Raw genomic sequence first — 144,179 nt, 5'->3', positions numbered from 1 at the left:
ACACCGGGGACTTCCGGAGTTCCTCGGAGGCAAGGTGGGATCCTTGGGCTAGAGATTGGGATTGGAATCAAACCTCTCCCTCCTATATTCCCGTAGCCGCCCATCGATCCAGATGGCCAAGGTGAGGAGCGACTCAAGATCCTTAGGCAGCTCCCGGGCAGCAAGCTTGTCCTTAACCTCTCTGGGATCATTCAGGACGCTAGCGTCCCACCTCGCCAACAGCCAGTGAAATTGCAGAGCGCCAACATCAAAACAATAGAAATCTCATGATTAAAATTCCTCAACCATACAAGTATTTTACACCATTTTAAAGATACACTTCTCGTTAATCCAACCACAGTGTCCGATTTCAAAAAGGCTTTTCGGCAAAGCAGAACATATCATTATGTTAGGTCAGCAACTGGTCACAGAAAGCATTCAGCCATTTTCCAACCAAAGAGAGGTGTCACAAAAAGCAGAAATATAGAAACAAATGTATCACTAACCTTTGACGATCTTCATCAGATGACACTCCCAGGACTCAATGTTACACAATACATGTATGTTTTGTTCGATCAAGTTCATATTTATATCCAAAAACCTCAGTTTACATTGGCGCCATGTTCAGAAATGCCTCCAAAACATCCAGAGAAATTGCAGAGAGCCATATCAAATAACATATATACTCATCATAAACCTTTATGAAAGATACAAGTTTTACATAGAATTAAAGATAAACTTGTTCTTAATGCAACCGCTGTGTCAGATTTCAAAAAAGCTTTATGCCAAAGCACAACATTCAATCATCTGAGAACCGCATTCAGCCACTAAAGCAAGCCATACAGTTACCCGCCAAATTGTGGAGTCAACAAAAGTTATAAATAGCATTAGAAATCTTCACTTACCTTTGCTGATCTTCGTTGGAATGCACTCCCAGGACTCCCACAAGAAATTTCATTTTGTTCGATTACGTGCATATTTATATCCAAATACCTCAGTTTTTTTCAAGCGTTTAGTTCACTATTCCAAAGGCACAATGCGCGAGCACAAAATCCAGACAAAGGTAAAAGAGTTCCATATACAGTTTGTAGAAACATGTCAAACGATGTTTACAATCAAACCTTAGGGTCTTTTCATAATAAATCTTCAATAATATTCCAACCGGACAATAGCATATTCATTACAGAGGAAAAAGAAGGAACGGCGCACCCGCGTGACCAAGGCAGTAAACAACTGATTGGCCTCAGCCTAGTCCACTTGTTGAAACACCTTATTTGACACCCTTCCACAATAGAAGCCTCAAACAACTGTTGACATCTGCTGGAAGCCTTGGGAAGTGCAATCTGGCCCCATAGACATAGTATATTGGATAGGCAATCACTTAAATGAAACTAAAACCTCAGATTTCCCACTTCCTGGTTGGATTTGTCTCAGGTTTTCGCCTGCCATATGAGTTCTGTTATACCTCACAGACATCATTCAAACCGTTTTAGAAACTTCAGAGTGTTTTTCTATCCAATACTAATAATAAAATGCATATATTAGCATCTGTTACAGAGAAGCAGGCAGTTTACTCTGGGCACCTTATTCATCCAAGTTACTCAATACTGCCCCCCTGTCACCAAGAAGTTAACCTCTTCCGATAATCCATGAAGGAATGTTTCGAACAGGCACTCTCGGCAGCCGATGTGAGGAAATCAACCGCATAGTCCGCCACAGTCTTGGTGAAGCTGGAGTAACTCCTGGACAGCCTCTCTCCCGGACAATGAATAATCCAAAAACTTTTTCACCTCAGCCACAAACTCCTCCAGACTGAAACAGCAAATTGTTGTTCCCACACCGCAGGAGCCCAGGCCGAGAACCCTCCCAGACATTAGTGTTAAGAGATACGCTATCTTCGAGCGGTCTGAAGGGAAGGATGAGGGCTACACCCCAAGATGAGAGAACACTGGATCAGTGTCCATGCAAGTCCATGCTAGGGAAAGCTCCGCCGTATCTCAGTTCACTGGTCACGATGGCAACACCCACCCGTAGCACGCACTCCAGCAGGTGTATCTCACTGATCATCCCTAAAGCCAACACCCCATTTGGCCACCTTTCCTTCCAGTTCTCTGCTGCCTGTGACTGGAACGAATTGCAAAAATCGCTGAAGTTGGAGACTTTTATCTCCCTCACCAACTTCAAACATCTGCTATCTGAGCAGCTAACCGATCGCTGCAGCTGTACATAGTCTATGGGTAAATAGCCCACCCAATTTTACCTACCTCATCCCCATACTGTTTTTATTTATTTGCTTTTCTGCTCTTTTGCACCCAGTATCTCTACCTGTACATGACCATCTGATCATTTATCACGCCATTGTTAATCTGCAAAATTGTTATTATTCGCCAACCTCATTCGCCAACCTCCTCATGCCTTTTGCACACAATGACTCTTTTTTTTCTACTGTGTTATTGACTTGTTAATTGTCTACTCCATGTGTAACTCTGTGTTGTTGTCTGTTCACACTGCTATGCTTTAACTTGGCCAGGTCGCAGTTGTACATGAGAACTTGTTCTCAACTAGCCTACCTGGTTAAATAAAGGTGAAATAAAAAATAAAATAAAAATGGAGAACAGCGGAAATGCTACGGGTGAATAAAGGCCCTATTTGTCAATGAACTTTTAATTAAACGCTAGCAAATATTGAATGTTGTTAGTTATGATGCAATAAGGGCCACTCGAGTGGCGCAGCTGTCTAAGGCACTGATAAGTGCTGTGTTGTACCTGGCTGCGACCGGGAGACCAATGAAGCGGCGCACAATTGGCCCAGCGGTGTCCGGGTTAGGGGAGGGTTTGGCCGACTGGAATGTCTTTGTTCCATCGCGCTCTCGCGACTCCTTCTGGAGGCCAGGCGCATGCACGCTGGCGTCGGTCACCAGCTGTACGGTGTTACCTCCGACATATTTGTGCTGCTGGCTTCCGGGTTAAGCGGGCAGTGTGTCAAGAAGCAATACGGTTTGGCGGGGTCCTGTTTCGGAGGACGCATAGCTCTCGACCTTCGCCTCTCCTGAGTCCGCACGGGAGTTGCAGCGATGGGTCAAGACTGTAGCTACCAATTGGATATCACGAAAAAGGGGTATTACATGTTTTCAAATAACTAATGCAACATTCAAAGTGTTGGTCCCATGTTTCATGAGATTAAGCCTGATGAATTTACTGTGTTAAATGAGGCCTCACCTTCTGGTTACACTAGTGACCATATCCCCGTGCATCCCGCAAAGGTGGAGGTGTTGCTAACATTTAAGATAGCAAATTTCAATTTACAAAAAAAAAAATGAAGTTTTCGTCTTTTGAGCTTTGAGTCATGAAATCTATGCAGCCTACTCAATCACTTTTTTATAGCTAATGTTTTCAGGCTCCTGGGCCATATGCAGCGTTCCTCATTGAGTTCCCTGAATTCCTATCGGACCTTGTAGTCATAGCAGATAATATTCACATTTTTGGTGACTTTAATATTCACATGGAAAAGTCCACAGACCCACTCCAAAAAGCTTTCGGAGCCATCATCGACTCAGTGGGTTTTGTCCAACATGTCTCTGGACCTACTCACTGTCACATAATAAATGTTGTGGATCTTAACCTCTGGAAACTAGGGGCACTATTTTTATTTTTGGAAAAATAACGTTCCCAAAGTAAACGGCCTATTTCTCAGGACCAGATGCTAGAATATGCATATAATTGACAGCTTAGGATAGAAAACACTCAAAAATTTCCAAAACTGTCAAAATATTCTCTGCGAGTATAAAATAACTGATATTGCAGGCGAAACCCTCAATTATCCCGGTTGATATAGTATCGAATAGATATTTGAAAAACACCTTGAGGATTGATTATAAAAAACATTTGCCATGTTTCTGTTGATATTATGGATATAATTTTGAAAAAACAATCTGCGTTTTTTCCGGCGTATGTGGATTTCTCCACATAACGTGACCAACAAACGGAGGTACAGTGCCTTGCGAAAGTATTCGGCCCCCTTGAACTTTGCGACCTTTTGCCACATTTCAGGCTTCAAACATAAAGATATAAAACTGTATTTTTTTGTGAAGAATCAACAACAAGTGGGACACAATCATGTGGAACGACATTTATTGGATATTTCAAACTTTTTTAACAAATCAAAAACTGAAAAATTGGGCGTGCAAAATTATTCAGCCCCTTTACTTTCAGTGCAGCAAACTCTCTCCAGAAGTTCAGTGAGGATCTCTGAATGATCCAATGTTGACCTAAATGACTAATGATGATAAATATAATCCACCTGTGTGTAATCAAGTCTCCGTATAAATGCACCTGCACTGTGATAGTCTCAGAGGTCCGTTAAAAGTGCAGAGAGCATCATGAAGAACAAGGAACTCACCAGGCAGGTCCGTTACGGACTCCTCTTTAAATCTGAGTATTCCTTCAAACTCAGTTGTTCTGAGTCTGGAAAACTCTGCTAGGACCTAGGATCAAGAGAGACACTCAAGTGTTTTATCTCTATATCTATATATCTCTTGACACAATATCTCTTGACACAATGATGAAAATAAGCATGGCCTCTAAACCTTCAAGCTGCATACTGGACCCTATTCCAACTAAACCACTGAAAGAGCTGCTTCCTGTGCTTGGCCCTCCTATGTTGAACATAATAAACGGATCTCTATCCACCCGGATGTGTACCAAACTCACTAAAAGTGGCAGTAATAAAGCCTTTCTTGAAAAACCCAAACCTTGACTGAGAGAATATAAAAAACTATCGGCCTATATCGAATCTTCCATTCCTCTAAATTTTTTTTGAAAAGGCTGTTGTGCAGCAACTCACTGCCTTCCTGAAGAACAACAATGTATAGACAATGCTTCAGTCTGGTTTTAGACCCCATCATAGCACTGAGACTGCACTTGTGAAGGTGGTAAATGACCTTTTAATGGCATCAGACCAAGGCTCTGCATCTGTCCTCGTGCTCCTAAATCTTAGCGCTGCTTTTGATACCATCGATCACCACATTATTTTGGAAACCCAAATTGGTCTACACGGACAAGTTCTGGCCTGGTTTAGAACTTATCTGTCGGAAAGATATCAGTTTGTCTCTGTGAATGGTTTGTCCTCTGACAAATCAACTGTAAATTTCGGTGTTCCTCAAGGTTCCGTTTTAGGACCATTATTGTTTTCACTATATATTTTTACGTCTTGGGGGTGTCAATCGAAAACATAATGTTAACTTTCACTGCTATGCGGATGACACACAGATGTACATTTCAATTAAACATGGTGAAGCCCCAAAATTGCCCTCGCTAGAAGTGGATGGCTGCAAATTTTCCACTTTTTCGGACAAAACAGAGATGCTTGTTAAAGGTCCCAAGAAACAAAGAGATCTTCTGTTGAATCTGACAATTTATCTTAACCTCTTCAACCTATGGGGGCGCTATGTCATTATTGGATAAAAAAACGGATGGGACCACACTGTCTCCTGACCCCTCCTGTCTCAGCCTCCAGTATTTATGCTGCAGTAGTTTATGTGTCGGGGTGCTAGGGTCAGTCTGTTATATCTGGAGTACTTCTCCTGTCTTATCCGGTGTACTGTGTGAATTTAAGTATGCTCTCTCTAATTCTCTCTTTCTTTCTCTCTCTCGGAGTACCTAAGCCCTAGGACCATGCCTCAGGACTACCTGGCATGAGGACTACTTGCTGTCCCCAGTCCACCTGGCTGTGCTGCTGCTCCAGTTTCAACTGTTCAGCACCTGAGGTGCTGACTTGCTGCACCCTCGACAACTGCTGTGATTATTATTATTTGTCCATGCTGGTCATTTATGAACATTTTAACACCTTGGCCATGTTCTGTTATCTCCACCCGGCACAGCCAGAAGAGGATTGGCCACCCCTCATAGCCTGGTTCCTCTCTCGGTTTCTTCCTAGGTTTTGGCTCTTACTAGGGAGTTTTTCCTAGCCACCGTGCTTCTACACCTGCATCGCTTGCTGTTTGGGGATTTAGGCTGGGTTTCTGTACAGCACTTTGATGTACAAAGGGCTATATAAATACATTTGATTTGATTTGATAATGCATGTTAGAACCAGGTATAAACGGAGCTAAATAGAGGTAGGAAGGGCTCAAGGAAAGTAAGTGAGTGAGGCAGCAGGTGAGTGAGCAGTGTTACGTGTATGTGTGAGTGTGTGAAACAGAAGAGGTGTGTGTGAGAATAGTGGAGCGGGTGGTAAGGGTTGGCCATGGTGAAGAGGTGGGTTTTAAGGCGGGACTGAAGGATGATGATGGACTCAGTCACGGACGGCTGGAGGGAGGGAGTTCTAGAGCCTAGCAGCAACCCTGGAGAAGGCCCTGTCACTGAAACTCTGGACCTTGGACCTGGGGGTGAAAAGGTGGCTAACTGTGGTTGAGCAGAGAGAGCATGAGGGCTGATAGGAGAGAGGAAAGTCAGAGAGGTGGGTAGCAAGGTGGAGGAGAGCTTTTTTAGGTCAGGAGGATCTTGTAATTAATGCGGTGGGAGACAGGGAGCCAGTGGAGTTCACAGAGGATGGGGGTGATATGCTGCCAGTATTTAGTGTGGGTTAGAAGATGGGCTGCTGAGTGTAGAAACATTTTGAGCTTATCGAGGGAGTTTCTGTTAGTGCCGGGGAGTCGGGAGTTGCAATAGTCTATTCGAGAGAAGATGAAAGTATGGATGAGAGTTTCGGCCCGGCAGGACAGGAGAGGGAGGGGCTGACTTTAGCAAATTAGCGTATGTGGATAAATACAAATACAGTCTGACGGATGTGGTGGTTGAGGGATAGGGTATTAAGGTAGACAAACATACATATCTGTCCAAATACCTTTCACAATTTCCTCATACAACCTTTTGATTGCTGCCATTGTGAGGTCTGATTCATCATACCACTGAGGACAAAATGTTATCCTTCTTCCTCTTGCTGAGGAGTAGAAGGGGGTACACTCCTAAAAGGATTCATCCCCTTGGCATTTTTTCCTTTTTTGTTGCATTACAACCTGTAATTTAAATTGTATTTGGATTTAATGTAATGGACATACACAAAGAAATGCCATATTGGTGAAGTGAAATAAAAAAGAGGAACTTCTTTCAAAAAAATGTAAAAAATTAAAAACACCCCCTTTGCAATGAAAATATTAAATAAGATCTGGTGCAAAATGCCTACCTGTTGAATATCCTCTCGTCTGCATCAAATATATGTTTTAATGAGCATTGGTTAAATGAGGACATTCATACTATAAGAGTGTATTGGTAGATTAAAATAAATGTATTTTATGGAAAAATAACCCATAAAATAAATCTGAAGACAGATGTAGGCTATGTATGTAGGCAGGGTAGCCTAGTGGTTAGAGTGTTGGACAAGTAACCGGAAGGTTGCAAGTTCAAATCCCCGAGCTGACAAGGTACAAATCTGTTCTGCCCCTGAACAGGCAGTTAACCCACTGCTCCTAGGCTGTCATTGAAAATAAGAATTTGTTCTTAACTGACTTGCCTAGTTAAATAAAGGTAAAATAATTTAACATTGGAACCACTCCTTGAAAATAACCACACCTTGTAAATATTATTATTGAACCAAACATTTGTTGGTATCGCAGACGACCAGAACGTTAATAATAATAATCACCATACTTACTTCACAAACAATAAATATACTAGACTACACAGTAGGCTTCTGACACTCACTCCGCGGTGGTCGTGAATGGGTATGTGGGCTGGACACGCCACGACCCAGACCCTACTGTTGTCTATTACACATTCGAATGCCTCGTTCAGGTGCTTATCGGAGTTCTCCGAAATTCCTAGTTCCCCGACTGGGAAGTTTCACTTGTAAATCCTAGTTGGAGTGTCATTCAAGTGGGAAACTAGAAAATTATGTTGACAATCTTATTGGTTTAAGAATTGTTGCGACTTCAAAAGCACTTGAACACAATCATGTCGGAGTTACAACTTCCCATTTCCCAAGAAAATGTCAAGCCAGCATAATACAGCATTCAATTGCTAGTCGGTACTAGGAAACTGACATTTCTGACTTGCTAACTGGTTGAACGCGTTACAGTAGCCTAAGTATATAACATGATTGACATGACCGTAATATTTGCCATGGAAAGGCCTTGGAAGCGCCATAAGTGTAAGCCAACATAATTCATTATTTTACATTCTGATCTCTTGGCTACATAGCTGACGCACGCCGGACTGTCCATTAATCACGGTACTCCATTCTGCTTGTTTGTTTTCTCTGTCGGCCCAGTTGCCTAGTCAACGCCATTTTACCTGCTGTTTGTTGTGCTAGCTGATTAGCCTCGCCTACTGTTTTTAGCTAGCTTTCCCAATTCAACACCTGTGATTACTGTATGCCTCGCTGTATGTCTCTCCCAAATGTCAATATGCCTTGTATACTGTTGTTCAGGTTAGTTATCATTGTTTTAGTTCACAATGGAGCCCCTAGATCCACTCTGCATACCCCTGTTACCTCCTTTGTCCCACCCCCCACACATGCGGTGACCTCACCCATTACAACCAGCATGTCCAGAGATACAACCTCTCTCATCATCACCCAGTGCCTGGGCTTACCTCCGCTGTACCCGCACCCCACCATACCCCTGTCTGCGCATTATGCCCTGAATATATTCTACCATGCCCAGAAACCTGCTCCTCTTATCCTCTGCCCCCAACGCTCTAGGCGACCAGTTTTGATAGCCTTTAACCGCACCCTCATACTACTCCTTCTCTGTTCCGCGGGTGATGTGGAGGTAAACCCAGGCCCTGCATGTCCCCAGGTACCCTCATTTGTTGACTTCTGTGATCGAAAAGTCTTGGTTTTATGCATGTCAACATCAGAAGCCTCCTCCCTAAGTTTGTTTTACTCACTGCTTTAGCACACTCTGCTAACCCTGATGTCCTTGCCGTGTCTGAATCCTGGCTCAGGAAGGCCACCAAAAATTCAGAGATTTCCATACCCAACTATAACATCTTCCGTCAAGATAGAACTGCCAAAGGGGGCGGAGTCGCAGTCTACTGCAGAGATAGCCTGCAAAGTAATGTCATACTTTCCAGGTCCATACCCAAACAGTTTGAACTACTAATTTTGAAAATTACTCTCTCCAGAAACAAGTCTCTCACTGTTGCCGCCTGCTACCGACCCCCGTCAGCTCCCAGCTGTGCCCTGGACACCATTTGTGAATTGATCGCCCCCCATCTAGCTTCAGAGTTTGTTCTGTTAGGTGACCTAAACTGGGATATGCTTAACACCCCGGCAGTCCTACAATCTAAGCTAGATGCCCTCAATCTCACGCAAATCATCAAGGAACCCACCAGGTACAACCCTAACTCTGTAAATAAGGGCACCCTCATAGACGTCATCCTGACCAACTGGCCCTCCAAATATACCTCCGCTGTCTTCAACCAGGATCTCAGCGATCACTGCCTCATCGCCTGTATCCGCCACGGAGCCGCAGTCAAACGACCACCCCTCATCACTGTCAAACGCTCCCTAAAACACTTCTGTGAGCAGGCCTTTCTAATCGACCTGGCCCGTGTATCCTGGAAGGACATTGACCTCATCCCGTCAGTTGAGGATGCCTGGTCATTCTTTAAAAGTAACTTCCTCACCATTTTGGATAAGCATGCTCCGTTCAAAAATGCAGAACCAAGAACAGATACAGCCCTTGGTTCACTCCAGACCTGACTGCCCTCGACCAGCACAAAAACATCCTGTGGCGGACTGCAATAGCATCGAATAGCCCCCGTGATATGCAACTGTTCAGGGAAGTCAGGAACCAATACACGCAGTCAGTCAGGAAAGCTAAGGCCAGCTTCTTCAGGCAAAAGTTTGCATCCTGTAGCTCCAACTCCAAAAAGTTCTGGGACACTGTGAAGTCCATGGAGAACAAGAGCACCTCCTCCCAGCTGCCCACTGCACTGAGGCTAGGAAACACGGTCTCCACCGATAAATCCATGATTATCGAAAACTTCAATAAGCACTTCTCAACGGCTGGCCATGCCTTCCGCCTGGCTACTCCAACCTCGGCCAACAGCTCCGCCCCCGTAGTTCCTCACCCAAGCCTCTCCAGGTTCTCCTTTACCCAAATCCAGATAGCAGATGTTCTGAAAGAGCTGCAAAACCTGGACCCGTACAAATCAGCTGGGCTTGACAATCTGGACCCGCTATTTCTGAAACTATCTGCCGCCATTGTCGCAACCCCTATTACCAGCCTGTTCAACCTCTCTTTCATATCGTCTGAGATCCCCAAGGATTGAAAGCTGCCGCAGTCATCCCCCTCTTCAAAGGAGGAGACACCCTGGACCCAAACTGCTATAGACCTATATCCATCCTGCCCTGCCTATCTAAGGTCTTCGAAAGCCAAGTCAACAAACAGGTAACTGACCATCTCGAATCCCACCGTACCTTCACCGCTGTGCAATCTGGTTTCCGAGCCGGTCACGGGTGCACCTCAGCCACACTCAAGGTACTAAATGATATCATAACCGCCATCGATAAAAGACAGTACTGTGCAGCCGTCTTCATCGACCTCGCCAAGGCTTTCGACTCTGTCAATCACCAAATTCTTATCGGCAGACTCAACAGCCTCGGTTTTTCGGATGACTGCCTTGCCTGGTTCACCAATTACTTTGCAGACAGAGTTCAGTGTGTCAAATCAGAGGGCATGCTGTCCGGTCCTCTGGCAGTCTCTATGGGGTGCCACAGGGTTCAATTCTCGGGCCGACTCTTTTCTCTGTATATATCAATGATGTTGCTCTTGCTGCGGGCGATTCCCTGATCCACCTCTACGCAGACGACACCATTCTATATACTTTCGGCCCGTCATTGGACACTGTGCTATCAAACCTCCAAACGAGCTTCAATGCCATACAGCACTCCTTCCGTGGCCTCCAACTGCTCTTAAACGCGAGTAAAACCAAATGCATGCTTTTCAACCGATCGCTGCCTGCACCCGCATGCCCGACTAGCATCACCACCCTGGATGGTTCCAACCTTGAATATGTGGACATCTATAAGTACCTAGGTGTCTGGCTAGACTGCAAACTCTCCTTCCAGACTCACATCAAACATCTCCAATCAAAAATCAAATCCAGAGTCGGCTTTCTATTCCGCAACAAAGCCTCCTTCACTCACGCTGCCAAGCTTACCCTAGTAAAACTGACTATCCTACCGATCCTCGACTTCGGCGATGTCATCTACAAAATGGCTTCCAACACTCTACTCAGCAAACTGGATGCAGTCTATCACAGTGCCATCCGTTTTGTCACTAAAGCACCTTATACCACCCACCACTGCGACTTGTATGCTCTAGTCGGCTGGCCCTCACTACATATTCGTCGCCAGACCCACTGACTCCAGGTCATTTACAAGTCCATGCTAGGTAAAGCTCCGCCTTATCTCAGTTCACTGGTCACGATGGCAACACCCATCCGTAGCACGCGCTCCAGCAGGTGTATCTCACTTATCATCCCTAAAGCCAACACCTCATTTGGCCGCCTTTCGTTCCAGTACTCTGCTGCCTGTGACTGGAACGAATTGCAAAAATCGCTGAAGTTGGAGACTTTATCTCCCTCACCAACTTCAAACATCAGCTATCCGAGCAGCTAACCGATCGCTGCAGCTGTACATAGTCTATAGGTAAATAGCTCACCCTTTTTCACCTACCTCATTCCCATACTGTTTTTATACTGTTTTTATTTATTTACTTTTCTGCTCTTTTGCACACCAATATCTCTACCTGTACATGCCCATCTGATCATTTATCACTCCAGTGTTAATCTGCAAAATTGTATTATTCGCCTACCTCCTCATGCCTTTTGCACACATTGTATATAGACTGCCCATTTTTTTTTTTTTTTTTTTTTCTACTGTGTTATTGACTTGCTAATTGTTTACTCCATGTGTAACTCTGTGTTGTCTGTTCACACTGCTATGCTTTATCTTGGCCAGGTCGCAGTTGCAAATGAGAACTTGTTCTCAACTAGCCTACCTGGTTAAATAAAGGTGAAATAAATAAAAAAATAAAATAAAAAAATTCACCTGTATGTAATATATCTAATATGTAATAAATGCATTATGAAAAATTGTGTAATTTAGGCTCCACGAAATGTGAAATAAGTTATGAAGAAAATTTGTACTGTTGCCTAAACAAGAAAAGGGCCTTTCTGATTACAAGTACACCAATATCCCAAAGTATTAAGCGAAATCAAGCATAGAAAACAGCATTTGCATTAATAAAACCATTTTTCCAACCAATGTATTTGCATGTAAATGTGCATCTTTTCTCACAAATTCTCTTCAGCAAGTCTAAAACAGTACATATAGGCATACAACTACACATTTTAAAACAGTGTTAAATAAAGACAACATTTATCTATATTCATAAAGTTGAATTAGCCATAAAGAAGAACAAAAATGAAATGTAGGCTATCACGTCTATGGTTGTTGCAAAGGCATGTGTGCAGCCTACTGGTTAAATATGTCTTTTCACCAGAATTAAGTAGCACATAAATGTGTCTTTTCTCATGAATTAAGCCACACACAAGCGCATGAAATTTGGTGAAATGCATTATTTACATATATGCACGAATTGAATGTGCGATTGTGTTTATAATAACTTATAATAAGACAGGCTTACAGTATATGTTATGTCTTTCAGTGTATAAACATCAACACACTAATAATGGCTGGTATATTTAGTCAAGATTATGAGATGATTATTATGCATTTAAGTCTGTTATAATGTATCTCAAAGATTTAAAAATCTGCCATTTGTTAAAAATAAAACAAATATTCACACAATACCCATGTATGAGGTGCCTCAGCATCATTATGCAGTTAATCATTTTGCCACTAGATGTCTCCAACACTCTTCCTCTGAGTGTACCACAAACAGCAGTGGACATGGCAGCCTACACAACTTCGCCAAAGGATGGCAGCATCACCCTTCCACTAAATTTGGTGCTGTGTACTGTGCATTCGGAAAGTATTCAGACCCCTTGACTTTTTACACATTTTGTTACGATACAGACTTATTCTAAAATGTATTAAATATTTTTTTCCCTCATCAATCTACACACAACACCCCATAATTCCAAAGAGAAAACAGGTTTTAGTTCTTTGTTTCTGGCCATTTTGAGCCTGTAATCGAACCCACAAATGCTGATGCTCCAGATACTCAACTAGTCTAAAGAAGGACAGTTTTATTGCTACTTTAATCAGGACAACAGTTTTCAACTGTGCAAACATACTTGCAAAAGGGTTTTCTAATGATCAATTAGCCTTTTAAAATTCTACACTTGGATTAGCTAACACAACGTGCCATTGGGACACAGGAGTGATGGTTGCTGGTAATGGGCCTATGTAGATATTCCTTTAAAAAAATCAGCCGTTTCCAGCTCCAATAGTCACTTACTACAATAACAATGTCTATATTGTATTTCTAATCATTTTGATATTATTTTAAATGGACAAACTTTTATCAGACCATGTTAATTAACCATGACTATCAAGCAATTGATATTACATCTCCCATTTCACATGTTTCTTCTTTTGCAGTTTGCAGCAGTATTGATAGACGGGTCTACATGACAAATGCATTCGAGTTTTGAACAGCTGTCCCCATAGGAGGACCCTTTTTGGTTCCAGGTAGAACCCTCTGTGAAAAGGGTTCTACCTGGAACCTAAATGGGTTATACCTGGAACCATACCTGGTTCTTCAAACGGTTCTCAGATGGGGACAGCCGAAGATCCCTTATTTGGTTCTAGAAAGCACCTGTTTTTCTAAGAGTGTATGCCTTTAGGGGTGGGGGTTGGGAATGCAGTTGTGTTTTCAATCACCACATGAATATTGAAATATGGGTTATGCATATTAATAAGTTGTCAGTCTTTCTTGCTATTTTTTTCTTGTAGTAAAACTTGTTTTTGTAGTTCAAGCACTACCAATACTTCAATAGAATAGAGAACCATTACATATAGGCCTATGTCTTTTCTTGCTGATTTTTCAAACAGTGAAACTGTAAAGGAGAGCATGTTCAAAGAGTATGCTGGCCTCAATCTTTGACAAGTAAGATGTCCAGTTCCAGTTATGATTTTGGCAAATCATGTTCAATACTGTTTGTGTGTGTGGTTTCTGAAAGTACAGAATGAAGAGTAATTGTTAGTAATAACAATACCAGGATATACAGTAGCAATAAAACAATATTGTGGTCCTTCTGTAGCTCAGTTGGTAGAGCATGGCGCTTGTAACGCCAGGGTAGTGGGTTCGATTCCCGGGACCACCCATACGTAGAATGTATGCACACATGACTGTAAGTCGCTTTGGATAAAAGCGTCTGCTAAATGGCATATATATATATATACCACTGCTATAAATATAAGTTTCATTGACAAAATCACAATTATGAATGATATGTTACCCGATTCAGGAAACTAGGTGTATGTTGCCAGTCACGACTTCACAGTAGAGCCATTTGAATGTAAAATATATTATTTTTAACAAAGTGTTTTTTTTGTTGCTGAAATGCCTGTGAACTTTCATGTGCCTTAATAAAACGTTTATGCTATCTGTAAATACGAATTAAGTTGTTAAATTACGAGCCTAGTTGGTTTAGCCAAAGAAAAAGACAGGGACCTTCCCGCTAGCCATGATTGGCTGAGATAATGAGTGAGCTGGACATGCTGAGAGATGAGGTTCAGATTGGTCTGCGGTGTAGGTCGTTGGTCGTTATGCATAGATAATCCTTTTTATTGCAGTTTTTAAAGATATAATGTTAGCCATGGAGAACTGCAAATATGTTGCTACTGCTGTCAATAACATTGTTGCCCTGAATCAATAAAGGTCAGTGGGAAAAGGTTGTGATGGACTCTACTGGAGGACGATCGTGCCATGCTGACTCTCTCTGACTCTGAAAATGAATCAGGTGATGACGAAATCCCTGATTTAAGTAAAAATATTTTCATTGAAGAAGACGTTGAGTCTTCTGATGACACTGATGGGGAAGAAACGGCAATCAACAGTGTTATCAATTAATTTTTTCACGAGTTTTGAAATCAGTGGAACACAACGGGCCAAACAATCTGTGCAAACTAAACGGAACAACACAGGACGTCTCAATGAATAAAAAGGGTTGCAGTCTGCCGGGAAGCTTTGTATACGGGTAGGAATCAGTGTTAGTTTCAGATATTATAATTTCTAATTTTGTCCGAAATGAGTTTTCATTGCAAATTACAAATTGCTGTTAGCTAGCCAACCGAAGGTCTATGACAATCAGTTTGTATTGCTTCAGTGGCTTGCAAAAGTATTTACCCCCCTCTCTCATTTTGTCTGTCATAGTTGAAGTGTACCTATGATGAAAATTACAGGCCTCTCTCATCTTTTTAAGAGAACTTGCACAATTGGTGGCTGACTAAATACTTTTATGCCCCACTGTATACTGAGATCATGTGACACTTAGATTGCATACAGGTTAACTTTATTTAACAAATTATGTGACTTCTGAAGGTAATTGGTTGCACCAGATCTTATTTAGGGGCTTCATAACAAAGGGGGTGAATGCACGCACCGCTTTTCCATTTATAATTTTTTTTCATTTCACTTCACTAATTTGGACTATTTTGTGTATGTCCATTATATGAAATCCAAATGATATCAATTTAAATTACAGGTTGTAATGCAACAAAATAGGAAAAACGCCAAGGGGGATGAATATTGTAGTTAAAGCTTGCTGTTAGCTAGCCAGCAGAATTTTGATGGCTGGCTTGCTAAAATTGAACCTATTTGGTTAACTTTAGCTGGCTATGACACTCAGTGTTTATTGCAAGTAACGTTACTTCATGGATTGGGATTATATTACATTTTTTAGCTAGCTAGCAAACGTTAACGGTACATGTCTAAACAAAAGACCCCAAGTTAAAGCTTTCTGTTAGCTAGCTAACGTTAGCTGGGTTAGCTGGGCTTAACATTTATTTACGAGCATGAAGTGTATATAACAAAAAAAACTCTACAAAATGTTGCTTTATAAAGCAAGTGCGCCCTCTCTGGTATTGCCACGTGCTCTAGCCAACAGTTTGTAGATACAGTGTGGGTATAGCCTACATGATGAGATTATTATGGACAAAAGAGACAGATTATTTTTATTTGTCAAACTTCAGCCAAGCATCGATGATTGTGTCACTAGAATAAGACCCTCAATATTTATTGGAAAGATGCATCAAGCTCATCACCTTGCACTTTCACCACCTTGTGAAGTTCATAACTTATTTCAGCTGTAGCCTACTAAACTGCACGCTTTCCTGGCGAGTCGCAGTGGGAGGACCACACAACATGTCATCCATCGTGTGACTCCGAGTTTACCTCGATATGATGGTTATTATATCAATATGCGTTTCCACTGACATTTCTCGCATAATGAATTTTACAGAAACAAAAAGATCCCAGCTTGTCTAATGTTTTTTGTTTTGTCTACATTTGGAAAGTTTACCCACAAATGTTCCGTTTCCATAAGGCCTGTTGTGACATTTTGTATCGGAAATGTACTTCACTTGCATAAGAACGCTTAGTGAGTGTATTCGGACATCACTCACATAAAAACACTCATGCTGGGGGGACTGTTAAGAGATATTCGCAACTCACATGTGAAAAGGTTACAATTAGTGGCTATATGTGATGTCACTTTAAGCCTAAATTAACCCAGCCCAGGGGCGCCACCAGGGATTTTGGGACCCATGAAAAGATATCACATTGGGCCCCACCAAACCTGCATAATTACTGTAACCACACACCTCCAGAACCCAATTGACCTATTCAAAGCTTTAAATAACTCTATCTTTGGAGGCTTACAACTATCTTGTTGTCCAATATTTACTGTACGATATTTACTGACAGTGAGTTGTGAAAATATAACACTGTGCAGACATGCATGCAACATTCTGCAAACAGTGGAATTCACTATTTGATGCAAGACTGATACACTCTTTAAGAAATGTGCTAAATGCCATCTTTTAATGTCTAAATGTAATTTTAATGGTACAATTCTTGAATGGAATATTTTATTAAACATACATTAACTTTTCAATTAAAATAAATAAACATTATCATCTGCAGAATTATATAACAAACAAAATAATAAAATCAGCAGCAGATGTGTCACGACTTCCGCCGAAGTTGGCCCTTCTCCTTGTTCGGATGGTGTTCGGCGGTCGACGTCACCGGCTTTCTATTCACTACCGATCCATTTTTCTGTTTCGTTTTGTTTTGTCTCATTACACACACCTGTTTTACTTTCCGTCATTACATTCCCTATTTAGCCATCTGACATACATTTCTGTTCTGTCCGTGATTGTTTATGTCGTTAGTGGTTGTGTTGTGTCAGAGTTTTGTTGTATGTTCCATTTTGGAATTTTGCTTTATTCTTTGAGTAAACTCAGTTGGATTACTCCATACCTGTGTCCTGCGCCTGACTCCGCTTTCACTCTGCACCCAATCGCTGACAAGATGTTTGAACTAAGTATACATAAAGTTGAAGTCGGAAGTTTAAATACACCTTAGCCAAATACTTTTAAACTCAGTTTTCACAATTCCTAACAGTTAATCCTAGTAAAAATTCCCTGTCTTAGGTCGGTTAGGTTCACCAATTTATTTTAGGAATGTGAAATGTCAGAATAATAGTAGAGGGAATGATTTATTTCAGCTTATATTTCTTTCATCACATTCCCAGTGGGTCAGAAGTATACGCACATGCAATTAGTATTTGGTAGCATTGCATTTAAATTGTTTAACTTGGGTCAAGCATTTTGGGAAGCCTTCCATAAGCTTACCACAATAAATTGGGGGAATTTTGTCCCATTCCTCCTGACAGCTGGTGAAACTGAGTCAGGTTTTTAGGCCTCCTTGCTCACACATGTCTATTCAGTTCTGCCGACACATTTTCTATAGGACTGAGGTCAGGGAATGGTGATGGCCATTTCAATACCTTGACTTTGTTGCTCTTAAGCCATTTTGACACAACTTTGGAAGTATGCTCGGGGTCATTGTCCATTTGGAAGACCCATTTGCGACCAAGCCTTAACTTCATGACTGATGTCTTGAGATGTTGCTTCAATATATCCACATAATTTTCCTCGCTCATGATGCCATCTATTTTGTGAAGTGCACCAGTACTTCCTACAGTAAAGCACCCCCACAACATGATGCTGCCACCCCCGTGCTTCACGGTTGGGATGGTGTTCTTCGGCTTGCATACCTCCCTCTTTTTCCTCCAAACGTAACGATGGTCATTATGGCCAAACAATTTCATCAGACCAGAGGACATTTCTCCAAAAAGTACGATCTTTGTCCCCATGTGCAGTTGCAAACTGTCATCTGGCTTTTTTTATGGCGGTTTTGGAGCAGTGGCTTCTTCCTTACTGTGCGGCCTTTCAGGTCATGTCGATATACATGTAGGACTCGTTTTACTGTGGATATAGATACTTTTGTACCCGTTTCCTCCAGCATCTTCACAAGGTCCTTTGCTGTTGTTCTGGGATTAATTTGCACTTTTCACACCAAAGTAGGTTAATCTCTAGGAGACAGAACACACCTCCTTCCTGAGTGGTATGATGGCTGCGTGGTCCCATGGTGTTTATTATTGCATACTATTGTTTGTACAGATGAGCATGGTACCTTCAGGTTTTTGGAAATTGTTCCAATGATGAACCAGACTTGTGGAGGTCTACAATTTTTTTCTCTGAGGTCTTGGCTGATATCTTTTGATTTTCCCATGATGTCAAGCAAAGAGGCACTGGGTTTGAATGTAGGTCTTGACATACATGCACAGGTACACCTCCAATTGACTCAAATGATGTCAATTAGCTTTTCAGAATCTTCTAAAGCCATGGCATAATTTTCTGGAATTTTCCAAGCTGTTTAAAGGCATGGCCAACTTAGTGTATGTAAAATTCTGACCCACTGGAATTGTGATACAGTGAATTATATGTGAAATAATCTGCCTGTAAATAATTGTTAGAAAAATTACTTGTGTCATGCACGAAGTAGATGTCCTAACTGACTTGCCAAAACTATAGTTTGTTAACAAGACATTTGTGGAGTGTTTTTTTAAGTGTATTTTATTTTTTTACCTTTATTTTACTAGGCAAGTCAGTTAAGAACAAATTCTTATTTTCAATGACGTCCTAGGAACAGTGGGTTAACTGCCTGTTCCGGTGGCAGAACGACAGATTTGTACATTGTCAGCTCGGGGATTCGAACTTGCAACCTTTCGGTTACTAGTCCAACGCTCTAACCACTAGGCTACCCTGCCGCCGGTTGAACAATTTGTTTTAATGACTCCAACCTAAGTGTATGTAAACTTCCGGTCAAGTGGCCACCAAATCAATAGGTTTCTTCCACTTGGGGTCTTGATTGTGGACAACACATTTTATGGCAATCCAGCCATTACTTTGAGATATATCTTGTTCACAGTCTGTTCTCAGTCTTGTTCTCAACCTGTGGGCATAATGTGTGTAGTGATCCAATATCCATAACCATGCCATTTAACAGTTATCACTGGCCCTTGCTCAGCCTTACTAACCAAGAGCCTAGTGCCAAGCGTTCTTGCTAGCAAAGCTAACAATCAAGTCTTTGAAGTCCAGCTTTCTAGCACACTGACTTTCAATGGACAGCAGGACAATACTGCAAAGCCTGTCCTGGGACATAGTGGACCTCAAATAGTTTTTTATCAGTTGTAGCTTACTGAAAGCTCTCTCGACCACCAGCAACAGTCACAGGCAGTGTGCAAAATATACGTAAAGCAATGCACACTTCTCCAAAAAAATGCTTTTCAGCTGCATCTTACAAATTGCATTCAGGAGACCAAGAGGGAACAAGTTAGGGGGGAAAGTGGGAGCATATACAGTGTTCTGGTGTCTTACTTCACTTTGAAACTCAGGTGTAAGATCTCTGGAATAGTTCCTTACCAGTGTTTGGCACACAGAAGGGACTTTATCCTCACTAATCTGCCTTTTATTATTTTTGCAGTGGTGTGGAACCTCGTGTCCAAGTCACTTATGATGTTGTCCAAAGCAGTAAAATAGCACTGTTCTGAAACACCGTTGCTGCACTGTCCTGAGCTGTATTTTCTTGAGAGGTCTCATCATGGAATCTCTTCCTTTTCCTCTGGTGGCTGTGATCCTTGCTAAATTGAGGTGCAACATCCATTTGCGTCGCAATCAGTGTTGCCCCAGACAGGAGAGACTCCCATCCATCTCTAAGAGCGTGCATATTTTCCTTTAAGGCTCTGATATTGGCTGCCTCTGTGTCAAGTGAGATTTTTCCTGACTGGAGAATCACATTCCTGTCCTCAATGCATTGCAGTACCTGCAATTATGCCAATTGACATGTCATTCAACACAATGCTGCTCACCTCCTTCTTCAGTTGGGAGTAGGGCTGGTTCAGGGGTATGGGGATGGGGAGACAGGGCGCTGAGCCTGAAGTTGCATCTGTTGGGCCTGGCACCGGGCAGGGGAAGGGACAATTGATTTAGTATGAATAGCTTGCTAAAAGTTTGCCTGCATTGATTAATAAATGTCAGCTAAAAAAGGAGCGAAATGTAAATATTCAGAATCTTCTGTAAAGATATTAAGTAACTAATGTTAAACACGGAACCCAAACCAGCTGCCATCGTGCATAAATGTATTTTGTCCCCCACACCAAATGTGATCATGACACGCAGGTTAAAATATCAAAACAAACTCTGAACCAATTACATTAATTTGGGGACAGGTCAAAAAGCATGAAACATTTATAGCAATTAGCTAGCTACCTTGCACTTGCTAGCTAATTTGTCCTATTTAGCTAGCTTGCTGTTGCTAGCTAATTTGTCCTGGGATATAAACATTGAGTTGTTATTTAACCTGAAATGCACAAGATCCTCTACTTCGACAATTAATCCACACATATAAGGGTCAACCAAATCGTTTCTAGTCATCTCTCCTCCTTCTAGGCTTTTTCTTCTCTTGACTTTATATTGAGATTGGCAACTTTCATAAATTAGGTGCATTACTGCCACTGACCTCGTTCGTCTTTCAGTCACCCACGTGGGTATAACCAATGAGGAGATGGCACGTGGGTACCTGCCTCTATAATCCAATGAGTAGATGGGAGAGGCAGGACTTGCAGTGCTATCTGCGTCACAAATAGAACGAGCAAGCAGTGTCGGTGCAATAACTTAATAATATGGTTTTCTAAATGTATTTTGCAGTGTTCGGGCAAGCGACGCAAGTGGTGTAGTCAGCCTGTTAGGGGAGCAAAAGTAGCCTATTTCACTATGGACTAAGCTAACAGGTTATTTTCCACCACTCACGGACTACACTCACCTTCCTTTGTAAAAAAAAATGGGTGACATATTGTCGCTCTATCTTTTATTTTTGGAAGCCAGATTGTTCTTTAGGAAGCTACGACATGATGCTTCACGGCACTCCTCACTCGCAATGCACTGCTAGCAAGTGCTGTTAGAGCCTGGTTTGGGGGCAGGTCCAAAACATTTCATGTAAATATGTAATTGGAGGGAGGGCAATACAGAGGCTCTCTGGATGTTTACTTTTTACCAAAAACAAGAAAAGAAACGGTTAATTTTATTATTGCATTATAAATAAAATACTATATTAATTACGATAGGTTAATCAGGTTAATTAGGTTAGGCAGCAAACAAACAAAAAACGTTTTTGATGAGCAGAGCAGCCTGGGGCTCAGCGTTGGAATATTCATTGTGGTGTGTAGTGCAGCCTAGTTTTGTTTACACCATTCCAGCAGCTATCTTAGAAGTATAACTTTGCTCTGTGCTTCCCCGAGCATGCACTTCGTAGCCTATAGGCTATGGATCATTTGATTCAGACCACACAAAATAGCCTATAGCCTAAATAGCCTCATCTCTGATTCTCCGCTGGGAGCGCAATATCAAGTGCGCTTATGGGCTATCTAGTGTGGTCTCGATCAAACGATTCATAGCCTATGGGCAACGAAGAGCCTGTCATTTCGGTAATTTGTTAGACCTATAGGGGCAGTATTTCATTTTTGGATAAAAAGACGTGCCCGTTTTTAGCGCAATATTTTGTCACGAAAAGATGCTCGACTATGCTTGGAATTGATAGTTTTGGAAAGAAGACACTCTGACGTTTCCAGAACTGCAAAGATTTTCACTGTGAATTGCTTTTTTTTATTAAAGTATTTTTTTCTCGGACCTGTAGAAATGCTAAATGCATGCAATACTTTTACTATGAAGGATATCTTTCCACCTCTACTCCCTTCCACGGTGTCCTGTGTCCTGCGAAAGCCCGCAGCCCTGTGCACTATTAGTATTTTTGCATTGCCATGTAATGCTTACAGTACAAAGACCCGTTTCTAAAACTGCATATCAAAGGCTCTGGTCTGTCCAAGAAGTGAGGGTATTTGATAAGCATGTTCTCTTCTATCCACTTTGTTTTAATTATTATTTTGGGTATAGGGGAGGGTTACTTTTTTCAAGCGTTCCGGTAAAATATTTTTTTTTCTGAAGGGAGGGCCGTCCATTTTCATTTCACAGAGGTCCGATTTTCTCTATGTAACCTATATTATAAATAATGTTCACTCCCTTATTGGAATTCCAATTATTGGTTAAAGACGTCATGTGCTTAAAATGGCAAACGTTTCACTTTTAAAACATTCGGGTACTTTTCAATGAATCGATTATTTTTTTGTCATATGAAAGTTAGAAATGTTAACCAATCAGTGGATATTGTATTGAACATACAGTACATCAAAGGTCACTTGGAAACAAATATAGCCCACATCTAAAAAGATAACTCTGACCTGTGAGAGTTTATCTGTCGCCAGCGCGTCACCTGAATGACGGAGTACGAGACAATGAAACCACAATGGAAGACAGGGATAAAACTCGTCCAGGTCACGAGAGAGGAAATACGAGCGCAATGACGGACTGTGCCACCAGGGAAAGGTAAAGACCGGAAAGCTGGACATATGTTTAGACTGCTGCTGAATAAGTGAATTGAATGAGTGAACCTGACAAGACCAAAACACATGAACACAGAGTTCCTGAACTGAGACGTGCACATTTCAGTCGGTGGACAGAGTTTATTTTTCCTTTTGGAAGAGAGAAGCCAGCAGAAAACGTAAAGAATCATGGATACAAAGGGAATCACAGAGGACCACGGAGCCGCCCACGGAACCGGGGATCTAGCGCAATCTGCTGCTATGAAACTGTCTGAGATAGGCGAAAGAACTAAACAACTAGGTACTAAATTCAAAGAGCCTGAGCGACAGAGACGGATTATTCTAGTGATTGTCTGTGTAGCACTTCTATTAGATAACATGCTTTACATGGTAATTGTGCCGATCATACCAGACTATTTGGCAGAATTACAAAGTGAGGCAGATCACGCTTCGTTTAATGCACGAGTCATAAACGCCGGAAATTCCTCGAATCATACTATCTTTAAAGCCACCAAAGGCAACTTCGACGTGCAGATTGGTGTACTTTTTGCGTCCAAAGCCATATTGCAGCTGTTGGTCAATCCGTTGACCGGGACGTTCATTGACCGGGTCGGTTATGAACTTCCTCTGTTCATCGGACTCATCATCATGTTTTTTTCCACATGTCTATTCGCCTTCGCAGATAATTACGTGTCTCTGTTCACGGCGAGGAGCTTGCAGGGCTTAGGCTCAGCGTTCGCAGATACATCAGGCATCGCCATGATAGCGGATAAGTACACGGAGGAGGCGGAGAGGAGCAGAGCCCTGGGTATCGCCCTGGCATTCATCTCTTTCGGCAGCTTAGTGGCGCCTCCCTTCGGGGGCATCCTGTACGAATTCTGTGGGAAACGGGTGCCCTTCATTGTGCTGGCCTGCATCTGTTTCACGGACGGCATGCTGTGCCTGACGGTGTTAAAGCCCTTCTCCAGAGGGGAGAGAGAGAACATGCCCGTGGGCACCCCCATCTACAAACTGATGATCGACCCCTACATAGCTGTGGTGGCGGGTGCCCTGACCACCTGTAACATCCCGCTGGCCTTCCTGGAGCCCACCATCGCAAACTGGATGGAAGAAACCATGCACTCTTCCCAATGGGAGATCGGCCTTGCCTGGCTTCCCGCGTTCTTCCCGCATGTCCTGGGTGTGTACGTCACCGTCAAACTCGCGGCTAAGTACCCACACCTGCAGTGGTTCTACGGGGCCCTGGGCATGGTGATAATCGGCGCCAGTTCGTGCACCGTGCCAGCCTGTAAGACCTTCGGCCAGCTGATGGGTCCACTGTGTGGCATCTGCTTTGGCATCGCCCTGGTGGACACGGCGCTACTGCCTACACTCGCTTTCCTGGTGGACGTGCGACATGTGTCGGTGTACGGCAGTGTGTACGCCATCGCGGACATCTCCTACTGCGTGGCATACGCCCTGGGCCCTGTGGTGGCCGGACAGATAGTCCACGACCTGGGCTTCATTCAGCTCAACCTGGGCATGGGCCTCGCCAACGTGCTTTACGCACCAGCGCTCCTCTTACTAAAGAACGTGTGCCAAATGAAACCTTCAAACTCGGAGAGAGGCATGCTACTGGAGGAAGGCCCCACGGGTCTCTACGACACAATAAAAACTCAGGAACGGGAGAGGAAGAGGAAGGGGTTAAGTAATGTTGTTGATGAGAATGGCATAGACAAGTATTATGAAGAGGAGTCATTTGAGTATGCGTAAACTGTAAAAAATAATAATAATAATACAAATATGTAAGTGCCCATAAAGCGATGAAGCTATACTCTGTGTGATACTCATTTGACGCAACCATTTACATAATTCAATTAGGAAAGAAGATGACTCCAGAAGAATCTCCTGTCTTCCAATTCAATCGGACAATGTCACCTGAAGAAGCATTCACAGTAGATTGCGCTAGGGTGATATTTGTTAAAGCTGAAAGTGTGTGCATTGTGACAAAACATTGATTCCATATCATATTCATGGACCTGCCTAAACGGAACATAACATTTTATCATAAATATATAATAATTTAATAATAATATACCTTATATGTATTTTGCAAGAGTTGTGCTGCTAAAATCAATATGCAATATTTCACAATACACTTAGGTGGGTTTGAATCCCCCGTCTTACATTGTGTATTCTGTATTTAACTTAATTTGGATGATGTATAAGCTATCTGGAATGCATATCCTAAATGTATGATAGGACATTTCAACAATTGTTTATATGTGTATATTAATGTACATATTCAATCAAGAGTATGTGAATGTACAAGTGCTTCATGTGTGTTATTGTCAAAAGTACAATATGCATGCAATGATTGGCTAACTCCCTTTAGCTACCAGTCTGTGTCGCTCTCCTATAACGAAAATAAAATATTTACATAACGTTATAGTTGAAATGGTTGTAAGAAATTCACAAGTCAAAGTCACTAAAATCACAACACATTATTCGCATAAAATTAAAATGTAATATGAACATAAATCTCAATCAAGACCAATAGGCTATAAACATACGGAAGGTTTAATTAATTCGTTTTCTTTTTACATCGAAATATTTTATGCACAATTAAATATCAACAATTAATGTGATTTGAGAGCTTATAAGCGATTCTACAAGTTTTAATCAACTGAACTAGAGAACGTTTGAAATGATGAAAGTTAGTTTTAAAATCACGTTAATCACCATTTAAGTTAAAAACTAAAAATGCCAAAACGAATTGAATCACACGCTTTGGTTAAACTTTTTGGTATTTGTTTATCGCATTCTTTAATTTTCCTGACCCTCAAATTCAGAGCAGTTGTTTCTTTTATTCCATATTTAATATTTAATGTGACAGGATTGGAAAAGGATTTATGTAGCCTAGTAGAACAATGGGCTATTGCAGTATACAAACAATCCCAAACATAGGCTGCTTTATCATATAAAACCATGATCAGTCCAAACACATGCCGTCCGTGCAATCTTGGCTACACGTGCATAAATGTAAGCTTGTAGGCCTAATGTCGGCTATATTTTATAGAACAACAACAAAAGAGAGACATTATGGCACACTGTCGGAGAAAAATCAGAAAGCCACAGAAGGAATAAAACGCTTCCATATAACTACCTGCACACGGTGCGTATAGCATACTGGACACGGTGTCTAACCCTTTCATAAACAGGTGGGTTTAACACGCAAACTGCCAAATAAACGTATCCGCGAATGGCTCGCAAAGAAAGGGAGGAGCCTTGTTGCCAACAGGACTAGGTACCTTCAGCGTCCCTCCTAAGCTAACGGAGGTGCTGTGGACGGAATGCAGGGATGCTGAAACTGAGACTGGACGATAAAGGATTGGTTTTGAGGAGACACATTAAGGTTAGACTGTCTATCTACCGGAGCCATTGATAATAGGCTAGATCACACCTGAACTTTTTGAAGCTGCCGAGGTAAGAGAAAAACCTTAGTATTTCTAGTAGTATCGTGCCAATGAAAAACGGCTGCCCTGAATTACATTTGAAATATTATACTTCTTGAGGTAAACTTATTAAAGGCACAATCTGTTATTTCAACAATGGGACTCCCTAATAAAATATAGTATATACATTTTTTTTTACAAATAAATAGGCTGATCCTGCTACTTTGTTTTGGAAGACTTAATAGATTGAGGAAACAAGGACATTGTTTGTTTCCAAAGACTCAATGACAACAAAAACAACAAATTGAGTAATATAACCTTACATTCCTGGTGATACTAACCCCAAAAGGCATCTCGTTTTATAAGTGAATAAGAAATAATCCTACTCAATAATCCTGCTTGAATAATCACATTTCTATATGATAAATTGTTTTGCTAAAGTTTTAATGAATTTGCGATGTGAAAATAATATAAATATTTCAGCAATATCAACAATATGCTTTCAGATTTTGCTGATAAGAGACAGAATCATTAGATAATTTGTTTTGGTACTGTCCATGTGTAGCCTGATTTTGGTCGCAGGTTCAGGAATGACTGAATCATTGCAACATTAACTGTTGCTAACTCTGTAAATAGTACTGCTGGGTAATTTAATAAGTCATAGTCAACCCGTCAATAATATAATAATACTCTTAGCAAAAACGATTATCTTTATTTTGCAATATGTTGAATCTGAGAATAGAAAAGTTCAGAACTTTTGTGAAACATCACAGCACAGTTGAACAAAAAAAATGGCAAATAGAAATCCAAACAGGATGGTGTTCAGAGGGGTTGAGTGGAGCTGAAGGATGGGACTAAAAAACAAACAAAAGATATCGATTGTAAAATATACTGTGTCTGCAAATTGTATATACTATGTATAAGCTGGAAGTAGAAGCATAAGTGTTGTTGTCTATTAGTTTACTCCAGTGAGGGGAGAGATGTTAGGGTTAGGGGAATTTATTTTCCCAAAAACATGGGTGATTGGAAATGATGCAGACAATTATATTGATGGAAGGCACAATCTATCTGCAATATTAAAGCTGAGCTACACCCCCCCGCCCCAAAAAATATATATATATATATATATACTTTTACCATCTCATTTGATTGTCAGTTTATTTTGATATTGTTAAAAGGAATCAACAAATAAGGGAGCCATAGTTTGACATTGTCTTGTCAATTTCATTCACACATGCAGAGAGCCATATCCACTTTTACATGCTTGACTGGACTTCCAAAGTTCCAGAATGCCAGTTCTGGAACGAGACCCATCGAAGGACCTCATGGACAGCAATGTAAATATATGAAACCCTTTTAAAATATGAGTGTAATCCCCTTCAACACTCCATGTCAATGTGTTAAAAAAAAAAAACATTTTTGGGCATCTGAAATATCAGATGGCTTCTATTTTGAGCAGGATCTAGTACAATATGGCAGTGGTGTCAAAACATAAAGGAAGATAATGTGATGGAACAAAGTTTTACACACTTAAACATTCGTAAATGTTCCAATCGATCATGGTCTGTAGCCTATTAGGGACATATCTCAAAAGTTAAACATCTAGGCAAATGTATCAAAATATTCATTAAATATTTAACAATTGCCCTCTGGGTCTATTACTCATCATTAAAGAGTAATGAAAGATGAATGAAGTTGGAACATTTACACTAGGTTTGGGGTCAATGACTATTGTAGCTGGAAACGACAGATTTTTCATGAAATATTTACATAGGCCATTATCAGCAACCATCACTCCTGTGTTTCATTGGCACGTTGTGTTAGCTAATCCAAGTTTAGCATTTTAAAAGGCTAATTGATCATTAGAAAACCCTTTTGTAATTATGTTAGCACAGCTGAAAACTGTTGTTCTGATTAAAGAAGCAATAAAACTGTCCTTCTTTAGACAAGTTGAGTAACTGGAGCATCAGCATTTGTGGGTTCGATTACAGGCTCAACATGGCCAGAAACAAAGAATTTTCTATTCTTTTTCTGAGAAATGAAGGCTATTCCATGCTAGGAATTGCCAAGAAACTGAAGATCTCGTACAATGCTGTGTACTACTCCCTTCACAGAACAGCACAAACTGGTTCAAACCAGAATAGAAAGAGGAGTGGGAGGCCCCAGTGCACAACTGAGCAAGAGGACAAGTACATTAGTGTCTAGTTTGAGAAACAGACCCCTCACAAGTCCTCAACTGGCAGCTTTATTAAATAGTACCAAAACACCAGTCTCACCGTCAACAGTGAAGAGGCAAGTCCGGGATGCTGGCCTTCTGGGCAGAGTTGCAAAGAAAAAGCCATGTCTCAGACTGGTCAATAAAAATAAAATATAAATATGGGCAAAAGAACACAGACACTGGACAGAGGAACTGTGCCTAGAAGGCCAGCATCCCAGAGTTGCCTCTTACCTGTTGAAGTTAAGACTGGTGTTTTGTGAGTACTATTTAATGAAGCTGCCATTTGAGGACTTATGAGGCACCTATTTCTCAAACTAGACACTCTAATGTGCTTGTCCTCTTGCGAAATGTGTACTTAAATTCTTACATCATGAAATCTTTCTCTGATTTATCATCCAAAGGGCCCCAGAGATAACATGAAGTGTCGTTTTGTTAGATAAAATCATTTTTCATATCCTAAAAAGGTCCATGTAACATGCACGATTGATTTTGTATTTCATGGCATGCCGATGACGCAGGCGGATTTCACTTGATTGACTGTAACATTGTCAAATAAGTACCAATCGGGGTCCAAAAAAGCTAGCTAGATAGCCAATGAACTAGGCTTTACGGGAGTGGCACTGGCAACCCAGTATCTGTCGCAAAATGTTGCTGCTAACCTTGTGCGACGTCAAGCCTTTTCCTTTTGGGCAGAAAAATTATAAGAATATGGAGAGTTATGAAGTTAAGAAAACTGGGTGTTTTGCAAATGTTGAACTTGTAACATGGCTACTAATACTGAAAAAGTATACAGATTTGACTATATTATTTCAGAAAAATGTAAGGTGAATGTAAATGTCTCCTTCACGATTTGCCCAAATGTACCTGGGTGACTTCACACTAAATGTCATGTAGTTTGCTCATACTTCAAGATATCCGTCTGAAACGTTGCTCATACAGTGCTGAACCAGGTACCGTGGATTGATGGCAGCATTCCCGTGAAACTGAAAGCACGAACCACTGCTTTTAACCAGGGCAAGTTGACCGGAAACATGACCGAATACAAACAGTGTAGCCCAGACGGCATCCCCAGCCGCGTCCTCAGAGCATGCGCAGACCAGCTGGCTGGTGTGTTTATGGACATATTCAATCATTCCTTATCCCTGTCTGCTGTTCCCACATGCTTCAAGATGGCCACCATTGTCCCTGTTCCCAAGAAAGCTAAGGTAACTGAGCTAAACGACTACCGCCCCATAGCACTCACTTCCGTCATCATGAAGTGCTTTGAGAGACTAGTCAAGGACCATATTACCTCCACCCTACCTGACACCCTAGACCCACTCCAATGTGCTTACCGCCCAAATAGGTCCACAGACTATGCAATCTCAACCACACTGCACACTGCCCTAAACCATCTGGACAAGAGGAATACCTATGTGGGAATGCTGTTCATTGATGACAGCTCAGCATTCAACACCATAGTACCCTCCAAGCTCGTCATAAAGCTCGAGACCCTGGGTCTCGACCTCGCCCTGTGCAACTGGGTACTGGACTTCCTGACGGGCCGCCCCCCCAGGTGGGGAGGGTAGGTAACAACATCTCCAACCCGCTGATCCTCAACACTGGGGCCCCAGTGTTGAGTGCGTTCTGAGCCCTCCCCTGTACTCCCTGTTCACCCAGGACTGCATGGCCATGCATGCCTCCAACTCAATTATCAAGTTTGCGGACGACACTACAGTGGTAGGCTTGATTACCAACAATGACGAGACAGCCTACAGGGAGGAGGTGAGGGCCCTCAGAATGTGGTGTCAGGAAAATAACCTCACACTCAACGTCAACAAAACAAAGGAGATTATTGTGAACTTCAGGATACAGCAGAGGGAGCACCCCCCTATCCACATCGATGGGACAGTAGTGGAGAGGGTAGTAAGTTCCTCGGCATACACATGACGGACAAACTGAATTGATCCATCCACACAGACAGCATCATGAAGAAGGCGCAGCAGCGCCTATTCAACCTCAGGAGGCTGAAGAAATTTGGCTTGTCACCAAAAGCACTCACAAACTTCTACAGATGCACAATCGAGAGCATCCTGTCGGGCTGTATCACCGCCTGGTACGGAAACTGCTCCGCCCACAACCGTAAGGCTCTCCAGAGGGTAGTGAGGTCTGCACAACGCATCACCGGGGGCAAACTACCTGCCCTCCAGGACACCTACACCACCCGATGTCACAGGAAGGCCATAAAGATCATCAAGGACAACAACCACCCGAGCCACTGCCTGTTCACCCCGTTACCATCCAGAAGGCGAGGTCAGTACAGGTGCATCAAAGCAGGGACCGAGAGACTGAAAAACAGCTTCTATCTCAAGGCTATCAGACTGTTAAACAGCCACCACTAACATTAAGTGGTTGTTGCCAACACACTGACTCAACTCCAGCCACTTTAATAATGGGAATTGATGGAAATTGATGTAACATATATCACTAGCCACTTTAAACAATGCTACTTAATATAATGTTTACATACCCTACATTACTCATCTCATATGTATATGTATATACTGTACTCTATATCATCTACTGCATCTTTATGTAATACATGTATCACTAGCCACTTTAAACTATGCCACTTTGTTTACATACCCTACATTACTCATCTCATATGGATATACTGTACTCGATACCATCTACTGCATCTTGCCTATGCCGTTCTGTACCATCACTCATTCATATATCTTTATGTACATATTCTTTATCCCTTTACACTTGTGTGTATAGGTAGTAGTTTTGGAATTGTTAGCTTAGATGACTCGTTGGTTATTATTGCATTGTCGGAACTAGAAGCACAAGCATTTCGCTACATTCGCATTAACATCTGCTAACCATGTATATGTGACAAATACATTTGATTTGATCTGATTTGCTGCCATCTTGTGGACACCATCGGAATTACAACCAGAGTGATGGCTAAATGTGGGACGTTTCTGTTGCATATCAAAGATGGTGGTAGAAAAAATGAACGGTTGTTTTTTTCTTTCTATTTTCTTCTAACATATCTATTGTGTTATATTCTCCAACATTCACTTCACATTTCCACAAACTTCAAAGTGTTTGCTTTCAAATGGTAGCAAGAATATGCATATCCCAGCTTCACACTGTCTGGTCTATATTTAAATTTCCAACCAATCCAACATGTAGCTACAGCTCCATGCTCTCTGGTCTATAGCGTGGTAGCCATTTCAGCGTGGGGACGCACATCCTCACGTTCTCTTGACTAATGTTAATTTAGTCAGAAGTGGGTTTTATGCACTCTAGGTAAAGGGGGCATACCATGACACCAACATAATGTCTGTGCTCATGTGGGCGTGGCCACTGACTTTAGAAGGCTGACATCACATTTCATCTTCTCACAAATAGTTTAAAACTTCTTAAGGATAGGGGGCAGTATTTCCCCTTTGGATGAATTGCGTGCCCATAGTGAACTGCATCAAAATCTGTCCTAAATTGATAATATATGCATATTATTATTATTATTGGATAGAAAACACTCTGAAGCTTCTAAAACCATTTGAATTATGTCTGTGAGTATAACAGAACTCACAGGGCAGGCAATCTTCCAAACTAGTTTTGGAATCCAGAAAGTTGGGGCAACTTTGACGTCATCGCCTCTCCCTTCCCAACAAGTTATGGATCTGGAAACACTTCCTATTTCATTTCAAAGAACCATCATTTACATAAAGTAAACACTCTCATACGTATGACTACTGGCTGGAGGACTTTTACTTGAATAACAGAATGTTATTGCCTGTCAACTCCAGCCCTGTTATGGTCTTCCCCTAGCATAACTACTGGGCTACCATTGAGTCCCTCAGGTAAGGGATTCTACATGCAGACAATATTTAAATGGCTACGGATACGGACTTTCTGTATCCCGACGTGCACAGGCTGAAAATACGGATATTTCTGCGGATGTGCAGGAGTGCCAACTCCACTGCCTACATACAGTTGGAAGTCGGAAGTTTACATACACGTAGGTTGGAGTCATTAAAACTTGTTTTTCAACCACCACAAATTTCTTGTTAACAAACTATAGTTTTGGCAAGTCAGTTAGGACATCTACTTTAAGCATGACACAAGGATTTGTTCCAACAATTATTTCACTTATAATTCACGGTATCACAATTCCAGTGGGTCAGAAGTTCACCTACACTAAGTTGACTGTGCCTCAGAAAAGGATGTCATGACTTTAGAAGCTTCTGATAGACTAATTGACATCGATTGAGTCAATTGGAGGTATACCTGTGGATGTACTACAAGGCCTACCTTTAACCTCAGTGCCTCTTTGTTTGACATCATGGGAAAATCAAAATAAATCAGAAAATCAGAAAATCTGGTTCATCCTTGTGTACTATTACTATTAATAGTACTAATGTAATATTGTTTGTACAGATGAACTTGGTACCTTGGAAATTGCTACCTTGGAAATTGCTCCCATAGTATGAACACCATGGGACCACGCAGCTGTCAAACTGCTCAGGAAGGAGACACATTCTGTCTCCTAGAGATGCACCTACTTTGGTGTGAAAAGTGCAAATCCCAGAACAACAGCAAAGGACTTTGTGAAGATGCTGGAGGAAACAGGTACAAAAGTATCTATATCCACAGTAAAATTAGTCCCATATCAACCCAACCTGAAAGGCCGCTCAGCAAGGAAGAAGCCGCTACTCCAAAACTGCCATAAAAAAAGCCAGACTACGGTTTGCAACTGCACATGGTGACAAAGATCGTACTTTTTGGATAAATGTCCTCTGGTCTGATGAAAAAAATATATAACTGTTTGGCCATAATGACCATCGTTATGTTTGGTGGAAAAAGGGGGAGGCTTGCAAGTCAAAGAACACCATCCCAACCGTGAAGCACGGGGGTGGCAGCATCATGTTGTGGGGGTGCTTTGCTGCAGGAGGGACTGGTGCACTTCACAAAATGGATGGCTTCATGAGGAAGAAAAAGTTGTGGCAAAAAGGCTTAATTAAGGACAACAAAGTCAAGGTATTGGAGTGGCCATCACAAAGCCCTGACCTCAATCCTATAGAAAATTTGTGGGCAGAACTGGAAAACTGTGTGCCAGCAAGGAGGCCTACAAACCTGACTCAGTTACACCAGTTCTGTCAGGAGGAATGTGCCAAAATTCACCGAACTTATTGTGGGAAGCTTGTGGAAGGCTACCTAAAACATTTGACCCATTTTAAACTCCTTAGGGATAGAGTGCAGTATTCTGACATTTTGATGACTGAGGTGCCCAAAGTAAACTGCCTGTTGCTCAGGTCCAGAAGCTAGGATCTGCATATGCATGGTAGTATTGGATAGAAAACACTCAGAGGTTTGTAGAACAGTTAAAATAGTTGACCTTTGTTGTACCACAATTATAGAATATTATATTTGTTTCTACAAAATGTATAATAGGCCTATGTAAAGCACTTATGATAGCTTGGTTCTCGTAAACATTTTTTTTTAACAGAACTGATTTGGCAGGCGAAAGCCCGAGGACAATCCATCCAATAATACTGTTGTTGTTGAGGTCATTGGATATTCCAATGGTTTTCTATGGGGAAGCTGAATTATTATGACCCAGATTGCAGTTCCAATGGCTTCCACTAGATGTCAACAGTCTTTAGAAATTGTTTGATGTTTTTATTTTTAAATGAAGAAGTAGTCGTATTCTTTCTAAGTGTCACTCAGGTGGACTCTAGTCTTTTGGTGCACTTGAATGAGAGCGTGTTGTTTTTCTCCGTGTTGTTTTTATCTGGTATTGGAAACAGTTTATTCCGTCTTAAATTTGATTGATTATTTACATTTCTGGGTACCTGAGGTTGGATTAGAAATGTTGTTTGAAATGTTTGGACCAAGTTTACAGGTAACTTATTAGATCCTTTGTATGCATGTTGGGCATGTTGGAACCGGTGTATTTCTGAATCAAACGTGCCAAATAAACTGACATTTTTGGGACATAAAGAAATACTTCATTGAACAAAATGACCATTCATTGTGTAACTGAGACCTTTGGGATTGCAAAAAGATGAAGATCTTCAAAGGTAATTGATTTATTTTGTCGCTATCTTCTGACTTTCGTGATGCATCTGTTAGGTTGGAAAATGTTTTTCATGCTTTTGTATGTGGGGCGCTGTCCTCAGATAATTGCATGGTATGCTTTCGCCGTAAAGCCTTTTTGAAATCTGACAAAGCGGCTGGATTAACAAGAAGTTCATCTTTAAAACGATGTATAACACTTGTATTTATTATGAATGTTTATTAGGGCTATACTATTTCTATATTTTGAATTTGGCGCTCTGCAATTTCAACCGGTTGTTGTCGAGGTGGGTTGCTAGCGGAACGCCTGTGCCAGAAAGGTTAAAGAATTTAAAGGCAATGCTACTAAATACTAATCGGATGTATGTAAACTTCTGGCCGACTGGGAATGTGACAAAAAAAATAAAAGCTGAAATAAATCACTCTCTACTATTTTTCTGAGATTTCACATTCTTAAAATAAAGTGGTGATCCTAACTGACAGGCCATTTTTACTAGGATTAAAACTGAGTTTAAATGTTTGGCTAAGGTGTATGTATGTATAGTTCTGACTTCCACTATACGTGCAATGAGTTGTTCAACTGCAAATCTTTGTCTGTTTATTGAGGCTTCCAGACAGTCGTTTTCATTTTTTTGTCAATAACACTTGTTCATTTTGAAATACTACATTTTAACAAAAAATGTATTATATCAAGCAGTTTTGACATACCAAACTATCAGTCGCTAGGCCTTTGCTAGTAATTATTGATTGATGCCCCATTTCTGGTGAGCTTTCAAAATAAACAGTAAATATTCTTGATCACCAAACAATTTTTGGAGATAGATTTTTATTCATCTCAAGCCTCTCTCCCTAGTGGTTCTTCAAACTTCTTGAGCGGCAACCCCCAAAAAGCAGTGGTTCAAAGCTCACGACCCCCCATGCACACACATGCACGTGCACACACACAAACATGCACTCACAATTGCTGCATAAATATAGCATGTCATTAGAGCCATAAACACCAATGCATTTTCAAAAGGCAAGATACAGAAATAAAATGTGTTCTGCACATGTATTGTAGCTGAAAGTCATTCATGTTAGCAGCCCTATCAACTTTCCTTGTACGAAACATCCAGATCTCACAAACGTACATTCTGATTCGGTACACAGATACAGCCTGGCTATGACCAGATTCGATCAGTTTAAGCCCCTTCCTCTCCTTCCACCGTATGGCCGGACCAATCAGCGTCCTCTGATAATCTGTGTGGGTGGTTTAGTTGCTGATAACAACGAGAAGCGTCAGTACTGGGCTTCTCTTGAGGAAGATGGCAGCAGTTAAATCGGAACTGAAGGGCAATGAAAGAACAGCAAATAACTGCAAGGCTTTTCTCGGGGGAGAAGATGTTTTTTGTTCTACTCCCAACTGAATTCGGCAAGAGTTTGATTTTCCAGCTAGCTCCACTAGGGCGTGTTGAAAACCGTATCCTCAATGTTGTGTCACTGATGGAGGACTAGAACAGAGAGGCTGCAAAGCTGGGGATCACTGCGATACAACTTGTTGTAAATAATTGTGCAGACATCCTCCATGGACTTTGCGCGATTGTTTTTGTTAGCCTAGGGTCTTGGCTGCTGAAGTAGTGGAATATGCTGGCATCAACAGTGGAACATTATCAAAAAACGCTCATGGGGATTGTTGTGGATGAAGTTCACATGACATAGAAATGGTAAGCATAACTATATAATTTGATATCAAACGAGTCTATGCTATGTTTAACATTAATTGGACTCCTAGCTAGCTAGCTAGAAGTGCATAAGTAACAGACCTTCTCAAAGACAATAAACTAGCTATGGCCGGACCAATCAGCATCCTCTGATAATCTGTGTGGGTGGTTTAGTTGATGACAACAACGAGAAGCATCTGTACTGGGCGCTGAAGTCAAAAATCATAACAACAATGGCTTATTTTGAGGAGGATGGCAGCAGTTATATAACATAACATAACATAACATAACATATGCCATTTAGCAGACGCTTTTATCCAAAGCGACTTACAGTCATGTGTGCATACATTCTACGTATGGGTGGTCCCGGGAATCGAACCCACTACCCTGGCGTTACAAGCGCCATGCTCTACCAACTGAGCTACAGGGACCATATATCAGAACTGGAGGACATTGAAATAACAGCAAATAAATGCATTGAAGACATCTTCTCAGGGGACAAGATGCTTTACCGTTCTACTCCCGACTGGATTCGGCATACTGTCCAAGAGTAATGGAAAGTATGATGACTTCTGTTTGCAAGTCCATAGCTATGTATGTTATTATTATACTTTCTGATCTAGACTTTTATGGGGCTCCCGAGTGGCACAGCTGTCTAAGGCACTGCATCTCAGTATTAGAGGCATCACTACAGACTCTGGTTTGATTCCAAGGCTGTATCACAACCGGTCGTGATTGGGAGTCCCAAAGGGCGGCGCACAATTGGCCCAGCGTCGTCCGGGTTTGGCTGGGTAGGCCTTCATTGTAAATAAGAATGTGTCCTTATATTACATGCCTAGTTAAATAATGGTTAAATAAAAATAAAAATAATATTGATCTTACATTCTTTCAACGAGGTGCAAAACTGGGAGAACTCTGATCCATTTCCAAAGTGGGTGAGGAAACATTGTCTTAAAACCAGTACCAGGTCATCTTCAAAAGGTTTTGGGACACTGTAATGTCCATGGAAAATAAGAGTACCTCCTCCCAGCTGCCCACTGCACCGAGACTAGGAAACATTGTCACCACTGATAAATCCACGATACAATAACCATTTCTCTACGGCTGGCCATGCTGTCTACTTGGCTACCCCAACCCCGGCCAACAGCTCCACACCCCCCGCATCATCTGGCCCAAGCCCCCCCCCACACACACTTCTCCTTCACCCAAATCCAGACAGCTGATGTTCTGAAAGAGCTGCAAAATCTGGATCCCTACAAATCAGCTGGGCTAGACAATCTGGACCGTCTCTTCCTAAAATGATCCGCCGCCATTGTTGTAACCCCTATTATTATTAGTCTGTTCAACCTCTCTTTCAAATCGTCTGAGATTCCTACAGATTGGAAAGCGGCCGCGGTCATCCCCCTCTTCAAAAGGGGAGACACTCAAGACCCAAACTGTTACAGACCTATATCCATCCTGCCTTTCTAACGTCTTTGAAAGCCACGTGAACAAACAGATCATCGGCCATTTCGAATCCCACCGTACCTTCTCCACTATACAATCTGGTTTCTGAGCTGGTCACAGGTGCACCTCAGCAAAGCTTAAGGTCCTAAACGATATCGTAACCGCCATCGATAAAATATAGTACTGTGCAACCGTCTTTATCGACCTGGCCAAGGCTTTACATCTCTGTCAATCACCATATTCTTATCGGCAGACTCAACAGCCTTGGTTTCTCTAATGACTGCCTCGCCTGGTTCACTAACTACTTCTCAGATAGAGTTCAGTGTGTCAAATCGGAGGGCCTGTTTTCCGGTCCTCTGGTAGTCTCTGTGGGGGTGCCACAGGCTTCAATTCTCAGGCCGACTCTTTTCTCTGTATATATCAGTGATGTAGCTCTTGCTGCTGGTGATTATTTGATCCACCTCTACGCAGATGACACCATTCTGTATACATCTGGCCCTTCTTTGGACACTGTTAACAAACCTCCAAACGAGATTCAATGCCATACAACATTCCTTCCGTGGACTCCAACTGCTCAAAAATGCTAGTCAAAATGAAATGCATGCTCTTCCACCGATCGCTGCCCACACCCGCCCGACTAGTATCACTACTCTGGACGGTTCTGACTTATATGTGGACAACTATAAATACCTAGACTGTAAACTCTCCTTCCAGACTCACATTAAGCATCTCCAATCAAAATATAAATCTAGAATCAGCTTCCTATTTCGCAACAAATCATCCTTCACTCATGCTGCCAAACATACCCTTGTAAAACGGACTATCCTACCGATCCTTGACTTCGGCGATGTCATTTACAAAATAGCCTCCAACACTCTACTCAGCAAATTGGATGCAGTCTATCACAGTGCCATCTGTTTTGTCACCAAAGCCACATTTACTACCCACTATTGCAACTTGTATAATCTCGTTGGCTGGTTCTCGCTAGATATTCGTCGCCAAACCCACTGGCTCCAGGTCATCTATAACTCTTTGCGAGGTATAGCTCCACCTTATCTCAGCTCACTGGTCACCATAGCAATACCCACCGGTAGCACACGCTCCAGCAGGTATATTTCACTGGTCATCCCTAAAGCCAACACCTCTTTGGATGCCTTTCCTTCAAGTTCTCTGCTACCAATGACTGGAACGAAATGCAAAAATCACTGAAGTTGGAGACTTATATCTCCCTCACTAACTTTAAGGGCTTTAAGCGATCGCTGCAGCTGTACACAGCCCATTCTGTAAATAGCCCATCCAACCATCCTCATATTTGGTTTTGTAAATGAGAACTTATTCCCAACTGGCCTACCTGGTTAAATAAAGTTGAAATAAATAAATAAATATGTCCTGGGCCCATATTCATAAAGAGTCTTAGAATAGGAGAGCTGATCAAAGATCAGGTCCAACCTGTTTGTAACTTCCTAAATTTTGGCCTGGTAAATTTGTGCTATTCTGTAGCTCTCAAATTCAAGAGGAAGCCTAACCAGCTGATTTCCCATCATTTAAATGGACAATATCTCTATTCCATGCTGGGTTGAGGTCTTTATGAGAGACATGCAACACTTTTGATATGAGTAGTGTTAGCTAAGATGATGGATAAAACAATTTTGATACACAGCAGTGTGTCTATAATATTTACAAAAAGGATATTACACAGCTATTACATAACTTTTACTTTTCAAACTTTCCTGAACATTAGGTCTTTGTGAGAGACATGCAACACATTTGATATGAGTAGTGTTAGCTAAGATGATGGATAAAACAATTTTGTAAAAGTTTGCACATACCCCATTAAAAAAAGTATTATATTTTGATACACGGCAGTGTGTCTATAATATTTACAAAAAGGATATTACAGAACTTTTCCTTTTTGAACTTTCCTGAACATTAGGCTATTATAATAGCTATGATTACTGATGCATTGATGCATGTATTTGTCTTCCAGGTGCACCTGTGTTGGCACTGACAGCATCTGCAAACATTGAGTCCAGAGGCTGGGTGACCAAGCTGCTGCATATGGAGAAGGCAACAAACAGTGACTGTGAGCCACAACATGACAAACAGACTTGGACTGAGTCAAGTGCCTGCAGATAACCTGAACTGCCTAGACTGGATAGTGAAGGAGGTTAGAGCCAAGGGGCTATCAGTGTCTCCCATCCTTATTTACTAGAGATCACTAAAGGCATTAGGAAAGGTGTTCAGTTACACTGAGTACACCAAACATTAGGAACACATTCCTAATATTGAGTTGAACCATCAGAACAGCTTCAATTCATCAGGGCATGGACTCTACACAGTAAATTCAAAAGTGTTAAATGTAACACTGTCAGCGAATACATATGAGTAAAAAGTACACTGATCTAAGTGTGGCATTTCTAGTGCTTATTTAACATTGAGGAGTACAAAAAGTTAACCCTGCTCTACACTGGCCAGTGTTGATAAATTTAACACTGAGGTAATCAACACTTTGAGTGTTATAGTGACACTCACTAGTGTTGATCTAGGCTAGGGTGACTCCTATTATAGTAAAATGTGTTTACTCTATTCAGTGTTCATTTACATACTCTTCCCCTATGTAAAATAAAATAATATTTTGTCAAAGCACTTGGAATTTCACAATATACTCAAGCAAAGCTGTTTCAACATTCAATATGTTTATTATGACCAAACCATAAGTCTCAGCCCTGGCTTAAACTGTTATCAAGTGACAGTACAATGTAGTCAAAAGAATCTCTTGCTCCATATGACATGAGAAAATCAATAGGTTTGTTGGAAAATTATGACATTTACAGCTGAAGTCGGAAGTTTACATACACCTTAGCCAAATATATTTAAACAGTTTTTCACAATTCCTGACATTTAATCATAGTAACAATTCCCTGTCTTAAGTTGGTTAGGATCCCCACTATTTTAAGAATGTGAAATGTCAGAATAATAGTAGAGAATTATTTATTTCAGCTTTTATTTCTTTCATCACATTCCCAGTGGGTCAGAAGTTTACATACATTCAATTAGTATTTGGTAGCATTGCCTTTAAATTGTTTAAAACTTGGGTCCAATGTTTCAGGTAGCCTTCCACAAGCTTCCCACAATAAGTTCCTCCTGACAGAGCTGGTGTAACTGAGTCAGGTTTGTAGGCCTCCAGAAGCTTCTAAAGCCATGACATAATGTTCTGGAATTTTCCAAACTGTTTAAAGGCACAGTCAACTTAGTGTATGTAAACTTCTGACCCACTGGAATTGTGATACAGTGAATTATTAAAGTGAAATAATCTGTCTGTAAACAATTGTTGTGTCATGCACAAACAAACTGACTTGCCAAAACTATAGTTTGCTAACAAGACATTTGTGGAGTGGTTGAACAACAAGTTTTAATGACTCCAACCTAGTGTATGTAAACTTCCAACTCTACATTAAAAACAAATGTTTCTCACAACCTGTTTCTCACAACCTCTCAGCCCTGGCTTAAACTGTTATCAAGTGACCGTAGTAGTAAAATGTAGTAATGTAGTAAAAAAATCCCTTGCTCCATTATGACATGAGCAAATCAAAAGGTTTGTGGTACATGATGTCATTTACATGAAATAGCTTGCATGGTGGACTTCGCTTCAAAACAACTTTCAATGCATGCAAATTGTCATCAAAACATAAGGTTTCAAGAGCTGGCCCAACCAAAAAAAAAAACAGTTTTCTCTTTCAGAACAGTAGCCTTAATTTTGTAAAATACTATCACGGTTGTTATATGGAGGAGACCAAGGTGCAGTGTGGTAAGCGTACATACTTCTTTTATTAAAGAAAGAACACTGAACAAACCTAATAAAACAAACCGTGAAGCAAATATGGCTTGTGCAGACAGGCAACTAAACATAGAATAAGAACTCACAAAATACCCAAGGAATATGGCTACCTAAATATGGTCCCCAATCAGAGACAAAGATAAACAGCTGCCTCTGATTGAGAACCAATCTAGGCAACCATAGACATATAAACACCTATACTTACAAAAAACCCTAGACATACAAAAATCCCATGACATACAAAAAACCCTAGACATACAAAAAACCCTAGACAATACAAAAACTAAACAAACCACCCTCGTCACACCCTGACCTAACCAAAATAATAAAGAAAACAAAGATAAGGTCAGGGCGTGACAAATACTGGCATTTCAATGACTACTTCACCACCAAATCAAGACAATATTCTGTACCATGGTGCTTTACCCATGTAACTGACAAAACATTTGTGTGCAATTGAGACATTCAACTTGGCAGAAATCTCATGGCCTTCTTTCAGGTCACTGAGCCTTGACATCTTTCCAGGACCTAAACATAGTCTCTCCTGGCTGAACATTTCCCAATTATATGCCATGTAATTTTGGTGTTTATTGGCTAAGGTCATAGTGACATTCTTAAAACTCTTCAGTTGCTTTTTAAATAAATTATATTTTCCCTCATAAGGTGAAGAATGGGCCCAATATTCCTTATAAAATGAGGTTAATGAAGTGGTGTTTCGGGTAACAGATTTCTATCAGGAAACAAATACTTGAATGATGATGTTCAATAATTAAGTTCTTCAGATAGAGAGTTATGATCTCTGTTAGTAAAGGAGAAAACACAATATTTACAATTTGTAGTAGTAACAGAAGCAGCTTCCGGTATTTATCATCAGATCATCAAATATCAATGGCAAATTACAGAGAAGACACCAAGAATGAATAGAATTTAGACCCAAATCATTGCTCCCATCATTCAATTTGATTGCAGGTTTGGGTCTGGATCTAAATTATATTAATGCACCAATGATCAGCAATAGGCTGTTGTTATAACTGTCATCTATATACTAGTTACAAAGTTGAATGACTTCTCAGAAATTAGACTGTTACTATATTACTTGTCCAAATGTCACTGATTAAAATGGTCATAACTGTTGCTCAAAACTGTCAGTGGTGTTGTTTAATTCCAACTGTTAACATTATTGTAACGGAAGATTTCCTCCTCTTCATCTGAGGATCGGACCAAGATGCGGCATGGTAAGTGTTCATGACGATTTTAATAAGAAACGCACTGAACACTATGAAATACAAAAACAATAAACAAATACCTGAAATAACCAAACCGAAACAGTACCGTGTGGTGACAAACACACACACGGAAACAAACACCCACCAACCAACAGTAAAACCCAGGCTACCTAAATATGGTTCTCAATCAGGGACAACGATAAACAGCTGCCTCCGATTGAGAACCATATCAGGCCAAACACAGAAATAGAAAAATCATAGAAACAAACAGACTGCCCACCCCAACTCACGCCCTGACCATACTAAATAAAGACAAAACAAAGGAAATAAGTCAGAACATGACAATTATGGCTTGATTAATTGATGAATTAATCATCAAGCATCAATCAAAGTTTGATTCTACTTTGTTACAGTAGACAGAGCAATGGTACATGGACATTTATACAGATACAAGTTGTACTGATAAATACAATTCAATAGAAAACATAATAAATACAAATACAAATCAATCCAGAAATTTGCCACATAGGACATTTCAGACCATCTCAACTAGTATTTGAGTACCCCTGGGCTAGAAATGTCCTCGGTCTGGTGAGCAGCATGATGAATCCCACTCAACCTTCATGCCTCTAACTCAGCGTCTGTGGTGTCCATCAAGTCTTTGAAGACACCAATGGACTTGCTAATCCTGTCAGCTGCTTACTCAGTCATGTTTCGACCCAGAAAGGTCTTCAAGAAATTGTTGAGGTGTACTAGGTGGAAGTAAAAGGGGATATTATTTCCCTTCCCATTCCAGAACCTATTCCAGGTAAGACTGTATGCCAACCGTGGGGAAAGAGTTGCATTGACTTGCAAAGTCAGTAGAAGGGTATTGTAAGCATATTGACTATGACCATAGGCCTTGTAGAACAACAGAGCTACAGTATATTACCTCAACAGCCTTTCCCCATCTCCCTCCTTCATGTGCATCCTGTTGGACAGGAAGAAGCCAAAGCGGAGTCTTGCCATAGTATGTTTTTTTTTTGTGTGGTCCCCCTCACTATAAATGGTTGCATCTGGCACTGAATCTACTACCAAGTCATTATGGTTCTGAAACTGAAGATCTCGTTCAATGCTGTGTACTACTCCCTTCACAGAAGAGCACAAACTGGCACTAACCAGAATAGAAATAGGAGTGGGAGGCCCCGGTGCACAACTGAGCAAGAGGGCAAGTACATTGGCGTGTCTAGTTTGAGAAACAGACGCCTGATAAGTCCTCAACAGGCAGCTTCATTTAATAGTACCCGCAAACAACAGTCTCAACGTCAACAGTGAAGGGTCAACTCCGGGATACCGGCCTTCTAGGCAGAGTTGCAAATAAAAAGCCATATCTCCGAATGGCCAATAGAAAGAAAAGATTATAAGATGGGCAAAAGACCACAGACACTGGACAGAGGAACTCTGCCTTTTAAAACTCTCCATCCTCTCCACTACTGTCCCATCAATGTAGATATGGGGCTGTTTCCTGAAGTCCACGATCATCTCCTTTGGTTTGTTGACATTGAGTGTGAGGTTATTTTCCTGACACCACACTACGAGGGCCCTCACCTCCTCCCTTTAGGTCGTCTCGTCATAGTTGGTAATCAAGCCTACCACTGTAGTGTCGTCTGCAAACTTGATGATTGAGTTGGAGGCGTGCATGGCCACGCAGTCGCGGGTGAACGGAGTACAGGAGAGGGCTGAGAACGCACCCTTGTGGGGAACCTGTGTTGAGGATCAGCGGGGCGACTTGAAGAAGCAGTGCGACTTGGCAGGGTCGTGTTTCGGAGGACGCATGGCTCTCAACTTTCGCCTTATCCGAGTCCATAGGGAAGTTTCAGCGATGGGACAAGGCTCGAACTACCAATTGGGTATCATGGAGTTGGAGAGAGAAAGGAATAAAAGTACAACAACAAGAAATGTAATTGTTGTTTCTTATGGCTTTTATTGTATGGTGATTGATTATACTATCAGAAATACTGTATATTAATCTCATCCAGCATTGTACAATAAAACAAAAGCATATTTCCATTATTGCTTTGTTAATTCTGTATAATAAATATAGACATGTTTTCTATTCAAGTGAAAGTGCATCAAAGCCTTAAGTCTCTACATCTACTTCGTGTTGTTAACCATACCTATTTAATGAGACCTAAGAGTAAAGGTTGTCCGATATACATTCAGCATATATTGGCAATGCAAATCCCTGGCCAAAAAAGCTATTAGTAAATAGGTGTCTTTACTCAGTATTTCTTACTGGTATTTCTTATACATTCACATTGAGCTTCCCACAACCCCTTTTGCACTAACTCTTGACTCATCACGTACTCTGCTGTTACTGTTTATTATTGATCCTGTTGCCTAGTCACTTTATCCCTACCTACTGTATATGTACATTTGTACCTCAATTACTTGGCACCCCTGCACATCGACTCTGTACTGGTACACTGTGTATATAGCCAAGTTATCGTTACTCATTGTGTATTTATTCCTTTTGTTATTATTTTTCTATTATTACCATTATTATTTTCTCGCTGCATTGTTGGTGAAGGTACTGTAAGTAAGCATTTCACTTTTAGTCTACACCTGTTGTTTACAAAGCAAATGTGTTTTTTTGTGCTGTAATTGTCCATCCTGGGGATCTCACTTAACCGGAAACCCAGACATCCATGGAGCATTTCTATCACTGTCATTAAGAAGTTTTCAACATTTACAAACCTCTCGTCTCTCATCTACACTCTTGTCAAATGGGTGTTATTTTTATAGCCCTTTGTACATCAGCTGATATCTCAGAGTGCTGTACAGAAACCCAGCCTAAAACCCCAAACAGCAACCAATGCAGGTGTAGAAGCACGGTGGCTAGGAAAAACTCCCTAGAAAGGCCAAAACCTAGGAAGAAACCTAGAGAGAGGAACCAGGCTATGTGGGGTGACCAGTCCTCTTCTGGCTGTGCCGGGTGGAGATTATAATAGAACATGGCCAAGATGTTCAAATGTTCATAAATGACCAGCATGGTCCAATAATAATAAGGCAGAACAGTTGAAACTGGAGCAGCAGCACAGCCAGGTGGACTGGGGACAGCAAGGAGTCATCATGTCAGGTAGTCCTGGTGCATGGTCCTAGGTGCTCAGGTCCTCCGAGAGAGAGAAAGAAAGAGAGAGAGAGAATTAGAGAGAGCACACTTAAATTCACACAGGACACCGAATAGGACAGGAGAAGTACTCCAGATATAACAAACTGACCCTAGCCCCCGACACAAACTACTGCAGCATAAATACTGGAGGCTGAGACAGGAGGGGTCATGAGACACTGTGGCCCCATCCGAGGACACCCCTGGACAGGGCCAAACAGGAAGGATATAACCCCACCCACTTTGCCAAAGCACAGCCCCCACACCACTAGAGGGATATCTTCAACCAACAACTTACCATCCTGAGACAAGGCTGAGTATAGCCCACAAAGATCTCCACCACAGCACAACCCAAGGGGGGAGGGGAGGTCACATCAGTGACTCAACCCACTCAGGTGACGCACCTCTCCCAGGGACGGTATGAAAGAGCCCCAGTAAGCCAGTGACTTAGAGGCAGAGAATCCCAGTGGAAATAGTTGGAACCGGCCAGGAAGAGGCAGCAAGGGCGGTTTGTTGCTCCAGAGTCTTTCCGTTCACCTTCCCACTCCTGGGCCAGACTACACTCAATCATATGACCCACTGAAGAGATGAGTCTTCAGTAAAGACTTAAAGGTTGAGACCGAGTTTGCGTCTCTGACATGGGTAGGCAGACTGTTCCATAAAAATGGAGCTCTATAGGAGAAAGCCCTGCCTCCAGCTGTTTGCTTAGAAATTCTAGGGACAATTAGGAGGCCTGCGTCTTGTGACCGTAGCGTACGTGGAGGTATGTACGGCAAGACCAAATCAGAGAGATATGTAGGAGCAAGCCCATGTAATGCTTTGTAGGTTAGCAGTGAAACCTTGAAATCAGCCCTTGCTTTGACAGAAAGCCATTGTAGGGAGTGTAACGTCTGTGCATCTTACACCATCTCGCAGCAGCCTCCATGGTATAGACTGTATCGTTTTATTTTACGGACTGTGGAGAGCATCAATGCCTGTCACTCGTCTCCCTAGGCCTGCCAGCTGGCTGGTGTCTCTTGATCAAGTGAGGTGTAACAACAACTAACAAACAAATAATGAAAGAATAATTAAAGAACCTACTACCTACTGTAAAAGAATGTTCTTGAAGTCAATACTCTTACAGCTAAAATACAATCTTATAACAAATCTAGAACAATAAATCTCATAGGGAAATCTCTTAAGTTCCAGAGGGTTAACAAAGTGTTGTATTGGACATTTTCATAGTCACATCTTGGCCTACATGTTCACCTATACGTTCACACTACTTCACTGGAGTAGTGGTATCTAACATTCGGCATAGTCATTGGAGGTATCTAGCACTTACAATCTCAAATGTTGCAGATTGGATGCTAGGAGGTTACATAATCTGTATCAATGGTCTAAATATAATACCAAAGTAATATCATGTTCAGTAAGTAGTAGCAAAAACATAGTTGATTGCCAGATATCCAGGCTGGAATAATGGTCACCATCCCTGGTTCTGGAGAGCTACAGTTCTGGTTCTGGAGAGTGTGCAGGCTTTTGTTTCAGCTCTGTACCAAATGCCTGTATTTTGTGTATCTGTCTGAAGTGATACACTGGGGAAATGGGCTCAGTTCTATTTCAAAGCACTTCTCAATTCTTGAATTGGAAATTTAAATTAATCTCCTGAATTGAAGGGGACTCAAGCCCAATCATAGCCTGGTCTTAGGAGTTGTCAAGACAGCACAAACAAATCTGGGACCAAACTATTCCAACCCTATTGCCCTACTGACCGGCATCTTATGTCATGGTTGAGCTAGAGTTGTTAGACTCCTGTCTATGTTGCTAGATAAGAGGAGAACACCCCTCCAGCTTGGATGGCGTCTGTCACTCTTCAGCAGTTCATGCTTGGTCCTGTTTCTTGGTGTGTCCCAGAAAGGGGGACAGTTATGTACAAATTGTATCAGTTCGAAAGGGTAGAAAACAGTTTCCTACCTGCAATTGAGTTGTCTGAGTCTGCTTGTATACTGAAAAAATGTAAGGTTCTTAAATGGTTCATCCTCAGCTCCTAAGGTTACTTGGAGATCTCTTGCCCGATAAAGAACCTTTGAGTTAAGCGTGGGTTCTTAAGAACTTCTTTGGGATAGGGGGCAGTATTTTCACGTCCGGATGAAAAGCGTGACCAGAGTAAACTGCCCGCTACTCAGTTGCAGAAGCTAGGATATGCATATTATTAGTAGATTTGGATAGAAAACACTCTGAAGTTTCTAAAACTGTTTGAATGATATCTGAGTATAACAGAACTCATATGGCAGGTGAAAACCTGAGAAAAATCCAACCAGGAAGTGGGAAAGCCTGAAAGCCATTAGTTGTATCTCGCACGCTTTCCTTTCTATTGACGGAATTGTCCGTCTGGAATATTATTGAAGATTTATGATAAAAAGCATCCTAAAGAATGATTATATACATCGTTTAACATGTTTCTACAAACTTTAATGGAACTTTTTTTCCTTTTCATCTGGACTTGGATTAGTGAACTAAACACGCAAACAAAAAGGAGGTATTTGGACATAAAGATGGACTTTATCGAACAAACCGAACATTTATTGTGGAACTGGGATTCCTGAGAGTGCATTCCGATAAAGATCATCAAAGGTACGTGAATATTTATAACGCTATTTATGACTTTCGTTTGACTCAACAACTTGGCTGGTGTCTGTATGGCTTGTTTTTGTGGCTGAGCGCTATACTCAGATTATCGCATGGTGTGCTTTCGCCGTAAAGCTTTTTTGAAATCTGACACAGTGTTTGCATTAAGGAGAAGTTTCTTTAATCCTATGTTTAACACTAACAAACTGTTATTTATTTCAAGTTTATGATGAGTATTTCTGTAAATTGATGTGGCTCTCTGCAAATTCACCGGATGTTTTGGAGGCAAAACATTACTGAACATAACGCGCCAATGTAAACTGACATTTTTTAAAATAAATATGAACTTTATCAAACAAAACATACATGTATTGTGTAACATGAAGTCCTATGAGTGTCATCTGATGAAGACCATCAAAGGTTAGTGAATAATTTCTCTATTTCTGCTTTTTGTGACATCTCTCTTTGGCTGGAAAATGGCTGTATGTTTTGTTTTGACTAGGTGCTGACCTAACATAATCACATGGTATGCTTTCGCCGTAAAGCCTTTTTGAAATCAGACTGTGGCTGGATAAACAAGAAGTATATCTTTAAAATGGTGTATAATACTTATGTTTGAGGAATTTTAATTCCTCAAACATTTTAATTATGAGATTTCAGTGGTTTGAATTTGGCGCCCTGCAATTTCACTGGCTGTTGGAGAGGTGGCGTCCCACATATCCCAGAGAGGTTAAATTTACATGGTATCTACGGTTCTTCAGAATTCTAGAAGGTTATTGAAATGTATGGAAGCCTGCAGATGTGTCCCTTTTATAGCACCCAGCAAATGAGCCAGTGTAAACTAGTGTTGATTTGTCAGTGTAACATTTTTGTGTTGATTCAAGAGTTCAATTGAAACTGTAAAATAATTAAATGAACACTCTGTGGCATAAAATAACCACAGTGTTGGTGTTAATAAGCAGAGTTGAACCAAAACCAGGCCTAGCCGAATTGAACCAAAACCAGGCAGGGGGGGGGTTGTTATCTCTGCTAAAGCCTTGATTCCAATAGGAATTACACATCACTTTGCAAACCAGCATGTGACTTGCAGGCCTGATGTGGTCTGTAAACTGAGTTTAATGCCACTGTATTAGGGTAAAACAAAGGCATCAAAAGAATGCCTTAAGAGATATGTATTTTATTGTCTTAACTTATTATGGCTGCAGGGGCAGTATTGAGTAGCTTGGATGAAAAGGTGCCCATTGTAAACGGCCAGCTCCTCAGTCTCAGTTGCTAATATATGCATATTATTATTAGTATTGGATAGAAAACTCTAAAGTTTTCAAAACTGTCAAAATGTTGTCTGTGAGTATAACAGAACTGATATTGCAGGCGTAACTGTTATGGTTTTCTTCCGTCGAAGGAGAGTCGGACCAAAATGCAGCGTGGTTAGTTCGATACATCTTACATGAAGAAAAAACACAAGCAATACAAAAACAACAAACGGAATGTGAAAACCTATACAGCCTATCTGGTGACAACTAACACAGAGACAGGAACAATCACCCACGAAATACTCAAAGAATATGGCTGCCTAAATATGGTTCCCAATCAGAGACAACTAAAATCACCTGACTCTGATTGAGAACCACCTCAGGCAGCCATAGACTATGCTAGACACCCCAGAAAACCCCATGACAAAAATTCACCACAATAACCCTTGTCACCCCCTGGCCTGACCAAATAAATGAAGACAAACATACTACACAACGACCAGGGCATGACAGAACCCCCCCAAGGTGCGGACTCCCGGACGCACATCAAAACAATAGGGAGGGTCCGGGTGGGCGTCTGTCCATGGTGGCGGCTCCGGCTCGGGACGTGGACCCCACTCCATCAATGTCTTAGTTCCTCCCCCTCGCGTCCTAGGATAGTCCACTCTCGCCGCCGACCATGGCCTAGTAGTCCTCACCCAGAACCCCACTGGACTGAGGGGAAGCTCGGGACTGAGGGGCAGCTCGGGACTGAGGGGAAGCTCGGGACTGAGGGGAAGCTCGGGACTGAGGGGAAGCTCGGGACTGAGGGGAATCCCGGGACTGAGAGGAAGCCCGGCACTGAGAGGAAGCCCGGCACTGAGAGGAAGCCCGGCACTGAGAGGAAGCTCAGCACTGAGAGGAAGCTCAGCACTGAGAGGAAGCTCAGGCAGGTAGTTGGCTCCGGCAGATCCTGGCTGGCTGGCGGATCTGGAAGTGTCTGGTTGACTGGCGGATCTGGAAGAGTCTGGCTGACTGGCGGATCTGGAAGAGTCTGGCTGACTGGCAGATCTGGAAGTCTGGCTGACTGGCAGATCTGGAAGAGTCTGGCTGATCTGGAAGATTCTGGCTGACTGGCGGATCTGGAAGATCATGGCTGACTGGCGGATCCTGGCTGACTGGCGGATCCTGGCTGACTGGCGGATCTAGCTGCTCCATGCAGACTGGCAGCTCTGGCTGCTCCATGCAGACTGGCAGCTCTGGCTGCTCCATGCAGACTGGCAGCTCTGGCTGCTCCATGCAGACTGGCAGCTCCATGCAGACTGGCAGCTCCATGCAGACTGGCAGCTCTGGCCACTCCATGCAAACTGGCAGCTCTGGCCGCTCCATGCAAACTGGCAGCTCTGGCCGCTCCATGCAGACTGGCAGCTCTGGCCGCTCCATGCAGACTGGCAGCTCTGGCCGCTCCATGCAAACTGGCAGCTCTGGCCGCTCCATGCAAACTGGCAGCTCTGGCCGCTCCATGCAAACTGGCAGCTCTGGCCGCTCCATGCAGACTGGCAGCTCTGGCCGCTCCATGCAGACTGGCAGCTCTGGCTGCTCCATGCAAACTGGCAGCTCTGGCTGCTCCATGCAGACTGGCAGCTCCGGCTGCTCCATGCAGACTGGCAGCTCCATGCAGACTGGCAGCTCCATGCAGACTGGCAGCTCCATGCAGACTGGCAGCTCCATGCAGACTGGCAGCTCTATGCAGACTGGCAGCTCTGGCCGCTCCATGCAAACTGGCAGCTCTGGCCGCTCCATGCAAACTGGCAGCTCTGGCTGCTCCATGCAAACTGGCAGCTCTGGCTGCGCTGAACATGCAGGAGACTTCAGCAGCGCTGTAGAGGAGGAAGGCTCTGGCAGCGCTGAACAGGCGGGAGACTCCGGCAGCACAGGAGAGGAGGAAGGCTCTGGCTGCGCTAAACAGGCGGGAGACTCCGGCAGCGTTGTAGAGGAGGAAGGCTCTGGCTGCGCTAAACAGGCGGGAGACTCCGACAGCACTGGAGAGGAGAAAGGCTCCGACAGCGCTGAACAGGCGGGAGGCTCCGACAGCACTGGAGAGGAGAAAGGCTCTGGCAGCGCTGAACAGGCGAGGCGCACTGAAGGCCTGGTGCTGGCACTGGTGGTACTGGGCCGAGGACACGCACAGGAAGCCTGGTGCGGGGAGCTGCCACCGGAGGACTGGTGTGTGAAGGTGGCACAGGATGGACCGGACCGTGAAGGCGTACTGGAGAGCAGGACTGGCACAGGACGTGCAAGGCTAGGTAGGTACACAGGAGGTCTAGTGCGTGAGGCTGGCACAATTTTCACCAGCCGACTAACACGCACCTCAGGACGAGTATGGAGTGCTGACCCAGGTGGCATTAAATCCCCGACACGCTCCGTCGGGCGAATATCGTACTTAAAGCACCAGACTAGCAACTCCCTCATAACTCTCTCCTCCACTCTTCTTTCTTCTTCTTTCTCCACTTTCCCCATTAACTCCTTCACAGTCTCTGCTTCACTCACCTCCATCACCGGCTCTGGTTCTGGTCTCCTCCTTGGCTCCTCACGATAAACAGGGGGAGTTGGCTCAGGTCTTAACCCTGACTCTGCCACACTCTCCCTGAGACCCCCCCCCAATAAATTTATGGGGCTGACTCTCGGGCTTCCATCCGCGTCGCCGTGCTGCCTCTTCATACCAGTGCCTCTCCGCTTTCGCCGCCTCCAGTTCTTCTTTGGGGCGGCGATATTCTCCAGGCTGTGCCCAGGGTCCTTTTCAGTCCAATATCTCCTCCCAAGTCCAGAAGTCCTTTGATCGCTGCTCCTCATGCTAAACAGGGGGAGTTGGCTCAGGTCTGAACCCTGACTCTGCCACACTCTCCCTGAGCCTCCCCCCCAATACATTTTTGGGGCTGACTCTCTGGCTTCCTTCTGCGCCGCCGTGCTTTTCTCTTTAACTCCATTCTCATATAGCCCTCATTGCATTGCTCCAACGAATCCCTGTCTATTTCCTCCCAAGTCGTATACTCTAAACTTTGCTCCTGCTGCCGCTGCCTGTCACCATGCTGCTTGGTCCTGGTGTGGTGGGTGATTCTGTTACGGTTGTCTTCCGTCAAAGGAGAGTCGGACCAAAATGCAGCGTGGTTAGTTCGATACATCTTAAATGAAGAAAAAACACGAACAATACAAAAACAACAAACGGAATGTGAAAACCTATACAGCCTATCTGGTGACAACTAACACAGAGACAGGAACAATCACCCACGAAATACTCAAAGAATATGGCTGCCTAAATATGGTTCCCAATCAGAGACAACGAAAATCACCTGACTCTTATCGAGAGCCGCCTCAGGCAGCCATAGACTATGCTAGACACCCCACAAAACCCCATGACAAAAACGCAACACAATAACCCATGTCACACCCTGGCCTGACCAAATAAATGAAGACAAACATATTATACTTCGACCAGGGCGTGACAGTAACCCTGAGGAAAATCAAAGCAGGAAGTAGCTTCTATTTTGAAAACTCCATGTTCCATAGCCTCCCTTTGTTCCATTTAAAGGGATATTTACATTTACATTTAAGTCATTTAGCAGACGCTCATATGATATGATATGAACCAGATTCCTTTTCCTATCGCTTCCCCAAGGTGTGAACAGTCTTCAGACATAGTTTCAGGCTTTTATTTTGAATAAATGAGCCAGAACGATAACATCGACTCAAGTGGACACAAGAGATTTGCTCGCGCAACAGAGTTTGGATAGGTATTGCTTTTCCCTCTCCTACTGTGAAAGACATGGTTGATATATTGTCGATATATTATCGATTTATCCATTTTAAAAACAGCCTGAGGATTTGATTATAAAAAAACGTTTGACATGTTTCTGTGGACATTATGGACACTATTTGGAATTTGTCTGCGTTGTCGTGACTGCTCTTTCCTGTGGATTTCTGAACATAACGCGATAAACAAACGGAGGCATTTTGGATCTAAAAATAATGTTTATAGAACAAAATAAACTTTTGTTGTGTAACTGGGAGTATCGTGAATGAAAACATCTGATGATCTTCGAAGGTAAATGATTAAATTGATTGCTTTTCTGATCTTCATGACCGAGCTACCTGATGCTAAGTGTACTTAAATGTTTTATTTAAATGCTTGGATTGCTTTCGCTGTGAAGCATCATTTCAAAATCTGACACGACAGGTGGATTAACAAAAGGCTAAACTGTGTTTTCCTATATTGCAATTGTGATTTCATGAAATAAATATTTATAGTAATATATTTTATGTCGAGCTATGCTATTCAAAGGTTGTTGATGACACTTATCCCGATATCAGGATTACAGCCATAACAAGTTTAAACAATTACATTTGAATGGATTCATATTCCCTTGGATATGGCCATACAACTGTAAATGAATGAATGCAACAACTATGTCTCTGTCACTTGCAAGCACAGTCATGGGTGGTACTGGTAACTCTAAAATTCACTTGGAAGGCACCCTGGGAAATATGCAAATAATGCACAAAACCCTTCAGCAGGGCTATGCAATTTCAGTCCTGGCCAAAACATTTTATTTTTCTATTTGTATCGTTCTTCAGAGACCCTAAAATGGTTCCCCTATGGTATCACTCTCAATAACGTTATTTGGTTCCAACTTGGACATTTTGTTTTAAGTGTACCTTAGAGGTCGAATCTCAGCAGTAATTAGCTCATCAAAGCTGGATCGTACTTGGAGCGAGGTCATCAAAGCTGGACCAGGCATCAGTGTGTCTCAGCAATGATTTATGAGTGAAAATAATCAATTGTAAGAAGAAAAAGGCTGAAAGTAAGTTCTAATGACCAGTTGTGAATATATGTATTCTTTCATATATATATTCATTTTGTGCTCAGATCCAATTTTTCACTATGACAGCATACAGCTTAAAAATACATATTCATAACAAAACAAATACATGTAAGACCTGCTGCTGTTCAACCAAGCAAGTCTATAATTCCAGACTAGTTTCATAGAAAACAAACAATATTATTCCCCATCGACTGCTACACTAATTTACTCAGGAAGCCACTTTCTCATGCTCTACAAAGCATCCCATTTGTATCTGCAACGAGGGATCACTTAAGCAATAACCGTAAAAGAGGGAGTGGAAGGGGAGGCTATAGTGTGTGTGTGTGTGTGTGTGTGTGTGTGTGTGTGACTTCAGCAAACTTTTTCTGATGCATTTTAATCTTCTGAAACTTCTCAATGAGACTGACAGTACAATAGTTGCTCCTATCTTTAGACGAGTGAATAAACATGATACAGTGAATGTTTGTTTCATAGAAAGAGCAGAAAGGAAATATCACTGTGGGAAAGTTGATCTGGTATTACGTTCCTGTGCAGGGTGCTTATTACTGTGCAATTAAAATTGCAAGGACACAGTACTGTACTGCGTAATAACTAAGTACAGTGATAACACTAATTACAGGAACAATGTATCGATGAATGGTGGTGTGCAACACTCTGGTTCTCTTGATGCGCGCACACACACAATTGTAAACAAGACTTGTAGGGCCACATGTCAGGTAGATGCGTTGTGGGAACACACACACACACACACACCTTAGCTTTCCATTTAGTAGATACTTCACACATCTAGACATCCACATCGTTCAAACTACAGTCGTTCAGCGGCTGTGTGGGTTCAGCTGACTCTTGGAGGTGTGGCAGGGCTTGGGGTGTCACACAGATGTTGCAGCCCCTGAGTGACGGGCAGATCCTCCACTGCTAGGCAAGGAGAGACATCCGCTAGCTTGACGGCACAGTGTGACTGGGTTCAGTGATGCATTCAGGACTTTCATTTGTATTTATTTAGCCTTTATTTTACCAGGTAAATTGACTGAGAACATATTCCCATTTACAGCAACGACCTGGGGAATCGTTACATGGGACAGAAAGGGGGATGAAAGCCAGCACCCTACACAGAGTAATGTTCCCAATCACTGCCTTGGGCATTGGGATATTTTTTTTAGATTGGTGAAAAGAACACCTCCTCCTGTCCCTCCAACACCACTTCCAGCACTATCTGGTCTCCTATCCAGGACCAAGCCAGCAGTGGGATGCAGGGTGGTATGAGACCCTGCGATCTCCCCATATGGGTGTTATGACTCTCCTTACCAGAATGTTCTTTGGAGCTGAGCGGGCGTACGTGGGCTCAACAATGACAGTGACACACGAGCACTGCTTGGCAACTTCCCCCATATTAGGTACTCCTGCTGTGGAAGAAGAGTAACAGTTTGCCTAAGCCTTACCGTGCCAATCTTGCTTGTCGACTCGGGGGCCTGTTCTACCCGAGACATCGCTCAGGAGCTCAAGGAACTGATCACACTTGGGGTCAATATAACTGGAAGAGGTGGCTTCCCAGCGATTCTTGTTAGACTTCATCTTCTGAAGAACAGACTTGATCAAGTTGTAGTCAGACCACCACAACTGATGAGAACAACATTGCTGGGAGCTAGTTAAACACTGGCAGCTTTCAGCCTCAACATTCCCTCTTCACTGCATGACATAGAGCCTGAGTCCAACACTCCACTCAACGTTAACTGGCCACTAACTACTACTGGGGCATAAAACAACGCACTAGCCCCTTCCAGTCTCTGATCTGCCAAGAATGGCTTTCTGGTCATCTGTCAGTAGCCTACATCTATCTACATAGGTGGACTACAGGTCTGGCTCACCTGTGAGGGTCACTATCTTTGCCCGTGCTTTCCCTCGCACCGCATGGGCTGGCTAGTTAAAAAATGGGTTGATGCTGGAGTGGAGCGCTGATGTCACGGAAGGCTGAGATGCTTTTGAGCAGTCTCTTGAAATGGTCAGGGACACGAAGCCCAGCCTGAACAGCCCCTTGGCTCACTCTAAGTCCAGCCAAGTTCCCATGCAAAGCCTGTGACACCAATGAGCAAACAACCTATGCACACTGTAGGCTACACAGGCTCTGTTGCCACTGTCACTGAACTGAACTTCGAGTGAGCCAAGGGGCTGTTCAGGCTGGGCTTCGTGTGACATTGAAGCGGTGCACACAGAGGAATCTGTCCAACATACCAACCACATGGCAGATGCCTGGTTCCTCTGTTGTGAGACTGGTTGGAGGGGCCGGTGTTGGAGCTGAAGTATTGAAGGAGCACTGAGACTGGCCGAATACCTCAGAGGGCTGAAGTGGCTCACTGTGATGGAGAATGGGCTGGCTGACTGCTGCTGGGCTCTGACTGCATGCTGACAGTGGCACTGCATATTGAGCTGGAGCTTTGCCTCTACTCAGATCCCTCTGATGGGCATCCAACTGTCCTTGGACCTCTGATGCGGTCCACTCCTCAGCAGGCATAAACTGGAAAGACAGGGCGAGCTTGGGGTTTACAGTGGGAGATGAACATCATAACAAAGTCAGCACTGGAGTAATCAATATTCTTACCCCACCTGCACAGACACTCATAAGCAACATCAATGGCCTTATTCAGATAGATCCAGTAATCCATCGCACCAGTTTACGGTTTGGTGCTGTAAAAGTCTCCCATAGGCATGTATCTTCAGGATGTCAAACAAAGCAGTGGGTTTCTTGTCAGAGCTCAACTCAGGGTTACTGCGTAGTGATTCTACTCTGTATGACAATAAACATCTCACCGTCAGCATAATTTACTCTGCGCAGGTAGCCCGTCAACTTCTCTTCCCACTCATGGATGGAGAACTGTTCCGTGAAGTCACTTCTGAAGAACGGTGGTGGTTTTATGTCTGATGGGAAAATCACATTCAGCTTCAATACATCAGCACACTGTGACTGGTGGCTCGGACTGGAATGCAGGGGCTGACTATCACTAGGCTGATGCATGGTGTGGATACCGCCAGTGTTAGACTCACCATTCTGTTTGTCTTGTTCAGAAATCATACAGCTGAGTGCCTCTGTAGTAATGACCTCCTATAATCAGATGTAACAACTGGACAACCTCTCCCGGACCCAACGGACACGTTCTGACTATCAGGGCTCAGCTCGTAAGAGTCACTGGAATAGTACATGATGCAAACAATGTCTTTTCATATGCAAAAAAACAATAATTGTAATAGAGAAATAAAAATGTTTGGGCTATCAATAGGCTAAATGGAATAAAGCAAAATACCCAGTACTGTTTGTAGATCAGAAATTAAATACTCAATATGCACATGCAAAAACATTCATAAATGAAACAATAGTGTTGAAAACATGAAAAATAAATATATGCAATAATAAAATAACTTGGACACTGTAGATCAATATATATATATATTTTTTATGCGGCAGTAAACACCTAACAAAGTATTGAATGTCTGTCTTGTGCCAAATTCACTGTACCTCTCATGCATAGACTTGCATTCACAGCGGAGCGCAGATGCCTCAGTAGAGGAGAGAGGAGGGGAGTATGGTGGTGATGGAGCAACCCTGTAATCCTGCGAGCGATGATCTTGTAGATCAGAATGGACACGGCACCAAGTGTGACTGGTGTAGATTGCCTCTGCATAGTGTTTTGATCGGCTTACATATGACCAAAGGATCAGGGTTGGTTTTGACATTTTATTCTCGGTTAAAGAAACAAACAACATCCATAAATTAAATGTTGTGTTGCCGTTATGCACCAACTCCTCTCTTCCACATAGGTACAGTAGACAGTGCTAAGAATAACAATATTGTTGGACAACGATACAATACAATGCAATGTACAGTATAAAATGTAGACAATGTACAGGATAGCCTATGGGCCTGGGCTACCCAACTTTCATAAATAACAGCCAGGCATTACGTACAATTAGTACATGACGTGCACTTGCAAACTAACAGTAAAATATTGTCAAAATATCATAAACAAAAACTCATGACATACCCGATAAAGAAACAAACATCTATGAATGAAATGTTGTGCTCCCCTTATGCACCAACTCCTCTGTAAAGTACAAATGAACACCAAGCTAGCATGTACAACATTCACAAATCAACAGATACTAAGTAAATAAATACATGAAATGCATAAATATCACAATATACTGGTAGAAGACCATCATATTAAAATGTCAGTAAAAATATAAACTCAATATCTGTGTTTTAACATATAGTATTGATTTATATTTTCAACTACCTCTTCCAGATACAGTAGACAGGGATAAGGTAAGGGGATGTTTATGAGGGAGAATACTGAAGGAGAATGAAGTGTGCAACTTTAAAGGGCACTTACAACAACAAAAGGAATGTAGACATACCATATTGTATCAGGCATGGGAACTACTCAGATTTTGTGTAATTATACAACATGAAATTCAATACTTGTTACAAACATTATTTTTGATGTTATATCACTTGCACTTCTAGATGCCTTAATTAACAAATTTCATTTCACCAGGGATTTCAAATGACATGCCAGTATTGGTTGCTATTGTATGTAAATGTATTTTTTTTAATTCATCTTTATTTAACGAGGCAAGTCAGTTAAGAACAGTTGACCCTGGGCCAATTGTGCGTCGCCCTATGGGACTCCCAATCACGGACAGTTGTGATACAGCCTGGAATCGAACCAGGGTTCCTGAGTGACATGTTAGCTCCACTTGTTTTTGTGTTGTTTATGGAACGAGTAAGAAGAGCATCCAGCATTGTGAAGAAAAAAAAAAATCACAATACATACTCATATAAATTCAATAAATGTTAAATACACAGTTTAGCCGATGTAATATGTAATACATATGTAATACAAATTAAGAACAGAAAGTCACAAAGTGCAAGACAGTGGCTCATCGTCCTTGGCCTAGCTGTATGCAACTTAAGAAGACTGAGAATGTTGAGTGAAGGATAATGGGACGTCATCGAGCTGAGAGAGGTGGTACTTGGTTGGGCGGATACTGAGTGGAATGAACGGGGTGGACATTTCATCCTACATGCAGTAAAATGCTTATGTTCCTAGTTTTTATCAATCAATGAAAAAAAACTGTCAACAAGCACACAATAATCCAAAATAAATAATAATAACAATGTGAGTACAGTTGTAGGTAAATCAATAAACAGGTATTAAAGTGATCTGTGTTCAAAAACTATGTAGCAGCAGCAGTTCCTACCCTTACCAAAACATATTTTTTGTTGCAAACTTTCACAAGTCTGTGGCAAATTTGCTGAAAACGAAATAGTGTGCCAGTAGTTTGAAAATGTTTGCCACTAGTGGTGAATCTGAAGCCAATTCTGGTGAACACATGAGTTACAAGACCCCCCAGTCCACCTGGCCGTGCTGCTGCTCCAGTTTCAACTGTTCTGCCTTATTATTATTCGACCATGCTGGTCATTTATGAACATTTGAACATCTTGGCCATGTTCGGTTATAATCTCCACCCGGCACAGCCAGAAGAGGACTGGCCACCCCACATAGCCTGGTTCCTCTCTAGGTTTCTTCCTAGGTTTTGGCCTTTCTAGGGAGTTTTTCCTAGCCACCGTGCTTCTACACCTGCATTGCTTGATGTTTGGGGTTTTAGGCTGGGTTTCTGTACAGCACTTTGAGATATCAGCTGATGTACGAAGGGCTATATAAATAAATTTGATTTGATTTGACCGTTGATCAGGGGGATTAGAAAAATCGGTTGGAAAATGGAAACCAAGCTACTGTATCTAGCTAGATAACCTACCAAAGTTGTCAAGTGAGTGTCTAACTTATTAAACTTCCTAATAAATGTTACAATTGTATTGGCTAAATGACGCCTAGTTAGCAATGTTTCAGTCTTTTAATACCATGTCAATATCAAAATGCATCATGTCAATATGCTACTGTCATGCGTCAGTAGCATGTTAGCTAGCACAACAGCTAGGTAGCAACAATATGTGACCGACCGCCTTGACAGCCTTATGTAGCAAAATTTTTAATTGTGTTTTTTACATTGGATAAAAGTAGAGACACAGAGCTACAAAATTGAATATCATACACTGCATTTGAGGAACAATGGGAAAATAATTCTGCTTTGAAAGTTGATAAACTTGTAACCTCACTTTTGAGAAAATGGCCTTTGAATGTTTTGGTACCTACTGGAGAATTCTACTTTGTTTACACCCATTCAGCATCATTTACACCCACTTAAGCTTTAGCCCCACCCATCTATTTAAGGGTTGATCCGGGTGTTCTGCCCAAACAACAGCAGTCAAGCACCTAAGCTAACTAGCAAACTTGCTTGCAACTTCCAGACACGGAGAAACCAATCATAAAGAAATTGTGGGGGCTGTTTTGTTAGAATACGGTGTGGCTTTTGACATTATTGATCATAGTCTGCTGCTGGTAAAACTTAGGTGTTAAGGCTTTATACCCCCTGCTATATTGTGGATAAAGAGTTACCTGTCTAACAGAACACAGATGGTGTTCCTTAATGGAAGCCTCTCCAACATAATCCAGGTAGAATCAGGAATTCCCCAAGGCAGTTGTCTAGGCCCATTACTTTTTTCGATCTTTACTAATGATTTGCCTCTGTCTTTGAGGAAAGCCAGAGTGTCTACATATGCGGATGACTCAACACTATACATGTCAGCTACTACAGCAACTGAAATGACTGCAACACTTAACAAAGAGTTACAGTTAGTTGCAGAGTGGCTGGCAAGGAATAAGTTAGTCCTACATATGTCTAAAACTAAAAACATTGTATTTGGGACAAATCATTCACTAAACCCAAAACCTCAACTAAATCTTGTAATAAATCATCTGGAAATTGAGCAAGTTGAGATGACTAAACTGCTTGGAATAACCCTGGATTTTAAACTGTCATGATCAAAACATATTCATACAACAGCAGCTAAGATGGGGAGAAGTATGTCTATGATGAAGCGCTGTTCTACCTTCTTGACAGCACTGTCAACAAGGCAGGTCCCACAGGCACTAGTTTTGTCGCACCTGGACTACTGTACAGTTGTGTGGTCAAGTGCCACAAAAAAGGCCTTAGGAAAATTGCAATTGGCTCAGAACAGAGCAGCACAGCTGAACCTTGGATATACACAGAGGGCTAATATTAATAATATGCAGGTCAATCTCTCCTGGCTCACAGTGGAGGAGAAATTGACTTCATTTCTGCTAATGAGAAGTATTGACATGTTGAATGCACCGAGCTGTCTGTTTGAACTACTGACGCACAGCTCGCACACCCATGCATACCCCACAAGACTTGCCACAAGAGGTCTCTTCACAGTCCCCAAGTCCAGAACAGACTATGAAAGGTGCACAGCACTAATTAGAGCCATGACTACATGGAACTCTATTTCACATCAAGTAACTAATGCAGAGCAGTAAAATCTGATTTTAAAAAATGATAAAAACAAAAACTTTATGGAACAGCGGGGTCTGTGAAGCAACACAAACATAGGCACAGACACACACACACACACAATATACCATACCACATGTACACATGAATTAAGTACTATATATATGTGGTAGTGGTGGAGTAGGGGCCTGAGGGCACACAGTCTGTGAATGTATTGTAATGTTTTTAAAATTGTATAAACTACCTTAATTTTGCTAGACCTCAGGAAGTGTAGCTGCTGCCTTGGCAAATACACAAATGAGAGACAAGTTCACTGACCATTTTCCTCACCCTAGCAGAGCTGGTTTGGCTGTTTTTATGTTATCCAGAGCTTTGGTGACTGCAACTGTGCTGCTGGCAACAATTTGCTAATTTGCTAATGTTTACTGACACCGGCCATATTCAACGGGTGTTGAGCATTTATAAATTCGTCAGTTATTCCTGCTACGTCTATCAACAGTTATCGCAGTGACATTCTTTTGTCATAATTAGAAACATGTAATAGCTGAAAATGTAGCTAGCTGGACTATCTTACCGGTATACATGGAATGGATGCTTCTCCCGGTCAAGGATGCCATGATTGCCCTTAGTTTGAAGATGTAATCCAGAGATAGGTGCCATCTCAGCTTTGAGATGTAAGTTACACTCTCAACAGCGTTGGGTTGTTTGGGTGACCCAATTGCTGGGTTGAAGGCATTGGATCAATAGTTGGGTTGTTTTCTGTGAAAACAGCAAGGTTGGGTTGTTGGTGCTGGGTTATTAAGGTTGAGCTATGGATTTTTGACCCAGCCAGTGGGTTAATTCTGCATACACCAGCGCATGAAATCCACCAGAATGTGAGCAAGTGTTGAGACGAGAAGTATCTGACTGAGTGTAAAATGGCTAATGTTATTTCGCCAGACAAAAGGGTCTTTTGGCTGACTGAAAACTGGGAAAACGCTAAGTAACAAACGTTAGGAACTATTAATTTTGATAGTCATTTAGGTTAGGTTAAATAGGTTGTCCTATCATAATTAGTTAGCTAGCTAACGTTAGCTTGAGTGTTAGCTAATGACCTTTGCTAGCTAGCCAGTTTATGTGCTAATATTTTTGCCTGTGGTAATGTTAGCTAGCTAATGTTAGCATCACGGCTATAACTTACTTGCGTGTTGTCATGGAATATAGCTAAATGTAAGGTTTTTATCAACGTTTGGCTAGCTAGCCAGCTAACTATGCCAGTGTCTGCAAATATAGCTAGCTAAATCTGACACTTCTTCTGGACTGTGTCGGTCACTGTTTCACTTGTTAGCTGGCTCCGCCTGGGTTAATTTAACAAAGCTATTCGGCAGGCTCATCTCCATGCTTGAATGCTTGGTTATTGAGTTCGGATCAGTATTCCAAAATCTGTTATGCATGAGTGCACACTCCAAGACATTGTACCCGAAACCCCACCTCTTTAAGGAATACCGAGGATAGGATAAAGTAATCCTTCTCACCCCCCCCCCTTAAAAGATTTAGATGCACTATTGTAAAGTGGCTGTTCCACTGGATGTCATAAGGTGAATGCACCAATTTGTAAGTCGCTCTGGATAAGAGCGTCTGCTAAATGACTTAAATGTAAATGTAATGTAAATGTGGGCATCAAACAGGGATTGGATGTTTATATTGATGTAAAATACTATATACCTAGTATATAAAATGCAATATGTGTAATGGCATTGTCAGTGTGCCTCCAACTTTGCACAAGTCCTCACATATATTTTAGGCTGGGTTGTTTCTGTACAGCACTTTGATATATCAGCTGATGTATGAAGGGCTATATAAATAAATTTGATTTGATATTCTAAAATCAATGGATTTTTCTCTAACAGGTTAAGACCAACATTGTTGAGTACCTGCACCAGGTGAAGGTGACCAGACCCTACCCATTTGTGTTTGCTCAAAGTTGTTTACAGTCATTAATGGAAAAGCATTGGAGTAAGGTATAAAGGGGCACTGGATGTGCTTGGGGCACTGGATGTGTGCTTTTCCTAGACTGTGTGCCCCAGCATGAGAATTCCTACAGACCATAGTGTATCAGCCACCAGGAAAATAATTCCCAGCAGCAAGATTGTTGCTGGCATGTGTTTTTTCCACTGAACAATAGTGGATAAGTATCTGCTCTTGTATGTAGTGTGAGAAGTGACCAGAGAAAGCACAGCCCTCCTGTGCCTCCAGCTGATGTCTTCCTGTGAATGAATAGATAAATAGATGGATGAGCCATATGGATGAGTCTAATATTCTAATGCTAATATTCTCTTAAGCCAATGTTTATAGCTCGGTTAAATTGATTTATAGTTTGTTTTATAAAATGTGTCCCTGCTTTTTGCCTACTGTATGGTATGTGGTTGTTTGCCTTGAGTTCAACTGCTGTTGCACATAAATCTGTATATATTTCTATGATTAATCAACCTGATCTGAGAGCACTTTGTATTATTCTGTATCTAAATCCATGAGACTACATTTATTATGATAACACCCACCCGTAGCACACTTTCCAGCAGGTATATCTCACCGATCATCCCCAAAGCAAACACCTCATTTGGCCGCCCTTTCCTTCCAGTTCTCTGCCAGTGATAGGAACGAATTACAAAAATCGCTGAAGTTGGAGAATTTTATTTCCCTCACCAACTTTAAATATCAGCTATCTGAGCAGCTAACCGATCACTGCAGCTGTACACAGGCCATCTGTAAATAGCCCACCCAATCTACCTACCTCATCCCCATATTGTTTTTATTTACTTTTCTGCTCTTTTGCACACCGGTATCTCTACTTGCTCATCATCATCTGCTCATTTATCACTCTAGTGTTAATCTGCTAAATTGTAAATTTTCACTCCTATGGGCTATTTATTGCCTACCTCATGCCTTTGCACACACTGTATATAGACTTCCTTTTTTCCCCACTGTGTCATTGACTTGTTTAATGTATTATTGGCTTGTTTATTCCATGTGTAACTATTGTTGTCTGTGGTGAAAGGTGACATAAAAAATAAAATAATTTTTTTTTTTTACATTTCACATTGTTTGTATTACTTTGGATGACCAGCACTCATTTCACATGTCACAAATGATCATTTGTATGCAATGTAACAAATTGGCAAAATGTATGTGTTATGAATTCTAGCTAGGTGGCTAACATTAGTTAGCTAGGCTAGGGGTTAGGTTTAAGGTTAGTGTTAAGGTTAGCTAAAACGACTAAGGTTAGGTGAATGAGTAAGTAAGTAGTTGAAAGTCGCTAATTAGCAAAAATGCTAAAGTTGTCTGTGCCTTTACAAAAATGAATTTGTTACGCCAAACTTCCCGTAAGTTTGTGGCAATTTTGCTGTAAACTAAATAGTGTCCCACAAAATGTTGCCAGAAATTTGCAAATGTTTGCCACTAGTGCTAAATCTATGGCAAAACTTTGGCAACAATATGTATGCCACTTGTGGCAAACAGTTCACCTGAGGTTTTTTTCTGGCAGAAAATTCTCTAAAGATTCAATTTGAAACAACATTTTATTGACACTAGTGGCAAATGGTTTACCAGGAACTGTTTCTGGTGAACACATGAGTTCCAAGACTAGTAACTGTTGACCAATCAAGGGGATTAGAAAAATCTGTTGGCAAATGGAAACCAAGTTATCTAGCCATTTACCTACCATAGTAGTCCAGTGAGTGCCTAACTTATTAATGAATTATTTCCTGATAAAACTTTAACATTTTATTAGCAAATTAAGCCTAGTTAGCAACGTCATGTTATATGAGAGAGTGTGAAATATATTTTGGTGATACCAGTTTCAACCCTTCAGTGACACTGACTGGCTAGCACTTAGCTAGCTAATGTTAGCAATCATAATTTTGCACAATTAATGTGATGGGTAGCTGGCTATCTAATGATTTGCCTAACACTTATTTTTAGGTGAATAAGTTGCTGTCTTTTAAAAACTATATATACATGCATGTTAATATGCTAGTATCACAGTTTAGTAATATGTTAGCAGCTAAGGTAGCAATAATGGATACTGTGGTGGAATTATTGTAATCAAAAGGAGAGACCAAGATTTTTTCAAAACAATCAACATTTATTATTTCATTACTGCAGTAATGGGGGTAGTCGGTAACCACCCCTGCAGGTGATCACTGAGAACTCAACGAGCTGGTTTGAGCCACAGCATTTTATAGCAAAGTTCGTTCTCCTTCAGTCTACATAACACAGAACAGATATATGGAATGGGTCACAAGGTTAAGATTTGTATTGAAGATACTATCTGCTGTGAATTATAAGTATCCGCTGTAACAAGACTTTTCATTGTGTAGAGACCAGTGTATGGCCCCCCCAACTCCATACTGGAGCCATGTTTCCCTGGTACCGTATAGAACAGAAACATTAACTCATGCTCTGGAATGCAGTATTCCCAAAGACATTGTAAATCTCATGTCTGTGTTATCTCCCAGAGGCCCACTTTCAGTTCACCCAGTCACAAAAGAACAGTAATAACCCTCTATTCTGTTGCATAAAACAACCATTTGATGCAATAAAAGTATTATAACATAAGCTTGTAATTTCCACCGTAATACCCTTTCCTACCTGTGGTATTGGAATAGATTGTATTGGGAGAAGGATAGATCAACACCCTGGAGTGATAATTATTTGTGAGATTAAGTCATCTTCAAGATTGATAAGGTATGCAAATGCCTGAATTATTCTCATAAATGTTGCCCATACATTTATTTTTGTAACAAGTATGTATTTTATTGCTTTAAACTAGTATCTACCTTAGCTCATCTTGATGTGTTGTTCATTCTCCCTTTCTAGAAGCAATCAGTTGCATGGCAAAAATACAGATTGAGGCCTTAACCTTTTTGGGATAGGGGGCAGAATTTTCACTTTTGGATGAATAGCGTGCCCAGAATGAACTGCCTCCTACTCTGTCCCAGATGCGAATATATGCATATTATTATTATTATTGGATATAAAAAACTCTGACGTTTCTAAAACTGTTTGAATGATGTCTGTGAGAATAACAGAACTCATATGGCAGGCGAAAACCTGAGAAAAATCCAACCAGGAAGTGGGACATCTGAGGTATGTAGTTTTTCAAAGCTTGGCCTACCAAATACACATTGAGATATGGATGAGGTTGCACTTCCTAGGGCTTCCACTAGAAGCCTCATGAAGATGGATTACTGGGCTGAACACGCTAATTGGACATAAATGACAGACTTTATGGAACAAATCAGTAATTTATTGTCGACCTGGCAGTGCCTTCCGATGAAGATCAAAGCTAAGTGAATATTTATGGTGTCATTTCTAACTTTTTTGATTCCAAAGTGCCGGATGTCCCTGTCTTGAGTTCTGAGCACCGTTCTCAGATTATGCTTTTTCCGTAAAGTTATTTTAAAAATCTGACACAGCGGTCGCATTAAGGAGAAGTCTCTAATTCTGTGAATAACACGTGTATCTTTTATCAATGTTTATTATGAGTATTTCTGCAAATCACCAGGGGCCTGTTGCACAAAAGTAGAATTAAGACATCCGGGATAAATGACTCAGCTGAGCTCAATGAAGCCAAAACATGTGCGTCCAGGCTTAATTGGTTGCACAAAGACCAAGCCAGGATGAGCAGACACGGATTCATTAAGCCAGGTGAAACCAATCCTGGATAGGTGCGCGCTCACGGCTCACTCAAATAGACCCCGCCACAGATCACAGATTAACTGATTTACCATGGCAACTAGAGCCGCGTACTTTTCCCCGTCGGAAGCACAAATCCTCATGGAGGCATACGAGGAGGTAAAAGATATAATTAAGAAGAAAGGCAACACCGCCACAGTGATAAAGCAAAGAGAAAAAGCGTGGCAAAGTATTGCAGACCGCCTGAATGCGTAAGTAGTGCACAATTACACACTCACCGCTCCGCTGAAACATCAATTACAATTCAAATATTTAATTCACATCTCCAAAAACGCAGTTGTACTGTAATTATGAAACAGTTAAATTTTTAATTGAAATGCACTGCAGATATGAGTGAAATTGTGTAAAGTAAGTCCATCACACTGTATAAAGCTATGATAAATTATTATTAAAGCCTTACATTATTATTTAACGTTACTACGCTCAGTACGGTTTAATCTTAGCCGTTGTACTCTGCTTCTTATGTTGTCCACCGTTTTTTGTGTTTCTCCTGCTTTCATTAATGTAAAGCTGCTTTGACAGAATGAAACAATTGTGAAAAGTGCTATATAAATAAAATTTAATTGAATAAATAGATGAGCTATAATAATAATAATCACTTTAATTTATATAGCGCCTTTCAAAGGACCCAAGGTCGGTTGCTCACTGCACTGCAAAAATGTCTTTCTTACTTATTTTTTTTTTTACTGAAAACAAGACAAAAATACTATCTAAAAATCATCTTGAATATTTTCTTGAGCAAAATTACCTAGGAAAATAAGCAAAAAAATCTGCCAGTGAAACGAGAACTTTTCTAAAATTAAGTGTTTAAAAGTAAACTTATTTCAAGAGAATTTTTATTATATTGACAGATGTTTTTATTTGCTTGTTTTAAGCACACATTTACTTAAAGTTTATATTTTTTGTCTAAACTATACTTATTTTGCTAGGTCATTTAGCAAATCAAGAAAATACATCTTTATTAAAATTTTTTTTTTTTTATATATTTTTACTGAAAACAAGACAAAAATACCAAGTATTTTTTTGCAGTGTGACTCCATTAAATGTGTGTGTGTAGATTAAACATGAACGGGCCAAAACGGACATGGCAGCAGGTCAAAATCAAATACAAGAACATTCTGCAGAATGGTATGGTCCCTGACTAATATTTAACAAAGCACAAGCATATATTGTACCCAGAAGGTGCCTGCTCACACATTGTCTGTACTGTTTTAGCAGTGAAAAAGAATACCCACAGACAAGGCACGGGTGGTGGGTCACCAAAGGCTGACCTTACCCCAGCAGAGGACATGGCCTTGGAGCTAAATAAAGGCAGGCCCGTCTTAGAGGGGATCCCTGGGGGGAAAGAGACGAGCATAGGTTCCTCCCAAGATACCACCCGCTTCATTCAAGGTATGTCCTTCCATCTCTACATGGGATACAACCACATTCATATTGAATCAATTTGGACTGTCTGACTTTGGTTTACCCATTGCCTTGCAGTGTCTGGCAGCACTGTGTTCCTGTTAGAGCCACCAGCACAAGCACCAGACGATGCTGATCCAGTGAGTACTCCATCAAAGGCATACTGTAGGCCTGGCATGTCTTGTCTACTAGCTTCAATATGAATCCGATTAAATGTGATAGGGTGAAGGCCCCAGTGCAGCAGCAACAGCACATGATGGAGACGATGATGATGAGGAGGAGACCATCTCTCTGGATTCCAGAAGGCATGAGGTATCATGGTAAGACTGTGAAAGTACTATTTACTCTACAATGGTGAGGAGTCCTCATCAAAATCAAAAAATCTAATTTAATTTTACAGGACCCAGATGCTATACAGTGGGAAAACCAGCCTGGCAACATAGTGCGTATTAATAAAAGGACACCACATCCTGCCAAATTCCAGCTGCGCTAATTGTATTGTGTTCACAGAGCTCACAAGCTATCAGAAAGTTGTATGGCAACCACCTCCGGCGCCAAATAGAACTGGCAGACATAGACATTCAGTACAAGAAGAAAAATATGGAAAATCTTGCACTGGAGTCCGAAATAAAAAAAGAGGACAATTAGGAAACTGGACCTTGAAATAAAAAAACTTGAGGGAGGTGAGATATGCCTTCAATGTACACTGTATGCTAACTGTAACACAAATGTATTAATCATTATTTGTATTTCCTCCCCCAGCTCCAAAAATATGACACAGCTCAAAATAAAAATTAGGTATATTCTCGTAAAGTCAAGTGAGCCATGACATATGAGCTCTTATTGTGAGCACACAGGACGGTGGCATCTTTCTAAGGTTTTTTTATTTTCCCAGCAATCAGTACAACCAAGTCATCGTTATAAGGCATCGCCCTCTTTTGCCCACCCCCAGCACCAGGTGTGGCCACTAGCCTATATGAAGGCCCAAAATTGTGTGTTCCTTTCTGCTCTGACAATGGCATGCCCATTCGTGCGAGATGTGGTGGATGAAGAAGCACTTGTGCTGAGGAGAGCCTTCAGGCGAGAAAGGGTCTTCAGGGACCGTGGTCTTCAGGACCCACTGGCCTTCCCTGACGACCATCTATATGAAAGATACAGGTTTTCTGCAGATGGCATCAGGTATCTATGCAGACTACTGGGTCCCAGGATTAAGCACCGCACTGCACGGAGCCATGCACTGAGTGTGGAGCAAATGGTTTGTGTGGCCTTGCGCTTTTTTGCTAGTGGAGCGTTCCTGTACTCAGTGGGGGATGCAGAACAGCTGAACAAGGCCACAATTTGCCGCACAATAAGGAGTGTGTGTCTGGCTATCAAAGCATTAGCAGATGTCTTCATCTCCTTCCCTGGCCACAGAAGACTCTGTGACATCAAAGAGGAGTTCTATAGGATTGCAGGTAAGAGGATCTACAAATTACAGGACAACTGTTAACACATAGTAGGATACTCATTACTTTGTGTGACAGGTTTCCCCAATGTCATTGGTGCAGTGGACTGCACACACATAAGGATAAAAGCCCCTCAGGTGCCCATGAGGCAGATTTTGTGAATAGGAAATCCTTTCACAGCATTAATGTTCAGGTGAACATAACTTTTTGATATTGTCCATTGACGAACACTCTGCATTGCCAGTGATGTGCATTGATTGGTGTAATATTCCTCATCTTATGATTTCAGATGGTCTGCAATGCTGACTGTGTGATCAGCAATGTTGTGGCAAAATGGCCTGGCTCAGTCCATGACTCCAGAATCTTTCGGGCCTCTGAAATCTATCAGTGCCTATCACAAGGTAAGCCACACAACCCCTATTTATAACCATCATGGCTGTGTCAAGAATATCACTGTGTTTATGAGGTAGTAATGATGAGATTTTGTGTTGACAGGTGAATTCTCTGGTGTGTTGCTGGGAGACAGGGGGTATGGCTGCCAGCCTTTTCTCCTGACACCTTTCACAGACCCCCAGGAAGCACAGCAGGCCTACAACCAGGACCAGGGCCAGAGTTGAAATGACCTTTGGCCTCCTGAAGGCACGCTTTCACTGCCTTCACAAATTAAGGGTCAGCCCTGTTAGGGCATGTGATATTACTGTGGCTTGTGCTGTCCTCCACAATGTGGCCTGCCTGAGGAAGGAGAGGGCCCCCAGAGTGCCACCAGCCATGGACTGGGACAATCCGGCAATCTTCCCTGATGACGACAGTGGTCGGCTGCTGAGGGACCAATATGTGTTGAATTATTTTAGTTAGTATGTGTGCTTTCAATTTTGGTTAAATATGTCCTGCGGTGGCAGAGGAATTTGGTTTTTTTGGGTTTGTTTTTTTACGAATTTGGCCTCTTATGATGTTTGTGCGGTATACTGTGTGTAATACAAGGCTGCAGGGAGGCTACTGCATCCATTCATTTGTCTGTTCAGTTGATGTGTATGGATTTGTCCTGCATTTATTTTAGTGTGCAGACATGCAGGGTGTGTTATATACAGACCTTTGAATGTGTATGTATCATTTTGTATAATATGCTTGGATTCTGTGCTTTCCATCTTGTAGAGTCACTGTGACTTCCGTTTTGAAAGGAGCTGATGGTTTACCTGCTTTGTTTTGTCCTTATTCAATAAAGGAACATAATGTTACACATTGTGTTTTTATATTCATATGGAATGTGTATTTGTTTATATGACAGAGTACTAGGGCCACACTGAAGAAAAAGGATAAAGTCATAAATTTATGAGGCTGGTTCTTTCTGCAGAAAAGCTACATATTGTTTTTACAGTTTTGATACTTATGACAATGTGATACTTAATATTCTGGCACATCAGCATGTCTTTGTTTATGAAACCATACTGAAGTACAATTTCACGAAATGCCCCGCATCTGTCATTTTAACAACTGTCCTCCTTTAAAACAACTGGTTACAATATTATGACTTGTCTTTTTTTTCCTCTGTGGCCCTAATATTCTATCATTTTATATATATAGTCTATGGGAAACTAAATTATCTAATGATAGCAACATCTAAAAATCATTTTTTATCCAAAATCATTGAAATTAATGATCACAAACGTTTAAATAATGACAGTGGGTCTAGTTATATGTGATAACAATGTATAGTGAGCAGTGAAATAACTATTGGTTTCCATTTGTGGTGACTGCTGACTGACATTAGGGATGAGATTAAATAGATCCTGGAATTTAGCCTGGTCTGGAGCAGGCTAGCTCCACAGAATAAATCTCCATGGTAATTTATACCATAACATATCCTCCTGCCCCTATCCATCTTTAGTGCAACCGGATTACGGATCAATTGAGCCAGGATCACCAAGATATCCTGGCTTAATCCCTTATCCTAGTTTTGTGCAACAGGCCCCAGATGTTTTGGAATCAAAACGTTACTGCACGTAAGGTGCCAATGTAAACTGAGATTTTTGGATATAAATATGAATTTTATCGAACAAAACATACATGTATTGTGTAACATGATGTCGTATGAGTGTCATCTGATGAAGTTCAAAGGTTAGCAATACATTTTATCTATATTTCTGCTTTTTGTCACTCCTATCTTTGGCTGGAAAAATGGCTGAGTGTTTTTTCGACCTGGCTATGACCGAACATTCATTTGTGGTGCTTTCACTGTAAAGCATTTTTGAAATCGGACACGTTGGGTAGATTAACAAGATGTTTCTTTCATTTGCTGTATTGGACTTGTTTATGTGTGAAAGTTACATATTTCTAAAAAAATATTTGAATTTCGCTCGCTGCCTCTTCAGCGGAATGTTGTCGAGGGGTTCTGTGTGCTCCAGACAGGTCAAGGCTTCTTGCATACATGGCTTTGAGATGTAAGTTACAAAGGTTGGGTTGTTTGGATGACCCAATTGCTGGGTTGTTCCTGTTAATATACAGGGTTCAGGAAAACAGAGTAAGGCAATACAGCTGCTTTTCATTGAGTCTCCCCATGTTCCAGGTGTTTTGGGATTTTCTTGGTTTAAGAAACACAACCCCTTTATTGATTGGACCACGAGTTCAATCCTGGGTTGGTGTCCGTTTTGCCATTCCCATTGCCTCAAAAGCAGAGCAGCCTTCCCTGAGACAGCCTCTTCAGGGTTTAAGTCAAGTCTCGGATTTCTCTACCGTCACCACGAACTCCTGAAGGTTTTCAGCAAGGCACGGGCTACTTCCCTTCCCCTGCATTGTCCTCAAGATTGTGCCATTGATTTCCTCCCAGGCACTACACCACATCGTGGTAGGTTAAATTCTCTATCTGGGCTGGAGACCAAGGCCATGGAGGAGTAATTAGAGGAGCCTCTGGCTACTGGGCTTGTCAGTCCGTCTGCTTCTCCTGCCGGCGCAGGGTTTTTCTTTGTGGAGAAGGAGGACAAGACCCTGCATCTGTGCCTCGACTACCGGGGTCTTCATGATATTATGATTAAGAACCATTACCCCCTACCACTCCTCTCCTCCGCTTTTGAACCCCTCAAGGGGGCCACCGTTATTTCAAAGCTGGACCTTCGGAATGCCTACTACCTGGTTCGGATACGCGAAGGACATGAGTGGAAGACCGCATTCAACACAGCCAGCGGACATTATGAGTTGCAGGTCATGCCGTTTGGACTCACCAACACTGTCTTCCAGGCCCTGGTAAACGATGGGCTCCGGGACAAGCTAAACCAGTTTGTGTTTGTATACCTTGACGACATCTGTTTTTTTCCCCCCGGTCTACCCAAGAACATGTTCTGCATGTCAGACAGGTCCTTCAGCACCTCCTGGAGAATCAATTGTTCATAAAAGCAGAGAAGTTTAAGTTCCACCGCTCTACCATCTCCTTTCTGGGATATGTGATTGCTGAGGGAAATGTCCTAATGGATCCTGGAAAGGTGAAAACAGTGGTGGATTGGCTTCAACTCATGTCCAGGGTGCAGTTGCAAAGTTTCCTAGGTTTTGCTAACTTCTACCGCCGTTTCATTCGGGGTTACAGCACTCACCTCTACCAAAGTACCGTTTGTTTACTTGGTCTCCAGGTGTCAACAAAGCCTTTGTGGACCTGAAGCATCGGGTCACAACAGCACCCATCCTCATCCATCTGGACCAATCCCGTCAATTTGTGGTGGAGACAGCACTCCGTTGTCTGGTTGCCAGTAACCCCAACACCTGGAGTCAGCAACTGGTCTGTGTGGAATATGTCAGGAACACTCTCCCTTGCTTTTGTACGACTCACCTATAGCCTGAAGACATGAAAGACATACATGCAGTGACTATTCTATAAACACCACCTTTTTATACAATTAAGAACAAATTCTTATTTACAACGACAGCATACCTCAGCCAACGCTGGGCCAATTGTGCGCCACTCTATGGGACTCCCAATCATGGCTGGATGTGATACAGCCTGGATTCAAACCAGGTACTAAATTGGTGCCTCTTAAACTGAGATGCAGTGTCTTAGTCCACTGCGCCCCTTGGGAGCCCCAATGTAATAGCTCCCGAGCGCCTACCCCTTCTGAGTGTGGCTCTGCATGTGGGTGTTTGAGTGAGAAAGACATAGGAGAGCCAACCAGTAAAAGCACAGGCCCCTTCATTATTGACGCATTGTGCCAACAACATCAAAGAGCTATTCCAGACTGAGGCCTACCAACAGCCCTAAACATAACTAAAATGTAAGAAAAAAAAAGATGTAATATATAATCGTAGCCTACTCCCTCTCCTGTCTCCACTGTCTCATTCCAAATCCCCTGCAACACACAAATGCACACAAACACGTTCACATTGCTACTTGCTGAAATTTACTGGCATGAACATATCAAACAAATCAAAGTATATTTTATATTTGAGATTCTTCAAAGTAGCAATTTGCCTTGATGGCAGCTTTGCACACTGGAGAGACTTGAAAGGAGAGATTCTCAACACGAAGGTGTCGGTTGTTTTGCTTTACAACACACAGGCTTCAGGAGAGTTGTCTGGAGGCAACCCAGGACAGGGCTGTAAAAATGGCACAACATGCATAGGGATATCATGACCAAACATGGGTCTAAAAAGTATACAAAATCCCTGAGATGTCTTATACACTGAACAAAAATATAAATGCAGCATGTAAAGTGCTTCATTAGCTGAAAAAAAATAACACAGATATGTTCCATACTCACAAAAAGCTTATTTCTCTCAAATGTTGTTCACAAATTTGTTTACATCCCTGTTAGTGTGCATTTCTCCTTTGCCAAGTTAATCCATCCACCTGACAGGTGTGGCATATCAAGAGACTGATTAAGCAGCATGATCATTACACAGGTGCACTTTGTGCTGGGGAAAATGAAAGGCCACTAAAATGTGCAGTTTTGTCACACAACACATGGCAATTGTCATACCCACTGCAGGAATGTCCACCAAAGAGGTTGCCAGAAAGTGTCATTTTAATTGCCCTACCAACGTTGGTTTAGAGAATTTGGCAGTACGTCCAACCAGCCTCAAAACCACGTGTATGGCATCATGTGAGCGAGCGGTTTGCTGATGTCAACGTTGTGAAGTGGCCCATGGTGCTGGTGGGGTTATGGTATGGGCAGGCATAAGCTATGGACAATTAACACAATTCCATTTTATCGATGGCCATTTTAAAGCACAGAGAAACCGTGACGAGATCATGATGCCCGTTGTCGTGCCATTCATCCACCGCCATCACCGCATGTTTCAGCATTATAATAGACAGCCCCATGTCACAAGGATCTGTATACAATTTCTGGAAGCTGAAAATGTCCCAGTTCTTCCATGGCCTGCATGCTCACCAGACATGTCACCAATTGATCATGTTTGGGATACTTTTGATCGTTGTGTACGACAGTGTGTTCCAGTTCCCAGCAACTTCGCCATTGAAGAGGAGTGGGACAACATTCCACAGGCCACAATCAACAGGCTGGTTAACTCTATGTGAAGGAGATGAGGCAAATGGTGGTCACACCAGATACTGACTGGTTTTCTAATCCCCGCCCTTACCTTTTTTTTGTAACTCTGACCAACCAATGTATATCTGTATTTCAAGTCATGTGAAATCCATAGATTAGGGCCTAATGCATTTATTTCAATTGACTGGATTCCTTATCTGAACTGTAACTCAGTAACATCTTGGAAATTTGTTGCATGTTGCGTTTTATTTATTGCGTTTATTTTTGTTCAGTACACTTCAAAACCGTATTCCTTATGATGAAATGTTTGACTGTCTGCTTTGCCATGTACAAATGTGTTATTCAATGCATTTCTATAGGCTATAGCAGTAAAGGACAAGATCAACGTTCCATAAAAATATCAGTATTTATAACATTTTTTCACCATCCTAAAACAATGCCATATGTGAGCTTAGTAGATATTGTGATCTGAGGGCTTAGAACTACCACCCTACCTTAAATTATTGGGCTTAAATTACTGTAATGTTCTATTCTGGAATGCCTAATTTGCATATTATGTACCTAATTTGCATAATACCGGATTTTCATTTCATACATTTTACTTTTATTTGAATAATTTGTGTTCTACATCAGCCCTGGAAATGTCATAAAAATACGACCAACCTATCTTGAGATATTGGACAAAATGTGTTGAATTAAAATAAATCACAGGTGAATTGGTTCCATTATTAAAATGAATTATCTTTGACTTGTCTGTGGCCTTTTTATCTTAGCAATGATAGCAAAGCAATCTCAGCAATGATAAATCCTATCCTCGTGAAATGAAGTGTTCCGTGTTCCCGAGAAGCTATAACTTGGAATACAAAGTATAAAACCAGACCCAAGTTTCATTTTGATATGATATGATGCTTACTGGACTGTATCACTCTTCGGAAGTAGCACAGCAGTCTTCAGTTTTCCTCTACGAATAATCTGAAACAACCAGAAGCCCTGCGTTATACAACAATTACAAAGTATTTCCTAAAAAAAAAAATCTACTTATTTGTGACCAAGTAAACAAATTAGGCCTTTAAAAAACTTGGAAGGCACACTGGCTCCCCAATGTTTTGACATGTGCGTTTGTGAAGTCAAGCTTTCAATCTAAGATGATTTCTCGCCTTCCTTTTTTCCCCTCCCTCCACCTCTCCACCGCCCTTTACTTCCATTAATACCAGTCCAGTTCATAGCTATCACAGACCTGCATTTGCCCTTCCTCCATCTTACACCATGAAGGGGCGAGAAAAAACTGGGAATAAATTAAATTCCAAAAGGAAATGTGTTGCACTGAAAGAGAAAGCTCACTAATTTATTAAAGTCCAACCCTGCATGTAGGATTTCTCTCTGAATTCTGGCTATTTTTGCTAATCAGGCTTCGACCTGCCGTATATTTCTGTCCGTTCTGATTTGGCCAATAATAAATACAGCTTAACTTGCAATTGATCAGGCCTACTTCCACAGTAATACAACAATGGCTAGAGTGTTGGGTAATCAGAACACTGAGTAACTATCATGACAGTTATCAATAAAAAGCACATGTTGCTGGGGTAAGAAATTGTCTGCAGTCCCATTTAATTTGTTACAGCAAATATACCCTTTGACTGCTTACTCATTCCTGGTTCATTAAACCCCACTGATTGGCCGACTGCTTCATTAGGTGATTGGGTTGGGAGGGAGACTGTTTCCCTGTGCACTCTCTCGCTCCTAAAAGGGAGTAAAAACACATCCATCCAACCATCCTTCACTTTAGAGGACAAATCTTGACAGTTGTGCCAAAACAGCAATCAGCAGATTGCCTTACTGCGCTGCCTCTCCTCGCCCAACCCGGGCCCAAGACAATGCTACTGTAGCCAATAAGCAAAGTGACAAACACTCACTCAATTAGAGTATAAGAAGAGGGGGATGGAGCGGAAGGGTAGAGCCAGCTCCATCTGAATTGATGCCAACATTATTACACAGACCTCCCCACTTAGACTGTCTGATCGCTAGCTGATGTGGAGGGAGACACTGGAGGAGATGCTAGCTATACACTGCTACTGCCAGACAGAATAATAAGATGACCGAAAAGATGTTTGGCAAAGTGGGCTTACGGTCAAGATAAAGCATAACATTTTGACCAGATCAGAGGATAGAGACAGAACTATAGAACAGGTTCTGCCCTTTCCGAAATCTATATGTCAGCTTACATTTTAGTCTTTTAGGAGATCTCGTGTAGAGGTAGTTGCAGAGAGTCTAGACACAGCTGAGTCTATAGTTTGTAACGATTCTCATTGGTGGAAGGAGAGGAAGACCAAAATGCAGCGTGGTAAGTGTTTGTCATATTTTACCTGAACAAACTGAACACTACACAAAATAACAAAGAGAAAACGAGGTGAACAAACTCTAAACAGAAATTAAACACCCACAACCAAAATGGGGAAAACGGGCTCCCCAATTATGATTCTCAATCAGAGACAACGAACGACACCTGCCTCTGATTGAGAACCATACTAGGCCAAACGCATAGAAATATAACATAGGTTGGTCAGGGCGTGAGTCTAACAAAGAAATAAAAAATGAACTAAGGTCCGAGAACGTGACAGTACCCCCCCCCCCCAAAGGTGTGGACTCCGGCCGCAAAACCTGAACCTATAGGGGAGGGTCTGGGTGGGCGTCTGTCCGCGGTGGCGGCTCTGGTGCGCGACATGGACCCCACTCCACCATAGTCTTTGCCCGCTTAAGTGATGCCTTTGGAGCGGCGACCCTCGCCGCCGACCTCGGACTGGGGACCATTGCATCGGGCCCCGAATAGATGGGAGACTCCGGCGGTGCTGGGCAAGCGGGAGACTCCGGCAACTCAGGACAGACTGGCGGCTCCGGCAGCTCAGGACAGACGGGTGGCTCCGGAGGGAGGAGACGGAGAGACAGCCTGGTGCGTGGGGCTGCCACAGGACCCACCAGGCTGGGGAGACCTACAGTAGGCCTGGTGCGTGGAGGCGGCACCGGATGGACTAGGCTGTGGGGGAGCACTGGAGCTCTGGTGCATACCACTCGCACCTCTCCCTTAGGCTCAATGCCCACATTCGCCCGGCACAGGGGGAGCGCAGGCATAGGACGCACTGTACTCTCCCAGTGCCCCGGAGACACAGCATGCAGAGCCGGCGCAACACGCCCTGGCTGGATTGTTATTTATTTTACCTTTATTTAACTAGGCAAGTCAGTTAAGAACAAATTCTTATTTTCATTGATGGCCTAGGAACAGTGGGTTAACTGCCTGTTCAGGGGCAGAACGACAGATTTGTACCTTGTCAGCTCGGGGATTTGAACTTGCCATCCTTCCGGTTACTAGCCCAGCGCTCTAACCACTAGGCTACCCTGCCGCCTCACAATCGCATGGCACGCGGAGGGCTGGCCTATAGCGCACCACGCTTTGAAAGCATACTGGCGACACCGTGCGCTTGACCTTATAACACGGTGCCTGACCAGTACTTTGGCTCAGGTCTCCAACCTGCCTCCCCCCCAAAAAAAATGTTTTGGGGCTGCCTCTCGTGCCTGTCACGCTGCCGTGCTACCTCCTCATATTGCCGCCGCTCAACTCTCGCTGCCTCCAGTTCTTCCCTGGGACCCTGTGCCCAGGGTCCCATACCGTCTAAAATCTCCTCCCATGTCCATGAGTCCTCGAACACTGCTGCTCGATACCACGCTGCTTGGTCCTTGGTTGGTGGGTGTTTCTGTAACGCTTCTCATGGTGGAAGGAGAGGAGGACCAAAATGCAGCGTGGTAAGTGTTCATCATATTTTCATTGAACAAACTGAACACTACACAAAATAACAACGAAAATCAAATCTACTATGATGGAAAAATCTTTAATTTGATAGAACACATGTTGACTTCTAGAATCTCCATCAAGCAGACAATGGTGAATCTAATGGCAACGAGAGTCAGAAGAGGTTTAGAAACCTAAAAGACAACTTCGCTGCCAAATATTCCTGAACCATCCGGACAAAATGTAAACCAACCCTGTGCTTAACCCCACCCCTAACCTTATGCCTAACCCTGTCCTTAAAGTTTGTTCAAAAAGGTTTCATGATGTAGCACATTTTCACTTTGGAGCTTGGCCCTATAGGGAACCTTCTTATCAGGATCTCCATTCTGTGTCCCAATTGGCATCCTATTCCTTATGGGCCCTGGTCAAAAGTAATGCACTAAATCAGGTATTCCCAAACTTGCCTGAGTAGCCTCGTTTCACTGTCAAAAATAAAATGAAACCATCTAGTGTTCAGCGAAATAACACCACAATGTCAAATACAGGTAGCCTAGTCAAATAATTAACATCTAATCACATTAACCGTTACTCTCTCGCAGGAAACCTTCACTCTTGTGCAGATATTTAGAAACAAACATGACAATTGAAAAAAATAAGCCACGGGAGTTTGAGCGAGAATTAAGACGACTTTCGAGTAGTAAGACATGTATAAAAGCAGCAGATACCATTAATAAGAGGGGTCTAGAAGCGTCTTATATGGTGAGCTACCGAGTGGCTAGGACAGGCAAGCATCATACTATCGTGGAGGACTTAATTCTTCCTGCTGCCATGGATATGGATGGGACAATGCTGGGGGAAAAGGCCCAAAAAAACTATACAGGCAATGGTTTCATCAAACAACACTGTTTCATGACGCATCAGTGACATGGCAGGAGATGTTTTGAAACAATTACTGTTTCATATACAAACCAATGAATTATATGCGTTACATCTGGATGAGTTAACAGACGTGGCGTGCCTGGCACAGCTCCTGGTATATGTCCGTTACGTTTATTGGGGTCAACTAAGGAAGACACCCTCTTCTGCAAACCACTGGAAACCAGGACAACATGAGGATATTTTTAAAGTACTGGACAGCTTAGTAACATCAAATGGACTTGTGGTCAAGATGTGTTGGTGTCTGTACTGATGGCGCAAAAGCCATGACAGGGAGACATAGTGGAGGGGTAACGCGCATGCAAGCAGTTGCTCCCGACGCCACTTGGGTACACTGCAACATCCACGAGAAGCTCTTGCTGCCAAGGGAATGACTGACAGCTTGAAAGCCGTTTTGGACACTGCAGTGAAAATGGATAAATTTGTTTAACTTGCGTCGAGCAATCCCATATCCGGGAGCGTAATCATAGCCTCAAGCTCATTACCATAACGGAATGTTTCCTATTCATGGAAATCGCAAATGAAATAAATATATTGGCTCACAAGCTTAGCCTTTTGTTAACAACACCGTCATCTCAGATTTTCAAAATATGCTTTTCAACCATAGCTACACAAGAATTTGTGTAAGAGTATTGATAGCTAGCATAGCATTAAGCCTAGCATTCAGCAGGCAACATTTTCACAAAAACAAGAAAAGCATTCAAATAAAATAATTTACATTTGAAGAACTTCATATGTTTTCAATGAGGAGACTGTTAGATAGCAAATGTTCATTTTTTCCAAAAATATTATTTGTGTAGGAGAAATCGCTCCGTTTTGTTCATCACGTTTGGCTAAGAAAAAAAAAAACAAATTCAGTCATTACAACGCAAACTTTTTTCCAAATTAACTCCATAATATCGACAGAAACATGGCAAACGCTGTTTAGAATCAATCCTCAAGGTGTTTTTCACATCTATTCGATGATAAATCATTTGTGGCAGTTTGGTTTCTCCTCTGAACCAAATGGAAAATTACGCAATAATTGACGGAGGACACCAAGCGGGCACCTGGTAAATGTATTCTCTTATGGTCAATCTTCCAATGATATGCCTACAAATACGTCACAATGCTGCAGACACCTTGGGGAAATGACAGAAAGTGTAGGCTCATTCCCGGCGCATTCACAGCCATGTAAGGAGACATTGGAACACAGCGCATTCATAATCTGGGGCACCTCCTGTATGAAATTCCATCTTGGTTTCGCCTGTAGCATTAGTTCTGTGGCACTCACAGACAATATCTTTGCAGTTTTGGAAACGTCAGAGTGTTTTCTTTCCAAAGCTGACAATTATATGCATAGTCGAGCATCTTTTCCTGACAAAATATCTTGTTTAAAAAGGGAACGTTTTTTATCCAACAATTAAAAGAGCGCCCCCTATATCAAAGAAGGTAAGCAAGGCCACATACAGAAGTGTGCTGGTTATCAAGGGGCAAAGCATTGACACTTTAAAAAAAAAAAAACATTTTGGGAGAGGCGAGCTAAACGTTATCTTTAGTGACCACAATTTTCACTTGTCTGACAACTTGCATGATGACGAGTTTCTCACATGACTGGTCTACCTGGGTGATGTTTTTTTTTTTTATCTAGGATGCGAGACAAAATTGAGGCTATGATTAAGAGGTTAGAGCTCTTTTCTGTCTGCATTAGCAAGGACAACACACATGCCTTTCCATAATTGTATGATTTTTGTGTACAAATGAACTCAATCTCACGGACAATGTCAAATGTGATATAGAGAAGCACCTGAGTGAGCTGGGTGCACAATTACGTAAGTACTTTCCCGAAACGGACAACACAAACAACTGGATTCGTTATCCCTTTCATGCCCTGCCTCAAGTCCACTGACCTATATCTGAACAAGAGAGCCTTGTTGAAATTGCAACAAGCGGTTCTGTGAAAAATTGAAATGTATCAGAAACCACTGACAGATTTCTGGATTGGGCTGAACTCAGATTTTCTTGCCTCAGCAAATCGCGCTGTTAAAACACTGATGCCCTTTGCAACTGATGCCCGTTTCCCCAAAAAAACAACATATGGAAAAGTGTTGGGTGTATGTGTATTCAACCCCTTTGCTATGAAGCCTCTAAATAAGATCTGGTGCAACCAATTACCTTCAGAAGTCACAATTAGTTAGTTTACACACAGGTGGACTTTAAGTGTCACATGATCTGTCACATGATCTCACTATATATACACACCTGTTCTGAAAGGGCCCAGATTCTGCAACACCACTAAGCAAGGGGCACCATCAAGCAAGTGGCACCACAAACACCAAGGAGCTCTCCAAACAAGTCAGGGAGAAGTACAGATCAGGGTTGGGTATAAAACAATATCCAAAACAGGAGTGGTTGCATGCCGACAAACTCTAATTTCTCCTGAAGTGTGCTCTTGGATTTGAAAGGAATGGACTGTTATATGAAAACTTCCTCTAGGATGCCCATGCCTACACCAATCCAATGCTTTTACATTTGCTGGAATTAGTGAACAAGTGCAAACTTCAGATAGGAGAGATTATTGGTGTAGTTTCCACAAACCTCTTCCCAAATGTCGGAGCGCAGGGATGATTCCAGAGTTTCCCACTTGGAATTACGAGATTGAAGTTTGTATTTTTACAAGTTTCCAACATGTCATGAATGCGGCATAAGTCCATGGTTAAACGCCTGAGCAGTAAGAGGGAGAGAAGAGGGAAGAGAGAGGGAGGAGAGAGTAGGAAAGGAGGAAGGAAAAGAGGGATGAGTTAGCAGTGAAGGAGGGAAAAGGAACGAGGGAAGAAAAATCACATCGCTCATGGCTTTAAGTGGACAGTTGGAGTCAGTTGGAGTGGCTGACGCAACAGAGCAACAGAGGGGGCTGCACTTTGCAGATTGCCTTACTTAGCGTCCTCATAGATTTAATAGGCGCTTTTTTAATTAATTAAATTGGACTAAGCCGTAAAACAGCTGTGACAGCTATTGATCGCCCCCAGAGAGCTCTCTCCCCCTCTCTTCCTTATTCCAAGAAATTATTTTGGGAATGAGCAGAGAAAGAAAAGCACTTAGATGGGACCGGGCATTTGTCTGGGTGATTAATAAAGGAGGGAGGGAGAACAGGGGGGGGGGGGCAGGGGAGTGGCCCATCCATCTGGGAGTAAGAGCTAAATCAACTTCAACCACTTTCTTCGGTACTGTAACAGACCCATTAGGGAGATTCCTCCATCGTACCACCACCATGGCTGAAACCTGCCCCTAAACTTTGCCCCTGATGTAATTACAACCCCAGAAATAGAACATCCAGAAAGACTCGGGATGGGAATGGGAATGTCTGTTCCATTCATTCTATTTCTATGATCACTTCAAAATGCCTGGAATCAAATGCCAAGTCACTAAACCAGTAATTTCTGGATTTGAATTGATTCCACCCATATTAAAACACTCAAAGGATGTGTCTCAGATGCAGTTGTCATGTGTCAGTGCTGCTGCAAACTGCAACAGAAGAAACATGCCAAAAGAGATATCTTGACATCATTGATAGTCATGGTCTATGAACACGGTCTTGTTTTCAAAACACAACTACATGAATGTAGATGCTACCATGATTACAGATAGTCCTGAATTAATATTGAATAACGAGTGAGAAAGGTACAGATTCACAAATATCATACCCAGCAAAAATGCTAACCTCCCCTGTTATTGTAATGGTAAGAGGTTAGCATATCTTGGGAGTATGAATATGATGCGTCTCTATAACATTCTCCCTTATAATTATTCAGGATTCATTCAGGATCATCCATAATGATGGCATCCACATTAATGTAGAACTATTTAGAAACATTCTATTCTTATTTACAATAAAAGTGAATACAAAATTACACAATACATTATTTACCATGGGCACAAAATCATCTGAAACACAACCAAAACAAACAGCAAATGCATCCAACTGTCACGCCCTGACCTTAGAGATCCTTTTTATGTCTCCATTTGGTTTGGTCAGGGTTTGATTTGGGGTGGGTATTCTATGTTCCATTATTTGTATTTCTATGTTTTGGCCGGTAAGGTTCTCAATCAGGGACAGCTGTCTATCGTTGTCTCTGATTGAGAACCATACTTAGGTAGCCCTTTTCCCACATGTCTTTGTGGGAAGTTGACTTTGTTTATGGCACATAGCGTTTAGTGGCACGGTTTGTTTTGTAGTGTTTATTGTTTTGTTCGTCGTTTTTTCTAAATAAAATAATATGTACGATCACCACGCTGCACCTTGGTCCAGTTCTTTCAACAAGTCCGTAGAGTCACAAGCTTGACAAAGTCATTGTTTGCTATTTTTTTATGTAACTTTTTACTACATTAACACACATAAGTGTATAAGTCCCAATACTTTTTGTCCCCTAAAATGGGCACACTATGTACATGAAGTGCTGTAATTTCTGAACAGTTTACCCAAGATAGAAAATATCCAAAAATTAAAAGCTGACGGTCTGTAATTGAAACTGTATTTATGGGGGAGATAAACATTTTCTCCCCAATTGGTAGTTACAGTCTTGTCCCATCACAGCAACTCGCGTACGTACTCAGGAGAGGCGAACATTGAGAGACATATTTCACGACCTTGCCAAGCCACACTGCTTCTTGACACATTACCCACTTAACCCGCAAGTCAGCCGCACCAATGTGTCAGAGGAAACACCGTACAACTGTCGACCGAAGTCAGCGTGCATGTGCCTGGCCCCCCACAAATAGTCGCTAGAGCGCGATGGGACGAGGATATATTGGTCGGCCAGACCCTCCCCTAACGCGGACAACGCTAGGCCAATTGTGAATCGCCTCATGAGTCTCCATGTCATGGCCATCTGTGAGACAGCCTGGGATCGAGATTAGCTTTAATATTGCAGATAGATTGTGGCTACTATTAGTGTAATTGTCTGCATAGTTTCCAATCCCCCATATATTTTGGGGGTAAATATAAAGTACATAAAATGCATTCGGAAAGTATTCAGCCTTTTCCACATTTTGTTACGTTACAACCTTATTCTAAAATTGATTAAATACATTTTTTTCCTCAATCTACACACAATACCCCATAATGACATGTAAAAGTATTAAAAATATAAAACGAAAATGTATTTTTACTATTTTCTACATTGTAGAATAACAGTGAAGAAACTAATCTAATGAAAAACTATGACATAACACATGATGTATTAAAATATTTTTTACATTTGTATTTATTATGGATCCCCATTAGCTGCTGCCAAGTCAGTAAGGAAGTTTTTCCAATTTTAAAAACATTACAATACATTCAAAGATTTCACAACACGCTGTGTGCACTCAGGCCCCTACTCTACAACTACCACATATCTACAGTACTAAATCCATGTGAACGTATGTATAAGGAGCATGTTATCATGTGTGTATGCATGTGTCTGTACCCATGTTTGTTGCTTCACAGTACCCGCTGTTCAATACGTATTTTTTTTCTCCCCCAATCGGTTTCATAAATCTGATTTTACTGCTTGCATCAGTTGCTTGATGTGGGTGGAATAGAGTTCCATGTAGTCATGGTTCTACTTAGTACTGTGCGCCTCCCATGATCTGTTCTGGACTTGGGGACTGTGAAGAGACCTCTTGTGGTATGTCTTGTGGGGTATTTTTTATTTTTTTTACATTCACCTTTATTTAACCAGGTAGGCCAGTTGAGAACAAGTTCTCATTTACAACTGTGACCTGGCCAAGACAAAGCAAAGCAGTACGACACAAAACAACAGAGTTATATGTGGGATAAACAAAAGTCCAGCAATAACACAATAGAATAATCTATATACAGTGTGTGCAAATGGAGTAAGGAGGTAAGGCAATAAATAGGCCATAGTAGCAAAGTAATTACAATTTAGCAAATGAACACTGGAGTGATAGATGTGCAGATGATGATGTGCAAGTAGAAATACTGGTGTGCAAAAGAGCAAAAAAAAATAAATAAAAACAATATAGGGATGAGGTAGGTGGTTGGATGGGCTATTTACAGATGGCCTGTGTACAGCTGAAGCGATCGGTTACCTGCTCAGATAGCTGATGCTTAAAGTTAGTGAGGGAGATATGTCTCCAACTTCAGCAATTTTTACAATTCATTCATTGGCAGCAGAGAACTGGAAAGAAGGCGACCAAATGAGGTGTTGGCTTTGGGGATGAACAGTGAGACATAACTGCTGGAGGGCGTGCAACGGGTGGGTGTTGTTATGGTGACCAGTGAGCTGAGATAAGGCGGCGCTTTACCAAGCAATGACTTAGATGACCTGGAGCCAGTGGGTCTGGAGACGAATATGTAGCGAGGGCCAGCCGACGAGAGCATACAGGACGCAGTGGTGGATGGTATATGGGGCTTTGGTGACAAAAAGGATGGCACTGTGATAGACTGCATCCAGTTTGCTGAGTAGTGTTGGGAGGCTATTTTGTAAATGACATCACTGTTGAGAATCGGTAGGATAGTCAGTTTTACGAGGGTATGTTTGGCAGCGTGGGTGAAGGAGGCTGTTGCGAAATAGGAAGCAGATTCTAGATGACATATTAGATTGGAGATGCTTAATGTGAGTCTGGAAGGAGAGTTTACAGTCTAGCCAGACACCTAGGTATTTGTAGTTGTCCAGATGTTCTAAGTCAGAATCGTCCAGAGTAGTGATGCAAGTCGGGCGGGCGGGTAGCGATCGGTTGAAGAGCATTAATTTAGTTTTACTAGTGTTTAAGAGCAGTTGGAGGCCACGGAAGGAGTGTTGTATGGCATTGAAGCTCATTTGGTGGTATCAAATCAAATGTATTTATAAATCCTTCTTACATCAGCTGATATCCCAAAGAAACACTGTGGCTAGGAAAAACTCCCTAGAAAGGCCAGAACCTAGGAAGAAACCTAGAGAGGAACCAGGCTATGAGGGGTGGCCAGTCCTTTTCTGGCTGTGCCGGGTGGAGATGATAACAGAACATGGCCAAGATGTTCATAGGTGACCACCAGGGTGAAATAATAATCACAGTGGATGTTGAGGGTGAAATAGATCAGCACCTCAGGAGTAAATGTCAGTTGGCTTTTCATAGCTGATCATTCAGAGTATCTCTACCGCTCCTGATGTCTCTAGAGAGTTGCAAACAGCAGGTCTGGGACAGGTTGCAAGTCCGGTGAACAGGTCAGGATTCCATAGCCACAGGCAGAACAGTTGACACTGGAGGTGCAGTATGGCCACGTGGACTGGGGACAGCAAGGAGACAGGAGAAATACTCCAGACATAACAGACTGGCCCTTGCCCCCCCGACACATGAACTACTGCAGCATAAATACTGGAGGTGGGTCGGGAGACACTGTGGCCCCATCCGACAATACCCCCAGACAGGGCCAAATAGGCAGGATATAACCCCACCCACTTTGCCAAATTACAGCCCCCACACCACTAGAGGGATATCGTCAACCACCAACTTACCATCCTGAGACAAGGCCGAGTATAGCCCACAAAGATCTCCACCACGGCACAACTCGAGGGGTGGCGACAACCTAGACAGGAAGTTCACGTCAATGACTCAACCCACTCAAGTGACGCACCCCTCCCAGGTACGGCATGGAAGAGCACCAGGAAGCCAGTAACTCAGCCCCTGCAACAGGGTTAGAGGCAGAGAATCCCAGTCGAGAGAGGGGAACCGGCCAGGCAGAGACAGCAAGGGCGGTTCGTTGCTCCAGTGCCTTTCTGTTCACCTTTTTACTACTGGGCCAGACTACACTCAATCATAGGACCTGCTAAAGAGAGGAGTCTTCAATAAAGACTTAAAGGTTGAGACCGAGTCTGCATCTCTCATATGGGTAGGCAGACCATTCCATGAAAATGGAGCTCTACAGGATAGAGCCCTGCCTCCAGCTGTTTGTTTAGAAATTCTAGGGACAGTAAGGAGGCCTGCATCTTGTGGCTTGCATCTTGTACATGTAGGTAGTAGCGTACATGTAGGTATGTACAGCAGGACCAAATCGGAAAGATAGGTAGGAGCAAGCCCATGTAATGTTTTGTAGGTTAGCAGTAAAACCTTGAAATCAGTCCTTACCTTAACAGCAAGCCAGTGTAGAGAGGCTAGCACTGGAGTAATATGATCAAATCTTTTGGTTCTCGCCAAGATTCTAGCAGCCGTGTTTAGCACTAACTGAAGTTTATTTAGTGCTTTATCCAGGTAGCCAGAAAGTAGAGCATTGCAGTAGTCTAACCTAGAAGTGACAAAAGGTTTGTTAAGTGTCTAAAGGGCCAGATGTATACAGAATGGTGTCGTCTGCGTAGAGGTGCATCAAGGAACCACCTGCAGCAAGAGCGACATTGTTGATATATACAGAGAAAAGAGTCGGCCCGGGGATTGAATCCTGTGGTACCCCCATAGAGACTGCCAGAGGTCCGGACAACAGGCCCTCTGATTTGGCACACTGAACTCTGAGAAGTGGTTGGTGAACCAGGCGAGCCAGTCATTTGAGAAACCAAGGCTGATGAGTCTGCCGATAAGAATACGGTGATTGACAGTGGAAAGCCTAGGCCAGGTCGATGAAGACGGCTACACAGTACTGTCGATGGTGGTTATGATATCGTTTAGGTGAGGTGCACCCATGACCAGGTCGGAAACTGAATTGCACAGCGGAGAGGGTACGGTGGGATTCGAAATGATCAGTGATCTGTTTGTTAACTTGACTTTTGAAGACTTTAGGAAGGCAGGGCAGGATGGATATAGCACTGTCTAACAGTTTGGGTCTAGAGTGTCACCCACTTTGATGAGGTGGATGACCGCGGCAGCTTTCCAATCTTTAGGATTCTCGGACGATACGAAAGAGAGGTTGAACAGGCTAGTAATAGGGGTTGCAACAATGGTGGTAGATAATTTTAGAAAGAGAGGGTCCAGATTGTCTAGCCCTGCTGATTTATACGGGTCCAGGTTTTGCAGTTCTTTCAGAACATCTGCTATCTGGATTTGGGTGAACGAGAAGCTGGGGAGGATAGGGCAAGTAGCTGCGGGGGGTGCGGAGCTGTTGGCCATGGTTGGGGTAGCCAGGAGGAAAGCATTGCCAGCCGTAAATTCTCGATTATCGTGGTGACAGTTTTTCCTAATCTCAGTGCAGTGGGCAGCTGGAAGGAGGTGCTCTTATTCTCCATGGACTTTACATTGTCCAAAAAGTTGTAGTTAGAGCTACAGGATGCACATTTCTGCTTGAAAAAGCTAGCTTTTGCTTTCCTGACTGTGGGTATTGGTTCCTGACTTCCCTGAAAATGTGCAAATGTGCAAATCGCAGGGACTATTCAATGCTAGTGCAGTACACCACGGGATCTTTCTGTGCTGGTCAAGGGCAGTCAAGTCTGGGGTGAACCAAGGGCTATATCTGTTCTTCGTTCTCTATTTTTTTCTGGGGCATGCTTATTTAAGATGGTGAGGAAAGCACTTTTAAAGAGCAACCAAGCATCCTCTACTGACGGGATGAGGTCAATATCCTTCCAGGATAAATAGGCCAGGTCCATTAGACAGGCCTGATCGCTGAATTGTTTTAGGGAGCGTTTGACAGTGATGAGGGGTGGAGATGGGGATGGTATTCTCTGTGTTAGGTTTGCACATTTTCCTTGATGGCCAAAAAGCTCAATTTTAGTCTCATCTGACCAGAGTACCTTCTTCCATATGTTTGGGGAGTGTCCCGCATGACTGTTGATTTAATTTATTTTTACAATGCCTTTTTTTCCTGCCACTCTTCCGTAAAGCCCAGCTTTGTGGAGTGTACGACTTAAAGTGCTCCAATACTCCAATCTCCGCTGTGGAGCTTTCCAGCTCCTTCTGAGTTATTATTGATCTATTTGTTTCTTCTCTGATTAATGCCCTCCTTGCCTGGTCAGTGAGTTTGTTGGGTGGCCCGCTCTTGGCAGGTTTGTTATGGTGCTAAATTCATTCCATTTTTTAATAATGGATTTAATTGTGCTCCTTTGGATGTTCAAAGTTTCTGATCTTTTTTTATAACCCATCCCTGACCTGTTTGGAGAGCTCTTTGGTCTTTATGGTGCTGCTTGCTTGGTGGTGCCCCTTGCTTAGTGGTGTTGTAGACTCTGGGGCTTTTCAGAACAGGTGTATATATACTGAGATCATGTGACACTTAAATAAAGTCCACCTGTGTGCAATCTAACTAACTACGTGACTTTTGAAAGTAATTGTTTGCACCAGATCTTATTTAGGGGCTTCATTACAAAGGGGGTGAATACATACAATGGGGCAAAAAAGTATTAAGTCAGCCACCAATTGTGCAAGTTCTCCCACTTAAAAAGATGAGGCCTGTAATTTGCATCATAGGTACACTTCAACTATGACAGATGTAAAGCCATAACACATACGTTTTTCCAGCAGCAAACTATGATCGATAGTGTCAAAAGTACTGAAGTCTAACAAGACTGCCCCCACAATCATTGTATCAATTTCTCTCAGCCAATCATCAGTTATTTGTGTAAGTGCTTCGCTATAAGCGTGTTGGATGTCTGTTGTCAATTTGTTTACTGTGAAATAGCATTGTATCTGGTCAAACACTATTTTTTCCAAAAGTATACTAAGGGTTGGTAACAGGCTGATTGGTCACCTATTTGAGTCAGTAAAGGGGGCTTCACTATTCTTGGGTAGTGGAATTACTTTAGCTTCCCTCCAGGCCAGAGGGCACACACTTTATAGCAGGCTTAAATTGAAGATGTTGCAAATAGGAGTGGCAATTTCATCTGCTATTATCCTCAGTCATTTTCCATCCAGATTTCCATGCCCCGGTGGCTTGTCATTGTTGATAGACAATTCTCACCTCTTCCACACTGACTTTACGGAATTCAACAGTACAATTGTCTTTCATAATTTGGTCCGATATACTTGGATGTGTAGAGGCAGCGTTTGTTGCTGACATGTCATCCCTAAGTCTACTAATCTTGCCAATGAAAAAGTCATTAAAGTAGTTGGCAATATCAGTGGGCTTTGTGATGAATGAGCCATCTGATTCAATGAATGCCTAGTTGGCTTTTTTCCCCACATTTAATTTAAGGTGCTCCAAAGCGTATTATCATTATTTATCTTTGTTTCATGGTATAGTTTATTTTTATTTAGTTTAGTCACCTGATTTTATTTGCAGTACGTTTGCTAATCAGTTGGGCTTCCAGACTTATTTGCGATACCTTTTGCCTCATGCCTCGCAACCATACAATTTTTTAAATTCCTCATCATCCAAGGGGATTTAACAGTTTTTACAGTCATTTTCTTAATGGGTGTGTGCTTATTAGTAACTGGAATAAGCTATTTCATAAATGTGTCAAGCGCAGCGTCTTGTAGCTCCTCATTACACACCACAAAATGTCTTTACATCATCAACATATAAGCAGTAATCACTAACTTAGAGACTAAAATCACTGGCCACTTAAATAAATGGATCACTAGTCACTTTTAACAATGCCACTTCAATAATATTAACATATCTTACATTACTCATCTCATATGTACAGTATAATTGTCCTCCAATATTCCACCCGCTAAAACCTCCCCTCATCCCAGTTACTGGCTGACCGTCCCTGTACACATAGATCCTAGGGGCTTTAAGAGATAGGGCCCATCCTTTAAGAGCACATGGTGCCAAACGACAGTACAGAATTAGATCCGCAGCCAACATCATTTTGAACGCCCTTGCCTCGGTTGTACTGAATCTAGTTATACATCTTAATTTATTCCCACAATTGATGAATAATATAAGCAAATCTACAAAGGATTGTTATCCATAACAAGGGCCTGTAGTAACACACACGCACGCACACACGCACGCATATAGAGTTTGGTTGTTTAAGAAAGCATGCCAAATTAACCAATATCTAGTCGTAGCTGATTTAGCTTAGATACCCCCCTACCTCCCAACACCCACACATGCTGGGCCCCCGTTGTGACACATCTGCCCAAGCACCTCTGCCCAAGCACTGTATATTATATATGATATTACACAGAACAAAAAGTTGCTGCAGGGGGTGCTGAGATGTTGGCCAGGGTAGGGGTAGCCAGGTGGAAAGTTACGAGAACTTATCTTTTACGTATACAGAAACACCACCACCCTTAGATGTATGATCTGCATGAAAAAAATGATTAACAAAAAAAAGTATTTATGCATATTGGGTTTGAGTGGGAAAGGTCCATTTCAGACGGGGTCAAACTTTTCCGACCCGTGAAGACCTGAGAAATTCTAATTTCCTAGTCTTCTAAGCCTCTGGCCTAGTAGCCATCTGTTTTATTCTTTATCTTCAAACTCTCAAGATTTATGCCTAGAATAATGTATTCCGTTAATGACCTGAATGAGGTCACCACTGATTGAGGCCAAAATTACAGACCATGTAACCTACAATTAGCAAAATAGAAATCAATTGATTGAAATATATCAAGCGCATACTGAAAGTATTCAGACCCCTTGACTTTTTCCACATTTTGTTACGTTACAGCCTTATTCTAAAATTGAGTTATTTTGTGTAAAAAGTGATGTGGAAGGGCAAATAGTCATCTAACGACACAAGTACTTTTTCTAATTAATGCTTTTTTTTTAACCTTTATTTAACTAGACAAGTCAGTTAAGAACAAATACTTACAATGACAGCCTACTGGGGAACAGTGGGTTAACTGCCTTGTTCAGGGGCAGAATTACATACAGTATATTTACCTTGTCAGCTCAGGGATTTGATTCAACAACCTTCTGATAAATGGCCCAACAGTCTAACCACTAGGCTACCTGCCTACCCAGATGATCACTGTTGGAAAGGGAAAAAAGACTAAGCAATACAAGTCAAGAGTGAGGGAAAAACAGAGAGAGAGAAGGATGAGAGAATAATGAGGCCTGAGAACCAGATATTTCTGATTTACACACACCCTCTGTCCCCTTTTCACATCCCCCTGGTCTGTCTGCAGCAGCTGCTGATGCCATGCTCTGTGCACGTCTGTCATAATTGGATGGCACGTTTACACGTCTTCGCAGTGAGGTCCTCCGAGACCCATGGGCACCAGAAGCATACCAAACAACCAGGAATGGTGTATGTGTGGTGTGCATGTATGTGCACAATGACGCAGTGAGCGCTGTTCATTAGCATTAGCACACTAGCTCATTAGGGGACGTGACGGTGAGGCGGGCAGGCTGACTGAACCTCTCAGCAAGAGAGCTCTGGGGGACACTACTGTCACCACCAGGACACACACTGCTTGCAGCTGCTTCATCAGGACATGGGCTGTTTACGTTGCTGTAGGCAATTGTTTATAGTTGGTGTCAAACCAAATGAATATGTGCCGGAATCTGGTGTAGAGGTAGTGCTGCCAGACCACACAATCCTCTATACCACATGGGTTCAAACCCTCCCTGCGCCTTTATGTCTATATTCCTCTACCCATCTTTCCCTCTCATTCATGATTGTCTATCTCAAAGATAAAAATGTATTAACTTCTTCAATGACAATGGATCTATTGAAAAAAAGGTAGGCTATATAACATAGGCAATGCTTGACTGAACTTCTCTGCTGTAAAAGGTGCATAGAATGTCCATTATGGATCCAATGCAAATGCATATTAAAAAGTTTAACTGCACTGCAGAGTCGGGGAAAACATTTGTTTCAAAGTGGATGGAACTGCACTGCCACCATCAGAGGCATATTTCAGAAATGTATTTCATTATTTTAGGGACATTTTCAAAACAGAATGACTACAACTGTAGATAAATTATAATGTGCAAATACTTATGGTCAGTTTTAGTTAGTTTTATTCCCCCAGTGATTGTCCTCAAGTGTGACAACATAACAGACGATCAGAGATGAGTGTCTCTAATAAATCAACGTAATATATATATGTATATATTTTTTACATACACACACACAACCATTCAAAAGTTTGTGGTCACTTAAAAATGTTCTTATTTTTGAAAGAAAAGTCCATTGAAATAACATCAAATTCATCAGAAATACCATGTAGACATTGTTAAAATGTAAATGACTTTTGTTGCTGGAAACGGCTGATTATTAATGGAATATCTACATAGGTGTTTTTATTATTTTATTTTATTTCACCTTTATTTAACCAGGTAGGCTAGTTGAGAACAAGTTCTCATTTGCAACTGCGACCTGGCCAAGATAACGCATAGCAGTGTGAACAGACAACAGAGTTACACATGGAGTAAACAATTAACAAGTCAATAACACAGTAGAAAAAAAAGTCTATATACATTGTGTGCAAAAGGCATGAGGTAGGCGAATAATTACAATTTTGCAGATTAACACTGGAGTGATAAATGATCAGATGGTCATGTACAGGTAGAGATATTGGTGTGCAAAAGAGCAGAAAAGTAAATAAATAAAAACAGTATGGGTGGGCTATTTACCAATAGACTATGTACAGCTGCAGCGATCGGTTAGCTGCTCAGATAGCTGATGTTTGAAGTTGGTGAGGGAGATAAGTCTCCAACTTCAGCGATTTTTGCAATTCGTTCCAGTCACAGGCAGCAGAGTACTGGAACGAAAGGCGGCCAAATGAGGTGTTGGCTTTAGGGATGATCAGTGAGATACACCTGCTGGAGCGCGAGCTACGGATGGGTGTTGCCATCGTGACCAGTGAACTGAGATAAGGCGGAGCTTTACCGAGCATGGACTTGTAGATGACCTGGAGCCAGTGGGTCTGGCGACGAATATGTAGCGAGGGCCAGCCGACTAGAGCATACAAGTCGCAGTGGTGGGTGGTATAAGGTGCTTTAGTGACAAAACTGATGGCACTGTGATAAACTGCATTCAGTTTGCTGAGTAGAGTGTTGGAAGCAATTTTGTAGATGACATCGCCGAAGTCTAGGATCGGTAGGATAGTCAGTTTTACTAGGGTAAGCTTGGCGGCGTGAGTGAAGGAGGCTTTGTTGCGGAATAGAAAGCCGACTCTTGATTTGATTTTCGATTGGAGATGTTTGATATGAGTCTGGAAGGAGAGTTTGCAGTCTAGCCAGACACCTAGGTACTTATAGATGTCCACATATTCAAGGTCGGAACCATCCAGTGTGGTGATGCTAGTCGGGCATGCGGGTGCAGGCAGCGATCGGTTGAAAAGCATGCATTTGGTTTTACTAGCGTTTAAGAGCAGTTGGAGGCCACGGAAGGAGTGTTGTGTGGCATTGAAGCTCGTTTGGAGGTTAGATAGCACAGTGTCCAATGACGGGCCGAAAGTATATAGAATGGTGTCGTTTGCGTAGAGGTGGATCAGGGAATCGCCCGCAGCAAGAGCAACATCATTGATATATACAGAGAAAAGAGTCGGCCCGAGAATTGAACCCTGTGGCACCCCCATAGAGACTGCCAGAGGACCGGACAGCATGCCCTCCGATTTGACACACTGAACTCTGTCTGCAAAGTAATTGGTGAACCAGGCAAGGCAGTCATCCGAAAACCGAGGCTACTGAGTCTGCCGATAAGAATCTGGTGATTGACAGAGTCGAAAGCCTTGGCAAGGTCGATGAAGATGGCTGCACAGTACTTTCTTTTATCGATGGCGGTTATGATATCGTTTAGTACCTTGAGTGTGGCTGAGGTGCACCCGTGACCGGCTCGAAACCAGATTGCACAGCGGAGAAGGTACGGTGGGATTCGAGATGGTCAGTGACCTGTTTGTTGACTTGGCTTTCGAAGACCTTAGATAGGCAGGGCAGATATAAGTCTGTACCAGTTTGGGTCCAGGGTGTCTCCCCCTTTCCAATCCTTGGGGGATCTCAGACGATATGAAAGAGAGGTTGAACAGGCTGGTAATAGGGGTTGCGACAATGGCGGCGGATAGTTTCAGAAATAGAGGGTCCAGATTGTCAAGCCCAGCTGATTTGTACGGGTCCAGGTTTTGCAGCTCTTTCAGAACATTTGCTATCTGGATTTGGGTAAAGGAGAACCTGGAGAGGCTTGGGCGAGTAGCTGGGGGGGGCGGAGCTGTTGGCCGAGGTTGGAGTAGCCAGGAGGAAGGCATGGCCAGCCGTTGAGAAATGCTTGTCGAAGTTTTCGATAATCATGGGCTTATCAGTGGTGACCGTGTTACCTAGCCTCAGTGCAGTGGGCAGCTGGGAGGAGGTGCTTTTGTTCTCCATGGACTTTACAGTGTCCCAGAACTTTTTGGAGTTCGAGATACAGGATGTAAATTTCTGCTTGAAGAAGCTGGCCTTTGCTTTCCTGACTGACTGCGTGTATTGGTTCCTGACTTCCGTGAACAGTTGCATATTGCGGGGACTATTCGATGCTATTGCAGTCCGCCACAGGATGTTTTTGTGCTGGTCGAGGGCAGTCAAGGGCTATATCTGTTCTTAGTTCTGCATTTTTTGAACGGAGCATGCTTATCTAAAATGGTGAGGAAGTTACTTTTAAAGAATGACCAGGCATCCTCTACTGACGGGATGAGGTCAATATCCTTCCAGGATACCCGGGCCAGGTCAATTAGAAAGGCCTGCTCGCAGAAGTGCTTTAGGGAGCGTTTGACAGTGATGAGGGGTGGTCGTTTGACTGCGGATCCGTAGCGGATACAGGCAATGAGGCAGTGATCGCTGAGATCCTGGTTGAAGACAGCGGAGGTGTATTTGGAGGGCCAGTTGGTCAGGATGACGTCTATGAGGGTGCCCTTGTTTACAGATTTAGGGTTGTACCTGGTGGGTTGTGTGAGATTGAGGGCATCTAGCTTAGATTGTAGGACTACCGGGGTGTTAAGCATATCCCAGTTTAGGTCACCTAACAGACAAACTCTGAAGCTAGATGGGGGTCGATCAATTCACAGATGGTGTCCAGGGCACAGCTGGGAGCTGAGGGGGGTCGGTAGCAGGCGGCAACAATGAGATACTTATTTCTGGAGAGAGTCATTTTTTAAATTAGTAGTTCGAACTGTTTGGGTATGGACCTGGAAAGTATGACATTACTTTGCAGGCTCTCTCTGCAGTAGACTGCAACTCCTCCCCCTTTGGCAGTTCCATCTTGACAGAAAATGTTATAGTTGGGTATGGAAATCTCTGAATTTTTGGTGGCCTTCCTGAGCCAGGATTCAGACACGGCAAGGACATCAGGGTTAGCAGAATGTGCTAAAGCAGTGAGTAAAACAAACTTCGGGAAGAGGCTTCTGATGTTGACATGCATGAAACCAAGCATTTTTCGATCACAGAAGTCAACAAATGAGGGTGCCTGGGTTTACCTCCACATCACCCGCGGAACAGAGGAGTAGTATGAGGGTGCAGCTAAAGGCTATCAAAACTGGTCGCCTGGAGCGTTGGGGACAAAGAATAAAAGGAGCAGATTTCTGGGAATGGTAGAATATATTCAGGGCATAATGCGCAGACAGGGGTATGGTGGGGTGCGGGTACAGCGGAGGTGAGCCCAGGCACTGGGTGATGATAAGAGAGGTTGTATCTGCTGGTTGTAATGGGTGAAGTCACCGCATGTGTCGGAGGTGGGACAAATGAGGTATCACGGGTATGAAGAGTGGAACTAGGGGCTCCATTGTAAACTAAAACAATGATAACTAACCTGAACAACAGTATACAAGGCATATTGACATTTGAGAGAGACATGCAGCGAGGCATACAGTAATCGCAGGTGTTGATTGGGAGAGCTAGCTAAAACAGTAGGTGAGACAACAGCTAATCAGCTAGCACAACAACAGCAGGTAAAATGGCGTTGACTAGGCAGAGAGGGTCGGATTAACTACACAGAGCCTGAGTGCGGCTGGGGCCGACAGATAAAAACATAATCACGGTACTCCATTCTGTTTGTTTAATGGACAGTACAGCAGGCATCAGCTATGTAGCCAAGTGATCAGTGTCCAGGGGGCAGCGGTAGATGGGACAGGGAAGCTAGACTGGCGAGTATTATTATTTAAAAAACTGGCTGGCTGAGCAGAAGTTAAAAGCCGCAAGCAGTGGCTAAAAATGACTAAATAGCTTGTAGCTAGTTAGCTGGTTAGCTTCTGAAGGTTCTTGAAAGTGTTCTAAAAATTTAAAATAATAGCGATTCCGTATCACATTGGGTGAGGCAGGTTACCGGAAGGTATAATTGAATTAAAAATCAAAAAGAGATTGAAAATAAATATGGGTCCAGTGAGTAGTTGGGCTGGTTGGGGATGCGGCGATTGACAGTTAGCAGGCCAGTGCTAACAAGCTAACAATTAGTAGGCCGGGGCTAAACAAGCTTGCAGTTAGTAGACCGGGGCTAAACAAGCTTGCAGTTAGTAGACCGGGGCTAAACAAGCTTGCAGTTAGTAGACCGGGGCTAAACAAGCTTGCAGTTAGTAGACCGGGGCTAAACAAGCTTGCAGTTAGTAGACCGGGGCTAAACAAGCTTGCAGTTAGTAGACCGGGGCAGGATAGCAGTTAGCAGGCCGAATTAGCAAGCAAGCAGATAGCAAGGGCTAGAAAGTTAGCCTTTGGGGGACGTCGATGTTGTGTATAGAGGCCCATTATCAGTAACCATCCCTCCTGTGATCCAATGGCACATTGTGTGAGCTAATCCAAGTTTATCATTCTAAAAGACTAATTGATCATTAGAAAACCCTTTTGCAATTATTGCTTTGATAAAGATGACATGTGAAGTTAGTTGTCTAAAATTGGATTTGAGTAAAACCTAGACCTTGCTCTTAACTTGGTACGCCCAGAGAATTGCCCTAAAGGCAGTTACGCCCACTTCTTATACGGGGGGATAATACCTGTGAGTAAAGAATTTACAGATAAGACTAAGTGACCCCAGCTGCAGCCAAGATCTAGAAAGTCAACAAACCTAAAACGCAAGTTTGAAGACAAAGAAATATTTTTCCACCAAAGCTACGGATAAGTAGCTGTGTCTAAGCGGGTGAATTCAATTGGAACCACCTAGCCTCCATCTCCCATCGATTAGTGGTATCTACAATGTCTCATTCCTAAGTTGTGAGCTCTGAGCTACAGAGCTGTCTGTCCTCAGAAGAGCCCTTCCAGAACAAGGGTGGGGGAACAGACTCCTAAGCCAAAAGGACCCTGACATCGGGAGGACGACCAGAGAGGTGCACTGGAGAAGTGAGTCATTGAGCAGCCTGAACGGTCCACGCTGAGAATCCACAGAGAACTTCCCCACATAATTACATCATTACATTCTCACCCATAAGAGCGGCAGTTGGGGCAGGGCTAGGGTTAGAATAGCATAGCTGACAAATTCACCCAAATGTATATTTCTCTCGTGTACTTTCTTTTCTCCCTCTCTTTGAAATCCCCATTTTGGGTAACACGCGCCATAGTGTATTGGCCCGTTATACTAAGTTCTAATCAATAGCCTATAATGTGTTTTGTCTATGTGTATCTTATCATTTTATCTTTCTAGTAAATAAATATTCAACTAAGATTGGTGTGGTACGAACTCATTGGTGAGACCCGGGTCCGTGCAGATTGACGGACTATACGACGTTCAGAACGAGATTGTAGAGGTAACTGATTAATTAGAGGCTGTTGTAAAATCGATATTCTTTGAGTTAATTTGGGAATTAGAAACTCAATAAAAACTAGTTTTCCCATGGTGCCCCAGGTTAATGAGTTAATAATGAATTTACTTATTAACAGTTAATCACGCAATTAGAAACTTTTAAATCATTCGATGAACAACAGTCGTCACATTAACTAATACAACGTCACGTCTACTTTCTTGTTACACGTCATAGCTCATCTTATTCACCAGATTTTGTACTGTATGAAGTTCAAAATGCTATTGAGAGCATGTGTCCTAATGCAGAACTGTTTGGATTACTACCCACTTTCTGCATATGCTTTCTATAGAACAAGAGTCATTTCAATGAAGCATAGTAGATGCTGAATAGGAAACAGAAGTGGTAGAAGTAGACAGTTCAAATAATACAAGTTTGTACAAAAATAGTTATATCGAGACCATGTGAAAAATGTGTATTAAACGGTAGTCTTTTTTTAATCTTTAGTAGACATGGATGATCAAGATAGTGCTCTTGCATAATTTTTATATTATGAGCTGCCAAACTCATGTGGACATCAGTCAGTGCTGAATTCTCTTAAGACATTGGGTGTGGAAGAGCTGGAAGAAATGAGTATGTCCAGGAGGCAGATCTTCCCCATGTCCTGAGGCCAGTAGAAGCAAGGAAGCTTATAGCCCAAGTGAACGCTAAATATGAGTGTATCAGTTTATAACGTAAAGAACTCGTGATAACTGTCATTAAAACATGGTATTGTCAATATGTAAAATGTGTTAAGCATGGTGAGAAAATTAGAACACGGTACACAGCTTGATTCCCAGCCTCTTATTTTTATCCAAGGTGAAAAGGATAGTACTGAAAGGAATGATCCAACACCCAGAAGTGTGTCTGGTCATCCCCAAACACCCCACAGCAAGGATTGCTACTTTTTTTAATACATAAGAAAATGCTAAACGGGCTATACATTTACTGTGTAAAAAGTGCATATACACCCAAAACTTAAATGGGCTCTATGATTATGACGATATGATTGACAAGAAAATATTTTCAAGGTGGGTGTCAAGTCAGGTAATATTTGTCGAATTCAAATAGTTCAAATCATAACTTTTGGAAAGCTTTTCGAGCTATACTACCAATGATTTCAATTTACACAGACATTAGAAAGGTCTCATCTTGGCTCAGTTTCTCAGACTCTGATTTAGCCTAGTTTAGCCCTCCTATTCATGGTGTCAAAAATGTAGTTTTATGGCTTTTATCAAATGTTTTATGTCATAATAATCATTATTTAAGCAAGCAGACATTTTGTAGCAAGATGTAGATGTTACAATGGGAGTTGTTTGGATTAGAAACTCAGTGATGATAATGTATGTGGTGTCAGGGAGTAAAATATGGAGTTAAGAGAGCACCAAATGTGTTTGTGCGCATTCTCTAGCCCCAGTAGACGGACAGCAGTGGACTGGCACTTCAGTTTTGTAATTCCTTGGAATCTAATGCCATCTGAGGTTACAAGAAAGCTGGAGAACAAGGAGCACCCAAATGGAAGTGAGTGAAGTTATTTGCCTGATTGTAGGTGAAATTCTTACGGTTGGTCCAATGCCAGCAAATAAGCATTTGAGTGAGGTAGAAAGATGGTGCTGACTTATCCTAAGGCATTCCAAGATGTTATCGAAGGTGAAATTGTTGGTAGTGGACACGACTCCTTCACTAAGCAGGTGCAGAGCAGAGTTGATAACTTTAAGCGAGGGAACACCCCCCTATCCCTAAGAAGACAGTCAAGCGAGTCTGATGATCCACCATCCAAGAGAATATGCCTGGATGTTTATGGCTGTATCAACTGGTGACCAGGACAGCTACCAGCCAATGAAACTACAGAAACGTACACAAGAAGAACTAAAGAAGATGTACAAAAACAGAAGCAAGGAAAACAAGAGTATTGAAAAGAAAGTGGTAGCAACATTCTACTCCCAGAGGAAAGACATTATACCAAAAATTGAGTCCTCTGACATTGCCCAAGAATGGCCATATCTACACGAGACCCCTGGCATCAAGACTCATTTTAGAGAACTAACTGGTGTTGATCTCAATGAAGAGCAAGAGAAAGCCATAGCGAGCAAATGTGTAAGAATTGTGTCTTACTTCAAATCTCTCTTGTGAGTGGAGGAGCAAGATTGACAGTTTCTATATCTGACATTGTCTTGGCAAAGAGAAGCCAGAAGCCAACCTACCTGGGTCTGTTTTGCTGCTACTTAACTTCTTCAATGAAGAAGAGAACAAGATGTTCCTCAACGTTGAATAAACTTGCCTTCCATCGGAAATTGACAGTACAAAGCTGCCAAGCACACCATGCATCGTTGTTTGTGGCAAGACATTTTGCATTTCCACTTTACATACCCAAGCGAAAATCAGCAGTTTTCCTAAAGTGTATTATTTTGAAACTACATAAGTTTTACTTTAGTACACTGAATAGCATTAAAATATATTTTAAATTGGAAAACGTAGTTTGATTACCAAGATTCTAATCTTTTGAAGGGTGTAAGACACTTGCATTTTCAAAAATGTTTAATGTTACAATGTTGTATTTTTAGTTGTCACCTTGAAATTTCACCCGATGTTGATCCCTGTACAAAATGTTAGAACTGAATGTTTTTACATTAGCATGTTGTAAGTTGCTTTTAAGTGAATGTTTGACACAGTATATGTAAAGTTTGAGATCAATAAATGTTTTTTCACTAGGATCAATATACCTTGTCCTACACACATCTCCCATCCACCCCCCATATAGTTGTGGGTTAGAATGACAGAATAATAACTGGACCTAAATCTTATAACCAAAATACTGATATTTTTTTGTAAAAAATAAATAAACGTGCTTGTCCTCTTGCTCAGTTGTGCACCGGGGCCTCCCACTCCTCTTTCTATTCTGGTTTGAGCCCGTTTGCGTTGTTCTGTGAGTAGTACACAGTTGTACGAGATCTTACGTTATTTTTTTTACAATTTATAGCATGGAATAGCCTTCATTTCTCAGAGCAAGAATAGACTGAGAAGTTTCAGAAGAAAGTTCTTTGTTTCTGGTCATTTTGAGCCTGTAATCAAACCCACAAATGTTGATGCTCCAGATAACCAACTAGTCTAAAGAAGGCCAGTTTTATTGCTTCTTTAAAAATCAGGACAACAGTTTTCAGCTGTGCTAACATAATTGCAAAAGGGTTTTCTAATGATCAATTAGCCTTTTACAATAGTCATTTACAACATCAACAATGTTGACATGAAGTTGCCCTCTGGGTACAGCGAGCACCATCCCCCACTCTCTGCTCCTAAAACCAGACTGCTGTGGTCAGAGAGAGCTCGTAAATTCCTGAGGAGAGGATCTCCTCATGGCCACACAGTATAGAGATAGTGTGAGTTTTCATAGAGAACAAAGGAATTTCTTCCACCTCACAGAACTTGAGGTCCGAACATTTACGTTCCAGAGAAGGTATTAAAGATCGGTGAAGAATCCAGCAACAAACTGGTCCATTTGTACAACTTGGGGAAGCTCATGGGAGACGGTGTGGCCACATTACCATAACGCTGTTTATATAATAGCCTCAGATATAAGGTTTACATCTAATTGTTGTATAAGATGAATGAGTGAAGATGATACTGTTTGTAAAATAATTGGGTAATGTGATTTTGGACTGTTTAATGAAGGAAACTCCAATTCCCTTTTGAGTTGAACTAAATCAGAGGACTGCCCATGAGCCCAGTTAGGGTCAGGCATCCTGGAACAGCCCCTTATCTGCAACTCCTGAATAAAACCCCAACTTTGAGAAACAATCAGTAGACCATGTTTTTCTCCATTACTAGGGGACAAAGGTTGCAGACCATTGCTGAATCTTTTAACCATACCACGTGGATCAACTCTTAGACTATCGATACCGACAGAATAAGAACAAGTCTTTGATATTAATTACTAGTCTGCAGCCAGGAATTCGGTATCATTGAACGCGAAGAACGACAACCGTCGAAACATTCATTCTATAACGAATGAATGTCACTCTGAACAATCCATCCTAACCATGACACACACAGAGAGACAGACAGAGACAGGAGAGACGGGGGACGGAAACGCTCCAACAGAAACTAACTTTTCAAGACGACACACTGAGCGTAAAAATATATATTGATTGCATATGTTCCCGAATGAGTGAGCGTTCATGTGCAAAAGGGTTAGCATTTCAATTGTTATAATTATCAACTCTGTAGTGACTTCTCAGCTGAACCCCACTCCCCCCTTTGTCCACCAAGCCGCGATGCCGGTTTAGCCCACTAGGTCACATTCTCCCATCATTTCTTGTAACCATATTTACTTTGTTTGTGTGTGCACTTCTGTGATTGTTTAGTTAGTTAATAAATAAATGCTTTAAGACAATTGATGTATGGATGACTCATAGTGAAGACTGGGTTCGTGCAGATATCCAACAATTTACCATGTTTGGAATGAAACTAATGTAAAGTAAATCATTAATTAATTCGAAGACTAATTGATCAGATATAAAATATCTGAAAAGTTATTAGGAAATTATAACTTTGTAATCTCTATTTTCCTTGGTGCCCCGACTTCCTAGTTAATTAGTTACATGATTAAATCAGTTTAATCGCGTAATACTAATTAGAGAATCTTTGATAAATACTAAAAGTCTTTAATGATAGTAAAGACACGACAATGTCTACATTGTAATTCTGATCAATTTGATATGATTTTAATGGACAAAAAAATGTGCTCCTCTTTAAAAAAACAAGGACATTTCTAAGGGTCCCCAAACTTTTGAACGGTAGTGTATATTCAGAGTAGGTTTTTGTAATATTATGACAATTCTGTTTTTTTTAGCTATATTTTGGCATCAAATCAGGAGTCATTTCTGGGTTTAAGCTGTCTAATTCTCTACTTTCACAACTCAACAGTTAAATTGACAGTAGTTTTTTGTAAAATTATGATTATAATCTGTGTTCTACCTGTATTTTGTCATCAATTAAGGAGTTCTTTATGCTTTTTAGCTAGCCAATTCTTTATTTTCGCAACCAATGCCAGGCTACCTGGGGCAACAGGTAGCCTAGTGGTTATAGTGTTGGACTATTAACCGAAAGGTTGCAAGATTGAATCCCCGAGCTGACAAGGTAAATAAATCTGTTCTACAAGGCAGTTTACCCACAGTTCCTAGGCTGTCATAGAAAATAATAATTTGTTCTTAACGGACTTGCCTAGTTATATAAAAAGGTAAAAAAATAGGGGTTAATGTTGTAAAATTGCAGTAATATACTTTATTTGATGTAAGGTAAATCACAGTTTATGTAAAAAATGTTGTCTGTAGTTTTACAGTCTATTTCTAGCACCCGTGCTGCCAGACCTTTACCGTGAACTAACAGGATTTTCCTTTATAGTGTGGCTCACGGTTTGATTCACTGTTCCGGGGCTAAACTGGGAAAAATATTCTGATTTTTATCCTACTTGTGTTCGACGTAAAACGGAACCAGCCACATTGTTTCATATGTTTTGGAACTGTCATAAACTGTTGGGTTTCTGGGAATGAATATTTAAAATGTTTCTGATATATATGGTACTGTTATAGATCAGTCTCCCCTTACAGCCGTTTTTGGAGTACTGTTAAGAATTCAGTCAGACACTGTTGCTTAAACAAACTCTTTTAGCTAGACAGCTAATACTCCATAACTGGAAGATGGTAGTTCCCCTATCGTATAATTATTGGGTGGGAGATGTGTTGTGCTCTCTGAAATTAGAAAATAAAAAAATTGTATTCAATACACGTGGGAACACCAAACTGTTTTATGATACTTGGGCTCCATTCCAGCCTTTGAACATTACAACCTCTGATGGCATTCTTATTAAAACAAAATTAAGTCTGAATTGACACTCCTGTGACTTACTGGCTGGAGGAGCATTTCTTTGTGGGTCTTTTGGGAGGACATTGTGGTTGGTGATGTGCTTATTGAATCAGACTTGTGGATGCCTTATTTCTCTTGTCCTGTAAGAGCCTAAAATGTGAGCTTGTTTTGACCAGTTTTTTATTATTTGTTTACACTTGCATTTCTCCAACTACAGATTGCCCTTTAATCTCTGTACCCTCCTGCCCAGTGTGTTTAACGGTATCATTATAGTATTCCTTTTTTTTCTTCCTCTAGTTGAGTATATTATTTAAATAGTTTATTGTGCAGTCTTATTAGGTGTGTAAAACTGAATAAACAGAGTTGCTTCAAGTTCCTTGGTGTCCACATCAACCAAACTAACATGGTCAAAGCACAACAAAACTGTCACGCCCTGGCCTTAGTTATCTTTGTTTTCTTTATTATGTTGGTTAGGTCAGGGTGTGACATGGGGGATTTATGTGCTTTGTATGTTTATGGGGCTGTTTCCTTTCTAGGTAGTTTTGTATGTTTATGGGGCTGTGACCTGTCTAGGTAAATTGTCTGTCTATGGTTGCCTAGATTGGTTCTCAATTAGAGGCAGCGGTCTATCGTTGTCTCCGATTCGGAACCATATTTTTGGGGTATTTTGTGGGTGATTTTTTCCTGTGTCAGTGTTTGTGCCACATGGAGCCGTTTTCGGTTTTCACGTTTGTTTTGTAGTTGTGTTCATGTTTAGTGTCCCTTATTAAAGAACCATGAACTATAACCACGCTGCGTTTTGGTCCTGAAGGGTTGCATCACTGCCTGGTATGGCAACTGCTCGGTCTCCGACCACATGGCACTACAGAGGGAAGTGCGTACAGTACATCACCGGGGCAAAGCTTCCTGCTATCCAGGACCTCTATACCAAGCGGTGTCAGAGGAAGGCCCTAAAAATGGTCAAAGACCTGCTGCCGCACAGCAAGCGGTACCGGAGCACCAAGCCTAGGTCCAAGAGGCTTCTAAACAGCTTCTACCCCCAAGCCATAAGACTCCTGAACAACTAATCAAATGGCTACCCAGACTATGTGCCTTGCCACACACACACGCTGCTGCTACTACTACTCTGTTATTATGTATGCATAGCCACTTTAATAACTCTACCTACAGTTGAAGTCGGAAGTTAACATACAGCTTAAACTCAGTTTCACAATTGCTGACATTTAATCCTAGTAAACATTCCCTGTCTTGGGTCAGTTAGGATCACTTTCTTTTAAGAATGTGAAATGTCAGAATAATAGTGGAGAAATTTAGTTCAGCTTTTATTTATTTTATCACATTCCTAGTGGGTCAGAAGTTTACATAGACTCAATTAGTATTTGGTAGCATTGCCCTTAAACTGTATAACTTGGGTCAAATGTTTTCAGTAGCCTTCCCACAATAACTTGGGTGAATTTTGGCCCATTCCTCCTGACAGAGCTGGTGTAACGGAGTCAGGTTTGTAGGCCTCCTTGCTCGCACACGCTTTTTCAGTTCTGCCCACAAATTCTCTATGGGATTTTCTATGGAAGTATGCTTGGGGTCATTGTCCATTTGGAAGACACATTTGCGACCAAGCTTTAACATGTCTTGAGATGTTGCTTCAATATATCCACAATTTTCCTACCTCATGATGCCATCTATTTAGTGAAGTGCACCAGTCCCTCCTGCAGCAAAGCACCCCCACAACATGATGCTGCCACCCCCGTGCTTCGCGGTTGGGATGGTGTTCTTCGGCTTGCAAACGTCCCCCTTTTTCCTCCAAACATAACTATGGTCATTATGGCCAAACAGTTATATTTTTGTTTCATCAGACCAGAGGACATTTCTCCAAAAGCACGATCTTTGTCCCCATGTGCAGTTGCAAACCGTAGTCTGGCTTTTTTATGGCGGTGTGGAGCAGTGGCTTCTTCCTTGCTGAGCGGCCTTTCAGGTTATGTCGATAAAGGACTCCTTTTACTGTGGATATAGATACTTTTGTACCTGTTTCCTCCAGCATCTTCACAAGGTCCTTTGCTGTTGTTCTGGGATTGATTTGCACTTTTCGCACCAAAGTGCATTAATCTCTAGGAGACAGAACGAGTCTCCTTCCTGAGCGGTATGGCGGCTGCGTGGTCCCATAGTGTATATATTTGTGTACTATTGTTTGTACAGATGAACGTGGTACCTTCAGGCGTTTGGAAATTGCTCCCAAGGATTAACCATCCACAGGTACACCTCCAATTGACTCAAATGATGTCAATTAGCCTATCAGAAGCTTCTAAAGCAATGACATCATTTTCTGTAATTTTACAAGCCATTTAAAGGCACAGTCAAAACTTCTGTAAACTTCTGACCCATTGGAAATGTGATAGTGAATTATAAGTGAAATAATCCCTGTTAACAATTGTTGGAAAAATATCTCTAGTAATGCAAATGCCCTAACCAACTTGCCAAAACTATAGTTTGTTAACAATACATTTGTTGAGTGGTTGAAAAACGAGTTTTAATAATGACTCCAACCTAAGTGTATGTAAACTTTAGACTTCAACTGTACATGTACAGTACATAATTACCTTCGACACAGGTGCCCCCGCACATTGACACAATGACTCTGTACCTGTACATAGCCTCACTATTGTTATTTACTGCTGCTCTTTAATTATTTGTTATTCTTCTCATATTTTATTTGAGGTATTTTCTTAAAACTGCATTGTTGGTTAAGGGCTTGTAAAGTAAGCATTTCACTGTAAGGTTGTAATGTGATTTGATATTCAACAACAAAAATAGAAGCACTTGAGCTATGGAATCAAAGCTTCTGTTTGAAATCATCTGAAAGTGTTTTAAAATCGGCAGAAAAAGGGCAGTCAATATTATAGCTAAGACAGTAATATTTGTGTAAACTCTGCACAGTTGTGTTCACTGAGTAGGCTGTAACCACATTTCATGGATGCACCATCCATAGTTTAGGCTGTAAAGTGAAATATGAATGTTCAATACAAACAATAGACTGACTTGGATGGTGATTTCCCACAGTCAAAGTCCTGCAATAAGCGCTAAGATGCTAATATTTGGGTAAACACTTGAGAATTGTCCCCTGTGGCTGTCACTGAGTAGGCTGATACCCCATTTCATGGGAGCACAATCCATAGGTCAGGCTGCACAGTGCAATATGTATGTTCAATACACACAATAGACTGACTGGAAAGGTGATTTCAAACAGCCAAAATCCTTCAATAAGCACTAGACAGTAATATTTGTGTAAACTCTACACAGTTGTGTTCTCTGGGTGTCACTGAGTAGGTTGATACTCCATTTCTTGGGTGTACCATCCATAGTTCTGCTGTACACTGCAATATAAATGTTCAATACACACAAGACTGACTGAGATGGTGATTTCACAGTTAAGTCCTGCAATAAGAGCTAAGGTGCTAATATTTGTGTAAACTCTACATAGTTGTGTTTTGTGTCAGTTTCAATGAAGGCATTAAGGCGATCCGCCGATTGCACTATTGTTGCTCAAGCAAAAGTAGTTCATGACACACACGTGCCTGTGCCTACCGTGCAGGCATTTGGTACATGAAAAATGTGTAAAGTTTTATCACTCAGTGCACACCGATCATGTTGAAAGAAAGGCCTAATGGATATAATCTGTTTCATTTGAGACAAACTTTGTTAAATAAGCATAGACAAATAGGTTGTACTTAATATAATAGCGTAATACAAAGAAAAACAAAATACTGTCCATAAAGTGTTAAAATGTGGGTTTGTTTTTATTTAAGAAAAATGCCTAAATTGTCTGGATGTCTATGTCATAGAGTAGAGGAAAGAGTCATGTGAATTTAAATTCCATCTGACACATCGACAACTCACAATAAGAAATGCAAGGTTACAGCCAAGGGTAAATGTGTCTGCATAAGGCTACTAGTTACCGTGCAACACAAGTCAGAATGTTACCCTGTCAATGCAAATTCATGCCACCAGGTGTCAAGTTAAGCAACCCGATTTGTAGGGCGCTTACCTGACCATAGATAGCAATAGTAATACAACACAGGAGGTCGGTGGCACCTTAATTGGGGAGGACAGGCTCATGGTAATGACTGGAGCGGAATAGTGGGATGGTATCAAGTACATCAAACATGGTGTTCATGTATTTGATACCATTCCATTCACTCCGTTCCAGCCCTTTATGAGCCATTCTCCTTTCAGCAGCCTCAAATGGAATATTTGTAGACACTAAGTCTATTTTTAGGCACCAACTCCGCCATGATTCGTTGGACAAAGCCGATGGGGAAATTAATGGAGTTTTGGGATAAATGCCGAGCTCCATTGCAACATTTCAAAATATATTTTAAACTAGTATCTAACAATAAAAAGTTATACTGTCAATGCCTATAAAAATGCAGTGCATTCAGTATGCATATAAAAACACTGGACTATTGCATTTGAAAATATTTACATCAGACACTATTTAATATTATCAAATTATTCAGTTGTTAGCGTGGAAAGTTATTACAATCTTACTACTTTGATAGAGGACTCTTCTTTATATCTGTGCCATAGTGTCTGTGACATAGATAAAACACAAGTTCAATAAATAATACAAATTAACTGTAAACATTATACTCACAAAAGCTCCAAAGGAATGAGTCATTCTCTATGCATAGCATAACGGGTGCATCAAAGCTGGGAATGAGACAGAAAAACAGCTTCTATCTCATGGCCATCAGACTGTTAAACAGCTATCACTAACACAGAGAAGCTGCTGCCTCTCATTGGTCACTTCAATAAATGGATCACTAGTCACTTTAATAACGTTTACACATCTTGCATTACTCATCTCATATGTATATTTTATACCATCTATTGCATCTTGCCAATGCTGCTCTGTCATTGCTCATCCATATATTTATATTTTCTTATTCCATTACATTACTTAGATTTGTGGTTATTAGGCAGTTGTTGTGGAATTGTTAGATTACATGTTAGATGTTTCTGCACTGTCGGAACAAGAAGCACAAGCATTTCGCTACACTCGCAATAACATATGCTAATCATGTGTATGTGACCAATACAATTTGATTTTAACTTATTTTCGGGCATAAAAACCCCCGTGCCAATATATCCAACAAAAAAACACTGGCTTCTCCGGCATTATCACTTAAATACGGTCAAACGATTCCACGCCAGTAGCTCATCTGATCCTAATTTCATTCCGCCACAATCCCAGCATGCTGCTGTCTACTATTGAGTTGCAAATCCATTTCCGGTTCCTTTCCCCGCTAGCTGCGTGGTTTTGTTAAGCACACACTCTTGTACGAGATTGGAAATATCCTAACATGTCGTACCCAACCGAAGAAACCGAAGAAGTACATACCCATTTTATGTTCTACAGTTTATTTTAGGTTATAGCGCGGTAACCTAATGTTGGCTATCCTCACCGGCTCATTACGAAGTAGAGGACGCCACATTAACTAGCTAACTATAGTTGCTAACATTAGCGGCATAGCTACCCAAGTTAGCTAGGCGGTTGATTTGATTATTTTTTCACATACTCACAAACAATTGTTGCTTTTCATGTGCTTACTAGTGTTTTATGAATTAGCTAGTTAGCCAGTCATCCAGTTGGCGAAAACCACCTATTTTACCTTGCCTACGCAACGCGTAGCTAACGTTAACTCATGGGGGAGTAATGTCTGTCTTGCTTCTGAGGGATTTAAAAAAAATATACCAGACAGATATTTACTGTTCTCATTGAATAGCTTTCAGAAGAAAAATACCCGAAACGTTGGGCCGTAATTAGTTATTTAACTAGCTAAATATGTTGACATTTTAATTACCCAGGTTTCACCAACTAGGATTTGGACTTTGGCTGCTTGTTAGTTCAAGAGGAACGTCTCAACATATGTCATGTTGATTTTAATTGACATACTTTTCCATCTCTCCACAGTATGACCCTTATTCCTACACAAATGATGATTATCTCCATACTGGTGAGTGTAGTTGTCTAGATATGAGTGCATAAACTACTCAAATGTCAGGCATGTGTTTGGTGTGTAGTCACTACATACACCTCGCTCCATCAGTTAATTATACCACAAAGTAGACAAAGAATCACATCAATGATTCTATGGTAGAAACTTATTGCACATATCCCACCATTATAGTTTCAGTGCAACACTATTTCTTAAGAACCTCACCATTCCTCAATCTTCTTGCAGGTGACCCTAAAGCTGACCTGGCCTACGAGCGCCAGTACGAGCAGCAGACCTACCACGTCATCCCAGAGGTGATCAAGAACTTCCTGCAGTACTTCCATAAGACCATCTCAGACCTCATCGACCAGAAGGTGTACGAGCTGCAGGCCAACCGTGTGTCGAGCGAGAGCATTGAGCAGAAGATCTACGAAATCCAAGATGTCTATGAGAACAGGTACTGTCTTTTCTGTAGTTATCGTAACATTAATACAGTGCTGTCCCTTGATAAAATAAATCTGATGGGTCTAAATGTTGTATTATTTTCCAAATAGACATTCTGTTTTAATAAAATCAACTATATATGCATTCTGATGCTTTTAAGGGTACTTATGTTGAAATAAGACACAAGACTCGAGGGAGCCAGAGATAAGGATAACCAGAAGAAAGAAACCTTACCGTAATCAAAATTCCAGCCAGGTTTAAATGAATATGATACAATCCTAAAAAGTAACGTCTTATGCTTGCCAACTATGTAAAAATAGCCTATGAAGCTAACGAATATAAACATTGCAGCCTGCAGGTAGAAAATATCCTGATTAAAAAATAAATTTCTTTAAAAAAAAAATCACTATGGCTACAAATGGTCTGTCTGCAACAAACTTGAAAAATATCAACTAACTTGAATCCGGTCGAAGCTCGCGCTAGCAAACTTGCAACATTGTATAACATTGTGGGCCTTCGGTTTCCCACACCAATGAGCTTGGGACAGACACAGCTGTTGGTTATTTGTGCAAGGGATAAGAAGTAATCAGGTAGGTGTTAAATGTTTCCCTTTCATGCCGAGTGGTTAACGAAAGGGAGATTTAAAATACATTGAGGAACTATTGTCATTCTCAATGGATATAAAACATACTTTGTTGGCTTGCTGTTTAAGGTGAAAACATTACTTTGAGAAGCTCCACAGCTCATTGGTGGTGGTGTTAAGCCAGTCAGAAATGCTATCAATTCCCCAAATGGGCACATTTCTATGCCTACATTGGTGTGCAGGCCTACTTTGCATAATCAGGTGCGCATCCTTACTCAACATTGACAGGAGAGCTCCAAACAAAAGACTGACTAAATTGACAAGTTGTAAATGGAAGGAAATAAACCAAAACTTGTTTCTCAATGGTAGCATAGGTTGTGGACTCAGCAAACAATGTGTCCACTCCGACAATGAGAACGGTAAAAGACTGGAATGTTGAATGCATTAACAGAAATTACCGTAACCAAACAAACATTGTAGATTTGATATTATTGGAATTAACGGTACATGTACTAGTGATACAGTGCATTCTGAAATTTCAGAGCCCTTAACTTATCATTCTGTTATGTAAAAATGGCCTTATTCTACACAATACTCCATATTTACAAAGCAAAAACAGGTTTAGAAACATTAGCAAATTTAACATACCTTATTTACATAAGTATTCAGGCCCTTTGCTATGAGACTTGAAATTGAGCTCAGGTGCATCCTGCTTCTATTGATTATCCTTCAGATGTTTCCACAACTTGATCTTCCATTTAAGAATGATGGAAACACAGTTGTCTTTGGAACCTTAAATGCTGCAGAGAAGTTTTGGTACCCTTCCCCAGATCTGTGCCTCGACACAATCCTGTCTTAGATATCTACAGACAATTCCTTCGACCTCATGGCTTGGTTTTTGCTCTGACATGCACTGTCAACTGTAGGACCTTTATATAGAGAGGTGTGTGCCTTTCCAAGTCATGTCCAATCAATTGAATTTACCACTTGATTGGACTCCAATCAAGTTGTAGAAACATCTCAAAGATGATCAATGGAAACAGGATGCACCTGAGCTCAATTTTGAGTCATAGCAAAGGGCCTGAATACTTATGTAAAATGGTATTTCTGTTATTTATTTGCTTACATTTCTAAAAACCTTTGTCGTTTTTTTGCTTTGTCTTAATGTTTTTTTTTTTTTACATCCATTTTAGAATAAGGCTAACAAAATGTGGAAAAAGTAAACGGGTCTGAATACTCCACGAATGCACTGTATATATGGGGGGAGGTTTTAGTGGGTGGAAGATTAGGACAATCCGAGGTTTACACAGTTGCAGCTACAGTATGCTTAACAGTGCAAATATTATAGTACAGCAATATGGACACTTAATCATCATGAGGCTTTTTAATGTTAAGTTTACCAACATTGGTTGTGGTATCCTTATTGTAAGCGGGGAAATAAGCGTGTAACCAGTTAAAATTGTAATTGCTTAGCATATCATAAAAAAATAAACATTTTTACCTGGCTAAAGTAATATAATATCTATTGTTTACAGGAAATATATATATATTTTTTCTCATGGGCCAAAGAAACTCAAAAGGGGTGATTTAAAAAAAAAAATTATAATATCCAAAAAATGGATCCTTTAAAATATGCTATTGGATAAAAAACAGATCTGGCTAATTAATCTATCGGAGCAAATAATAATGATCCACACTGCTTTGAAAATGTATCTAATTAATCTATTGGGCTCACAAGCAGCAAATTAATCTGTTATTATGATGGGAGATTATAATACGGTTTTATGTGCCGCAATGGATCGTAAAGGAAATCGCACTACAAACCATCCACCTCATGCACTTAAAGGAGATTATGAATATCATAAATACTTTAGAACTAGTGGGTATATGGAGCCTGAAAAACCCTGACCTAGTAACATATACATACATACATGGAGGAGGCTTAATCAAGCTAGCCGTTGCAATTACTTCCAGGTCTCATTCTTGCATCCCATCAAGTTAAAGTATGATGGGATTGAATATGATCGGCCTGCCATCTAATTGGCCTCCATGTAACTCTTAAAGAATTTCCACTTAGACGGGGATATTTTAAAATTAATCAAAGCCTGCTGGTTGACAATTTGTTCTTAACTAAGACAAAATAATTCAGAATTCACTTTCTACACATCATGGGTACCACAGATTCTCTTATTGTATGGGATACTTTTAAATGTACATTTAGAGGCAATTCAATCCAATTCTCATTTAAAACAAAAGCCTACAAACAAGCAAGATTTCTGGCTCTCACAGACCTGTAACTTCTTTAAGAGGCTCCTCTGTCCTCCGCTTCATAAGAAGCATTTCATGGTCCTGGAGTGGCCTAGCCAGTCTCCAGAACTCAACCCCATAGAAAATCATTGGAGGGAGTTGAATGTCCGTGTTGCTCAGCAACAGCCCCAAAACATCACTGCTCTAGAGGAAATCTGCATGGAGGAATCGGCCAAAATACCAGCAACAGTGTGTGAAAACCTTGTGAAGACTTACAGAAAGCGTTTGACCTCTGTCATTGCCAACAAAAGGTATATAACAAAGTATTGAGAAACTTTTGTTATTGACCAAATACTTATTTTCCACCATAATTTGCAAATAAATTCATTAACAAACTGACCCTAGCCCCCCGACACATAAACTACTGCAGCATAAATACTGGAGGCTGAGACAGGAGGGGTCAGGAGACACTGTGGCCCCATCCGATGAGACCCCCGGGGCCAAACAGGAAGGATAATAACATCACCCACTTTGCCAAAGCTCTAAACAATTTTATGCTGCTGAGGTATAATAAACAGATATACCGTAATTTCCGGACTATAAGCCACTACTTTTTTCCCACGCTTTGAACCTCGCGGCTTATACAATGACGCGGCTAATTTATGGATTTTTCCCGCTTTCACAAGATTCATGCCGCCAAAAAACTGAGCACTGTCACATAATGTGACGGAAATCTAGCTCGCTCAAACTTCCCATCATTCTGATTATACGGTAGTCATTTTGTCACCCTCATCATGGCAGACACGGAGAAATGCATATGATGCAGCTTTCAAGTTGAAGGCGAGCGATCTGGCTGTTGGAAACAGCAGCGTGAGGAACTGACTCAGTGCAAAAAGACAACAAAAGCTTTCAGAGGGAAGAAAAGCAGATGGCCCGAACGAGAAAATGAGCTTGAAGACTGGGTCAACACACAGAGAGCAGATGAGGTGTTTCAACTGTGCAGATCCGACTGAAAGACAAAACGATTGCCACCGCAATGAAGTTTGAGGATTTTAGAGGTGGACCATTTTAGAGGTGGACCATGACTGGAAAAGTCACGTTCTGTGTGGGTTATTTACCTGGAATTTGTCGTCGAAAATGTAATGAGACGGAATTCACGACACAAGCGGTTCACAAAATGTTTTGTGTTAGGCTATAAAAACTGATTTTATCAAACAAAAGATCATTCATTGTGTAACAATGAGCATTGGGATTGCAAACGGACGAAGATCGTCAAAGGTAAATGATGTATTATTTATTTATGTGATTTTGTTACGCCTGTGCTGGTTGAAATTGTTGTTTTTTATGGGGCTCTATCCTCAGATAATCACATCGCAGTAAATCCTTTTTTAAATTTGACAAAGCAGTTGGATTAGCAAGATTCTAGGCTTTCTATACATGTGAGACACTTGTATTTTCATGAATGTTTTATGACTATTAATGTAGCGATCACCGTATGTTGTGGAATTTCTGCCCGCTACCGGGTTCCGTGCTCAGAGAGGTTAAGCAATGGCTTTTTTCTGGCCACTCTTCCGTAATCACTAACCTTTGATCTTCATCAGATGACACTCCTAGGACTTCATGTTACACAATACATGTATGTTTTGTTCGATAAAGTTCATATTTATATCCCAAAATCTCAGTTTACATTGGCGCGTTATGTCCAAATACATCCTTTTTGTTCGCGTTTAGTTCACAAATCCAAATTCACAAGGGGCACGCACTTAGTTCAGACGACGTTTCTACGAACTGTAATGGAATTATGTCAAACGATGTATAGAATCAATCTTTAGTCTGTTTTTATCATAAATCTTCGATAATATTCCAACCGGATAATTCCTTTGTCTTTAGAAAGGAAAAGTAACGCAGCTAACTCTCACGGGCGAGCGCGAGACTGAGCTCATTGCTTTTCTTCCAGACACCTGACTCAAACAGCGCTCATTCTCTCCCCCTTCACAGTAGTAGCCTGAAACAATGTCCTAAAGACTGTTGACATCTAGTGGAAGCCTTAGGAAGTGCAATCAGACCAAATTTCCCACTGTATATTGGATAGGCAAAGACTTGGAATAACTACAAACCTCAGTTTTCCAACTTCCAGGAGAGTGCATTCTGGAGAGAGATGTTTATTTTTAGCCACACTCCCCTTGTGCTGTGCCCACCCTGCTGCCATCTCGTGTGTTGTGTGTATATATGCTATTGCTCGGCCCAAAAAAGTTCTCAGTCAACTAATTGGGGTCTGTCATTTTGAAACACTTAAGTTTAAAGTTGTAATTTTACACATTTTTCCCTCTCCTTAGCTGGAACAAGCTGACTGACCGCTTCTTCAAAACATCTCCCTGGCCAGAGGCTGAGGCCATCGCTTCCCTCATTGGAAACGGTGAGTGCACCAGTCTACTGCTGTTTCTCCTTCCAGTTTGGGCACAAGCCCGTTCAGATGATCGTGGACACGAGTGGTGGTAGTTAGTAGTACTAAGTAGAAGACATTATTATCTCTCCGGGGTTAATTGGTTTTGCAGCAGAATCATATCCAAAAAGACATCACACAAGTAGTGTGACACAAAATAACGTGGACCACAAATTTATTGGACAAAGTTGCTGGAATGAACAAAATTTCAAGTTATTGTAGTGTGGCATGCAATAGTAACATGCATCTTTAAAAAAAAAATGCTATAGCAGCATGAGTGAATGTCTTTATTTGTTGTTTTGGCAACGGTGGACAGAGAAATATGGACCTGATGGTAGGAGTTTAAACTTTAAACAGGATGTCTAGTGTCCATTTGGGTGTTCTCTGCTTTCTTTAGAGCTGTTTGCTTTTAAAGTGGAGACTATGTGGTTCACAAACTAGATTGCCGCCTTTGTAGAGTATTCATGTTGTTGCTGTTTTCCATTGCCAATGAAGTGGGAAGAATGCATAGGTTAATGTTTGTCATGAGTCTTGCCTTGGAAGCGGAAAAGGCCATTTCTGCTCAATGGGCCAGCTGCACTCAAAATGGTCTGTATTGTAAAAACGTGTTATTTGGTTTTAATTTAGGGTTATGCATTAGGGTTTAAAGTGTGGTTAGGGTTAAAATCAGATTTTATGACTTTGTGCCAGCTGTTGACCACTGCAGAGCTGCCTCCAGGCCAAGATTCATTACAATAAATGCCAACAAGTGAAGAAGGCAAAGAATGTTGTGCCAGTCTATCTTGTTGCACTTGCTCACTTTTGCTGTTGGCCCATTCAGATGCTGTGTTCCTGATCCTGTATAAGGAGTTGTACTACAGACACATCTATGCCAAAGTCAGTGTGAGTATCTATCCTGCCACAGAACCATTGTTTAACCCCTATCAGCTTTAAAATATAAATCTTACATCTCCTGTCCTGGATGGATTTAATCCAATGGATTTAATCCAATGGATTTACAGTGCACAGAACTATAATAATGTCACTACTTGGAAGACTTTACTTAAATACTGCTTTTGTGTTCTTTGACCATTAGGGAGGACCCACTCTCGACCAGAGATTTGAGTCTTACTACAATTACTGCAACCTCTTCAACTACATTCTAAGTAAGTTTGAGTACTAAATATTTGTTGTCTTAATATATTTTCATAATACACTGTGTTACATTGGACGTTTTCAATGCCTCAATAAGAAGGTATATATTGTTCTATATAGATGCAGATGGACCCGCCCCCTTGGAGCTACCCAACCAGTGGCTCTGGGACATTATTGATGAATTCATTTATCAGGTATGTTGCATGTGTATTAGTTTTTCAGCTTCAAAATGTACACTACCGTTCAAAAGTTTAGGGTCACTTAGAAATGTCCTTTTTTTGAGAAAAGGCTATTTTTTGTCCATTAAAATAACATCAAATTGATCGGAAATACAGTGTAGATGTTAATGTTGTAAATGACTACTGTAGCTCGAAATGGCAGATTTTTATGGAAAATCTACATAGATGTACAGTGTCCCGTTATTAGTAACCATCACGCCTGTTTCAATGGCACATTGTGTTAGCTACTCCAAGTTTATCATTTTAAAAGGCTAATTGATCATTAGAAAACCCTTTTGCAATTGTGTTAGCACAGCTGGGAAACTGTTCTGATTATAGAAGCAATAAAACAGGCCTTCAGACTAATTGAGTATCTGGAGCATTTGTAGGTTTGATTACAGGCTCAAAATGGCCAGAAACAAAACACTTTCTTCGGAAACTCATCAGTCTATTCTTGTTCTGAGAAATGAAGGCTATTCCATGCGAGAAACTGCCAAGAAACTGAAGATCTCGTACAATGCTGTGTGCTACTCCCTTCACAGAACAGCGCAAACTGGCTCTAACCAGAATAGAAAGATTGGGAGGCCCCGGTGCACAACTGAGCAAGAGGACAAGTACGTTAGTGTCTAGTTTGAGAAACAAACGCATCGCAAGTCCTCAACTGGCAGTTTCATAAAACAGTACCCGCACAACACATTTTGAGCCTGTTATCGAACCCACAATTGCTGATGCTCCAGATCCTCAACTAGTCTAAAGAAGGCCAGTTTTATTGCTTATTTAATCAGCACAAGTTTCCAGCTGTGCTAAAATAACTGGAAAAGGGTTTTCTAATGATCAATTAGCCTTTTAAAATCGAATTTGGATTAGCTAACACAATGTGGACACTTTAGTGATGGTTGCTAATAATGGGCCTCTGTACACCTATGTAGATATTCCATAAAAAAATCTGCTGTTTTCAGCTACAATAGTCACTTACATTACACATTTCTACACTGTATTTCTGATCAATTTGATGTTATTTTAATGGACCAACATTTTTGCTTTTCTTTCAAAAACAAGGACATTTCGAAGTGACCCCAAAGTTGTGAACAGTAGTGTACTTTTCTGGCAATTTTTTAAATCTATGGCATTCATTTGGTACCCCCCTGTCTTGTAGCTGCTATGACGCATGGAATTGTGACTGCATTTGAATAACAAGTTCACTCTTCTTCCCCAACCAGTTCCAGTCGTTCAGCCAGTATCGCTGCAAGACAGCCAAGAAGTCTGAGGAGGAGATTGAGTTCCTGAGGAACAACCCCAAGATCTGGAATGTCCACAGCGTTCTAAACGTGCTCCACTCGCTGGTGGACAAGAGCAACATCAACCGCCAGCTGGAGGTCTATACCAGTGGAGGTAAAGAAGTTACAGCTGTAGATGCATTGTATATGCATTGATATTGTTGCTTATTGTTGTAACAATATATTGTTTGTAGTGATATATTATGACATAACGATATAGAATTTGTAGCAAAATATTTTGACCTTTTCTTACACCACATTCTTCTCAGTGATCAATACTGAATGGTTGATGCAGTCCATGGTTCCTGTGCGACAGCTCTAACAGGTTGTTTTGTCGCAGGCGATCCAGAGAGTGTGGCTGGCGAGTATGGCCGTCATTCCCTATATAAGATGCTGGGGTACTTCAGCCTGGTGGGGCTGCTGAGGCTACATTCTCTGCTCGGGGACTACTACCAGGCCATCAAAGTCCTGGAGAACATCGAGCTCAACAAGAAGGTACACTGGCCACTGTATAGTAGTACTGTCGATGTTCGTACAGTACAGCTGAAGATGCATCTCCAAATCGAAGCAAATGTATTAGTCAGGTACACATATTATACAGATGTTATAATGGGTGTAGTGAAATGCTTACGTTCCTAGCTCCAACAGTGCAGTAATATCTAACAATAGGAAAGGAATATAGGAATATTAGAACGAGCAATGTCAGGGTTCAGAATATATGTATATGATGGTGTGTGTTATGGACAGTATATGAATTGAAAAGGTGTGCACAGCAGTAACTATATAGGATGAGCCTTAACTAGAATACAGATATATGCATATCTAGGGTTTCTGTTTGGAAAATGTGGCGCTGGATAACGTGACCGGGAAGGTTTTAATTTTCCGGACCCATATGCACCCATAGGGTGTCCACCCTCTGTGCTCAAAATGACACAAATCACATTTAGAATATGGTAATGCGTTTTAACAGAACAGGCAGCTCATGTAATGAAACAGCCAATAAAACATGTTCTAACATTTGTCAAAATACAATTCGCGGATGAACACCTTTATAAAACAGCGCACATGAGAAAACGCCATTCTAAACAGTGCACCTGATAGCAGCTCCATATGTGACTGTGGTGAAAATCTCTGTTAAAATCTTAGAGGGGGAATCTAAAGATGCAACAACTAGGATGGGTTGCTAATAAGACTAGGATTGTGCCTTTTCGATTCTGGACAAAGAAAGAAAGTTGATATGAAAACAAATATAACAGGACATAAATGGCATGGCTGGGGGTCCAATAGAGAAGTACATGGAAATACATTTGCCAAAATTATATAATTACTCCTGTTTAAACAGAAATATATAAAATGATTCAAAATCATAACTGGAATGCAGAACGGTAGAAATGGTAGGATAAATTGTAATCTTCCCCTAACTTGAAACTCACATGCTGCCGATTTAAGTCTATAAAATATTTGCCTCCACATTTCCGTAGTCGGATTTTGCCTATAGGCTACTTTGAAGCAAGGTAAGACATGCCTCATAATATGAAATAAGACATTCACATTACAAATAAAGTACTTTTTTTAAAAACGCATACGGCCTCCAGCTCACATTGTAAAGTGGTGTGAGTCACACTTCAATTACCAGTTGAGAAGTCAAAATAGGCTCTGTATGCTGTGCGTGTCTGATAGTCATCATGCATCTTATTTATCAAAAAGCTAACAAAGATACACACGGAACAATGTAATTCCCCCAAAAAATAAATATGCAAATTCATCTATAGACTGATAAGCATGACTGTCAAATGTGTTTTCCATCAACTGGTATTTCATCAATTAATAAAAAGCATTCTTAAACAGTTTTTTCCCCCTCCTGGTGATTTTGGCCGGCAACAGTTTAATTAATCGGCTTTTCATATTTAAAAAATTCAGCCAAGTGGTTAGAGCGTTGGGCCAGTAACCGAAAGGTTTCTGGATCATATCCCCGAGCTGTAAACATTATTAAAGCGACTTGTATTCAATGACTATGTACATAGGGCAGCAGTCTCTAGCGTGCAGGGTTGAGTACCGGGTGGTAGCCGGCTACTAAGTTACTGAAGTTCAGGGCAGGGTACTGGTCTGAGGCCGGCTAGTAGATACTATTTAATGGAGATAGAAGCTGCTTTTCAGTCTCGGGTCCCAGCTTTGATGCACCTGTACTGTCTTCGTATCTATCCCCAAATGCCCACTCTCTGATATTGACAGACCTACGAATTAAGGAGTGGGCCTTAACTGTTGAGACACCTCTATCCATATTTCTACTCCATATTTCTCTCTCCAATTGATTCCCTGTTTGCTCTAACCCACTCACTGCCCTCTACTTTATATTTAATCTCTCTTAGAGTATGTACTCTCGTGTGCCTGAGTGCCAGATCACCACCTACTACTATGTGGGCTTTGCCTACCTGATGATGAGGAGGTACCAGGACGCCATCCGTGTCTTTGCCAACATCCTACTCTACATCCAGAGGACCAGGAACATGTTTCAGAGGTCCACCTATAAATATGAGATGGTCAGTGACAATGTTTGTGCGCATGCACCTTCAGGACTGCTTCACAGAAGAAATGCCAGCCCGCGCAGATGTTGATATTGTTAGCAAATTATTGCCATGTTATAGCTATTTCTTTGTTCAGCCATCAATTACTTTCTTTGAAAAGTAAGTTTGGCAAGAGCTTTGTTTTTGTCTTAAAGGGGGTATTTTGAGACTCGCTTGAATTTGAAAATAAGCTAATAGGCAGAGGGTATAGCCTACATTCTGATTCTGTGTATGGTAATAATAATGATGTTTTTTATTTTGTAAAGTGCTTTCTTGCATCATAAAATTCAATTTCCAGTCACGTATTAGGCCCATGGTGTTAACACACCATTTTCTATTTTTAGACATGTGACTTGAGCTTTCAGACAACTAAACAGAAAAAGGTTTATGTTAAACCCTTCGTAATGTTTTTACATCTAATAGAATAAGCCAACATTGAACACCATATAGGCCACTATAGGCTGAAATCAATAGCTATTGCCATATGAAAATGTTATGGGATGCATTTGATCCCTTGTTTTTGTTAGTAGGCCACTGATAGGCCTAATAGGCTCAAATAGCCTCAGTAGTTTACTTGGCAAATGTCTCAAATTAACTGGAAGCGGGTACATCGTCCGTGTAAGTAAATGCACACAGGAAGTTGCACAGAATGCTCACAATGTTAAAGGTTCTGCTCACAAGACTTACAATGTTCTCAGTGATATATTTTTCTTAGGGGAATATTGGTCAGTGGGCCTAACTACATTACTGATTATGATTAACATCTCCCTCTCAGAACTGGGTGATGTTCATTAGTGCACATAATGGAAAACTTTTAAAAATGAAGACGACCCTGGTAATTGGTTGAGTCACTTCTTCCTGCTCCTCCAGATCAGCAAGCAGAACGAGCAGATGCACGGGCTGTTGGCAATAGCCCTGACCATGTACCCCATGCGCATCGACGAAAGCATCCACACCCAGCTCAGGGAGAAGTATGGAGACAAGATGCTTCGCATGCAGAAGGGGTGAGTGAGAGAGAGTCTACACTTACTACCACACTGTGGGAACTCTAGGGGCTAGAGGAATGTATAGGCCCAAGACCTATGTGGAGATCTGACAGACAGGATTTGTTTGGTCTAAGCAATATAGTGAAACTTCCACCTGGATTATCAGAGGGCGAGGTGGAGCTATTACCATATTGCTTACTTGCACCTGTCAAATCCACTCAGATTGCCACAGGTGCACAGGGTGTAAGGGTCTACAGTTCGATTTTGAATTGGGCCATAGTTGGTGTTTGAGACTTGACTGACATGACTTTGTGACCTCAGAGACCTGCAGGTGTTTGAGGAGCTCTTCAGCTTTGCCTGTCCCAAGTTCCTGTCCCCGGTGGTGCCCAACTACGATAATGTGCTCCCCAACTACCACAAGGAGCCCTTCCAGCAGCAGCTCAAGGTGTTCGCAGAGGAGGTGCAGCAACAGGCCCAGCTCTCTACCATCCGCAGGTAACGAGTTATCTCTGAGAGTCTGGTGAGCTGCTACAGTCAGTCAAGTTCAGCACCTCCCTGTTTCACTTCGTTTCAAAATATTTCTCCCTACTGAACATGACCCAGCTCTCCAGCATTGCTCTCTAACATGGTTCCTTGGTTTCCCCATCTAACCTCACACTGCTCCATTTCTCTGCTGTACAGTTTCCTGAAGCTCTACACCACCATGCCTGTGGCCAAGCTGGCAGGGTTCTTGGACATGACTGAGCAGGAGTTTCGCATCCAGCTTCTGGTCTTCAAACACAAGATGAAGAACCTCGTGTGGACTAGCGGCATCTCTGCCTTGGACGGAGAATTCCAGTCCGCCTCCGAGGTCGACTTCTACATCGACAAGGTGTGTGTGTGAGATGTCGTTACACAGAGCCCACTCACCTCGTTTTAGATTCTGTTTAATGTATTAACTCCGTCAATATGGAATTAACTCTTTGGACATAATGTAGTGAAGTAACCTGTATTCATTGTCTTATGTGCCTGCAGGACATGATCCACATCGCAGACACCAAGGTGGCCCGCCGCTATGGAGACTTCTTCATCAGACAGATCCACAAGTTTGAGGAGGTGAGAAATTATACATTTTCAAATTACTTTACAGCAGAATTTCCAGGTAGCAACAGTCTGTTTACCTTTATCACAGTATTTCTGTTACATTGCAGACGTTTGCTTCTGTATTTAATTATATATTTTTAGGTCACAGAATAGGAACGTTAAAGGCTCCTATCTGCTATTGAATTTGGTTTATTCCAGTAAAAATGTCAAATAAATGTTTAGTCAGTTTGTACTTGTGTTATTCGCCATGCAGTTGAACAGAACGCTGAAGAAGATGGCCATGAGTGGAGCCAGCACCATTGCCACAGCCGCCACCACAACCACCCGGGCCACATGAGTCTGATCTCTGATTTACAGCCGCTAAATCTGGCCTACCTGGCTCTCTATTTCTTGGCTCTGTTGATCCTCCAGCAGAACGATCGATAATGCTTTTTTTATTTAACAATAAAGGATGAAGTGGTGAGCTAAAAGCCATGTTTTGTTTGGTTTGCACATGGAGTCATTGTGATAATTTATATTATAAAATGGGTGTACTGTGATTTTAGTACCCTCAAATAGTACAGTAGTTAATCAAACTAAATCAGAACCACTAGATGGCAACATTTAGCTATCAATATCTTTACTCAAGTGCCACCAGTTATTTATAGGACCTCAGAGTTTTGTATTATATTTTATTTCAACTGCTATGAGATTAGATATTAATTTACACTGAACAAAAATATAAACACAACATGTACGATGTTGGTCCCATGTTTCATGACCTGAATTTTTTTTTTTGTGCACATTTGTTTACATCCCTGTTAGTGAGCAATTCTTATTTACCAAGATAATCCAGCCACCTGACAGGTGTGGCATATTAAGGATCTGATTAAACCCCATGATCATTACGCAGGTGCACCTTGTGCTGGGGACACTCAAATGTGCTTTGTCACACAACACAATGCCACAGATGTCAAGTTGAGGTAGTGTGCATTTGGCATTTTGACTGCAGCAATATACATCAAGAGATGTTGCCAGAGAATTGAATGTTAATTTTTCTACCATAAGCCGCCTCCATTTTAGGGAATTTGACAGTACGTCCAACCAGCCTTACAACCACGCCAGCCCAGGACCTCCACATCTGGCTTCTTCACCTGCGGAATCGTCTGCGACCAGCCACCTGGATGTTTGATGAAACCGAGTAGTTATGTTCCTAATAAAGCCCTTTTTGGTGGAAAAAACTAATTCTGATTGTTTGGGCCTGGCTCCCCAGTGGGTGGTCCTCCAACAATCTCAGGCCTACCAATGGCTGTGCCCCTGCCCAGTTATGTGAAGTCCATAGATTAGGGCTTCATTAATTCATTTAAATTGACTGATTTCCTTATATGAACTAACACAGTGAAATCGTTGCAATTGTCACATGTTGCGTTTATTTTTGTTCAGTGTATATAACACATTTCAACTATAAATTGTCATCCAATATCTTGAGCTGTGTATTGAGAGATTGTCAGCATTCACGATTTACAGCATTTTGTGTGCCCCCCAATCTGTCAAAGGGTCAACGTCATGAAGATAGTCGTTGACAGCTCAATCAGTAGAAGTTACCAGCTCAACCTCCTTAGTGTCTGCCAGTGTCTTTAATACCCAGCCATTGTGCTCCAATGGTGAGAGTTGAGCCAACGTATCGAATTCCTATCAACCCACTGACCCTGGGGCGGAGTAAGTTGCATATTTATTTTAGCACAGATCATCCAACGTTAGTCTAGTGGTTAGAGCGTTGGGCAAGTAACCGAAAGGTTTCTGGATTGAGTCCCCGAGCTGCCAAGGTAAATCTGTCATTCTGCCCCTGAACAAGGCACTTAACCCACTGTTCCCTGGTAGGCTGTCATTGTAAATAAGAATTTAACGGACTTGCCTCGTTAAATAAAGAAACATTCCGAAAACGTAGCGCAGGCATGGTGATAATGGTTACCATAGAAAATGTACAAAATTAGAATATAAAAATAAATAAATGCTAAAAACACGACACTTAGATTCGGAAATGGTTGCTATACAAAAGGAAAACAGACAAATGTCTCAAGTACAATATACACCTATTCCAGACATCTCTACTCTTCCCATTTTGGTAAAGCAGAATTTTTTTAAACTTTTTTTTTCTCCGTACCATTTTCATTAAAGTCAAGTCCCCTTTTAGGGGACCTGCATAGTTATGGCATCTGTTCCGACCGACATTTATTAATTGATCTATGGACACTGTCGATTGAAATGGCTTGCGTTGAGCGTTAGTCCTGGTTCCTACAGACAGTAGTATATTTTTTGAGCCTGTGTGACACATGATGTGAACCCTGAAACCACTTGAAGCTGGGATGTCCCTTCTAGCACTTCATTCGCTCTTTTCTGACTGTCCAACTCCTGACTGAAACCTACATCACAGCCACTGACAAAGCACATGTCCGCAATCCTTGCAGCGGAGCGGAGAGTGGCTTCATCACTAGCACATTCAGAAATCGATTTATAGCCATTAATCTGAAATAATTAATTGATTTTGATGGGAAAAAAACATTGTTTGTCATAGTTGGACAATATTAATATGATAAGCGAGTTCAGGAAGCCAAGCTAGGGTGCTGAGACTTTCACGGCGATGGGGCAGACGTTTTGATCAAGAGACCTTTAGAAAATATGCACAACACTATAAACATGCAAAGATGTATTTTACAGTTAAGGTGAATTGTTATAGTTGGTCGTTTAATAAATTGATTGTACTATATTTGGAAAGCATGTCATTTCAACCCTTATTCATAGTTTCATAGGTACTACAGAATATTTCATTTGTATCATATTTGGCTGTGTGCTCAGCTGTGTGCTGAGGCTGTTGTCCTGTTAAAATGGCGACGGAGAAGTGTCCTCTAAAGTGACTACACCTCAGCAATTTAACTATTTTTACCAGAAAGGTGAAATTTCTATATTTTCTAGTTACTAGTTATTGTTTATGGGCCTCTCATGATATAACTTTTGGGGATCACATTTTCAATTACATTTAATCGGTTTTAGGCTTAATCTTTGAATTTAATCTTAATATTTTTATAAACAAATTAAGCAAATGCTACTCATTTTGACCATGAACTAACTCGCTCTCTTTCTGGTGGCAGTGTCAAGTTTCTTTGTGGGTCAGCATGCCATCTTATGTTGCCCACAATTGGGTTTTCTTTATTTTTTAAATATACTCCCACCCGTAGCCTCCTGGCAAGGAGGGCTAGATCCAATCCGATGATTGTTTGAAAAACGTTTAAGACGATTGTGGGAGCTGTACTGTTATATTTCAGTGCAGCATTTGATATTGTTGACCATAACCTGTTGTTGAGAACTTATGTTAGGGCAGAGTTTGAAAAGCCATATCATTGATTCAGAGTTATCTATCAAATAGAACTGAGGGTTTATTTTATGGAAGCTTTTAATGTCAAACACGTAAAGTGTGGTCTACCCCAGGGCAGCTTTCTAGGCCCTATACTTTTTCCTATTTTTACCAATGACCTGCCACTGGCATTAAACAAAGCATGTGTTTCCATGTCTGCTGATGATCTAACCATATATACATCAGCAACCACAGCGAATGAAGTCACTGAAAACCTGAACAAAAAGTTGCAGCCTGTTATGGAATGGGTGGCCTGAACATCTCTAAAACTAAGAGCATTATTATATTTGGTACAAATCATTCCCTAAGTTCTAGACCTCAGCTGAATCTGGTAATGAATGGTGTGGCTGTTGAACAAGTTGAGACTAAACTACTTGGGTGTTACATTAGATTGTAGACTGTCATTGTCAAAACATAAACAGTGCATTCGGAAAGTATTCAGACCCCTTGACTTTTTCCACATTTTCTTACATTACAGACTTTATTACATTAGACTTATTCTAAAATATATTCCTCATCAATCTACCCACAATACCACATAATTACTAAGCAAAAAAAAATAATACAATCACATTTACGTATGTTTTCAGACCCTTTACTCAGTACTTTGTCGAAGCATCTTTGTCAGCAATTACAGCCTTGAGTCTTCTTGGGTATGACGCTACAAGCTTGGCACACCTGTATTTGGGGAGTTTCTCCCATTCTTCTCTGCAGATCCTCTAAAGCTCTGTCAGGTTTGATTGGGAGCGTTGCTGCAGATATGTTCAATTGGGTTCAAGTCTGGGCTCTGGCTGGGCCACTCAAGGACATTTAGAACCTTGTCCCGAAGCAGCTCCTGCCTTGGCTGTGTGCTTAGGCTGTTGTCCTGTTAAAATGGCGTCGGAGAAGGCAGACGTTTTACGTGCCCCCAACCAATTGTGTTTTTTTTGTTTAATTTATTTGCGTTTTAACTTTTTGATTTAAAAAATAATCATTTTAAAACGTATTTTGCACATAATAGAGCCGCTACCGTCTCTTATGACCGAAAATAACTTCTGGACATCAGGACTGCGATTACTCACCACGGACTGGCAGAATCCCTTTTTTCCATTAAGGAGTCTGACGAGCCCGACGCGAACGATATACTGCTTTCTCAGGAACAGGTCCAGGTCCCTGTGATTTGCGTGAAGAGGAGGCTGCCTTCTGAGTATTCGTAGCTGATCGAATAAACCCCAACTTCCTTCCATTCTACTAGCAAACGTGCAGTCTTTGGTGAATAAAATAGATGACATACGCAGAAGATTAAACTACCAATGGGACATTCAACACTGTAGTATCTTATGCTTCACGGAGTCGTGCCTGAATGACAAACTATCAACATACAGTTGGCTGGTTATACATTGCACCGGCAGGATAGAACATCGGCGTCTGGTAAGACGGGGTGGCGGACTGTATTTTTGTAAATAACAGCTGGTGCACGATATCTAAGGAAGTCTCAAAGTATTGCTGGACTGAGGTAGTGTGGTCTACAGCTTATGAAATACTCTACCTAGAGAGTTATCTGTATTTTTCGTAGCTGTTTACATACCACCACAGTCAGAGGCTGGCACTAAGACAGCATTGAATGAGCTGTACTCCGCCATAAGCAAACAAAAAAAATGCTCACCCCAGAGGTGGTGCTCCTAGTAGCCGGGGACTTTAATTCAGGGGGACTTAAATCTGTTTTACCAAATTCCTTTCAGCATGTTAAATGTGCAACCAAAAAACTGGACCCCCTTTACTCCACACACAGATCCGTACAAAGCTCTCCCTCGCCCTCCATTTGGCAAATCTGACCATAATTCTATCCTCCTAATTCCTGTTTACAAGCAAAAATTAAAGCAAGAATCACCAGCGACTAGATCAATAAAAAAGTGGTCAGATGAAGCTGATGCTAAGCTACAGGACTGTTTTACTAGCTCAGACTGAAATATGTTCCGGCATTGAAGAGTTCACCACATCAGTCATTGGCTTCATAATAATTGCATCGATGACGTTGTTCCCACAGTGACCGTACGTACATACCTCAACCAGAAGCCATGGATTACAGGCAACATCCTCACTGAGCTAAAGGCTAGAACTGCCGCTTTCAAGGAGCGGGACTCATAAGCTTATAAGAAATCCCGCTATACCCTCCAGTGAACCATCAAACAGGCCAAGCATCAATACAGGACTGAAATCTAATTGTACAACACCGGCTCTGACGCTCGTCGGATGTGGCATGGCTTGCAAACCATTACAGACTACAAAGAGAAGCACAGCCGAGAGCTGCCCAGTGACACGAGCCTACCAGACGAGCTAAACTACTTCTATGCTCGCTTCGAGGCAAATAACACTGAAACATGCATGAGAGCAACAGCTGTTCTGGAAGACTGTGTGATCACGCTCTCCGCAGCTGATTTGAGTAAAACCTTTAAACAGGTGAACATTCACAAGGCCGCAGGGCCAGACGGATTACCAGGACGTGTACTGCGAGCATGCGCTGACCAACTGGTAAGTGTCTTCACTGATATTTTCAACCCCTTCCTGTCTGAGTCTGTAATACCAACATGTTTTAAGCAGACAGCTATAGTTCCTGTGCCCAAGATCACTAAGGTAACCTGCCTAAATGACTACCGACCCGTAGCACTCACATCTGTAGCCATGAAGCGCTTTGAAAGGCTGGTCATGGCTCACATCAACACCATTATCCCAGAAACCTTAGACCCACTCCAATTTGCATGACGTCCCAACAGATCCACAGATGATGAAATCTCTATTGCACTCCACATTGCCCTTTCCCACAAAAGGAACACCTATGTGAGAATGCTGTTCATTGACTACAGCTCAGCGTTCAACACCATAGTGCCCTCAAAGCTCATCAATAAGCTAAGGACCCTGGTACTAAACACCTCTCTCTGCAACTGAATCCTGGACTTACTTACCTCCTGCCCCCAGATGGTAAGGGTAGGTAACAACACATCCACCACACTGATCCTCAACACAAGGGCCCCTCAGGGATGCGGGCTCAGTCTACTCCTGTACTCCCTTTTCACTCATGACTGCACGGCCATGCACAACACCAACACCATCATTAAGTTTGCCGTTGACACAACAGTGGCCTGATCACCGACAGCCTATAGGGAGGAGGTCAGAGACCTGGCTGTGTGGTGCCAGGACAACAACCTCTCCCTCAACATGATCAAGATAAAGGAGATGATTGTGGACTACAGGAAAAAGAGGACCGAGCACGCCCCCATTCTCATCGACGGGGCTGCCGTGGAGCAGGTTGAGAGCTTCAAGTTCCTTGGTGTCCACATCACCAACAAACTAAAATGGTCCAAGCACACTAAGAGGGGACGACAAAACCTATTCCCCTTCAGGAGACTGAAAACATTTGGCATGGGTCCTCAGATCCTCAAAATGTTCTACAGCTGCACCATCGAGAGCATCCTGACTGATTGCATCACTGCCTGGTGTCGTGTCTTTACTATCATTAAATGGAAGACTTAGTTTTATCAAAGATTCTCTGTAATTAGTATTACGCGATTAGACTGATTAATCATGTAACTGTAATTACCTCATATATGAGGCTATTATATAAACAGCATTATGGTAATGTGGCCACACCGTCTCCCATGAGCTTCCCCAAGTTGTGACAAACAGACCAGTTCGTAGCTGGATTCTTCACCGATCTCTTATACTTTATACTAAATCAGGACCACTCAAATTAGTATAATATTAGTATAATACCAAGTTTAATCTTTCCCAAAGGTTCTGTTCAGCTGAAATCAGATGGCAAAAGATTTCAGACATCACAGTTTATATGCATCCTACTTAAGACACTCCTCTTTCTCTCCAATCGTTACATTTTATGGCTCTCCACAGGAAAGAAGGTAACCAGATACCAACCCTGATTACTCCCTTAGGGGAGTAACCTCACCCCTCACCTCCTGACCTCAACCCCTCCTTCACCTAATCCACAGATATCCATCTGTCTTCCCTATATCAACACATCGCTCTCCTCCATCAAACACATTCCAACGCCTTATGGCTTTTTACAAACTCTTTCTATTCAAGGCTTTGTCTCTATCATTCATTTAATATCTCAATGTTTAAAGTTTAGCCAATTCCAACAATACATATGGCTCCTGAGTGGCGCAGCGGTCTAAGGCACTGCATCTCAGACCCTAGTTCGATCCCGGGCTGTATCACACCCGTCCGTGACCGGGAGTCGTATAGGGCGGCGCACAATTGGCCTAGCATTGTCCGGGTTAAGGGAGGGTTTGACCATGGTAAGCCGTCATTGTAAAATAAGAATTTGTTCTTAACCGACTTGCCTAGTTAACTAAAAAAATTATGTAATTTTTTTGAAATACATAACATACAGTTGTCAAAAGTTTTGAGAATGACAAAAACATTAATTTTCACAACGTTTGTTTGTTTCAGTGTCTTTAGATATTTTTGTCAGATGTTACTATGGAATACTGAAGTATAATTACAAGCATTTCACAAGTGTCAAAGGCTTTAATTGACAATTACATGAAGTTGATGCAAAGAGTCAATATTTGCAGTGTTGACCCTTCTTTTTCAAGACCTCTGCAATCCGCCCTGGCATGCTGTCAATTACCTTCTGGGCCACATGCTGACTGATGGCAGCCCATTCTTGCATAATCAATGTTTGGAGTTTGTCAGAATTTGTGTGTTTTTGTTTGTCCACCCACCTCTTGAGGATTGACCACAAGTTCTCAATGGGATTAAGGTCTGGGTGTGTTTCCTGGCCATGGACCCAACATATTGATGTTTTGTTCCCCGAGCCACTTAGTTATCACTTTTGCCTTATCGGCAAGGTGCTCATGCTGGAAAAGGCATAGTTTGTCACCAAACTGTTCCTGGGTGGTTGGGAGAAGGTGCTCTCAGAGTATGTGTTGGTACCATTCTTTATTCATGGCTATGTTCTTATGCAAAATTGTGATGCAATCCTCCAATCCTGCAGCTGAATCAACTTTAGGAGACGGTCCTGGCGCTTGCTGGTCTTTTTTGGGCACCCTGAAGCCTTCTTCACAACAAATGAACCGCTCTGCTTGAAGTTCTTGATGATCCGATAAATGGTTGATTTAGGTGCAATCTTACTGGCAGCAATATCCTTGCCTTTGAAGCCCTTTTTGTGCAAAGTGATAACGGCACATGTTTCCCTGCAGGTAACCATTGCTGACAGAGGAAGAACAATGATACCAAGCACCACCCTCCTTTTGAAAATTCCAGTCTGTTATTCAAACTCAATCAGCATGACAGAGTGATCTCCAGCCTTGTCCTCATCAACACTCACACCTGTGTTAACGAGAGAATCACTGACATGATGTCAGCTGGTCCTTTTGTGGCAGGGCAGAAATGCAGTGGAAATGTTTTTTGGGGATTCAGTTAATTTGCATCGCAATTAATTGCATTTCATCTGATCACTCTTCATAACATTCTGGACTATATGCAAATTGAAATCATACAAACTGAGGCAGCAGACTTTGTGAAAATGTATATTTGTGTCATTCTCAAAACTTTTGGCCACGACTGTAACAGCTGTGTATCGTCCGCATAGCAATGAAAGTTAACATTACAGTCACTTGCGAAAGTATTCACCCCCCTTGGCTTTTTTCCTATTTTGTTGCCTTACAACCTGGAATTCAAATTTATTTTTGGGGGGTTTGTATCATTTGATTTACACAACATGCCTACCACTTTGAAGATGCAAAAAAAAAAATGAAACATTGAGCGTGCATGACTATTCACCCCCCCAAGTCAGTACTTTGTAGAGCCACCTTTTATAGCAATTACAGTTGCAAGTCTCTTGGGGTATGTCTCTATAAGCTTAGCACGTCTTGCCACTGGGATTTTTGTCATATGTTAATGCAAAACTGCTCCAGCTCCTTCAAGGTGGATGGGTTCTGCTGGTATACGGCAATATTTAAGTCATACCACAGATTCTCAATTGGATTGAGGTCTGAGCATTGACTAGGCCATTCCAAGACATTTAAATGTTTCCCCTTAAACCACTTGAGTGTTGCTTTAGCAGTATGCTTAGGGTCATTGTCCTGCTGGAAGGTGAACCTCCGTCCCATTTTCAAATCTCTGGAAGCTTGAAACAGGTTTCCCTCAGGAATTTCCCTGTATTTAGCGCCATCCTTCAATTCTGAAATGTTACCCAATCTCTGCCGTTGAAAAACATCCCCACAGCATGATGCTGCCACCACCATGCTTCACTGTGAGGATGGTGTTCTCGGGGTGATGAGAGGTGTTGGGGTTGCGCCAGACATAGCATTTTCCTTGATTGCAAAAACCTCAACTTTAGTCTCATCTGACCAGAGTAACTTCTTACATATGTTTGGTGAGTCTCCCACATGCCTTTTGGCGAACACCAAATGTGCTTGCACATTTTTATTCTTTAAGCAATGGCTTTTTTTCTGGCAACTCTTCTCTAAAGCCCAGCTCTGTGGAGTGTACGGCTTAAAGTGGTCTCTGCTGTTGAGCTTGCTTAGTCGTGTTGCAGACTCTGGGGCCTTTCAAAACAGGTGTATATATACACTGAGTTCATGTGACAGATCATGTGACAGATCATGTGACACTTAGATTGCACACAGGTGGACTTTATTTAACGAATTATGTGACTTCTGAAGGTAATTAGTTGCACCATATCTTATTTAGGGGCTTCATAGCAAAGGGGGTGAATACATATGCACGCACCACTTTTCCGTTTTAGATTTTTTTTAAACAAGTTTTTTTTTTTTTTTCACCAATTTGGACTGTTTTGTGTATGTCCATTACATGAAATCCAAATAAAAATCAATTTAAATTACAGGTTGTAATGCAACAAAATAGGAAAAACACCAAGGGGGATGAATACTTTTGAAAGGCAGTGTATGCTTCCAAATGACAATAGTGGTCAATAGTGGTCCTAAAACGGAACCTTGAGGAACACCTTAATTTAGAGTTGATTTGTCAAGAGGACAAACCATCCAGAGACAAACTGATACCTTTCCGACAGATAAGCTCTAAACCAGGCCAGATCTTGTCCGTGTAGACCAATTTGGGTTTCCAATCTCTCCAAAAGAATGTGGTGATCGATGGTATCAAAAGCAGCACTAAGGTCTGGGAGCATGAGGACAGATGCAGAGCCTTGGTCTGATGCCATTAAAATATCATTTACCACCTTCACGAATGCAGTCTCAGTGCTATGATGAGGTCTAAAACAAGACGGAAGCTTTTCTTATACATTGTTTGTTTTCAGGAAGTCAGTGAGTTGCTGCACAACAGCTTTTTCTAAAACTTTTGAGAGGAATGGGAGATTCGATATAGGGCAATTCGTTTTTTATATTTTCTTGGTCAAGGTTTGGCTTTTTCAAGAGAGGCTTTATTACTGCCACTTTTAGTGAGTTTGGTACACATCCGGTGGATAGGGAGGCATTTATTATGTTCAACATAGGAGGGCCAAGCACAGGATGCAGCTCTTTCAGTAGTTTAGTTGGAATAGGGTCCAGTGTGCAGCTTGAAGGTTTAGAGGCCATTACTATTTTCATCAAATATGTCAAGAGATATAGTATTAAAAAACTTGAGTGTCTCTCTTAATCCTAGGTCATGGCGGTGTTGTGCAGAGTCAGGACAACAGCTTTGGAGAAATACACAGATTTAAAGAGGAATCTGTAATTTGCTTTCTAATGATCATGATCTTTTCGTCAAAGAAGTTCATGAATTTATCGCTGCTGAAGTGAGAGCCATCCTCTCTTGGGGAATGTTTATTTTTAGTTAGCTTTGTGACAGTATCAGAAATAAATGTTGGATTGTTCTTATTCTCAATCAAATTGGAAAAATAGGATGATCGAGCAGATGTGAGGGCTCTTCGATACTGTGCTGTCTTTCCAAGCTAATCGGAAGACTTCCAGTTTGGTGTTGCGCCATTTCCCTTCCAATTTTCTGGAAGCTTTCTTCAGGGCTTGGGTATTTTCTGTATACCAGGGAGCTAGTTTCTTGCAGCGACTGCAATTGGAAGGCATAATGTTAATGTTACTACTTAGCTTCTGCTGATGGAGGTTGTGTAGAACCATGTCCAGATATAGCGTCCGTGGTGAAAAAGTTTAATGAAAAAGTTGAGCGAGGGGAGAAAAAAAGATAATTAAAAACCGTGAAGTTGACAGGTAGCAAAGTAATGTTAGCAACAAACCGCACAGCAGCACGTAAACAAGTCCACAATTTGTGATCGGAAATGACGTCAAAACAACACACTACAGAGACAAAAGAGCTAAGAATGAGTTAGTTCAAGCAAGGATTAAAATCATTGATGTGTAATAATGCCTTTAAAATTATGACCTTGGACTAGCTACATGCCATTGGAACACCGGAGTGATGGTTGCTGATAATAGGCCTCTGTACGACCATGAACAGTGCCTTGCAAAAGTATTCATCCCCCTTGGCGTTTTTCCTATTTTGGTCCATTACAACATGTAATTTAAATCGATTTTTATTTGGATTTCATGTAATGGACATACACAAAATAGTCCAAATTGGTGAAGTGAAATTAAAAAATAACTTGTTTAAAAAAATTCAAAAAAATAAAAATAAACGTAAAATTGGTGCATGCATATGTATTCAACCCCTTTGCTATGAAGCCCCTAAATAAGATCTGGTGCAACCAATTACCTTCAGAAGTCACATAATTAGTTAAATAAAGTCCACCTTTGTGCAATCTAAGTGTCACATGATCTGTCACATGATCTCAGTATATTTACATCTGTTCTGAAAGGCCCTAGAGTCTGTAACACCACTAAGGAAGCAAGGGGCACCACAAAGCAAGCGGCACCATGAATACCAAGGAGCTCTCCAAACAAGTCAGGGACAAAGTTGTGGAGAAGTACAGATCAGGGTTGGGTTATAAAAAAATATCTGAAACTTTGAACATCCCACGGAACACCATTAAATCCATTATTAAAAAATGGAAAGAATATTGCACCACAACATACCGGCCAAGAGAGGGCCAGGCAAGGAGGGCATTAATAAGAGGGGCAACAAAGAGACCAAAGATAAGCCAGAAGGAGCTCCACAGCGGAGTTTGGAGTATCTGTCCTTGGGACCACTTCAAGCAGTACACTCTACAGAGCTGGGCTTTATGTAAGAGTGGGCAGAAAAAAAGCCATTGCTTAAAACCTCTTTGGGCTAGGGGGCAGTATTTTGACATCTGGATGAAAGCGTGCCAAAAGTAAACTGCCTGTTACTCAGACCCAGAATATCCATATCATTGGCAGATTTGGATAGAAAACACTCTAAAGTTTCTAAAACTGTTAAAATAATGTCTGTGAGAACAACAGAACTGATATTGCAGGCTAAACCGTGAAGACAAACCATCCCAAAAAATAAATGTTCAGCCTACCACTGTTTCAAATGGCTGTCAAGTTTATGAGGCAAAATCCTCCCAGATTGCAGTTCCTAGAGCTTCCACTGGATGTCAACAGTCTTTAGAAAGAGTTTCAGGCTTGTTTTTGGAGAAATGAGCTAGAATTCGTAGTGTTTCTAAGTGGCTCCCATTTTGGCTGTAGTGTTTTCATGCGCTTGGATGAGAACGCATTCTTTGTTGTTTATCTCCGGTAAAGACAATAACGATTCTCCGTCTTAAATTGTATCATTTATTTATGTATTAGGGTACCTGAGGTGTGATTATATACATTGTTTGACTTGTCTGGAGAGGTTTATTGGTAACGTTTGGGATTCATATATTTTGTATGCATTTTGAAGGAGGGAAACCGGTGTATTATTGAATGAAGCGCGCCAGCTAAACTGAGTTTTTGGGGATATAAAGAAGGAATTTATCAAACAAAAGGACAATTTGTGATGTAGCTGGGACGTTTTGGAGTGCCAACAGAAGAAGATCTTCAAAGGTAAGGCATTTATTTTATCGCTATTTCTGCCTGGTTGAATTTTTAAAAAAATGCTTTTGTGTGCGGGGCGCTGTCCTCAGATAATCGCATGGTGTGCTTTCCCGTAAAGCCTTTTTGAAATCTGACAACTTGGCTGGATTAACAAGACGTTAAGCTTTATTTTGATGTATGACACTTGTATTTTTATGAATGTTAAATATGACTATTTCTGTCATTTGAATTTCGCGCTCTGCAATTTCACCAGATGTTGTCAAGGTGGGTCGCTAGCGGAACGCCTGCGCCAGAAAAGTTAAAGAAAAAAATAAGCAAACACGTTAGGTGTTTGCCAAAAAGCATGTGGGAGACTCCCCAAACATTTGGAAGAAGGTACTCTGGTCAGATGAGGCTGAAGTTGAGCTTTTTGGCCATCAAGAAAAACGTTATGTCTGGCGCAAACCCAACACCTCTCATCACCCCGAGAACATCACCCATCATCCCCACAGCGAAGCATGATGGTGGCAGCATCATGTTGTGGGGATGTTTTTCATTGGCAGGGACTGGGAAACCGGTCAGAACTGAAGGAATGGTGGATGGCGCTAAATACAGGGAAATTCTTGAGGGAAACCTGTTTTAGTCTTCAAGAGATTTGAGACTGGAACTAAGGTTCACCTTCCAGCAGGACAATGACCCTAAGCATACTGCTAAAGAACACTCAAGTGGTTTAAGGGGAACCATTTAAATGTCTTGGAATGGCCTAGTCAAAGCCCACTCCTCAATCCAATTGAGAATCTGTGGTATGACTTAAATATTGCTGTACACCAGCGCAACCCATCCAACTTGAAGGAGCTGGAGCAGTTTTGCCTAGAGGAATGGGCAAAAATCCAAGTGGCTAGATGTGCTAAGCTTATAGATACATACCCTAAGAGACTTGCAGCTGCAAAAGGTGGCTCTACAAAGTATTGACTTTGGGGGGGTGAATAGTTGTGAATAGTTTCCGTTTTTTTGTCTTATTTCTTTGTTGTTTCACAATATAAAATACTTTGCATCTTCAAAGTGGTAGGCATGTTGTGTAAATCAAATGATACAAACCCCCCAAAAATCTATTTTAATTCCAGGTTGTAAGGCAACAAATAGGAAAAATGCCAAGAGGGGTGAATACTTTCGCAAGCCACTGTAGATATTCCATTAGAAATCAGCCATTTCCATCTACAATAGTCATTTACAACTTTAACAATGTCTGCACTGTATTTCTCATAAATTTGATGTTATTTTAATGGACAAACAATGCTCCTTCTTTCAAAAACAAGGACATTTCTACGTGACCCCAAACTTGTGAACGGTACTGTCCATATTAGCTCAATTACCTCGACTAACTGGTGCCCCCACACACTGACTCTGTACCGGTACCCCCAGTATATCGTCTCGCTATTGTTATTTTTCTGCTGCTCTTTAATGACTTGTTTCTTTTATTTGTTATTCTTTAAACTGCATTGTTGGTTAGGGGCTTGTAAGTAAGCATTTCACTAAGGTCTACCTACACCTGTTCTATTCGGCGCATGTGACTAATAATATTTGATTTGATATGTGTTCATATTTAAGTGACATTGGCATTACATAAGGGTTTTAAAACATGTTCCAAGATCAAATAAATGCCCCCAATCTGAATCACTGTATATGGAATACATATTCGTGTAGAACAAGAACTATTCTGGGTGCAACAGTAATAGTATTGTGAGGAATTCTCAGTAGGGTCTGTATAATGTATATACTGTATGGTGTAATTTCACGGGTCTCTGAATAATACGAAGTGTTGCTGGCCTTTTACTCCACCTATTCCATTGGTGGGCAAATCACATCATGTGTGCTTACTGCACTACAGAAAACCCACTAACTAAACAGTGCAAGGCATGCTCACTGAATTAAAGGGAAATACACTAAATAATCACTCTTAGACTTTTCCCAAAAGTCATCCCCTGATGTGGTTTAAGCATTGTTTTGAACACAGAAAATCACATTTTGTCTATAGAAAAAGTCTAAAAATATTTTTTTATGGGAAACCAGAAAAAAATTATCACATTCGAAACCAGGAAAAACAAAACCAAGAAAACGGAATTTGTGAAAAAACTGAAGTAGGCAAAAAAAATCAAAAACGATTTAAAAATCCATACCAAGCTTTTTGCTGTGCAATACTGCACTTTAGAGTGTGTGTCATCCTGCAGCACAGAATTTTGGGGGAAGTTGAGGTCAGGTCCAATATTGACTATGCACCCAAGAGGGAAAGCGGTTAGGCCATCCTATAAATGTTTTAGTGAAATAATATATCACATTTAGCAGACACTTTTATCCAAAGTGACGTACAGTCATGAGTGACTACATTTTTACGTATGGGTGGTCCCGGGAATCGAAACGAATATCCTGGCAATGCTCTACCAAGATGCATGACAGGGTTCTAAATGCTTTGTGGAGCCTACATTTTATATGATTTATAAGTCCTTTATTAAGTGGTGCTTATGCAACCCTTTTAAAGCAAACGTTTGTTATTTGACATTGTGGTTTGTCACATTGGACATTGGTGGTTATGTCACTGTTATGGTTTTCTTCCGTCGAAAGAGAGTCGGACCAAAATGCAGCGTGGTTAATTCGACACATGTTTAATGAAGACAAAACACGATTAATACAAAACAACAAACGGAACGTGAAAACCTATACAGCCTATCTGGTGACTACAAACACAGAGACAGGAACAATCACCCATGAAACACTCAAAGAATATGGCTGCCTAAATATGGTTCCCAATCAGAGACAACGAGAATCACCTGCCTCTGATTGAGAACCTCCTCAGGCAACCATAGACTTTGCTAGAACACCCCACTAAGCCACAATCCCAAAACCTACGAAAACCCCCAATACACAAACACACCACAAAATAAACCCATGTCACACCCTGGCCTGACCAAATAAATAAAGAAAACACAAAATACGAAGGCCAGGGCGTGACAGTCACAGTTATGCCACATTTATAAACCCTTTATAAAGCATGACAAAGATGATTTGTAAAACATTTAAGTAGTGTTTATGAAGCCTTTATAAGCTGCACGTCATTTAATGCGGGACTACTTTTGGTCCTCAATACAAATTGTTTTCTTTGGGGCAAATTCAATACAATACATTAATAAATATATGTTTATGGGCAAGCATGTAATCCTTAAGGACTGGATAATTTTTCAGGATAAAAAAGAAACTGAATAGAGCTAAGCACAGGCAAAATCCTAGAGGAAAGCCTGGTTCAGTCTGCTTTCTTCCAGACACTGGGAGATGATTTCACCTTTCAGCAGAACAATAACAAGAAGAAGTCAGTGAATGTTCCTGAGTGGCAGAGTTGCAATTTTGACTTAAATCTGCCTGAAAATTAATGGAAATACCAGAAAGTGGTTGTCTAGCAATGATCAACAGCCAATTTGACAGACCTTTAAGAATTTTGAGAAGAATAATGGGCAAATGTTGCACAATCCAGGTGTGGAACGCTATTAGAGATGTATCCAGAGAGAGTTGTAGCTGCCAAAAGTGATTCTAACATTGTATTGACTCAGGAGGTTGAAAACATATCGAATCATGATTAATTAGGGTTTTAGGGTTTTAGTTTTCATGTTTTAATTTTTCTTCCACTTTGACACATTTTTTTTGTGTAGATCGTTGAAAAAAAATGCAATTAAATCAATTTGAATGTCAATTAGTAACACAACAAAATGTGGAAAAGGTTAAGGGGTGTAAATACTTTCTGAAGGCACTGTAGGTGGTTAAAGGCAGAAAACGCAATAGACATTGTGTCATCTTTGGATCTGTTGGTACAGTATGCGAATTGGAGTGGGTGCAGGGTGTCTGGGATGATGGTGTTGATGTGTGTCATGACCAGCCTTTCAAAGCATTTCATGGCTACCGATGTGAGTGCTGCGGGTCGATAGTCATTTAGACAGGTTACCTTGGCGTTCATGGGCCCAGGGACCATGATGGTCTGCTTGAAACAGACTGGGTCAGGACGAGGCTGAAAATGTCAGTGAAGAAACTTGCCAGCTGTTCAGTGCCTGCTCTGAATAAGCATCCTGGTAATCCGTCTGGCCCTGCGAATGCCAACCTTTAAAGGTCTTACTCACATTGGCTGTGGAGAGCAGGATCACACAGTTGATCCAGAACAGTTGGCGCTCTCATGCATGGTGCAGATGTTGCCTGTAATCCATGGCTTCTGGTTGGGATATGTACATATGGACGCTGTGGGGGAGACATCATCAATGCACTTATTAATGAAGCTGCTGACTGATGTGGTAAACTCCTCAATGCCATTGGTTGAATCCCGGAACATATTCCACTCTGTGATAAAGAAACAGTCCTGTAGCTTAGCTTCTGCTTCATTGAACCACTTCCGTATTGGTACTCCCGGTTTGAAGCAGAAATCAGGAGGATAGAGTTATGGTCAGATTTGCCAAATGGATGACAAGGTGATCTTGAGTTTTTCCCCTCTAGTTGTACAGGTGACATGTTGGTAGAAATGAGGTAAGACGGACTTCAGTTTCTCTGCATTAAAATCACAGGCCACTATGTGAGCCACCTCTGGGTGAGCATTTTCTTGTTTGCTTATGGCCCTATACGGCTCATTGAGTGTGGTCTTGGTGCTAGCATTGGTTTGTGGTGATAAGTAGACAGCTATGAAAGGTAAATAGTATGGTCTACAGCAGGCTTAGGCTGGAGTACTGCAGGCACTTCATGTTTTTGATTTAACCAACCTGGAAGACCAGGTGTGTTGAATTTTTTCAATCACTGAACTGATTATTTAGCGCAGTTGGTCGGTCGTGATACCTAGTTAGAACAAAATCCTGCGGTACCTGTGGCACTTCAGGAACAGTGTTGCCTACCCCTGGTATACAGCTTATCATGAGGTATTCTAACTCAGGTGAGCGGAACTTCGAGACTGCCTTAATATTAGTGATCGCACACCAGCTGTTAACAGAAGAGACACACACCACCCCATCGAGTTCACCCGATGTTACCGTTCTGTCCTGCCAATGTACCGAAAAACCAGCGAGATATATATTTTCCATGTCCTTCTTCAGCCACGACTCGGAGAAACATAGGATATCCCTGTTCTTCAGATCACGTTAATAGCATAGTTTCAAACAGAGCTCATCCAGTTTATTCTCCAGTGATTGCAAGTTCTCCGATAGAACGGAGGGCAGGGGCGGTTTATCCACTCGCCAATGTAGTCTCGTCGGGTATCCCACACGTCGGCCTCTATAACACCGCATCTTCCTTCTTCGATTGTCGGGGGATTTGGGCCTGGTCCGGGATAAGCAGTATGTCATTCGCCTCCAACTCATTTAAGTATAAATCATCATCCAAATCGAGGTTAGCTCTTTTACGGTGAAGGGAAATCATGGCATAAACATTAAGTACAAAAACTGTTAAGATCTAACTTCAGGGACAGATACAATGTTTTAATTTTAGGCCTATATGTGACCCGTTTCAGGAAACTAGGAGTATGCCTTGCGTCACTACTTCACAGGAGAGCCGTTTGAA

The 144,179-nt window shown here is 41.6% G+C and overlaps 4 protein-coding genes and 2 long non-coding RNA genes across 11 annotated transcripts; 5 read left to right on the top strand and 1 right to left on the bottom strand.

Moving 5' to 3' along the window:
* Positions 1–22,930: 22,930 nt before the first annotated feature.
* On the top strand, positions 22,931–25,380 carry LOC118368925 (probable vesicular acetylcholine transporter-A). The gene has a single exon (XM_035753420.2). The coding sequence runs from the start codon at positions 23,151–23,153 to the stop codon at positions 24,711–24,713; it is 1,563 nt and encodes a 520-aa protein (XP_035609313.2). The 5' UTR covers positions 22,931–23,150; the 3' UTR covers positions 24,714–25,380.
* Positions 25,381–26,280: 900 nt separating this feature from the next.
* LOC118368919 (uncharacterized) lies at positions 26,281–40,234 on the top strand. The gene is made up of 2 exons (XR_004822451.2): positions 26,281–26,426; positions 39,816–40,234. It is a non-coding gene; the product is annotated as an uncharacterized LOC118368919 (long non-coding RNA).
* An 18,811-nt stretch (positions 40,235–59,045) lies between these two features.
* On the bottom strand, positions 59,046–114,271 carry LOC118368913 (uncharacterized). Of its 2 annotated transcripts, none has more exons than XR_008086216.1 (4): positions 114,024–114,271; positions 77,178–77,236; positions 62,765–62,949; positions 59,046–59,805 (listed from the first exon to the last, which is right to left on the bottom strand). It is a non-coding gene; the product is annotated as an uncharacterized LOC118368913 (long non-coding RNA). The 2 variants fall into 2 exon arrangements; XR_004822447.2 differs by lacking the exon at positions 114,024–114,271 and adding an exon at positions 83,559–83,726.
* Positions 67,727–70,133, top strand: LOC127913626 (uncharacterized). Of its 4 annotated transcripts, none has more exons than XM_052486210.1 (7): positions 67,727–68,117; positions 68,984–69,054; positions 69,142–69,318; positions 69,409–69,470; positions 69,553–69,642; positions 69,731–69,772; positions 69,841–70,118. In XM_052486210.1, the coding sequence occupies exons 1-7, from the start codon at positions 67,960–67,962 to the stop codon at positions 69,976–69,978; spliced, it is 738 nt and encodes a 245-aa protein (XP_052342170.1). In that variant the 5' UTR covers positions 67,727–67,959; the 3' UTR covers positions 69,979–70,118. The 4 variants fall into 4 exon arrangements, with proteins under 4 accessions (XP_052342170.1, XP_052342173.1, XP_052342171.1 ...); XM_052486213.1 differs by having other exon boundaries at positions 69,553–69,650; positions 69,841–69,918; XM_052486211.1 differs by having other exon boundaries at positions 69,553–69,650; positions 69,731–69,938.
* Positions 70,636–72,312, top strand: LOC127913627 (putative nuclease HARBI1). The gene is made up of 3 exons (XM_052486235.1): positions 70,636–70,784; positions 71,065–71,176; positions 71,271–72,312. The coding sequence occupies exons 1-3, from the start codon at positions 70,716–70,718 to the stop codon at positions 71,390–71,392; spliced, it is 303 nt and encodes a 100-aa protein (XP_052342195.1). The 5' UTR covers positions 70,636–70,715; the 3' UTR covers positions 71,393–72,312.
* Positions 111,585–125,819, top strand: LOC118363669 (eukaryotic translation initiation factor 3 subunit L-like). Of its 2 annotated transcripts, none has more exons than XM_035744787.2 (15): positions 111,585–111,742; positions 112,324–112,366; positions 112,595–112,805; positions 117,959–118,038; positions 118,886–118,941; positions 119,141–119,210; positions 119,320–119,393; positions 120,638–120,809; positions 121,035–121,189; positions 123,064–123,234; positions 124,129–124,262; positions 124,566–124,739; positions 124,926–125,115; positions 125,259–125,339; positions 125,581–125,819. In XM_035744787.2, exons 1-15 carry the CDS (start codon positions 111,713–111,715, stop codon positions 125,662–125,664), a joined length of 1,725 nt encoding a protein of 574 aa, XP_035600680.1. In that variant the 5' UTR covers positions 111,585–111,712; the 3' UTR covers positions 125,665–125,819. The 2 variants fall into 2 exon arrangements, with proteins under 2 accessions (XP_035600680.1, XP_035600670.1); XM_035744777.2 differs by having other exon boundaries at positions 118,886–118,947.
* The last annotated feature ends 18,360 nt before the right edge of the window (positions 125,820–144,179 follow it).

Source organism: Oncorhynchus keta, chromosome 3 (genome assembly GCF_023373465.1).
Source record: "Oncorhynchus keta strain PuntledgeMale-10-30-2019 chromosome 3, Oket_V2, whole genome shotgun sequence".
NCBI lineage: Eukaryota > Metazoa > Chordata > Actinopteri > Salmoniformes > Salmonidae > Oncorhynchus > Oncorhynchus keta.
This window is presented reverse-complemented; position numbering and strand designations above follow the sequence as displayed.

Coding starts and splice junctions, on each gene's coding strand:
- LOC118363669 (XM_035744777.2), top strand. CDS start 111,713: ATGTCGTACCCAACCGAAGAAACCGAAGAA. Junction 118,039..118,885: donor CGCTTCCCTCATTGGAAACG/GTGAGTGCACCA, acceptor TGGCCCATTCAG/ATGCTGTGTTCCTGATCCTG. Junction 121,190..123,063: donor ACATCGAGCTCAACAAGAAG/GTACACTGGCCA, acceptor AATCTCTCTTAG/AGTATGTACTCTCGTGTGCC.
- LOC118368925 (XM_035753420.2), top strand. CDS start 23,151: ATGGATACAAAGGGAATCACAGAGGACCACGGAGCCGCCCACGGAACC.
- LOC127913627 (XM_052486235.1), top strand. CDS start 70,716: ATGTCTTCATCTCCTTCCCTGGCCACAGAAGACTCTGTGACATCAAAG. Junction 70,785..71,064: donor GGAGTTCTATAGGATTGCAG/GTAAGAGGATCT, acceptor TTATGATTTCAG/ATGGTCTGCAATGCTGACTG. Junction 71,177..71,270: donor CTATCAGTGCCTATCACAAG/GTAAGCCACACA, acceptor TTGTGTTGACAG/GTGAATTCTCTGGTGTGTTG.
- LOC127913626 (XM_052486210.1), top strand. CDS start 67,960: ATGGCAACTAGAGCCGCGTACTTTTCCCCGTCGGAAGCACAAATCCTC. Junction 69,055..69,141: donor CAAGAACATTCTGCAGAATG/GTATGGTCCCTG, acceptor GTACTGTTTTAG/CAGTGAAAAAGAATACCCAC. Junction 69,643..69,730: donor TGGATTCCAGAAGGCATGAG/GTATCATGGTAA, acceptor TTAATTTTACAG/GACCCAGATGCTATACAGTG.